Source organism: Symsagittifera roscoffensis, chromosome 5, assembly GCF_963678635.1.
Source record: "Symsagittifera roscoffensis chromosome 5, txSymRosc1.1, whole genome shotgun sequence".
In the NCBI taxonomy this organism is placed as follows: Eukaryota; Metazoa; Xenacoelomorpha; order Acoela; family Convolutidae; genus Symsagittifera; species Symsagittifera roscoffensis.
The window spans coordinates 63,275,615-63,419,793 of record NC_087066.1 but is presented as its reverse complement, the minus strand read 5'-3'; the positions used below and the strand labels follow the sequence as shown (position 1 = coordinate 63,419,793).

The following is a 144,179-nucleotide window of genomic DNA, read 5'->3' as shown; positions in this document are numbered from 1 at the left end:
ATATGCTTTACCCGTAAAAACTCGATATGAAAGAACTGAAAACCATAAACAAAATGAAGTTGTTGATTGTCCCAATCATAGGGACAAAATTTGTATCTTGAGACGATTGAAGAAAATAAAAGGTTCATCAGGTCTTGTGAAGTCACTTAAGTCAGAGACAGACGATGGACTATCGAGTTGTTCGAATTTCCTGGAACGGCCCACAGTAGATGAAATGCAGAGTGATAAAGCACAAATGAGACAGCGCAAGAAATATGATGAAAGGATATTACTGGCGAAGCCATATGAAGTGGGCCAGTTTGTGTGGGTTTTCCAGAATGTTATACCGCCGAAAGGGACGAAGAAACTACTCAAGAAATGGAGAGGACCATTCATGATAACGGAAGTACATCAACAAGGACGGTTCTACCGCTTGAGTACTGGGCGAGCAGCACATTATGAGTCATGTCCCATCCCCAGAGGACTGGTGTATACCAAAGGACATGGAGGGACTAGAGTACCTACTGGTGGAGCCAGCATGTGAAGCGAACGAAAAAGACACCAGAGACAAGAATGATGACAATGAGAATTTGAGTTTGGATGACTTTGAAAAAATAGAAGCTGAAGCGGAATCTTTTGTGGAAGAAGCGGAATCTTTTGTGGAAGAAGACTGGAACGATCCGGAGCAAGGTGAGGTACCGAAGTGGACAGAACCAGACTTATCAATACCAGCGGGGACAAGGAGTGGCAATCGCAAACGCAAGGGCATGAGGTATAACAGGTATGGGGACAATTTCCTGATCGATAAGATACAGCCCGATGACCTAGGCAAAGAACTACTAAATGTGGGCGAGCTGGCGGCAGATGGTGAATGGCAAATCATCGATGAAAATGAACCTACCCACAGGAAGACTACTCGACACCGGAGCGGGAGACGGATTTAGAACAGAGCGAGATAGAGTGGAGGGAGAATACGAACCTGAGGATATTAGAATGAATGGATGCGCGATGTCAAGAACGGAAGCGAAGAAGGACAAAGCATACAGCAAGTTGACATATCAGCGGGGAAGTACATGAAAACGGAGAATCCTCTTTTCGGCTGGACCGCAACAGACAGCCCGCTCGACATTCCGCCAGATAATTCAGACCCAGTATCATCGACGGGGACGTCGATAAATATTTTTGTCCGGGGAGTCGGGGTAGGAATTACCCACACCGAAAATTTAATGATAAAGAAACTCAGGGAAGTGAGAGAAACGTGCGGACTGGAACTGGATGGGGAGGAGGCCGAGCCTACCATAGGACGGAATTTCAAAACGAAGTTTGAAATACCAAATGAATACTCGGAAAATATCCTGATAACGGATAGTGACTTCATTCTGTCAGACAGGACTAGCGCAATCTGTATCACGGCGAACATGAGTTTCAAATCAAGACTGGAGGCTGCCTTTAAGAGAGAGTACCAGAACGTGGAGTTTCTGTTTAGACAGAGACCGGGACTGGGAGGAATGGCCGCGCTTCCACCATCAGTAGCACAAGTCCCGGGCAAATACCTGTGCTTCCTAGTGACGAGAGTCAATGACAGGAACGCGATCGATTCCGAACACGTGATGTTGGCACTAACAAGACTACGAGACTTCATGATTGAAAGAGGGATAACGGAGGTCTCAATACCGGTGTATGACCCAAACAGGGGCAAATTGAGCCCAAGGGAATTGTACGCTATCCTACACGTGGTCTTCGCAGAAACGGAGATAATGGTACATCTTCATAAGAAATACTACTTGAGCATCGCCTGAGTCGGGTACACGGGGGTCTCGAGTTGGGCATAGGGGGAGAATCTCGGGGTACAAAACAGGTAAAGAATCTTAAAGGTGATTGGCATGACAATTAAAATTTTAAATGATTGATGGTGCTAAAACATAAAATGAATCTGCATGTTTTTAGAAAATTTCTAATTGAACTTTTTTAGTAGGACGAAAAGGAAAGGGTTTTAACTATAGTGGTAAAGGGGGTTTTTAGGTTAGGAACATAGCCTGTTAGTCTAAAAATCGGGCGTTATTTTCAGATTGATTTGGTAAAGTCAAATTGACTACCCAACTGCATTCAATTGAGGAAAGGAGGTCCATAAACGAAAACGCAAATTGAACGACGCTTCAAGAAGTAATACTCAAGTTGCTAAGGTAAAACTCAAGTTGCTCAGGTAAAACTCAAGTTGCTAATACTCAAGATCACCTGGAAGTTACAGAAATGGCAGATCGATTCTGGAAGTCCATGCCATCGGCTTTGAAAAAGCCCACACTTGATGAGTTGTACAGACGCCTGAGGGACCTGGGTTACACTCAAGTGGATGAGAGAATGGCAGTGATGCTGAATGCCATCCTCCAGTTGGAGGAACAGGGCGAGTGCCGGGAGTCTGCGACAGAAGCGGTTTTGATGGTCGGCTACACCACCGATGGAATATCCAACCAGAGCAAACCAGATGGCTGTCCTGGAATGTGGATGGAGCAATAAGGGGGTTCGATTTGGCAAGGAACCCTGGCTTGAGTAACAATACCGAGTATGGTGCAGGGGAGTTCCCACTACCGATCAGACCATCAGTCAGATCTACAGGCCAGAGCACGAGTAAGATACCATCGATGTCGCGAGCGCAACAAACGGGGGAAGCGTATCCAGACCTTAGTATCATAAAGAGAGAGCTTGAGAGGACTCAGCGGGAGAGGAACAAGGCGAACCTCGACCGGGATCAAGCGAAGCTTGAGAGAGATCAGGCGAAACTTGAGAGGGATCAAGCGGTCGTCGAAAAGGACCAAGCGCGGAGGGAACTGGATATGTTGAGAGCTGAGCATCTACAGGAACAAAGAGTACGAGAGAACGCCGCGAATTGTGAGCAGCTGAAGTCGGAGCTTGAAAGGATCCAGCAACGACAACGCGAGCTTGACATGCAGAAAGGGGCTAGTCCCAAAGAGCGGATAGTTACCGGCTCAAGGCCAGAGTCGCGTATGGAGGTGGACGAAGCTCCTAGATCGAAAGGACGATTAAACCTTGATCGCGCGGCTCAAGAACATATGAATGAGGGGTTGGAGGTGTGGATACCAACTGAATCAACGTCCTCCCTGCGTGGCCTAGAGACACAAATAATACGCCCATTGATGGACGTCGCGCTGGATATACCCCAAGTTCAACCCCGAGTAGTAGTCAGGTGAGCGGTAGCTCGTCGCGACTGAAAGAGTTGAACGAGCGGCTACAGCTAATGAGTCGTGAGAGTCCAGCAAGAGTGGAGCTACCCTCGACGTGGAGGGAGCAACCTGTCAGGAGTGTGGTGATCTCAAGTTACAAGAAAAATACGGAAGGCGGATACCACAGGCACAATCGGATGGATTGGAGTACGGCGCATAGAGACAGGAGGGATTGCTTCCATGACGCGGCTTGGGTGGAATACCTCACGCAGCTAGGTTTGCCTGAGGGGGCGGTCCACCTGATCATAGGGGACAGCTTGTTGCGGGTGCTGACCCGGATTCAGTCCCATTGGCAAACGAGGATCTTGAGTTTCCCTCGAGCTGCGACGCCGCAGATGTTGGCAACACTTGAGATGCTAGGGATGGCAAGAGTATACATGGTAACTCTGACGGTCGGGACGAACGACGTGTCTAGGGGGGAGGCAAGGAAGGTGACGAGGCTGCATGACAAGATGAGCTGCATTCTAGAGGAATTGCGGATTCAAATGGATCCTGCCATTCTCACGGTGTGCACCATTCCTTATAACATGAAAGCGGATCAACATGCAATGGAGATGAACACGAAAGTGCGAAACCTGAATGAAATAATCAGGCAAATACACCAAAGGAGCGTCCTCCCCGTTGGACTACTGGACGTAGCCGAGCAGATGGAGCGATCTGCTTTCACCGACGATGCATCCTTGGACGGGATTCACTTTGACAGGCCCAGAGGGGTGGAGTGGTTAAATGGCGTCTTCCAAAGGCACATAAGCGCATTGGAGGCACAGTTGCTAGAAACGGCCCAAGTCCGGTTCCGACCACCCCCAAATCCACCCTTCTTCAACCCGAGAGCGTTGTCCAGTCGCCTGGGAGCGATGGCCGATTCTAGAGACAGTTCGAGGAACAGCCGGACCAGGTTGCCGGGCGCCGCACCCATGTAGGCCGAGGAGATAACGTCATCAACTCCTCAGGGTTCGGTATTATCCTCGGTGGTGGTGGCGGAGAAAAAGAAACCGGAGAGGCCAGCGGAGACCAGTAGGACGAGATATGTGGAGAAGGTGAAGGAGCTGGATTTGGAAGATCTGGAGTGCAGGCAAGAGTTGGCGGAAGCTTTGGGTCTTGAGCGGGTGTCGCACGAAGACTTGGGTAGACACCAGTGCGTGGACTGGCTGAAGGCTCACGAGGCGCATTTCTCAAGAGCGAAAATAAGGGCGGATCTGACTGGGATTCCCACGAAATCGGTCATGGGACCCATCAACTATAGGCCTCTCAAGTCGCTGGGGAGTCCGGGACTCGTGGTGGAGCCTCCGAAGCATCGAACCAGCATTGCCAGGATTAGGTTGGCAACTCCAGCACGGTTGAGGGTGGTGGACAAACTGCTGGACCCGAGGGAAATGGAACTACCGGACGCCGCGTATGAGGGTACGAGACTAGCAGACGACCCTAGATACGGGAAACCCTGCGGGAACACACAGCTGGCCAATACCTTGGCAGTTTTTGACAGGGCAGATCCAGCCGCTGCGAGGGTGGTCATCGTTGCGGGATCGGATTTTGAGGGAACGTCTCCCAAGTTAATTTGGCCGGAAACTTTGATATACTCACTACCGGGAGCGGAGCTAAACCAGATGTTAACCTTGGTGGTAGCAATAAAATCGGAGATGCCTTGCGAGCCTGAGCTACTACTGTTTGCAGGAATGAATGATCACTTGCATGCGACAGGGTTTCTTGAGCAGCTCAAGGGTGATGAACCAGCACCGAAGAAGATCTGGGAAGCTATCCAGACGTTATTTGCAGCAATGAACGAGGTACAAGAGAACGTTGCCTCACGATTTGGCTCCAAGACAAAAGTAGTGTTCACGACGTCCCCCGGGTACGCGAGCATGCCTCCCGCTCTGCAATTTGGATATGCGATCTTGATCTTGATAGCGGAAGGGAATGGATGGCGTATTTTGATGGCAGCTCCCAATCGGGAGTTGGAACCAACGAACTTGAGACTTCGCAAGTCAGAACTGGCGGCGGCGTGGGCGGATGTGTCCCGCGCGTTGAGTGGCTTCTACGAGTTGGCAGACATCCTCTTTGTATTGGACGAGGTCCTCTTGCTGGAAATATCAAACTTCGCCAGGCAACTCAAGCTCAGTCCGGTTATAGGGGATGATCATCCAGTAGTGACTCACCTGACGGCCAGTCTGTGGTTTCGAAGTATGGAGTTGACTATCACAAGCTCCACCAGTAAGTCCAGAGGGCCGAGCAACGAAAGGAAGAACGTGGCCGCAGCGGAGAAGCAGCTGGAATCGATGGTGTATCGACTGACACAAGAGAGAGGCAGATGGCCCTTCCTGACACCAAGACTGGAAAACGCCACGGAGAAGACAAGAGAGGATGCCCCACCTCTTGTGAAGCAAATCTGGCATTTTCTTGAGGAGCAGCTGGAAGTGGCCGAGAAGAGGGAAATGACGGTGGCCAGGTTCGTCACAGCGGCCAACGAGGTCACGATTGGAGGATTCTGGAGGGAGCACGCAAGGGGTGAGCTGAGGACGAGGAGGGATCACGAGATTCTTGAGTTCTTGAGTCCTTTTTGGGGAAAGAAGTTCATGGCTGGGGTGTACAGGGCGAAAGAGACCATCTTTGGAGCCTTTATACAGGAATTTTTGAACATGCCCATCAATCTGTTGTTGGCACTGTACCTGGTTTAACCAAGGTACCTGTACAATATGGGCCCAGCGTACATGTTCAGTCGGGGCGTGGACACACTCCGGATTGACGGGTACTTGGCATTGGTGCTTCTAACCCATGGGGACTGATGTCATTTCACCGACTAATGAAATACGGAGAGCCTCTGTCGATGGGAAGAACACACTCGAGTATTGACACCTATTCGTATAAGTGTGCTGCCGGACTAAATACGCTGCTAGTGCAGTACCTCCTGATGCAAAACCGGCACCTGACTGGTGAAGAAAAGAACCCGAGGACGCGAGATGAGTGGAGGAAAGTGAATGGGGGCATGCCTCTGTTGACAGACCTGTGCCTGGCCATAAGATCGGACCCCATGGGGATGATCCGGGGGCTAGAGGAGGTCGTAACCTGCATTTATGGACCGGCCGTGACATACGCGTTTCCAGATCCTCTGGTGACAGCTTATCGCTACTCAGTGACTCACTTGAGCCTCATAAGCATACTAGATGGGACGACACTCAATTGGTGTCAGCAGGGGGTGCTAAGGGCACAAATGAGCAACACGGTGCTCTTCGGAAAGGTGAAGGATCCGCAGTTGGTGATATACAGTTTCCGAGGACAACTGCAGTGTATGATGGGAGGTAAAAGCGAAGGCCCCATCGAAACCTATCCCAAGTTCTGGAACCTAAATCCCCTGACAGCAAGTGGACAAGAGATCGTGAGAATTCCCGCATGGAAGAAAAGCTTCGAGTGGTGAGAAGGGAGCTAGAGGCGATATTGGAGAAGGAAGTCCTACCAGCAAGCATTCTAGAATTTCCAACAGTGAGGAGAATGACCCTGGGGATGAACAGCTCCCTGGTGGTCCCGTCCCTGTTCGCGAGAGCAGCAGCCGAAGAACAACAGAGGGAGTTCATCGATGGCTGGGATCCCCTTTTCATCGGCTACACTGCAGCAATTTATTTTCATACCAGCGATGCGAAAATAAATTCATGGACAACTCAAGCCAAAAAAATGAGAGGCTCGATGCTCCCGAAATTCGAGGTGCGAGAAGCCTTGAGAACACTTGAGCGGGCAGGTCTGCAGAACAAGTTGCCGGTGTGGGACGATGGCAGGATGATCGTGGAGGAAGGACCCATCGCACTAAAAGGAGATGAGATGGTGTTTGCCACGAGAAGATACCGGGCACCTTACAGACTGGAGCAAGTGGAGATGAGACAGGAGGGGAAGGAGCTGGATGCAGCAGGCTCATTGTATGTGGCTCTGACAGAGTATAAGAAAACGGGTCGAGCGACACCATCACCCCTATCGGTGGGCACCCCTGGGGATAAAAGGAGCGGTCCTGTAGAAGATCGATTCAGGAGGATTCTTGAGAGAAGAGAAGTAGAATCGGGAGAGGAGAGCATGGACGAGACTCTCAGCGAGGCAGGAGAGGATATGGAAGTGGGAAACACACCGCAGCAAAAACCATCAGAAGAGAAGTTCACCACGCAAGAGCTGTTGAAGGATCTGAGTGGAGAAAATTGGGCCGACACCCGCACGCCACCTCTGACCTCATCTCCCCGCAAGAATCTAGAGTTACCAATGACGAGCGAGAAACCTAACATGGGGATGATTTTCCTGAGCGCGGAAAGAAGGGAGAAGAACACCTTCGAGGGAAACAGGGATGCTTTCCTAGGCACTCTGGATGAGGACGCTTGGCGAGAATTCTTGAGCAATTTTATTCGAGAAGTGAATGACGAGACCACATTGGATGATTTCAAGAAGGAGCTGTGGGACACGGTGGTGAAATTCGGAGAATCTGTCCTGATGGGGACAGGTCTGAAGGAGAAAGCTAGAGGAGAACTGCTGAGCAAGATGGTCGAGTTGAGGAAGGCATCACGAAAGACCAAGGAAGACAAATGTAAAGACAGCTCTACTCTGAAACAAAAAACTGACAATAAAATAATTGAAAATGTATGGGGGGATAAGGTCAGAACTAGTAATATAATTAAAAGTACTAATATCCTTAAGGCTCGAGCAGGGGGGAGGCAAGAGTTGGAAGGGTTGGATGGAGACAAAGAAGTCGAATCAGTGATGATAACGACAACGCCCCCGAGTAAAGACGTGAGGTCTCGCAAGAGGAAGAAAGACGTGGAGGGATTGGGCAGTCCTTCAGCGGATGCGGTCTCGTAGAAAAACTTGAGAGAGACGGCCCCCATGGTTCTGGCACGATGGAAGACAGCAGCCTACAAGAGTAGCTACGAGCCAAGGAAACTGCTCGACGTAGAAAGAGAGATGGAAATCCCCACCAGCTCAACAACGGAAGAAGAATTCAAGCCTCAGAGGACAAAAATGAAGCGAGGTTCGACGAGCGGGCAGACCTGGGAAGTGGACGTCGGCAAAGAATGGGTCTCAAATGAACACCAGGCTACTGGGAAGCAAGTGACTAGCGATCCTCTTGAGAAGCATAAAACGAGGAACACCTCCCGACCGTGGTGGGTGGCCCTGGAAACATTGCAGGAAATGGAAGACTGCCTAAAGAAGCTCGACAGTGGAGTGTCACGCAAACGACGCAACTGGGCTACCCAGCAGAAGGCTGACATCAACAAATTGGAATTGGGGAGCCAACTGAAGATAACTTGGCAGAACTTGTTGAGGGATCATTTTGAAGAAGCGATGAGAACCCCCTCATCGGCATCGCCGTTGATGGCGAATCCCTTCATTAGAACCGCAGGACAACTGATGTTCGCGTGGAGCCTGTTGGGAATAGAGTTAGAGACACTGACTTCGTACGATAAGTTGAAATTGGGAGGCAAGAATCTAGAGGTGTATCGAGTACTGATGCAACACGTTGCTAGGGATAATTCCGGCTCGAGTCTGGCAAGGAGGAGCCACAGGAAGTTAGATGAGATACGGAGATTCTACAACAAGAAGTTCGAGGAGAAACATGACGTACACCGTAACTTGGCTTCGTCAGGAGAGTACTTGAAACCCAACAAAAAGGGAGAACACCAGTATGTGTCTGGAGTGATGGGGATGGCATACAACCCTTTCGTGGACTTGGAAGCTGGAGGTGCCCACAGAAACTACGAGGTGGCGGAGCTGCTGAAGTTCTGGACAGAGAAGATAATGGAGATAGAAACTGTGGAGAGAGAGAGAGACCTAGCCTAGGTTTGATTCTCGAGAAAACACCGGAAGTAATAAGTGTGCCGCGCTCAAGTAAAAGAGTCGAACTAAAAAAGGGTAACGGGAACGGCATGTTGACCACGAATCTGGGAGTGGTGTGGAAATTGCTCAGGCCCTCCTGGTGTCCACATCCCCATGCGAGCCTGATCGAGGAAGTCATAGAGCGAGTGAGACTAGCGCCGACAGAGGATGAAGATTTGGCGACATTGAGTATAGTACATAGACTGATCCTGCCTCATGTGAAGGAGTCGAGTGAGGTGACGAGTGGAACAGGGTCGGCAAAGAAAATGGAGCCGGGCAGTTGTCTTGAATCGACGTGTGGGAATGGCGAGCACACCTGCGATGGACGATCTTGCGTCAGGATACAGTCTTTCCAGAAAGAAGACCTAGTCACCTGGTTTGAAGACGTTACCGAAAGGGAGAAGAGTGAGATACAGATAGTGGCTGAGTGTTACGCGAGTACCACGGTGAACCTAGCAACAGCTCTGGGATTCTTCTCAAGAATTTGCAGTCTCCAGTCAATGGAGAGGCTAGAGTCAGAACACCACTTGGTGACCGCGTTGAGCGTGGAGTCATGGCCCGGGGTGTTGCAAGTGACCCAGAAACACATCAAGAGTTGGAAGGTTGGACTCGAAGCGGAGATGGGATTTCCCATGAGTAAAGCCTATGGTCTGCCTCTAAATGCGAAGTCCTTAGTGGGGTCAGTGATGGCCAACCTATGTGGCAGCCACTATCCATTACACATGGCGATGGTGGAAGGATCCAGCCAAAGGGTATTGATAGACAAAGCCTTCTCAGTGCCCAAATGCGTAAGACTGGCTCGGATGTCGCATCATTCACACAAGCTGTTGAGGAAGATCCGAGGAACAGTGCCGAAAGAACAGAGGGACGACTTGAGTGAAATCTGGGGTGAAGAACTTCTAGGTTTGGAGGGTGAAAACACAAGTGACCACGAGAGACAAAGCGTAATCGGGAAACCCATGGTTGGTGCTCCAAACTTGGAAGAAATCGACGTGATACACGAGAAAATGTTGGAACCTGAGCCTCTCCTAGAAGCCTCGGGAGAACGCAATCTTAGAAGCATCGACCTCACACATGGGGATTGTCCATGCCACTGTCTGGCGCAAACAGTGTGGTACCCAGATCACGCCAATCTCTGCCTGATCTGGGATGTGGAGGAAATCAGGTCGTTGGGACTGCCCAATCATCAGCAAAATGTGACCATCTTGGTGGTGAGCACGATGCTGGCTCTACGATGGATTGAAGAAAATATAGCAAAGTATCGGGAATCGAAGACGCCAACGGCAGAGTCGATTCACGCGATAGATTACAGCAGGAGACTTGAGTGGTTCGAGACCGCATGCAAGGTATTCGCCATACCAATGGAAGTCAGACACGTGTGGAGCCGCTTGAGGTTCTTTCCTTGGTTTCGCGCGACGTTAACCTTCTGGTTATACGTGGTGACGAAGGATCACATGAGGAAACATCAAAAGGAATATCGACAGTTCCAGGCCGAGATAGGACCAGATGCCTTCAAGAGACCTCTGCTGACCCATCGAAATGCGATCACGACGGGTTGAAAAAGAGTGGGTAGAGTATCCAGAAACAACACTAGAGCGAGGGAGTCGATACTAGAGGAGGACCTGGCGAAGAATGTAAGCCCGAGTCTTCACAATGCCTTCTGTTTGAACCGGGAGTCGAAGGTGAAGAGCTTACCGAATCAAGCGAAGAGATTGCAGGAGCAAAGGGAGTGGATGCGATCCTATGAACAGCTGAAGGCTTGGGAGGAGATTGTGATCAGCTCCGATGATGAAGAGGCACTATTGAAACAGATCACAGTGTCAAATATATCTGGGTCGGGTACCTCGAGGGCGAAGAACACGAGGTTAGCCGGTGGCTCAAAAGGAAATTCTAGAGTCTTGAGTCTTGAGAGGGAGGGGGCCCGAGGGTGAACTTGGATGAAATCTAGGTTCACGAAAAAGAAATTTTAACAAATGAGATATTGTTATTAATATGCTATATCTATTATATAAATCAAAATGCTGCATGACAACTTTCTGATTGAATATGACAAAAGAAATTTTAAATTACCAGCTTAAAAAGCGAGAATTCATAGGTGCAGGTGTGTGCAGATTTTGATTGCTGTTTAGCGATAGTGTGAAAATTTTATATGGTGGTAAATTTTGGAAGGTAGATAAACTTAAGTCTGCTGCAAACTTCTGTAAATGACCACTGGCACTGTATCTTGAGTGACACTCGGGCTTCTGGGGATTCACTGACAGAGACAGCACGCGATGAGGACATCGATCTTGAGTCCGGGGAGTATGTGCCAGTCGGTCATGTCTGGAAGTTTGACCTTGGGGGACGACGTGATTTTGGAGTGAAGTTTTATTTTTCAAAATTTCGAATGGAGCCTGTCATGCTCAGTTTTCTCGCAACAACTGAAAACACAAAGTGAAAAATCAGAACGACCGAATTTACAATTGCGGGAAAATACTTAAGAAAACAGCAGGAAATTGCTATTCGCAATTTCCAGATACAAAATCAGACACAAGTAGAGCCGTCTTATCCTGAAATAGAAGGCGAGATAATCACGAAAGAAGAGTGCAATTATTCGAACTGAACCAGAGTGAACCTTCAACGGAAAGGTGGACAGCTGGAGTGTCCCAATGGTTCAGACTAAAACTTCAATTCTAGAGTCTAAACTTATTTCTTTTGTTAAAACTGATTAGTATTGAACTTACCAAGTTATCTTATTTAATTCTCGAGTTGCTCATCAATTTAATTACTCCTTATACTCGAGTGCGTCGACATGTGAGTTCCAAAGTTAGTTTTCTCGAGTGTGTTTTATGATTGTTATGTTGAGATAAGGTGAGTTTTAGGTTGATCCATCTGAAATGGATCAAAGTTCCACTGTCCAATGAAAAGTAACTTAACGGATTGTTCCGACCCTGTTTTTAACGGCGTTCGTGTATTTTCTAGAGTAGGGGGATATTTTGGTAGTAGCCTTTAAGCTGTAACGGGTTCTAGTCTCATGTCGCAAGCGAACCGAATTGGCTCCGACCGTTCTTGAGGTAGAAAAACACAAGAGATAGTGTCCCTGACTCTTGAGCCAATGGTTATAGGGCCTATTTTTTTAAGCCTCATATGTGACCGAAGTAGGCGACTGTTACAAAATCAAAGCGTATTCGTGAAGGCAATCACATCGGACTTTGTCACAGCGACTTTCTAGCAACAAAAATTACTCTAAAAAAGGTGCAGCAGGAGCTAGCAACAAAACAATTGGAGCAATGGATGAAATCGGAGTTGAACACATTTAACTACATTCAATAGAAAAGACCACGAAGACAGAAGAAAATGCGCCCAAACTTAGAAGCTTAAATTTGCACCTGATATCAGGAAAAAAGATAAAAGATGGGAGCCACACAAAGTCGGCAGCAAAGGGGGCAGGAGATTTAAGTGGTTAAAAATCTTTGCAAACCACCGGAATTAGCGTCAGTCTACTTAGATAAAGACAGCTATTACTTCTTGTTGAATACAAAGCTGGCTTCAAGAGCAGTTTGGGCAATGCTTATGACAGAGAACACAAGATTGTAAATAGTGGATTGACATCACATGGAGGTCCATGACCCTTAGGCGAAGTTGAAGAAAGTAGCTTGAATTAAAAAACATGCCAAAGCCATTCCCAATAGTGCAAAGAATCAAGTGGAAGGTATCGACATGAGGCTGGAAGGAGCTGAAGATCAGGCGCATTGGTCACAATGCTATGCTAGTTCACTTGGGCAGTGAGCTTAATTACCTGAGCACATGCTGGACATAAATGGCAGACAACTAGCCGTAAGAGGCTTTTTGGGACCGCCGCTTTGATCAGTGTCATGCCTGTCAGCACATGGAAGAACTTGGGTTTCGACAGATCACAATTATGCGATTATCTGTCGCAAATGAAGAAGCAATCTATGTAGCTGGTAGAAAACCAATTATCTCGTTCCAGTTGGGAGGAGGACATCTCTAATTGAGTTTTCTAGCGTTCAAGTACCTTGAAGAAACTTACCATTTTTTTCCGTGGCGTAATCTTTAACATTGCCTTTTATCTGGACGACGGCATGATTGGGTACGGGCTCCCGGAATGAAGTATGAAAGGAACCAGTTGTTAAAATCATGATAAATAAAAATCATAATAACAAAGGATTTAGGAATAAATCCAAGGGTTCGCATAAAACTGTGCCAGTCGGTCATATTTGGAAGTTTGACCTTGAGCAAGGCAAAAGACATGATTTTGAGTTAAAATGGAAATTTTCAAAAAGTCGAATTGAGCATGTCATGCTCAAGTTTCTCGCGACAACTGAAAGATCAGAAAATAAGAGCAGAAGAATTGAACGACAGGAGCGGGAAAGTAGTCAAAAATAGCAGCGGGAAATTGCTATTCGCACTTTCCGATACATAATTCGAACGAGAGTAGAGCTGTCTTATTCGAAACAGAAGGCAGAGCGATCGCGAGTAAAGAAGAGATAAATTAGAAGTGGACCAGGGTGAACCTTCGGTGGAAAGGTGGACAACAGAAGTCTTCCAATGGTCCAGAACCAGAACTTGTCTCTTGAGTTAAAATTGACTTATTCAAAACTTCTCGAGTTGAAATTGATTACACTATTTATACTAGAGCTACTTATTAATTTAGTTACTCAATTCTAGAGGTCGTGCTGGTATGTGAGTACCCAATTTAAATTTCTTGAGTTTGTTTTATATTGTTAAAAATGAGTTAAGGAGAGTTTTTAGATTGATCCATCTGAAATGGATCAAAGGACCACTGTCTAATAAAAAGTAAATGTAGATAAGGTTCCGACCCTGTTTTTAACGGCGTTCGCGTGTTTTAGGTAATTTGAGATCAACTATGGGGACGTTCTTATATTCCAGATTTGGGGGTAATTTGGTAGTGGCCTTTAGGCGGTAACAAAGGTTTTAGTCTCATGTCGCAAGTGAACCGAATTGGCTCCGACCGCTTGAGGTAGAAAAACACAAGAGATGATGTTCCTGACTCTTGAGCCAATGGTTATAGGGCCTATTTTTCTATAACCTCATATGTGACTTAAGTATGCGACTGTTACATAGTGTTTTTATGGCGCAGCTCCTGGGTGGGCGCCATAAAAACACTTTGTAACAGTCGCCAACTTAATTCACATATGAGGTCAATCATTGACAAGTGTAACGAAGAAAAATGGCAACCTGGTGATGTGCTACGTGGATGACGTGGTAAAAGCGACACCTACTCTGGAGGACCACATCGAGCGACTAGACGAGGTGTTCGCTTGCATGAAAAGAGCAGGACTAAAATGCAAACCATCGAAGTGCGAGATTCTCAAGGGCTCAATTAAATACCTGAGGAGGATGGTGGATAAACATGGAATTAGAACACACCCAGACGCAGTAGAAGCGGTCCTGACTTGGAAATCACCGGAAACGGAGCATCAACTAATGAGCTTCTTGGGTTTTGCGAACTATTACAGGAAATGCATCAAGGGCTATGCGGACAAAATATACCCGATGGAACAACTCATGAGACACAAAGGCAAGAAATTCACGTGGAATAACGCGGCAGAGGGGTCATATCCGAAAATAAAGAAAGTGTCGTGTGAAGCACCTGTGCTAGCTTTGGCAACGGAAAAAGGAATGTACGTGCTGGATACGGATGCGTCGGTGGTAGCGATCTCTGGCATACTCCATCAAGAGCAGGAATGGAACGGAAAGACAATCTTGAGACCAATAGCGTACGAAATCAAAGTCTTGAGTGATACAGAGATGAAATACGGAGCACTCAAAGCAGAAATGTTTGCGGTAGTCACCTTTGTACAGAAATACAGGGCGTATCTAGGAAGCGAACCATTCAAGTTACGGGTCGACAATAGAGCACTCAGTTGGCTGAAGACGTACTCAATGGATCAGAGCTACATTGGGAGATGGATAGTTCGCTTGGATGGCTATAAGATGATTATTCAACACAGAAAAAGGGACAAACATCAAAATGCCGATAGCTTGAGTGAAATGATGGAATTCTACGAAAAACAGGAGCAAAGGCAGAGGCGGACAGGCCAGAAATCAAAGATGGCTTCTCTTTTATGGACAAGGAGACGTACAACAACCTTCCACTCACGAGGTGGCTTGACAAGTGAGAGAAACCAATAGAACACCATCCCGAACTTCCAGCGGAGCATCAAGAGAAGACAATTATGAAGAAAAATCCAGGGATTCCAATGGAAATAATGCTCAAGTAGAAAATAGTGAGGGAAACACCGAAGGCAAAAGTAATGCTCAAGTAGAAAATAGTGAGGGAAACACCTAAGGCATAAGATACAACCCGAGGAGATAGATAGCTACATTGGGAGATGGATAGTTCGCTTGGATGGCTATAATATGATCATTGAACACAGAAAAATGTACAAACATCAAAATGCCAATAGCTTGAGTGAAATGATGGAATTCTACGAAAGACAGGAGCAAAGGGAGAGGCGGACAGGCCAGAAATCAAAGATGGCTTCTCTTTTATGGACAACGAGACGTACGACAACCTTCCACTCACGATGTGGCTTGACAAGTCAGACAAACCAATAGAAGACCATCCCGAACTTCCAGCGGAGCATCGAGAGAAGACAATTATGAAGAGAAATCCAGGGATTCCAATGGAAGTAATGCTCAAGTCGAAAATAGTGAGGGAAACACCAAAGGCAAAAGACTACGATCTCAATGAAAAAGAGACAAGAAGGGTAAAGATAGGCGAGGTTTTGAGGGGATTACTCGAGAAGCTAGCAGACGATAAACTCGTAGTCCGGAGCAATAACAAAGACGAACCAGAGGTCACAATACTGAGAAGAAGTGAAGCAGCTCGTGGCGAGGACTCGTTGAAAGAAAAAGCAGCTCATGGCGAGGACTCGTTGAAAGAAAAGCAACTTGAGGACAAGGAAATTGGGCAGACATTAGTTGAGAAAATCCCAGAAGAGATTTTGAGGCGGACTACGCTTTGAAAGAAGAATGGGTCATTCAGGGATGAGGCCGAACACCTTGGACCTGGTCAATAGTCCGGGGAGTGGCCGACATCAGAAGAAGACGCCGAAGAAGAGAAATTATCCGGGGAGTCCTATGAATGGGATGAAGACTCAGAGAAAAGTGGCAATGACCAAGATAGTTTTGTATGATGTTGGCAGAAGAGAAAATGAGGCACCGCGACAGGGAGCTACAAACTGACCCTTCCTCAGGAACGTACAATCTAGATCAACAGGAGGTGTACGGAAGAGAAGAGCTTGAGAAAATTGCAGTGTCAAGGAAACCGTTCAGGGAGCTCTCGTGCAATTCAAATATCAGAATAAACCTGTCGCCAGATGATGACAGGGATCCCTTGATAAGGATAGTTTGCGTCAAGCTGAAAGACGACATCCATAGTCCCAGAGAACTGAATGGTCAGATGATCGCATTGAAGGATCATGTCAAAGCGAGATATAGAATTTCGGATCTGATACAAGCCCTGAAGAATGACAAGATGACAAGCAACCTATCCAAATGGATCCGGACTGGGAGTCCGAGGTGGCTTGACAGGTCAGAGAAACCAATAGAAGACCATCCCGAACTTCCAGCGGAGCATCAAGACGTGGAGGGATTGGGCAGTCCTTCAGCGGATGCGGTCTCGTAGAAAAACTTGAGAGAGACGGCCCCCATGGTTCTGGCACGATGGAAGACAGCAGCCTACAAGAGTAGCTACGAGCCAAGGAAACTGCTCGACGTAGAAAGAGAGATGGAAATCCCCACCAGCTCAACAACGGAAGAAGAATTCAAGCCTCAGAGGACAAAAATGAAGCGAGGTTCGACGAGCGGGCAGACCTGGGAAGTGGACGTCGGCAAAGAATGGGTCTCAAATGAACACCAGGCTACTGGGAAGCAAGTGACTAGCGATCCTCTTGAGAAGCATAAAACGAGGAACACCTCCCGACCGTGGTGGGTGGCCCTGGAAACATTGCAGGAAATGGAAGACTGCCTAAAGAAGCTCGACAGTGGAGTGTCACGCAAACGACGCAACTGGGCTACCCAGCAGAAGGCTGACATCAACAAATTGGAATTGGGGAGCCAACTGAAGATAACTTGGCAGAACTTGTTGAGGGATCATTTTGAAGAAGCGATGAGAACCCCCTCATCGGCATCGCCGTTGATGGCGAATCCCTTCATTAGAACCGCAGGACAACTGATGTTCGCGTGGAGCCTGTTGGGAATAGAGTTAGAGACACTGACTTCGTACGATAAGTTGAAATTGGGAGGCAAGAATCTAGAGGTGTATCGAGTACTGATGCAACACGTTGCTAGGGATAATTCCGGCTCGAGTCTGGCAAGGAGGAGCCACAGGAAGTTAGATGAGATACGGAGATTCTACAACAAGAAGTTCGAGGAGAAACATGACGTACACCGTAACTTGGCTTCGTCAGGAGAGTACTTGAAACCCAACAAAAAGGGAGAACACCAGTATGTGTCTGGAGTGATGGGGATGGCATACAACCCTTTCGTGGACTTGGAAGCTGGAGGTGCCCACAGAAACTACGAGGTGGCGGAGCTGCTGAAGTTCTGGACAGAGAAGATAATGGAGATAGAAACTGTGGAGAGAGAGAGAGACCTAGCCTAGGTTTGATTCTCGAGAAAACACCGGAAGTAATAAGTGTGCCGCGCTCAAGTAAAAGAGTCGAACTAAAAAAGGGTAACGGGAACGGCATGTTGACCACGAATCTGGGAGTGGTGTGGAAATTGCTCAGGCCCTCCTGGTGTCCACATCCCCATGCGAGCCTGATCGAGGAAGTCATAGAGCGAGTGAGACTAGCGCCGACAGAGGATGAAGATTTGGCGACATTGAGTATAGTACATAGACTGATCCTGCCTCATGTGAAGGAGTCGAGTGAGGTGACGAGTGGAACAGGGTCGGCAAAGAAAATGGAGCCGGGCAGTTGTCTTGAATCGACGTGTGGGAATGGCGAGCACACCTGCGATGGACGATCTTGCGTCAGGATACAGTCTTTCCAGAAAGAAGACCTAGTCACCTGGTTTGAAGACGTTACCGAAAGGGAGAAGAGTGAGATACAGATAGTGGCTGAGTGTTACGCGAGTACCACGGTGAACCTAGCAACAGCTCTGGGATTCTTCTCAAGAATGTGCAGTCTCCAGTCAATGGAGAGGCTAGAGTCAGAACACCACTTGGTGACCGCGTTGAGCGTGGAGTCATGGCCCGGGGTGTTGCAAGTGACCCAGAAACACATCAAGAGTTGGAAGGTTGGACTCGAAGCGGAGATGGGATTTCCCATGAGTAAAGCCTATGGTCTGCCTCTAAATGCGAAGTCCTTAGTGGGGTCAGTGATGGCCAACCTATGTGGCAGCCACTATCCATTACACATGGCGATGGTGGAAGGATCCAGCCAAAGGGTATTGATAGACAAAGCCTTCTCAGTGCCCAAATGCGTAAGACTGGCTCGGATGTCGCATCATTCACACAAGCTGTTGAGGAAGATCCGAGGAACAGTGCCGAAAGAACAGAGGGACGACTTGAGTGAAATCTGGGGTGAAGAACTTCTAGGTTTGGAGGGTGAAAACACAAGTGACCACGAGAGACAAAGCGTAATCGGGAAACCCATGGTTGGTGCTCCAAACTTGGAAGAGATCGACGTGATACACGAGAAAATGTTGGAACCTGAGCCTCTCCTAGAAGCCTCGGGAGAACGCAATCTTAGAAGCATCGACCTCACACATGGGGATTGTCCATGCCACTGTCTGGCGCAAACAGTGTGGTACCCAGATCACGCCAATCTCTGCCTGATCTGGGATGTGGAGGAAATCAGGTCGTTGGGACTGCCCAATCATCAGCAAAATGTGACCATCTTGGTGGTGAGCACGATGCTGGCTCTACGATGGATTGAAGAAAATATAGCAAAGTATCGGGAATCGAAGACGCCAACGGCAGAGTCGATTCACGCGATAGATTACAGCAGGAGACTTGAGTGGTTCGAGACCGCATGCAAGGTATTCGCCATACCAATGGAAGTCAGACACGTGTGGAGCCGCTTGAGGTTCTTTCCTTGGTTTCGCGCGACGTTAACCTTCTGGTTATACGTGGTGACGAAGGATCACATGAGGAAACATCAAAAGGAATATCGACAGTTCCAGGCCGAGATAGGACCAGATGCCTTCAAGAGACCTCTGCTGACCCATCGAAATGCGATCACGACGGGTTGAAAAAGAGTGGGTAGAGTATCCAGAAACAACACTAGAGCGAGGGAGTCGATACTAGAGGAGGACCTGGCGAAGAATGTAAGCCCGAGTCTTCACAATGCCTTCTGTTTGAACCGGGAGTCGAAGGTGAAGAGCTTACCGAATCAAGCGAAGAGATTGCAGGAGCAAAGGGAGTGGATGCGATCCTATGAACAGCTGAAGGCTTGGGAGGAGATTGTGATCAGCTCCGATGATGAAGAGGCACTATTGAAACAGATCACAGTGTCAAATATATCTGGGTCGGGTACCTCGAGGGCGAAGAACACGAGGTTAGCCGGTGGCTCAAAAGGAAATTCTAGAGTCTTGAGTCTTGAGAGGGAGGGGGCCCGAGGGTGAACTTGGATGAAATCTAGGTTCACGAAAAAGAAATTTTAACAAATGAGATATTGTTATTAATATGCCATATCTATTATATAAATCAAAATGCTGCATGACAACTTTCTGATTGAATATGACAAAAGAAATTTTAAATTACCAGCTTAAAAAGCGAGAATTCATAGGTGCAGGTGTGTGCAGATTTTGATTGCTGTTTAGCGATAGTGTGAAAATTTTATATGGTGGTAAATTTTGGAAGGTAGATAAACTTAAGTCTGCTGCAAACTTCTGTAAATGACCACTGGCACTGTATCTTGAGTGACACTCGGGCTTCTGGGGATTCACTGACAGAGACAGCACGCGATGAGGACATCGATCTTGAGTCCGGGGAGTATGTGCCAGTCGGTCATGTCTGGAAGTTTGACCTTGGGGGACGACGTGATTTTGGAGTGAAGTTTTATTTTTCAAAATTTCGAATGGAGCCTGTCATGCTCAGTTTTCTCGCAACAACTGAAAACACAAAGTGAAAAATCAGAACGACCGAATTTACAATTGCGGGAAAATACTTAAGAAAACAGCAGGAAATTGCTATTCGCAATTTCCAGATACAAAATCAGACACAAGTAGAGCCGTCTTATCCTGAAATAGAAGGCGAGATAATCACGAAAGAAGAGTGCAATTATTCGAACTGAACCAGAGTGAACCTTCAACGGAAAGGTGGACAGCTGGAGTGTCCCAATGGTTCAGACTAAAACTTCAATTCTAGAGTCTAAACTTATTTCTTTTGTTAAAACTGATTAGTATTGAACTTACCAAGTTATCTTATTTAATTCTCGAGTTGCTCATCAATTTAATTACTCCTTATACTCGAGTGCGTCGACATGTGAGTTCCAAAGTTAGTTTTCTCGAGTGTGTTTTATGATTGTTATGTTGAGATAAGGTGAGCTTTAGGTTGATCCATCTGAAATGGATCAAAGTTCCACTGTCCAATGAAAAGTAACTTAACGGATTGTTCCGACCCTGTTTTTAACGGCGTTCGTGTATTTTCTAGAGTAGGGGGATATTTTGGTAGTAGCCTTTAAGCTGTAACGGGTTCTAGTCTCATGTCGCAAGCGAACCGAATTGGCTCCGACCGTTCTTGAGGTAGAAAAACACAAGAGATAGTGTCCCTGACTCTTGAGCCAATGGTTATAGGGCCTATTTTTTTTAAGCCTCATATGTGACCGAAGTAGGCGACTGTTACAAAATCAAAGCGTATTCGTGAAGGCAATCACATCGGACTTTGTCACAGCGACTTTCTAGCAACAAAAATTACTCTAAAAAAGGTGCAGCAGGAGCTAGCAACAAAACAATTGGAGCAATGGATGAAATCGGAGTTGAACACATTTAACTACATTCAATAGAAAAGACCACGAAGACAGAAGAAAATGCGCCCAAACTTAGAAGCTTAAATTTGCACCTGATATCAGGAAAAAAGATAAAAGATGGGAGCCACACAAAGTCGGCAGCAAAGGGGGCAGGAGATTTAAGTGGTTAAAAATCTTTGCAAACCACCGGAATTAGCGTCAGTCTACTTAGATAAAGACAGCTATTACTTCTTGTTGAATACAAAGCTGGCTTCAAGAGCAGTTTGGGCAATGCTTATGACAGAGAACACAAGATTGTAAATAGTGGATTGACATCACATGGAGGTCCATGACCCTTAGGCGAAGTTGAAGAAAGTAGCTTGAATTAAAAAACATGCCAAAGCCATTCCCAATAGTGCAAAGAATCAAGTGGAAGGTATCGACATGAGGCTGGAAGGAGCTGAAGATCAGGCGCATTGGTCACAATGCTATGCTAGTTCACTTGGGCAGTGAGCTTAATTACCTGAGCACATGCTGGACATAAATGGCAGACAACTAGCCGTAAGAGGCTTTTTGGGACCGCCGCTTTGATCAGTGTCATGCCTGTCAGCACATGGAAGAACTTGGGTTTCGACAGATCACAATTATGCGATTATCTGTCGCAAATGAAGAAGCAATCTATGTAGCTGGTAGAAAACCAATTATCTCGTTCCAGTTGGGAGGAGGACATCTCTAATTGAGTTTTCTAGCGTTCAAGTACCTTGAAGAAACTTACCATTTTTTTCCGTGGCGTAATCTTTAACATTGCCCTTTATCTGGACGACGGCATGATTGGGTACGGGCTCCCGGAATGAAGTATGAAAGGAACCAGTTGTTAAAATCATGATAAATAAAAATCATAATAACAAAGGATTTAGGAATAAATCCAAGGGTTCGCATAAAACTGTGCCAGTCGGTCATATTTGGAAGTTTGACCTTGAGCAAGGCAAAAGACATGATTTTGAGTTAAAATTGAAATTTTCAAAAAGTCGAATTGAGCATGTCATGCTCAAGTTTCTCGCGACAACTGAAAGATCAGAAAATAAGAGCAGAAGAATTGAACGACAGGAGCGGGAAAGTAGTCAAAAAAGCAGCGGGAAATTGCTATTCGCACTTTCCGATACATAATTCGAACGAGAGTAGAGCTGTCTTATTCGAAACAGAAGGCAGAGCGATCGCGAGTAAAGAAGAGATAAATTAGAAGTGGACCAGGGTGAACCTTCGGTGGAAAGGTGGACAACAGAAGTCTTCCAATGGTCCAGAACCAGAACTTGTCTCTTGAGTTAAAATTGACTTATTCAAAACTTCTCGAGTTGAAATTGATTACACTATTTATACTAGAGCTACTTATTAATTTAGTTACTCAATTCTAGAGGTCGTGCTGGTATGTGAGTACCCAATTTAAATTTCTTGAGTTTGTTTTATATTGTTAAAAATGAGTTAAGGAGAGTTTTTAGATTGATCCATCTGAAATGGATCAAAGGACCACTGTCTAATAAAAAGTAAATGTAGATAAGGTTCCGACCCTGTTTTTAACGGCGTTCGCGTGTTTTAGGTAATTTGAGATCAACTATGGGGACGTTCTTATATTCCAGATTTGGGGGTAATTTGGTAGTGGCCTTTAGGCGGTAACAAAGGTTTTAGTCTCATGTCGCAAGTGAACCGAATTGGCTCCGACCGCTTGAGGTAGAAAAACACAAGAGATGATGTTCCTGACTCTTGAGCCAATGGTTATAGGGCCTATTTTTCTATAACCTCATATGTGACTTAAGTATGCGACTGTTACATAGTGTTTTTATGGCGCAGCTCCTGGGTGGGCGCCATAAAAACACTTTGTAACAGTCGCCAACTTAATTCACATATGAGGTCAATCATTGACAAGTGTAACGAAGAAAAATGGCAACCTGGTGATGTGCTACGTGGATGACGTGGTAAAAGCGACACCTACTCTGGAGGACCACATCGAGCGACTAGACGAGGTGTTCGCTTGCATGAAAAGAGCAGGACTAAAATGCAAACCATCGAAGTGCGAGATTCTCAAGGGCTCAATTAAATACCTGAGGAGGATGGTGGATAAACATGGAATTAGAACACACCCAGACGCAGTAGAAGCGGTCCTGACTTGGAAATCACCGGAAACGGAGCATCAACTAATGAGCTTCTTGGGTTTTGCGAACTATTACAGGAAATGCATCAAGGGCTATGCGGACAAAATATACCCGATGGAACAACTCATGAGACACAAAGGCAAGAAATTCACGTGGAATAACGCGGCAGAGGGGTCATATCCGAAAATAAAGAAAGTGTCGTGTGAAGCACCTGTGCTAGCTTTGGCAACGGAAAAAGGAATGTACGTGCTGGATACGGATGCGTCGGTGGTAGCGATCTCTGGCATACTCCATCAAGAGCAGGAATGGAACGGAAAGACAATCTTGAGACCAATAGCGTACGAAATCAAAGTCTTGAGTGATACAGAGATGAAATACGGAGCACTCAAAGCAGAAATGTTTGCGGTAGTCACCTTTGTACAGAAATACAGGGCGTATCTAGGAAGCGAACCATTCAAGTTACGGGTCGACAATAGAGCACTCAGTTGGCTGAAGACGTACTCAATGGATCAGAGCTACATTGGGAGATGGATAGTTCGCTTGGATGGCTATAAGATGATTATTCAACACAGAAAAAGGGACAAACATCAAAATGCCGATAGTTTGAGTGAAATGATGGAATTCTACGAAAAACAGGAGCAAAGGCAGAGGCGGACAGGCCAGAAATCAAAGATGGCTTCTCTTTTATGGACAAGGAGACGTACAACAACCTTCCACTCACGAGGTGGCTTGACAAGTGAGAGAAACCAATAGAACACCATCCCGAACTTCCAGCGGAGCATCAAGAGAAGACAATTATGAAGAAAAATCCAGGGATTCCAATGGAAATAATGCTCAAGTAGAAAATAGTGAGGGAAACACCGAAGGCAAAAGTAATGCTCAAGTAGAAAATAGTGAGGGAAACACCTAAGGCATAAGATACAACCCGAGGAGATAGATAGCTACATTGGGAGATGGATAGTTCGCTTGGATGGCTATAATATGATCATTGAACACAGAAAAATGTACAAACATCAAAATGCCAATAGCTTGAGTGAAATGATGGAATTCTACGAAAGACAGGAGCAAAGGGAGAGGCGGACAGGCCAGAAATCAAAGATGGCTTCTCTTTTATGGACAACGAGACGTACGACAACATTCCACTCACGAGGTGGCTTGACAGGTCAGAGAAACCAATAGAAGACCATCCCGAACTTCCAGCGGAGCATCAAGAGAAGACAATTTTGAAGAGAAATCCAGGGATTCCAATGGAAGTAGTGCTCAAGTCGAAAATAGTGAGGGAAATACCAAAGGCAAAAGGCTACGATCTCAATGAAAAAGAGACAAGAAGGGTGAAGATAGGCGAGGACTTGAGGGGATTACTCGAGAAGCTAGCAGACGATAAACTCGTAGTCCGGAGCAATAACAAAGATGAACCAGAGGTCACAATAATGAGAAGAAGTGAAGCAGCTCGTGGCGAGGACTCGTTGAAAGAAAAGCAACTTGAGGACAAGGAAATTGCGCAGACATTGGTTGAGAAAATCCCAGAAGAGATTTTGAGGCGGACTATGCTTTGAAAGAAGAAAGGGTCTTTCAGGGAGGAGGCCGAACACCTTGGACCTGGTCAATAGTCCGGGGAGTGGCCGACATCAGAAGAAGACGCCGAAGAAGATAAATTATCCGGGGAGTCCTATGAATGGGATGAAGACTCAGAGAAAAGTGGCAATGACCAAGATAGTTTTTGCATGATGTTGGCAGAAGAGAAAATGAGGCACCGCTACAGGGAGCTACAAACTGACCCTTCCTCAGGAACGTACAATCTAGATCAACAGGAGGTGTACGGAAGAGAAGAGCTTGAGAAAAATGCAGTGTCAAGGAAACCGTTCAGGGAGCTATCGTGCAATTCAAATGTCAGAATAAACCTGTCGCCAGATGATGACAGGGAGCCCTTGAGAAGGATAGTTTGCGTCAAGCTGAAAGACGACATCCACAGTCCTAGAGAACTGAATGGTCAGATGATTGCATTGAAGGAACACGTCAAAGCGAGATATAGAATGTCGGATCTGATACAAGCCCTGAAGAATGACAAGATGACAAGCAACCTATCCAAATGTATCCGAACTGGAGTCAAAGAGAAAGAGGACCTGAAGGAAGATAGTTACAAGATCTTGAGCCAGTTCCACAAAGAGAGAAGTGATTTGCTCTACCACACAGCTGATGGCGAGGTATCCTGTAGAATAAAAATGAAGAGAAGATGTTGCACAAGCATAATCTCATCATACTACCAGAGCTATATCAGACGGAAGCGTTGTTCAGATCGCACGACCAGATGGGACATCAGTGTTTAGACAAGGTACAACAAAAAATACTACACAGGTTTGATTGGCCAAGGTTGAGAAAGGCTTGCGAAAGTTGGGTAAACGCATGTCCGTCGTGTTTACAAGTGAAAGACCCTAGAAAAATGAAATTCCCACTCAAGTCCGCAGAGAGTTCAGTCTTTAACGAAGTCGTGCAGATAGACCATCAGAAGATCTGCAGGACTGACTCGGGATACAATCAAATACTGGTTATAATAGATCACTTTACGAAGCTGGCGGAAGCAGTGCCATGTCGGACAGCCTCAGCGGAAGAGACGTGTGACCATTTGATAGCGAATTGGATATCTCGATATGGTTGTCCGATGACATTCCAATCGGAAAATGGGAAAGCTCTCGTGGGGGACCTGACTTTTATGATGTTAACTGGCAGGAAAAGAGCGATGCCCCTGACATTCTTCTATCCAGAATACGAAGGGAAAAAGACGTCGCCTCAGGCGTACGTAAAGGAAGCTGTCAAGAGACAACAGGAATTGAACGAGCTCTGCAGAAGGAACACGGCGCAAGAACAGATGAGGCAGGCAGCGGAAGAAGTACGATGAAAAAAACTTCATGCGAAACCGTATGCAGTGGGACAATATGTCTGGGTGTTCCAAAACATCATACCTCCAAAGGGCAAGAAAAAATTGCTAAAGAAATGGAGAGGACGTTTTTTATAACGGAGGTACACCAGCAGGGTCGGTTCTATCGCTTGAGTACAGGGCGTGCAGCGCACTATGAAAATCTGAAACCTCATGTCCCATCTCCGAAGGACTGGTTTGTACCACAGAACATGGAAGGACTCGAGTATCTACTGGTAGAGCCAGCATGTGAAGTGAACCAAAAAGACACCAGAGAGAAAAATGACGGTAACGAGGACGTGATCATGGATGATAATGAGAAAATAGATGTAGATTCAGATGAGAGATCTTTCGCGGAGGAAGACTGGAATGATCCAGAGCAGAAGGAGCTGCCACAGTGGACGGAACCAGACTTGCCGAGGACAGCAGGGACAAGAAATAGCAATCGCAAGCGGACAAGCATAAGATACAACAGGTATGGTGATGACTTCTTGATTGATAAGATACAACCCGAGGAGATAGATAGCTACATTGGGAGATGGATAGTTTGCTTGGATGGCTATAATATGATCATTGAACACAGAAAAAGGTACAAACATCAAAATGCCGATAGCTTGAGTGAAATGATGGAATTCTACGAAAGACAGGAGCAAAGGGAGAGGCGGACAGGCCAGAAATCAAAGATGGCTTCTCTTTTATGGACAACGAGACGTACGACAACATTCCACTCACGAGGTGGCTTGACAGGTCAGAGAAACCAATAGAAGACCATCCCGAACTTCCAGCGGAGCATCAAGAGAAGACAATTTTGAAGAGAAAGCCAGGGATTCCAATGGAAGTAATGCTCAAGTCGAAAACAGTGAGGGAAATACCAAAGGCAAAAGGCTACGATCTCAATGAAAAAGAGACAAGAAGGGTGAAGATAGGTGAGGACTTGAGGGGATTACTCGAGAAGCTAGCAGACGATAAACTCGTAGTCCGGAGCAATAACAAAGATGAACCAGAGGTCACAATAATGAGAAGAAGTGAAGCAGCTCGTGGCGAGGACTCGTTGAAAGAAAAGCAACTTGAGGACAAGGAAATTGCGCAGACATTGGTTGAGAAAATCCCAGAAGAGATTTTGAGGCGGACTATGCTTTGAAAGAAGAAAGGGTCTTTCAGGGAGGAGGCCGAACACCTTGGACCTGGTCAATAGTCCGGGGAGTGGCCGACATCAGAAGAAGACGCCGAAGAAGATAAATTATCCGGGGAGTCCTATGAATGGGATGAAGACTCAGAGAAAAGTGGCAATGACCAAGATAGTTTTTGCATGATGTTGGCAGAAGAGAAAATGAGGCACCGCTACAGGGAGCTACAAACTGACCCTTCCTCAGGAACGTACAATCTAGATCAACAGGAGGTGTACGGAAGAGAAGAGCTTGAGAAAAATGCAGTGTCAAGGAAACCGTTCAGGGAGCTATCGTGCAATTCAAATGTCAGAATAAACCTGTCGCCAGATGATGACAGGGAGCCCTTGAGAAGGATAGTTTGCGTCAAGCTGAAAGACGACATCCACAGTCCTAGAGAACTGAATGGTCAGATGATTGCATTGAAGGAACACGTCAAAGCGAGATATAGAATGTCGGATCTGATACAAGCCCTGAAGAATGACAAGATGACAAGCAACCTATCCAAATGAATCCGAACTGGAGTCAAAGAGAAAGAGGACCTGAAGGAAGATAGTTACAAGATCTTGAGCCAGTTCCACAAAGAGAGAAGTGATTTGCTCTACCACACAGCTGATGGCGAGGTATCCTGTAGAATAAAAATGAAGAGAAGATGTTGCACAAGCATAACCTCATCATACTACCAGAGCTATATCAGACGGAAGCGTTGTTCAGATCGCACGACCAGATGGGACATCAGTGTTTAGACAAGGTACAACAAAAAATACTACACAGGTTTGATTGGCCAAGGTTGAGAAAGGCTTGCGAAAGTTGGGTAAACGCATGTCCGTCGTGTTTACAAGTGAAAGACCCTAGAAAAATGAAATTCCCACTCAAGTCCGCAGAGAGTTCAGTCTTTAACGAAGTCGTGCAGATAGACCATCAGAAGATCTGCAGGACTGACTCGGGATACAATCAAATACTGGTTATAATAGATCACTTTACGAAGCTGGCGGAAGCAGTGCCATGTCGGACAGCCTCAGCGGAAGAGACGTGTGACCATTTGATAGCGAATTGGATATCTCGATATGGTTGTCCGATGACATTCCAATCGGAAAATGGGAAAGCTCTCGTGGGGGACCTGACTTTTATGATGTTAACTGGCAGGAAAAGAGCGATGCCCCTGACATTCTTCTATCCAGAATACGAAGGGAAAAAGACGTCGCCTCAGGCGTACGTAAAGGAAGCTGTCAAGAGACAACAGGAATTGAACGAGCTCTGCAGAAGGAACACGGCGCAAGAACAGATGAGGCAGGCAGCGGAAGAAGTACGATGAAAAAAACTTCATGCGAAACCGTATGCAGTGGGACAATATGTCTGGGTGTTCCAAAACATCATACCTCCAAAGGGCAAGAAAAAATTGCTAAAGAAATGGAGAGGACGTTTTTTATAACGGAGGTACACCAGCAGGGTCGGTTCTATCGCTTGAGTACAGGGCGTGCAGCGCACTATGAAAATCTGAAACCTCATGTCCCATCTCCGAAGGACTGGTTTGTACCACAGAACATGGAAGGACTCGAGTATCTACTGGTAGAGCCAGCATGATCCAGAGCAGAAGGAGCTGCCACAGTGGACGGAACCAGACTTGCCGAGGACAGCAGGGACAAGAAATAGCAATCGCAAGCGGACAAGCATGAGATACAACAGGTATGGTGATGACTTCTTGATTGATAAGATACAACCCGAGGAAATAGGCGAGGTGTTAGTGAATGAGGGCGAGCTGGTAGCCGATGAAGAGTGGCAACTCATCGGCGACGGGGAGCACTCCTTGCAGGAGGATCGCTCAGTACCAGAACGAAAAATAGACCTGGAGCAGAGCGAGATAGAAAGGAGGGAAAACACAAACCCGAGGATACTGGAATGGATGTATAACATCAAGAATAAAGGATAAGAAGCGCAAAGTATCCAGCAGGTCGATGTGTCAGCAGAAAAACATGTGAAGACAAAAGATCCGCTTTTCGGTTGGACAGCCACCGACCGGCCACAGGAAATAACACCGGATAATTTAGACCCAGCATCATCGACGGGGACGTCGATAAATATTTTTGTCCGGGGAGTGGGGGTAGGACTTACCCACACCGAAAATTTGAAGATAAAGAAATTCAGGGAAATGAGAGAGACCAACGGGTTGGAATTGCATCAGGAGGAGGCTGAGCCTACCATAGGGAGAAATTTCAAGACAAAATTTGAAATACCCAATGAATATTCAGAGAACATCCTGATCACGGACAGCGACTTCATCTTGTCAGATAGGACAAGCGCAATCTGCATAACGGCAGATATGAGCTTCAAAACGAGACTAAAGGCCGACTTCAAGAGAGAATATCAAAATGTGGAGTTTCTATGTAGGCAGAGATGGGGGTTGGGAGGAATGGCTGCGCTTCCTCCCTCAAGGTCACAAGTTCCGGATAAATACCTGTGCTGTTTGGTAACAAAGGTCAATGAAAGGAACACGATAGATCCCGAACACGTGATGTTGGCACTAACGAGGCTGAGGGACTTCATGGTCGAAAGAGGAATACTGGAGGTCTCGATGCCAGTCTACGACCCAAACAGGGGCAAGTTGAACCCTTGGGAATTGTATGCCATCCTACAAGTGGTCTTTGCAGAGACGGAGATAATTGTGCACCTGCACAAGAAGTACTAATTGAGTATCACCTGATTTTGAATGGACAGGGAAATCTTGAGTTGGGAGGCACAGGGTTCCCCAGCTAGGTAGAAGGGGACACGAGTCAGGTAGATAAAATTTAATGTGATTGGCATGACAATTGAATACTTGCGAATTAATGGTGCTAAAACATAAATTGAATTTATATGCTTTTAACATCTAAATTGAATCATTTTATTGGAATTGTTAAGGTAATGTCTTAAGGGTATTAATGAGTGGTTTAGGCTAGGCATGAGCAAAGGCATCTTAGACTTAAAACAAACTTTATTTTCAGATTGATTTGCAAAATTGAATTGACAATCAAGCAACACTCATTTGAACAAAAGGGGAGATCTTGAACAAATCTTCTGGAGTCTAACTGGTAGGGTAATTCCTAGGTCTAACTGGTAGGGTAAATCTTGAGTTGGTTGAAACGCGAGATCGCTTAATGGTACAATAACGATGGCGTATCGCTTCTGGAAGTCTATGCCAGCAGCGCTCAGGAAGCCTACCCTCGACGAGCTGTACAGGCGCTTCAGGGACCTGGACTATACCCAAGTGGATGAAAGACTGGCGGTGATGTTGAACGCCATCCTGCCATTGGAAGCACAAGACGAATGCAGGGAGTCAGCGACATTTCGCGGAGGAAGCGACATAGATAGCTACATTGGGAGATGGATAGTTCGCTTGGATGGCTATAATATGATCATTGAACACGGAAAAAGGGACAAACATCAAAATGCCGATAGCTTGAGTGAAATGACGGAATTCTTGGAAAGACAGGAGCAAAGGGAGAGGCGGACAGGCCAGAAATCAAAGATGGCTTCTCTTTTATGGACAAGGAGACGTACGACAACCTTCCACTCACGATGTGGCTTGACAAGTCAGACAAACCAATAGAAGACCATCCCGAACTTCCAGCGGAGCATCGAGAGAAGACAATTATGAAGAGAAATCCAGGGATTCCAATGGAAGTAATGCTCAAGTCGAAAATAGTGAGGGAAACACCAAAGGCAAAAGACTACGATCTCAATGAAAAAGAGACAAGAAGGGTAAAGATAGGCGAGGTTTTGAGGGGATTACTCGAGAAGCTAGCAGACGATAAACTCGTAGTCCGGAGCAATAACAAAGACGAACCAGAGGTCACAATACTGAGAAGAAGTGAAGCAGCTCGTGGCGAGGACTCGTTGAAAGAAAAAGCAGCTCATGGCGAGGACTCGTTGAAAGAAAAGCAACTTGAGGACAAGGAAATTGGGCAGACATTAGTTGAGAAAATCCCAGAAGAGATTTTGAGGCGGACTACGCTTTGAAAGAAGAATGGGTCATTCAGGGATGAGGCCGAACACCTTGGACCTGGTCAATAGTCCGGGGAGTGGCCGACATCAGAAGAAGACGCCGAAGAAGAGAAATTATCCGGGGAGTCCTATGAATGGGATGAAGACTCAGAGAAAAGTGGCAATGACCAAGATAGTTTTGTATGATGTTGGCAGAAGAGAAAATGAGGCACCGCGACAGGGAGCTACAAACTGACCCTTCCTCAGGAACGTACAATCTAGATCAACAGGAGGTGTACGGAAGAGAAGAGCTTGAGAAAATTGCAGTGTCAAGGAAACCGTTCAGGGAGCTCTCGTGCAATTCAAATATCAGAATAAACCTGTCGCCAGATGATGACAGGGATCCCTTGATAAGGATAGTTTGCGTCAAGCTGAAAGACGACATCCATAGTCCCAGAGAACTGAATGGTCAGATGATCGCATTGAAGGATCATGTCAAAGCGAGATATAGAATTTCGGATCTGATACAAGCCCTGAAGAATGACAAGATGACAAGCAACCTATCCAAATGGATCCGGACTGGAGTCAAAGAGAAAGAGGACCTGGAGGAAGATAGTTACAAGATCTTGAGCCAGTTCCACAAAGAGAGAAGTGATTTGCTCTACCACACAGCTGATGGCGAGGTCACCTGTAGAATAAAAATTAAGAGAAGATGTTGCACAAGCATAATCTCATCATACTACCAGAGCTATATCAGACGGAAGCGTTGTTCAGATCGCACGACCAGATGGGACATCAGGGTATAGACAAGGTACAACAAAAAATACTACACAGGTTTGATTGGCCAGGGTTGAGAAAGGCTTGCGAAAGGTGGGTAAACGCATGTCCGTCGTGTTTACAACTGAAAGACCCTAAAAAAATGAAATTCCCACTCAAGTCCGCAGAGAGTTCGGAGTTTAACGAAGTCGTGCAGATAGACAATCAGAAGATCTGCATGACTGACTCGGGATACAATCAAATACTGGTTATAATAGAATACTTTACGAAGTTGGCGGAAGCAGTGCCATGTCAGACAGCCTCAGCGGAAGAGACGTGTGATCATTTGATAGCGCATTGGATATCATGATATGGTTGTCCGATGACATTCCAATCGAATTATGGGAAAGCTTTCGTGGGGGACCTGACTTTTATGATGTTAACTGGCAGGAAAAGAGCGATGCCCCTGACATTCTTCTATCCAGAATACGAAGGTAAAAAGAGACGTCGCCTAAGGCGTACGTGAAGGAAGCTGTCAAGAGACAACATGAATTGAACGAGCTCTGCAGAAGGAACACGGCGCAAGCACAGATGAGGCAGGCAGCGGAAGAAGTACGATGGAAAATACTTCAGGCGAAACCGTATGCAGTGGGACAATATGTCTGGGTGTTCCAAAACATCATACCTCCAAAGGGCAAGCAAAAATTGCCAAAGAAATGGAGAGGACGTTTTTGATAACGGAGGTACACCAGCAGGGTCGGTTCTATCGCTTGAGTACAGGGCATGCAGCGCACTATGAAAATCTGAAACCTCATGTCCCATCTCCGAAGGACTGGTATGTACCACAGAACATGGAAGGACTCGAGCATCTACTGGTAGAGCCAGCATGTGAAGTGAACCAAAAAGACACCAGAGAGAAAAATGATGGTAACGAGGACGTGAGCATGGATGATAATGAGAAAATAGATGTAGATTCAGATGAGAGATCTTTCGCGGAGGAAGACTGGAATGATCCAGAGCAGAAGGAGCTGCCACAGTGGACGGAACCAGACTTGCCGAGGACAGCAGGGACAAGAAATAGCAATCGCAAGCGGACAAGCATAAGATACAACAGGTATGGGGATGACTTCTTGATTGATAAGATACAACCCGAGGAAATATTTTTGTCCGGGGAGTGGGGGTAGGACTTACCCACACCGAAAATTTGAAGATAAAGAAATTCAGGGAAATGAGAGAGACCAACGGGTTGGAATTGGATCAGGAGGAGGCTGAGCCTACCATAGGGAGAAATTTCAAGACAAAATTTGAAATACCCAATGAATATTCAGAGAACATCCTGATCACGGACAGCGACTTCATCTTGTCAGATAGGACAAGCGCATTCTGCATAACAGCAGATATGAGCTTCAAAACGAGACTAGAGGCTGACTTCAAGAGAGAATATCAAAATGTGGAGTTTCTATGTAGGCATGGCTGCGCTTCCTCCCTCAGTGTCCTAAGTTCCGGATAAATACCTGTGCTGTTTGGTAACAAAGGTCAATGAAAGGAACACGATAGATCCCGAACACGTGATGTTGGCACTAACGAGGCTGAGGGACTTCTTGGTCGAAAGAGGAATACTGGAGGTCTCGATGCCAGTCTACGACCCAAACAGGGGCAAGTTGAAGCCTTGGGAATTGTATGCCATCCTACAAGTGGTCTTTGCAGAGACGGAGAGATAATTGTGCACCTGCACAAGAAGTACTACTTGAGTATCACCTGATTTTGAATGGACATGGAAATCTTGAGTTGGGAGGCACAGGGTTCCCCAGCTAGGTAGAAGGGGACACGAGTCAGGTAGATGAATTTTAATGTGATTGGCATGAAAATGAATCCTTGAGAATTAATGGTGCTAAAACATAAATTGAATTTGTATGCTTTTAACATCTAAATTGAATCGTTTTATTGGAATTGTTAAGGAAATGTCTTAAAGGTATTAATGGGGGGTTTAGGCTAGGCATGAGCAAAGACATCTTAGACTTAAAACAAACTTTATTTTCAGATTGATTTGCAAAATTGAATTGACAATCAAGCAACACTCTTTTGAACAAAAGGGGAGATCTTGAACAAGTTCTCTACTAGCAATACCATAGGGAAACATTTTTCAAGTATCAATTGGGGAAAAGCACTTCTTGAGTCTAACTGGTAGGGTAATTCCTAAGTCTAACTGGTAGGGTAATTCTTGAGTTGGTTGATACGCGAGATCGCTTAAAGGTACAATAACGATGGCGTATCGCTTCTGGAAGTCTGTGCCAGCAGCGCTCAGGAAGCCTACCCTCGACGAGTTGTTCAGGCGCTTAAGGGACCTAGACTATACCCAAGTGGATGAAAGACTGGCGGTGATGTTGAACGCCATCCTGCCATTGGAGTATCAAACCAGGAGCAAACCAGATGGCTATCCTGGAATGCGGATGCAGGCCTGAGAGGGCATGACCTTGCGAGAAATCCTGGCTTGGGTAGCGACACGGAATATGGTGCGGGAGAATTTCCACCGACCAGGCCTCCAGCGGGAACAGCGACTCAGTCCACGAGCAAGCCACCGTCGAAGTTCCGCTCGCAACAAATAGAGGAGTCGTATCCGGATCTCGGCAGTATGAAGAGAGAGTTGGAAAGGGCCCAAAGGTAACGGGACGAAGCCATTCTGGATATGGTTCAGGCGATTCTTGAAAGGGATCAAGCAAAGCTTGATCGCGAGCAGGCGATACTTGAGCGAGACAAGGCCATTCTTGATCGGGATCTGCTGCTGGCAGAACGAGTGCAAGAGCAGAGGCTGCAACAAAGCGTAGCCAATTGTGACCAGATAAAATCAGAGCTGGAGCGACTACTGAGGAGGCGGCAAGCGGTCGCGAGCGGGAAAGAAAAGAAGAAGAAGAAGACGACTGAACCAGCTGTCACTGGATCGAGACCGGAGTCGTAGATGGAGGTGGATGAGGTTCCCCTGTCGAGTGGCCGACTTAACCTGGATCGAGTAGCTCAAAAACATATGAATGAGGGTCTGGAGGCGTGGACAATGCCCGAGCCGGTATCCTCCGTGCGCGGTCTAGAGATGCAACCGATCCGGCCTTTGATGGATATCGCGCTGCCGAAATACACTCCCAGCTCAACGGGTGGTAGTCAGACCGGGACGGGTTCATCACGTCTCGAAGAGCTACAGTAGAGGTTGCAGTCGAAGGCCCGCGACAATGCAGCTCGAGAGGGGCGACCTCCCACCTGGAGAGATCATTCGGTCAGGAATGTAATAATTGCGAGCTACAAGAAAAACACAGACGGTGCCTATCACAGGCACAACCGAATGGACTGGACAGCGGAACAACGAGAAAGGAGGGATGCGTTCCATGATGCGTCTTGGGCTGAATACTACACACAGCCAAGGATACCTGAGGGTGCGGTCCACTTGATTATAGGGGACAGTCTGATACGAGTGTTGACGCGGATCCAGTCACATTGGCAAGTGGGGGTCTTGAGTTTTTCTGGAGCTGAAACGCCACAGATGTTGGGGTCACCGGAGATGATCGATATGGTGAAGATGTACACGGTCACTCTGATGATGGAACCAATGACGTGTCCAGAGGGGAACCGAGAAAGGTAATGAGGCTGCAAGAAAAAATGAGTTAAATTCTTGAGGAACTGAGAATTTATCTAGATCCAGTGGTACTCACCATTTGCACCGTCCCATATAAAACGAAGGCCGACCAGCTTGCGAGGGAAATGAATGATAAGGTGCGCAACCTCAACGAGATAATCAGACAGATCCAGCAAAGGAGCGTGCTTCCCGTGAGGTTGCTGGACGTGGCCAACATGATAAAACATCCCCTTCCGGATGACGCGTCTTCGCATGGCATCCACTTCGACAAGCTCGACAAGCCCAGGGGCCTGGAGTGGCTGATTGGTGTCTTCCAAGGGCACATAAACATGCTGGAGACAGCTCAGTTTTCCTCCGGCCCACCCCCCAAAACCTACCTTCTTCGCAGCTAGACCCTTATCTGGCCGTCTGAGAGGAAAAGTTGACTGGAGAGACAGTTCAAGGAGCGGCAGGATCAGACAACTGGGAGCCACGCCGATGGAAGGAGATGAGGTGGTGTCATCCACGCCCCAGAGCTCGGTAAAATTCTCGGTGGTGGTAGTGGACAGCAGGAAGGTGGAGAGACCAGGAAAGACGTGCAAGGCACGGTATCTAGAGAGGGTGAAGGATCTAGACCTGGAAGATTTGGCATGTAGGCAAGAGTTGGCGCAGATCCTGGGGATCAAGAGTGTGTCACACGAGGACTTGAGCAGACACCACTGAGTGGACTGGTTAAAGGCCCACGAGACACATTTCTCGAGAGCCGGGACGTTGGAGACAGCAGATTTAACTGGGATTCCGCAAACTCGATAATGGGCCCAGTCAACTACAGGCCCCTCAAGCAACTGGGGAGTCCAGGACTCATAGCGGAACCTCCCAAACACCAAACAAGTATAGCCAGAATCAGGGTAGCGATTCCCACACAGCTGAGAATAGTGGAAAAGCTTCTTGAGCCGGAAATAATGGGACTTCCAGATGCCGCGTTCGGAGGTCCAAAGCTGGCCGAAGACCCAAGGTATAGAAAATCCTGTGGAAGCTCGCAGCTAGCCAAAACGTTGGCAGTATACGATCGATCGGATCCAGAGCAGCGAGGGTGATCATCGTGGCGGGATCGGACTTCCAGGGGACGTCTCCGAAGTTGTTCTGGTCAGAGACCTTGGTGTATCTGTTGCCTGGAGCAGAACTGAATCAAATGTTGACCCTGGTGGTGGCAATTAAATCGGAGACTCCTTGCGAGCCTGAGCTGTTGCTATTTGCGGGAATGAACGACCACCTGCATGCGGCAGGGCTTCTAGAGCATCTAAGAGGTGAGGAACCAACACCCAAGAAGATCTGGGAAGCAATCCAGACACTGTTAGCCGCTAAGCACGAGGTACGAGAGTTGGTAGCTTCTCGATTTGGGACCAAGACGAGAGTGGTTTTTACGACATCGTCGGGCTATGCGAGCATGCCACCGGCCTTGCAGTTGTTTGTGTATGCGATGTTGGATGTTGACCTTGATAGCGAAAGGTAACTCGTGGGGGATGATTATGGCCGCGAACTGGAGCCAGTCAACTTTAGACTTCTTAGTTCGGAGCTGGCAGCGGCATGGGCAGATGTGTCCCATGCACTGAGGGGATTCTACGAAATGGCGGACATTTTGATTGTGCTGGATGAGATCCTCTGCCTTGAGGTGTCGAATCTCGCCCGCCAATTGAAGTTTAATCCGGAGATAAAAGACGATCACCCTGCTATAAACCATCTAACGACCAGCCTGTGGTTCCGGAGCATGGATTTGACAATTACGAGCTCCACCAGTAAAGCAAGGGGACCAAGCAACGAGAGGGAAAATGTAGCCGCAGCTGAGAAGCAACTAGAATCGATGGGTTACCGCTTGACGCAAATGAGAGGTAGATGGCCATTTCTGACCCCAAGACTTGAGAACGCTACAGACAAGACGAATGGGATTGCTTCACCTCTCGTCAAACAGATAAGGGAATTTCTTGAGGGACAACTAGAAGTGGCAGAAAACAGGGAAATGGCGTTGGGGAGATTTGTCACGGCGGCCAATGAGGTCACAATCGGAGGGTTCTGGATGGAGCATGCGAAAGGCGAATTGAAGACCAGGAAAAACCATAAAATCTTGAGATTCTTGAGCCCATGCTGGGGAAAGGAGTATATGGGCAGAGTGATCTATGCGAAAGACACCACCTTCGATGCATTTGAGCAGGAACTACTGAATATACCCATCAACCTCTTACTGGCCCTGTATTTGGTCTGCCCCAGATACCTGTTCAATATGGATCCGGCGTATATGTTCAGCAGGGGTGTGAAAACGCTCCGAATTGATGGGTACTTGACATTGGTACTCTTGACTCATGGAGAGCTAAGGGCGTTTCATCAAATGATGAAGTACGGGGAACCCCTGTCGGTAAGAAAGGCTCACCCGAGTATGGAAACCTATTCATACAAGTGTGCTGCCGGACTGAAGACGTTGCTGGTAGATTACCTCCTAATGCAGAATCGCTATTTGACGGGTGAGCAAAGGAATCCCAAGACGAGAGAAGAATTGAGGGAGGCGAACGGTGGCATACCTCTCTTGACTGACTTGTGCCTGGCCATGAGATCTGACCCAGTGGGTATGATCAGATGTCTAGGGAAAGTTGTGACCTGCATCTACGGACCGGCTTTGATGTACGCTTTCTCGGTTCCGCTCGTGGTGGCGTATGGGCACTCGGTGGTGCACGTGAGCTCAATAAGCGTTCTAGATGAGACGGCACGAAGACTTGTGAGCACGAATGAGTGAAACGGTGCTTTTTGGGAAAGGTAAAGACCCTGAGCTGATGGTGTTCAACTTCTGGGGACAACTGCACTGCAGAATGGGAGGCAAGCGTCAAGGTCCTATCGAGGTCTTTCCATCAACACCCTCACGCTTGGCGGTGGGTACCCCTGGAGATAAAAAAAGCCATCCTGTGGAGAACAGATTCAGGGATGCACTAGAGAAAGAACAAGCTGGGTCAGGGGAAGACGAAAGCATGGATGAAGTCCTCAGTGAAGCGGGAGAAGAGATGAAGGTGGGAAGTACACCTGATCAGGATCCAGCGGAGAGGGCTTTCCCCACGCATGAGCTATTGCAAGACTTGAGTGGGGACGACTGGGCGAACACAGCCACCCCACCCCTGGGATCTCCCCCCAAATATCTGGAACTGCCCCTGGCGAGTGAGGCCTCTAACGTGAGGATGATACTCTTGAGTGCCAAAGAAAGCAAGAAAAACGCTTTCGAGGGCAAAAAATGGATGTTCCTGAACACACTGGACGAGAAGGCGTGGCTAGATTTCCTGAGCGAATTCAACCAGAGAAAGAAGAGCGAAACGGCGCTGGAGGACTTCAAGGAAGAGTTGTGGAACACGGTGATGAAGTTCGGGGAACCTGTCTTGATGGGTAACGGACTAATTGAAAAAGCGAGAAAGGAGATACTAGGGAGGCTGATCAAACTGAGTGAACAGGAACAGAAGACCAAAGCTGACGCATGTAAAAACAGCTCTACTCTGAACAAAAAAAACCGATGATAAAATAATTAAGGTTGAAAGGGATGATAAGAATAAAGAATCAGTGATGATAGTGGCGGCGCCCCCGAGTAAGGGAATAAGGTCTCGGAAAAGAATAAAAGAGACAGAAGAGTTAAGTAGTCCATCGGCGAACGCAGTTTCAGAATAGAATCTGAAGGAGATGGCTACCATGATTCTAGCTCGATTGAAGACAGCGGCATATAAGGACAGCTCCGAACTACGGAATTTGGCCGAAGTGATGGAGGGAATTGAAGCCTCGACGACCTTGACAACGGAAGAGGACTTCAGACCCCAGAAGGCAAACATCAAAAGGGGTTCGACGAGTGGAAAAATGTGGGAGGCGGATGTCGGCAAAGAATTGCTCTCGACCCAACACCAGGCCATTGGGAAACAGGTGACGGGCGATCCCCTTGAGAAAAATGCGACGAGGAACACCACTCGACCCTGGTGGGTGGCTCTAGAGACCACGAAAGAACTGGAGGTTTGCCTGAAGAAACTTGATCGAGGAGTATCCCGCAAGCGTCGTCATTGGGCTAACCAACAGAAAGCCGAGGTTAATGAGTAAGAGTTTGTGAACCAGCTGAGGCGAACTTGGCAAAACCTGCTGCTGGAGTATTTGGAAGAGGCGATGAGAACACCCTCGTCGACGTTGCCGTTGATGGCAAATCCTTTCGTCAGAACGGCAGGACAGTTGATGTTCGCATGGAGCTTGGTGGTAGTAGAGCACGAGGTGTTAACCTCGCACGATACATTGAAGCTGGGCAACAAGAGTCTGCAGGTTTATCAAATGCTGGTGCAGCAAATTGCCAGAGACAATTCGGGTTTGAGTCTAGCGAGGAGAAAGGATGCCACTTGTTTCCTAAGATGGATCATGTCCGTGAAAACCGACAGTACTGTCCAAATGTGTCATCAAAAGGCGATGGGAAGTAAGACTATGGACAGGAGAATCTACACGTTTAGCCTGAATGTGTACCAGAGTTTTGGAATCGAGAAAGAGGATGGCTCCAGACGGTCTCTAGAGAAACACAGGAAACTTGATGAAATACGGAGGTTCTACAACAAGAATTTCGAGGAGGGGCTTGACGTGCATCGTAGTTTAGCCCGGGTAGAAGACTACTCTAAGCCCATAAAGCTGGGAGAATATCAATATGTGTCTGGAGTAATGGGAATAGCTTACAACCCTTTTTTGAATTCGGAGGCTGGGAACGCCTACATGAATTTTGAAGTCGCGGCGTTTTTAAAGATCTGGACAGAGAATATTATTCAAATTGACCCGATAGAAAAGGAAAGGCCGAGTCTAGGTCTAACACTTGAGAAGATACCAGAAGTGATCAGCGTGCCGCGCTCGAACAAGAGGGTGGAATTGAAGATTGGAAACGGAAATGGCATGCTGATTACGAATTTGGGGACGGTTTGGAAGTTGCAGAGGCCTTCCTGGTGCCCACATTCCCACGCAAGTTTGATTGGGGAAAGTGCTGAGCGATTGAGACTGTCACCAACGAAGAATGAGGACTTGGGGAATCTGAATGCGGTACAGAACCTGATCCTACCCCATAGTAAGGAGTCGGAAGAGACATCGAGCAAGCTAGATAAATCAGCGAAGAAGATGGAACCCGGTAGTTGTCTGGACCTGATGTGTGGAAGTGGAGAGCATTCTTGCAATGGAAGATCCTGTGTCAGGGTACAGTCCTTCCAGAAGGAAGGCTTAGCCCCTTGGTTTGGTGACATCATAGAGAAGGAAAAGAGCGAAGTACAGTAGTTACACTAATACTACTGTAAAGATAGCAACGGTGTTGGGGTTCTTCTCAAGGATGTGCAGCTTGCAAACGCTGGAGATGCTGGAGTCTGAGCACCACTTGGTGACAGCGTTGAGCAGGGAGTCATAGCCTGGGGCGTTGCAAATAACCCAGAAACAAATCAGAGGGTGGAAGATTGGTCTTGAGACGGAGATGGGTTTTCCTGTGAGTGAAGCCTATAGTTTGCCAGTGAACGCAAAGTCCCTAGTGAGATCGGTGATGGCAAACTTGTGTGGAAGCCGCTATCCATTACACATGGCAATGGTGGAGGTATCCAGTCAGAGAATACTAATCGACAACGCCTTCTCGATACCCAAGTGCGTACGCCTGGCTCGAATGTAGCATCACTCGCACAGACTATTGAGAAAGATCCTGGGAGCTGTACCGGGGGAACAAAGAGAAACTTGAGTGGATTCTGGGGGGAGGAGCTCTTGAGGTTGGAAGGTGAAAACACGAAAGATTTCGAGAGACAGAACACGATCGGGAAACCGATGGACACTACCTCAGCCATGGAGGAAAGTGATGTGACACACGAAAAAAAGATAGAGCTAGAACCTCTGCTGGAAGCTTCGGGAGAACGCAACCTCCGGAGTATCAACCTCACACATGGGGAATGCCCGTGCCACTATCTGGCAGAGACGGTGTGGTATCCGGAGCACTCGAACCTCTGCTTGATATGGGACGTGGAGGAAGTTCGGTCAACCGGGTTAAGCGATCACCAACAGATGGTCACCCTCCTAGTAGTGAGTTCAATGCTGGCGTTGCGATGGATCGAGGAAAATGTGACGAAATATCGGGAGTCGAATGCACCGACAGCGGAATCGATACACGCTATTGATAACAGCAGGAAACTTGAGTTGTTTGAGACTGCGTGCAAAGTATTCGCCATACCTAGGGAGGTCAGGCACGTGTGGAGTGGCATTAGATTCTTCCCGTGGTTTCGACCAACATAGGCGTCTTGGTTATTCGAAGGATCACATGAAGAAGCATCAGGAAGAATATACGGGTTGCAAGAGAGTTGGTAGGGTGTCTAGAGATAATACCAAGGCGAGCGAGTCAATATGGAGGAAGGATTTGCAAATAACGTGAGCTTGAGCTTGCATAACTCCTTTTGCTTGAACAGGGAGTCCAAGGTGAAGGGTTGCCGAACCAGGCGAAGAGATTGCAAGAGCAGAGGGAGTGGATGCGATCTTACGAACAACCAAAGGCTTGGGAAGAGATCGTGACCAGCTCCGACGATGAGGAGCTGCTGAGGCAGATTACAGTGCCGAATGCATCAGGGCCCAGCACCTCAAGGGCGAGGAGCACGAAGTGATTGGGATGTTCAGTGTCGGATTCTTGAGTCTTGTGCAGGGGAAAGGAAAGGGACTGGAGTGTGAACTCGAATGAAATCTGAGGTCACGGAAAAAATATTATTGAACCAAATTAATGTTATTATTATGCTATATCTATTATATAAATCAAACTGCTGCATAAAAATTTTCTGATTGGATAAGAAAAAAGAAAACTTAATCATTAGCTGGCAAAGCGGAAATTCAGGTTGCAGGTGCATGCAGATTTTGATTGCTGTTTAGCGATAATCTGACAATTTTGCATGGTCGTGAATTTTGGGGTGTAGATAAAGTCAAATCTGCTGCAAACTTCTGTAAATGACCACTGGCACTGTATCTTGATACACACTCAACATTCTGAAGGCTCACTGACAGACGACGACACGCAATGAGGACATCGATCTTTAGTCCGGGGAGTATGTGCCAGTCGGTCTTATTTGGAAGTTTGACCTTGGGCAATGCAAGAGACATAATTTTGAGGTGAAATGGAATTTTTCAAAAATCCGAATTGAGCATGTCATGCTCAAGTTTCTCGCGACAACCAAAAAGATCAGAAAATAAGAGCAGAAAAATTGAAATACGAGCGCGGGAAAGTTTTCAAAAATAGCAACGGGAAATTGCTATTCGCAATTTCCGATACATAATTCGAACGAGAGTAGAGCTGCCTTAATCCAAACAGAAGGCAGAGCAATCACGGGTAAAGAAGAGATAAATTAGAAGTGGACTAGAGTGAACCTTCGGTGGAGAGGTGGACAACCGATGTCTTCCAATGGTCCAGAATCAAAACTTGTCTCTTTAATTAAAACTGACTTATTCAAAACTTCTCGAACTAAACTTGATTATCCCATTTCTGCTAGAGTTACTTATTAATTTAGTTACTCAATTCTAGAGGTCGTGCTGGTATATGAGTACCCAATTTAAATTTCTTGTGTGTGTTTTATATTGTTATGTTGAGTTAGGCAGAGTTTTTAGGATCAAAAGTCCACTGTCTTTTAAAAAGTAACTGTAAGTAAGGTTCCGACCCTGTTTTTAACGGCGTTAGCGTGTTTTAGGTATTTTGAGACCTAAGTATGGGGTCGTTCTTATTTTCTAGAAGGGAGGTTATTTGGTGGTGGCCTTTAAGCTGTAACAAAGGTTTTAGTCTCATGTCGCAAGTAAACCGAATTGGCTTCGAACGCTTGAGGTAGAAAAACACTAACGATAGTGTCCCTGACTCTTGAGCCAATGGTTATAGGGCCTATTTTTCTTTAACCTCATATGTCACTTAAGTAGACGACTGTTACAAATCCAGTCATTGCAGTGTTCAAAATTTAGTTTTCAGTAATAAGTGTGAGTTTCTTCAGGTCTCTGCAGTTGATGCATTCGCATAAAATGCGCTAATTACATATATCTGATTCGTTGTAGCGAGTTTTGAAAAACTTCGTGTACATTCCTAGAAGTCTGTTTTTTTTGCATTCTGGGTCAAACAATATGTGACATTTGAAGTATTTGAACTATTAACTTAATAACATGGCCTAGGTGAAGTCTGTAAAAATGAGTAACCGTACTAGGAGTATTGTAAACAATTCACAGGCTGATGATGCCTGGATTTGTGTTGATTGTAAAAAAAAACTCGGAGATCCAATGGTTCAAGTAATGGAATGCGATAACTGCGCCAAACCTTTATGTGCAAAATGCTTAAAAGTGCAATCGGCAGTTTACGAATTCATGTCTAAAAATAAGGGCATATGGTGTTGTGACACATGTACACCCGAAAACTGCTCCAAAAACGAATCCAGAGATAACTAAAATGAGCAACGACCTTGATAAGACGGTTGATTCCGTGATGAGTCTAAAGGAGGACTTCTACTACTTCTAGAATGGAACGAAAGCCAAATCACAGCCAATAATGGGATCAAGCACAGTGAAAGTTAATGCCTGGAAAGTAGAGCCTCAGGTCACCAAACCCCTGAAAAAGATAATTCTGGAAGCTGGAGCAGAACAAAACCGGGTAGAAGAAGAAAACTTAAGAAGGAAAAAGAATCTTATTATACACAAAGCCCCTGAAAGCCAGTCAAGGGACACAAAAGAACGTTATAATGAAGACATGTCATTAATTGAGCAACTATGCTCTAGCATAGAAATTGAGCCAACTAAATCTAAAAAATTGTTTTGCCGACTAGGCAAAACCTCTGATCAAGTAGAGTTACCGGAGGACGCGGATTCATGATGAAAAATTTGACAAAACTGAAGTTTGCCGAAGACGAAATCAGACAACTAAAAGTCACTCCTGATAGGAGCGTGAAAAAGTGAGAAAATGTTTGTTTGCTAGTGCAACGGGTAAAAAACTTAACAGCGGAGGAATCTGGGAACTTCATACACAATTCCACCTCATTCACATTGCCAGCGGGAACAACATCGTCAGAGTAAAGAAAAGAGAGATAGAAGTATTGCAAAGAAAAACGCCGGAAACAGAGAACATTTTTAGCTCTCATTCGGGAATGTAGACACAATAACTACTGATAATTTCATAGAACTTCAAGTACTACTATAACAAGCAATTACGTTACCACACAACATCGCCCTAACTGAAGCGAAACCCAAGAATTCTGTAATCATGTGGAACCCAATTTATCACAAACTTGACTGCTACAATTTAGAACAAAAAATATGAATCCGAACGAAAAGGAGAGAGGCATGTTGTTTTATATTCGAAAGGACATCGATTACAAAGAAATAAACGTTGACTCTGGTTTTGAGGAACTGCAAGTATACAATCTACTGTTAACAAAGGGAGAAGTTGTGATAGCTTCAACCTATCGGAGCCCATCATCAACCCACGAAAACTACTACAACCTTAACAACTTCTTAAGAAGCATTGGATCACACCGTTTTAGATACATTGTACTAGGAGACATGAATTATAGAGATATAGATTGGCAAAATATCAGCCTGAATCATGACGAGAACAGCAATGAACACCAATTTATTGAAATGGTAAAATATTCTTATCTCGATCAACACATTGATAGACCAACGCGTGTGATAAAAAACAAAGAACCTTCACTACTACATCTCATGCTAGCCGACAAAACCCTGGAACCAACTAGCATAGAATACATCTCCCCGCTGGGTCAGAGTGATCACACACTAATCCAGGGAAAATTTGTTCTGTGCACAACGAAGCGATGTAAAGAGAGACTGAATTACACTAAAGGGAGCTACGTGGAACTCCGATCAGAGTTAAACACAAACATAATGCATATAGAATCGCAATTACTAGAGCAAGACTGGGAAAAATTTAAAAGCACTCTTGATTGTGCTATTAAGAAGTTCATCCCTAAAATTAAAATTCGTATAAAGCAAAACAAAGTGCCGATGGAACCCGAAGTGAGAGAGGAAGTTCGTGAAAAACAAAAAAAATGGAGAGATGTCAGGAGAGATAAGACACAAGAAAATTATCAAAAATACTCGAAGGTTCAAAACAAAGTCAGGAAACTGACACGGAATTGTTTTTGAACCCATGAAGAAGTTATATCAAAGAGAATGAAGCAGCAACCTAAAAAGTTTTAGAACTATGTAAACAAAAAAAAACCACTGAGACGATACCTGCACGCAAAATTAGCGATAATATTTGGGCAAAGACCGAGAAGGAGGAAGCGACTGTTAACTTTTTTTATTAATACTATTTCCTACCTCCAAGAATCAGTGGAACAGTTTTCCGCGGTGTTCCCCATTAAAATGAAACATTGCAACGCAGCACAAACTGCTCCATCTTTTGTAGCTTCATCAAGTAGTGAAGCTCGTAATTCGGGTATCTCTGAATCTAAACTCTTAAATTCGAGCCATAAGGCTAGTCGAATGGACATAATCACCCACGAACAAAAATCAAAAACGGACTTTTGAACAAACATCGGTCTGGAAGCATCAGATACTGTTAATATTAATAGTTTTGTTAAATTCAAAAAAAAAAATCAAGCCGTCCAAGATCTGTATTGGTTAAATTGAAAAAAATTTTTTTGGAATCGAAAATGCTCACGCGGTCTTTCATGCTGCAATCATGCAAGGGAGTGTTTCAGGAAGAAAGTTATTCGGTGTTCGTCTCACGGTCACTTAATAAAAAACAACAAGAATTGGAACAAAAATTATTGCAAAAAAGACGTGAATTGTTGGATGCAGGGGCTGATCCGAAATCAATAAAACTTTGTAGTTTAGAACTTTTCCAAAACGCTGTAAGAGTTGACGTAAGTAACTGACTACATATCAAACATTCGCTCTCAGTAACAGAAACACAAAATTAGTCTCACAATATTCACAGTCTTATAGGACTTGAAGGACGTCAAAAGTACTCAAACTTTATAACATCAACTTCATATCATGTTATATGTGTACAAGAATATTGGCTAACAGATAACTTCTCTAAAGAAGAATCATTCCTTCCTTTTTACAATCTATACACATCTAATCGACCTTCAAAGGCAATGATGCATCAGCTCATAGTGGTGTGATGATTTGGGTTACTAAACATCTTACCTCCTCTCAAGCTGAAATTTGCAATGACTTGAAGGTTTTTTGTTGTATTTGCACAATATACCTTGGCACCTCATCTTTGACTATCGTATGCGTTTATGTACCTCCTTCAGACAGTCCTTACAACATATCCTTACAAAAATTCATTTCAAGGCTTAATTTTATCCGCAAATTGACTTATGAGCATCTGAACTTTACAGCCGATTTCAATTTCATGGCATTGACTGGACTACTTATTGCTCCAAAACTGAATCAGAATCATCTTTGCTCGAATTTATGGATGAAAACAGCTTTCAACAACATATTGATTTCCTCACCACAAACTCAAGCTTATTAGATTTATTTATTAGTTCCAAAGATAGTGAAGTTGAAAAAATATTGCCATTACAGAATCTAGATATGTCACACCACTTTGCCATAGTAGCCACAGTATCCATTAATAGAAAAACTTTACTTCAGAAATTAGACCGTGATGTCTGTTTTAGCTATTGTAATGCGGATTTTGAAAAATTAAACAACATTTTTATTCATTACTATGTTCAACCATTACTTTAAACTTACCTGAACAGTTTTTTCAAGCCCAATTAGGTATGCTTTATACTTGGAGCGTAACGAACAAAAAGCTGTCCAATGCCCTTAAGTGTTGCTTTCTGAGTTTCTGATCAAAAAGTCAAAAATTTTTAAACTGCAATAACATTCCAATTACTAAATTGAAATCTCACAAAGACATGCGTCTTTGCATTACCAAGGATCATTCTTGGGATCTTCACATATCAAAAAGTATCCAAAAAGCAAATTATGCCTTCCTTGTGATAAAAAGATTCTCTCCTAAAATTTCTATGAGCGCAAAATTGAACTTTTAAAAAAAACGATTTAATCGTTTATCACGTATGCGAGGTGGTGCTTCTAACGAAGCATCAAAAGTACTCGGTTATTGGAGTTACCCTTCAAAAAAAAGAAATGGTTTTTGGATAACTGGTCATAAATAAAATTATACAGACGCGCTAATAAAACTGAAGATTTTACCAGTACCATTTACCTTCAAATGCTAAATATTTTATACTTATCCAAACTAATGAATGGGCCCTACAATTTCGAATTTGCTGCTAAAGCGGTCAGTTGTTCACCCATGGAAAATCTTTTCAATACAAGGTCTGGTGCTTCTAGTTTGTTTCAGTTACAACGACCAAAGTTGAAGCTATATGAATAGAACTTCTGGTTTGGTTCGACTCGACTTGCAAACTTAGCACCAAGTTATGTTGACATTACAGATATTGGTTCAAAAAAGGCCTTCTTCGATAGTTTTGCAAGTGGTTTTGGACTCTCCCGTGGAGTTCTAATTAATACTCATAAAAATAATCATGATAATAATCATAATAAGTCGTTGTACAAGTTAACAAGACATGCTCGAAACCAGAAATCCGACTTGTACTTCTTCAGACATAATTGTTTGCAGACGAATTTTCGTGTCATTTGAGCTCTTCGGTTTCCAACGTCAATGATGCTTATTTGGCTTATCCAATCGATGTCAAGTTTTCCAGCTAGTTTTTTCTGCAAACAGCAGTCCAACATGAAGCTTTTGGTATAGAGACAGGAAGGCTGTTAAGTTTTACGAGTTTGTCTGTATAGGAGATATGGCTATTGCTTGTCTTGAAAATCCTTGAGATCGCTTTCCGCTGCACACCTTCTATGATTCCTAAATCACCTTTTGATGGTTTCCAGATAGCTGAACCGTAGCTCATAATTGGTACAACGTAACAGATGTTAATATTTTTCCGGCCGCGAAAATTGCCTTTGAGACATTCCTTCTGAGTACGAAGAGAACGTTTAAGGCTGCTTCAGCCCTCTTTTCTGCTTATTGCATCCAAGAGAGCGTGTCGGTTATCAGGATGCTCAAATCTGTCATTACTTCAGTGGTTTCGAAGCTGTAGTTGGTGAGTGCAACCGTAGCTGAGCCTCTGAAACAGATGATTTTGTTTTTCGTCAGGTTTATTGACATGCAGTTTTCCTCGCATCACCTCCAAAGTCTCCCGGCATCTATGTTGAGAGTTAATGGGTTGTCTGCAACAATTTTTAGGTCGTCTGCATAACCAATTGATGCGAACATGACACAGAACGGTAGATCATTTACGAAGACAAGGAAGAAAAGCGAGTATAGAGCCCTGGAGAACACCGCTGAAGATTTCTAGCTCTCCAGAAACTGTGCCAATCAGCCTCACTGTTTCCTTCCGGTTCGAGAGGTAGCTGTGTATTAGAGATAAACAAGTTCCTCCAATTCCAGAAGTCGGAGTATTCCGTGCGAGACTTTGTCAAATGTCTTTTGAAAGTCCAAGTAGAAGATCCAGGTAGTTGCAGTTTGGTAATTATTGGCAGCTAAATATCTCTTGTAGGTACTCTGTGAGGTTTGTTACCGTCGATCATTTAGGTCTAAAATCCTGTTAGTCTGGTGTTAGTGTTGGTTAGACAGTTGGGGCCAGTTTGTCAAATAGTAGTTTCTCAAGCTGTTTTGACACTGTGAGAGCAGGCTGATCGGCCTGTAAGATGATACGTCTTGTTTATACCGGTCTTAAAAAATTGGTGCGTTTTTGCTGGTCTTCCATTTTGTTGCAAATATCGCTTTATTTGCGATCAAGTTGAACAGTAAGTGAAGTGATTTTGTTAGTGACTTTGAAAGTTTTTCAGAAGAGCATTACCAAAATTCTCTGGTTCAATGGCCTTATTTACGTCCAGCTCGCTTAGGGAATCTTCTATTTCATCAAAAGTGAAATTGATACCCTTCAGAAGAACGTTACCTTGTCGTTTTGTTTTCCCAACGTTGGCGTTTTGTGTGAAAACTGATTGGAAACATATGTTAAACAATTAAATTTTTGAGCGTCTGTATTGGCTTTTTTTTGATCTAGGAAGATCTCTGAAGAGATCGTGCTAAACTTGGTGATCGATTTTAAATATCGTTGAATTTTGCGGAATGACTTATTCTCAAAAAGCATTTTTCGTGGTTATGCTGGTCATTTTGAAGGAAAAGTGTTAGCTCAGTTTGCAGATTTTCAATTTTGTCTTCGTTCGATGAGGTAGGTTTTCGCTGATTTTTTAGTTGAAGTGTATTTAATTTCTTGATGACGTTGGAGGAATCGCTTCCCACCCAAAGAGCTAGTTCAGACCGGTGTTTTGTAGAGATTGGTAGTAGGTGCTTTAGTATTTTGGGTAACCACTCGTAACAATGATTGAGCAGCAGATCAACGTTGCTCAAGCAATATGGTTGGAAGGGCTGGTGACAAATGATTTCATTCATTTTTTCCTATTTTGCTTTCTTGTACGCGAAAATGAAAATATCTAGTTTTTGTTTTATGGCTGGTGTCTTTTTATGTACAGGTCGGTAGTCAAATGAGACTTTGGCATGGAGTGGCAAATGGTCGGAACTGAATAAACTTCTCAGTCGATTGTCAAGTTTTACGATTGTCAAATTAGGCCAGGGAGCCAATATTGTCTTTTTCATTTTTTGTCAGAACTGTTTGCTTGAAAAAATCACAATTTTATGCGTCTAAAAATTCTTGTTGAATATAAATAACAAAACAAAATTAAAACTTCTCAAATTTTAACAAACTAAAAACTTCTTAGTCCTAAAAAATTATTGCTTTAGATTCATATGGAAAAAATAATTTAGTTTCCATAAACGATTACGGAAAACTGCTCTGGAAAATACACCATTCTGAATCATGTCTAACAAACTTTGAAGGTGAGTAGGTCACTTAGTACTAAAACGGCGACTTTTAAATCAGATCATCAGCTCAATTAACTGAATTCTAGCGTATCTTCATCAAAGAATTGATGTTGAATTTAACTCCAACTTTTTAGAAAAACTAGTAATCGCCGCATTCCAAAGCACAAAAAAAGAACCAACCAGTAATTTTTTTTCATTTCATTTTTAGCTTGTCAAAATAAAAGAAGACACTAAATGCAAATATCTCATCAAAATGAAGGCAAATGAAATTTAGGAAAATTATGACAGGTTATGAATATACTACTTGCTAATGTGCAAGAACTTGTCCCTAGGTTGAGTTTAAAACCAAAATAAAAAACAAAAAAATCTTTCTAGAACAAATTTATGAAATCATGAAAATCTGCACCAACAACAATACGATTCGGCTCAAGTTAGCCACAAGAACCATTAAAAAACTGCTAGCGCCTTGGGTTTAGAAGTATTAAGGTCGGAGAATTGGGTGCTCGAACCCCCGCCAAACCGCCCTCCTTATTTTTTATGTTTTGCTCTATACCACTCAGGCATTAATCTTGTATAAAGTTTGAGCCAATCGTATTTCACTTTGTCTTCAATTCTTGCAAGCTAATTGAGCCTGAACATCCTCCACCCCTAAACACGGAAACACCATAGCGAGCATAGCGGTTGCCAAAGAGCTTATTCGTTGAGATCTTAACAAGGGTACTCTCCATGGTTAAGCTTGACCATTCGGGCAACGAGAAGATAGTATACCCGAGAACTATTGGGCTAAATTACCCATACTGGATCGCCTGTGTTAAAAATGGAGTCAGATTGGGTGACACACTTATTCAGTGAGTCAACATAATCAAGAGCCATCGAGATCAAACCACAAAATTTTACCACTGCGCTCGCAAAGAAAATTTCTTGTGGTCGAGGTAAAAGCGAAAAAAGCTCGTGGCACGAGCAAATCGTGATTTGATTTCCAGGCTTCTATATCTCGTGATGAGGCACTTACGGAAGTGATTGGCCTCGATTTCAAAGCCTGCTCATTTAAGTAGAATGCTGTTTCTAGCACCTATTCAGCAGCTCGTGTACTGCCTAATATTTCATAGAGCCCGCGTTTTACGCTTCAAAGGAGCCGCCATGCTTAGGTGCGCTTGGCAGGTTAAGACCAGCAACTTTGTGCAAAAATGGTCAAGGCTTTGCTATTCAGTTCTTGCACAATGAATAGTTTCAATGCCCTTCCTACAGGAACTAGTGTCAAGTGCTGAGGCGGGAAAGAAGAAATCCCCATCCTTTCTCTGCAAACCCGAACATAAGTTGGTCCGAAGTAATCCACGCCTGTATGATTTAAGGGTGCTTGCTTATATCTGAGACGCCACACAGGTAAATAGAAAACAATTGGATGAATAATTCTAGCTTTGCACTTAGAGCACGTTAGACAAAGATTGCTTTTTTCATGTTTAACTACTGCATATTTCATGTTTAAAACGAAGAGCATGTAGTCTATCTAAGCCTGGACGAAAAAACATATGGCGGAGGATTCGGGTCGAAGAGTGAACTAGGGCACTTAGTATCAAAGTTGGTAATCATGAAGCGAACAGTACGGTCGGCGAGGGAAGTATATCAGCGGGAAGAAAAATGGAGAATATGTGGCAATCTTAGTTCTGATTTTATAAGGCTTATCTGAGGTAATAGTTTCACCTCATCGCGAAAAAAATCATCTCAACTCAGCAAGATTAAAAATTATTTAAGATCTGTTTTCTGCAATTTTAAGTCAACGAACTTGCTGATATTCAAACCAGTAGCTCGAAAACTCTTATTTGAAGACAATAACATGACCGCGCCGAACCCTTTTTCTTAACTCGTAAACGAACTCAACTGTTCTCAGTGGAACATAATGGAATGTCTGATGGATGTGACATCGGTGACGAAGAAATATGATGTCTCCGAGCAATTATCGAAATCACAACAAAGACCCTTTAAATGAATTGTATGGGTCACCGGCTGATCGGATATTAGAGGCCAACCAGTATTCATCATACTGCTCCGATCAAAAACCAGCTGCTATCCTTGAGGGCTTCCGAAGAAAGCTTAGGTGTACTGCTGATGATAGCTGGATTGTCGCCGCTCAGAATATGGTGCTGCTCATCAATGTCGGTTGATTCGAGGATTTCCCCGACACGGCTACTGAAGGCTAAAGGTAAATTGTCATTGGAATTTCGCTACTGCAAAATTGTATTACTATCTATCCTTGCGAAGACAAAAATAATCTTAACTGAAAATGCTTTCAGTATATTGTCCCTCAGTCGTAGGGCGCGCGAAGCAGCTTGAAGCTCAAGCTGAGTTAAATGAGTGCTTTTATTGCCTTACTCAATTTTCACCAAAAATGAAGGATAATTGAGACTTGTTCGAACTCATGAATTGCGCTCGGAAAAACCTAACAGCGTGAAAAACGAGCTATCCCGACCAGATGAAGCGCAACTGGTATCTTTCGCAATCGTAAACGGTTTCATAAGAATGGATAAAGCATGTTTTTCTGCGGAAGAATGGGAATCAAGTTTGTTGCAAGCTCCGGCTGTTGCAATGGCGGAAGAGGACCACCTACGACCCAACCTATCGGTAGTTGAAAGGAAAAGGTTGAGTTCTTGCCTCTCCTAAGATGAAATGAGTGAGCCTAACGACTTGTTAGTCTTGTCCTATAATCAGTTCAACGTCCTCCTAGGTATATTGACTGGCGTTAATTGTAAAACAACAGGCTCCCTTACTAAACCGAAAGGGTTAACGGGAGGCAAAGACACCATGGTTTTGTCGATGCACCATCACAAAGAACCAAATCCAGAAGACTGGTTACATCTGATGCCAATCGAAGCAAAGGCTCTGTTCAGCTACGTGTTTTGCTCAATTACTAGCATACTTTTCTTTAAAACAGCGCATTACTAGAGCATTACCACCTTTGCACAAAACACACGGCAGAAACACACAGATTTCTCTTGTACTTTACTAGACAACTGTTACTGGCTGCAAAAACATAAGTATTTATTGCATCAGAGTTAAGTACACGCATTTTTCTACGCCCCTCAGCCTTTTCTTTCAACCAGTTATTAAAACACAAGACTGTTGGACACTGGCAATTAATCTTTAACGGTATGCACTGACCAAGTTTTTTGAGATTAGGTAGAAATTTACTGATGATTGAGTTAACAGTTTTTTACTCGTTGGATCATTGTTGAACGACAACCATTTGAAAACTGCTACCAGGCCAGATATTGCAGAAGAGAAAATAATGGTTCTTTCTGAATTTTGCACCATAAAGGTTGAAAAAACATTTACAGTATCAGGATGCGCGCAAAAGTATCCCTGTAAATTTGTACATAATTTCACTTAACTAAACTCTGCAATTGCAGTTTTTGCTTTCCCTGAAACGACTGTTTTTTTTTGGAAAACAACGGTATCAACGGCAGACTTAAATTGACCGAAACATTCCAGCCACTTTAGTAGATTGCCGTTGAATAAAAAAAAGACGGCGACTGGTTTGCTCCAGATCATGTGAAGTCACCACCAAAAGCAGGTGAAAAAGGAACCAAAGCAGTACCGGAGCACTAGGCTTGGGTACTAGAATGCCTATGGTAAACTGTGAATTTAAGGTGTGGAACGGAAGACTGCAATAACAAAAAGCTTGCATTGCCAACTAAATATGTAGTTTGATGTTCTTGACTATAGGATCCCTTGATGCTGTGTGCCCATGATTTTGACCAATTTTTGTGTTAATTGCTTGAACGAGGCTGGTTCAGACAAATTCAGTGCATGAGTGAAGGCTAGTAATTTTTTCGCATGAGTACTCTCAGTGGGTGCCGTGATTTAACAACGTCTACCCAAGCTAGAGCTTTAGTTCGATTGTTTACAACTTTTAAAATGAGCTAGCCTACTTGTCTGAAGTAGCTTTCCTTAAACTTTGCTAAACTCAGATGAGTTATTCCGAAGCTCAAAAGGTTTTCATTTTACTTTCAATTATTTGCCTTATCTGACTTTCTGTTAGTTGGTGCACTTCCAGCTGATTTTGTACAACGTTTTTTTTATTTTTTTTTTTGCTCTTTAAGCCTTATAGATACTTGATACTGTCTTTTCCGCTCAACGTGGCGTCGCTTTATCAAAATTATTTCATGCTAGTCATCGTTTGACGACATAGTGTGAACGGTCGAAATACAATGAGTGGAAATCTTAGGTTTGTTTTCAGACACTCGTGCTTCTGCATCTTTTCAGTTTTTCGAGCTTGAAGATGTTTCAGGTCTAGTTTACTGTAGGGAAAACTCTTTTTTCCTTCTATTGCTGGGATTAACGAATGGTCAAGGCTCATCTTGTAAACTCTGAGCTTCATGCATTAATTTGTTGTTCAATTTATTTGTTTTTTAGTTAAAAACCTAGCTGTGCTAAAAAAATTTCATGGCTTTCAATTCTTCATGAAAAAAGTTTTGTCGCTGATATACGTTGATAGCTTTTTTCAAAGCTTTTTGACAATTTTAAACAAAAATTTCCAAAATTTGAGGTGCGATTATTATTCTCAATGTGCTCAAGTATTCATAACCGACCTTGAAGCAGCTCATTTTCTAGATTTGATCTGGTTTCAAATAGCTTGCGTATCTTCTTTTGGAAATTTTTATCGATGTTCTTAATGATTGAAACTTTTGTACGGATGCTCACTATATTGGAATCAATACAGTGTTTCATACTAATCGATAATCCAAATGTCAAAAGTCATTCTTCGTCTCTACAGTGAGGGTAGTTTTCCAACTCGGATCGCAAAAAGTTAGCCTGTGTAAAAATCGATACAGATGCATTCCATCACCTTTTTATAGAGATTTTTCACCGTGATCAACTTTCGGGAGAAACACGAAAAACCCAGCCATCCCACACCACAGCAGACGTTGCTTCAAATTGCATGATAATTTTCCTTGTTTCAAAGACGCCATTTTTCAATTGAACGCCGTCAAAATTCAATCTAACATATTTTCTATTTTCTGATTATATTTTTTTCGTCTTTTATTTCCTGAATAACTCTGCAACCAAAATTATTTTACCAGAACTTTTACAAAAGCAACACGTAAAGGTCAATTTTTTTATCAAGCTATCCGAAAGCAGTTTAATGAAGTTCAATCTGACAAAATGTCATACACTCACCCTAACGGGAAGAACAAAACAATCTGAACTAAACTAAACGTTAAATGGCGAAAAAAAACTAAGCGAAATTGAATCAGAGAAAGATCTGGGAATTATTGTTGACTCAAGATTACAATACCGTGAGCACATCGCCAAAAAGACGAAAGTGGCAACCCGTATAGTCGCGATAATCAGGAAAAACTTCGTGAACCTGACCTCTGAAATTCTAACGACCCTGTACAAAGCCTTAGTATGAACACATCTGGAATATGCAAATCAGGCATGGAGTCCATACCTTAAAAAAGACAAAACTACAATCGAAAATGTTCAGCGACACGCAACAAAACTTATTCCAGGTATACGCAAATACAGCTGCCCGAAAGGACTTCAGTTTTTGAAACTACCAACACTCGAGTACAGACGCAAACGCGGTAGAACGATTGTAGTCTTCAAAATTCTGAAAAGCCTATACGACACAGCAGCAACTGAAGGATTTTTAACAATCACCGAAAGAGACACAAGAAGAAAACTTTTCCAGGTTGTGACCAAGAAGACCAGAACTACTGCTACATAAAATTTTTTCACAGTTGCAGCCATCAACGATTGGAACTCGTTACCCAAAACAATAATATCAAGCGAGTCTGTAGACGTTTTAAAATCAAGACTAGACAAACTATGGGCGTCTGAAATATATGACACATCGTTTATGGAATGACGAAATGGACGTCCATTAAGGAGCTGGTCGACAGAAGCCTGGGAGGCCTACAGATCAGAAGTTGACTTGTAACCTAAATAGTTTGTTTCCATATTAAAAATGCTTGGCGCTGGACGAGATGAGTCCAGCGAAAGTTTATCAATTGTCAGGAAGTCAAATGTCTCGAGAGTTTGCTGTACTTCATGTCAGAAATGGATTACAAATGGTGAAAATATCTTCCACTGTGTCACATGTGGTAACACCATGCATCTTACAAATCAATGTACAGGATTATCAGAAAATGCAATAAGCAGAATCAAGGAAATAAACTTGAATCTTCTCTTAAATTGCAATGACTGCTTGGGAACGAATCAACGAGATGTCTTGCAAATGTCGCACTTCTCCAATAAACGTAGCTAAGTTAACTTTTTTAAACAATACTACTTCATACCTCCAAGAACCTGTGGAAAAGTTTTCTGCGGTGTCCACCATTAAAATAAAACGTAGCAACGCAGCACGAACTGCTCCATCTTTTGTAGATTCAACAAGTAGTGAAGTTCGTAATTCGTAAATCTCTGAATCTAAACTCTCAAATTCGAGCCATAAGGCTAGTCGAATGGACATAATCACCCACAAAGAAAAATCTATAAACGGACTCTTGAACAAACGTCGGTCTGGAAGCATCAGATACTGTTAATATTAATAGTTTTGTTAAATTCAAAAAAAATCAAGCCGTCCAAGATCTGTATTGGTTAAATTGAAAAACAATTTTTTTGAATCGAAAATGCTCACGCGGTCTTCCATGCTGCAATCATGCAAGGGAGTGTTTCAGGAAGAAAGTTATTCGGTGTTCGTCTCACGGTCACCTAATAAAAAACAGCAAGAATTGGAACAAAAAATATTGCAAAAAAGACGTGAATGGTTGGATGCAGGGGCTCATCCGAAACCAATGAAACTTCGTAATTTAGAACTTTTCCAAAACACTGTAAGAGTTGACGCAAGTAACTGACTACATATCAAACTTTCGCTCTCAGTAACAGAAATACAAAGTTTGTCTCACAAAATTCATAGTCTTATAGGACTTGAATGACGTCAAAAGTACTCAAACTTTACAACATCAACTTCATATCATGTTATATGTATACAAGAATATTGGCTAACAGATAACTTCTCTAAAGAAGAATCATTCCTTCCTTTTTACAATCTATACACATCTAATCGACCTTCAAAGGCAATGATGCATCAGCTCATAGTGGTGTGATGATTTGGGTTACTAAACATCTTACCTCCTCTCAAGCTGAAATTTGCAATGACTTGAAGTTTTTTTGTTGTATTTGCACAATATACCTTGGCACCTCATCTTTGACTATCGTATGCGTTTATGTACCTCCTTCAGACAGTCCTTACAACATATCCTTACAAAAATTCATTTCAAGGCTTAATTTTATCCGCAAATTGACTTATGAGCATCTGAACTTTACAGCCGATTTCAATTTCATGGCATTGACTGGACTACTTATTGCTCCAAAACTGAATCAGAATCATCTTTGCTCGAATTTATGGATGAAAACAGCTTTCAACAACATATTGATTTCCTCACCACAAACTCAAGCTTATTAGATTTATTTATTAGTTCCAAAGATAGTGAAGTTGAAAAAATATTGCCATTACAGAATCTAAATATTGCCATTTAATTCATGCCGTTCCTCATTTGACGACCTAGTGTGAACGGTCGAAATATGACGAGTGGGAGCAGATTTACCAATTTCTTAGACTTATAAGAAATCTTAGGTTTGTTTTCAGACACTCGTGCTTCTGCATCTTTTGAGTTTTTCGAGCTTGAAGATGTTTCAGGTCTAGTTTACTGTAGGGAAAACTCTTTTTTCCTTCTATTGCTGGGATTAACGAATGGTCAAGGCTCATCTTGTAAACTCTGAGCTTCATGCATTAATTTGTTGTTCAATTTATTTGTTTTTTAGTTAAAAACCTAGCTGTGCTAAAAAAATTTCATGGCTTTCAATTCTTCATGAAAAAAGTTTTGTCGCTGATATACGTTGATAGCTTTTTTCAAAGCTTTTTGACAATTTTAAACAAAAATTTCCAAAATTTGAGGTGCGATTATTATTCTCAATGTGCTCAAGTATTCATAACCGACCTTGAAGCAGCTCATTTTCTAGATTTGATCTGGTTTCAAATAGCTTGCGTATCTTCTTTTGGAAATTTTTATCGATGTTCTTAATGATTGAAACTTTTGTACGGATGCTCACTATATTGGAATCAATACAGTGTTTCATACTAATCGATAATCCAAATGTCAAAAGTCATTCTTCGTCTCTACAGTGAGGGTAGTTTTCCAACTCGGATCGCAAAAAGTTAGCCTGTGTAAAAATCGATACAGATGCATTCCATCACCTTTTTATAGAGATTTTTCACCGTGATCAACTTTCGGGAGAAACACGAAAAACCCAGCCATCCCACACCACAGCAGACGTTGCTTCAAATTGCATGATAATTTTCCTTGTTTCAAAGACGCCATTTTTCAATTGAACGCCGTCAAAATTCAATCTAACATATTTTCTATTTTCTGATTATATTTTTTTCGTCTTTTATTTCCTGAATAACTCTGCAACCAAAATTATTTTACCAGAACTTTTACAAAAGCAACACGTAAAGGTCAATTTTTTTATCAAGCTATCCGAAAGCAGTTTAATGAAGTTCAATCTGACAAAATGTCATACACTCACCCTAACGGGAAGAACAAAACAATCTGAACTAAACTAAACGTTAAATGGCGAAAAAAAACTAAGCGAAATTGAATCAGAGAAAGATCTGGGAATTATTGTTGACTCAAGATTACAATACCGTGAGCACATCGCCAAAAAGACGAAAGTGGCAACCCGTATAGTCGCGATAATCAGGAAAAACTTCGTGAACCTGACCTCTGAAATTCTAACGACCCTGTACAAAGCCTTAGTATGAACACATCTGGAATATGCAAATCAGGCATGGAGTCCATACCTTAAAAAAGACAAAACTACAATCGAAAATGTTCAGCGACACGCAACAAAACTTATTCCAGGTATACGCAAATACAGCTGCCCGAAAGGACTTCAGTTTTTGAAACTACCAACACTCGAGTACAGACGCAAACGCGGTAGAACGATTGTAGTCTTCAAAATTCTGAAAAGCCTATACGACACAGCAGCAACTGAAGGATTTTTAACAATCACCGAAAGAGACACAAGAAGAAAACTTTTCCAGGTTGTGACCAAGAAGACCAGAACTACTGCTACATAAAATTTTTTCACAGTTGCAGCCATCAACGATTGGAACTCGTTACCCAAAACAATAATATCAAGCGAGTCTGTAGACGTTTTAAAATCAAGACTAGACAAACTATGGGCGTCTGAAATATATGACACATCGTTTATGGAATGACGAAATGGACGTCCATTAAGGAGCTGGTCGACAGAAGCCTGGGAGGCCTACAGATCAGAAGTTGACTTGTAACCTAAATAGTTTGTTTCCATATTAAAAATGCTTGGCGCTGGACGAGATGAGTCCAGCGAAAGTTTATCAATTGTCAGGAAGTCAAATGTCTCGAGAGTTTGCTGTACTTCATGTCAGAAATGGATTACAAATGGTGAAAATATCTTCCACTGTGTCACATGTGGTAACACCATGCATCTTACAAATCAATGTACAGGATTATCAGAAAATGCAATAAGCAGAATCAAGGAAATAAACTTGAATCTTCTCTTAAATTGCAATGACTGCTTGGGAACGAATCAACGAGATGTCTTGCAAATGTCGCACTTCTCCAATAAACGTAGCTAAGTTAACTTTTTTAAACAATACTACTTCATACCTCCAAGAACCTGTGGAAAAGTTTTCTGCGGTGTCCACCATTAAAATAAAACGTAGCAACGCAGCACGAACTGCTCCATCTTTTGTAGATTCAACAAGTAGTGAAGTTCGTAATTCGTATATCTCTGAATCTAAACTCTCAAATTCGAGCCATAAGGCTAGTCGAATGGACATAATCACCCACAAAGAAAAATCTATAAACGGACTCTTGAAAAAACATCGGTCTGGAAGCATCAGATACTGTTAATATTAATAGTTTTGTTAAATTCAAAAAAAATCAAGCCGTCCAAGATCTGTATTGGTTAAATTGAAAAACAATTTTTTTGAATCGAAAATGCTCACGCGGTCTTCCATGCTGCAATCATGCAAGGGAGTGTTTCAGGAAGAAAGTTATTCGGTGTTCGTCTCACGGTCACCTAATAAAAAACAGCAAGAATTGGAACAAAAATTATTGCAAAAAAGACGTGAATGGTTGGATGCAGGGGCACATCCGAAACCAATGAAACTTCGTAATTTAGAACTTTTCCAAAACACTGTAAGAGTTGACGCAAGTAACTGACTACATATCAAACTTTCGCTCTCAGTAACAGAAATACAAAGTTTGTCTCACAAAATTCATAGTCTTATAGGACTTGAATGACGTCAAAAGTACTCAAACTTTACAACATCAACTTCATATCATGTTATATGTATACAAGAATATTGGCTAACAGATAACTTCTCTAAAGAAGAATCATTCCTTCCTTTTTACAATCTATACACATCTAATCGACCTTCAAAGGCAATGATGCATCAGCTCATAGTGGTGTGATGATTTGGGTTACTAAATATATCACCTCCTCTCAAGCAGAAATTTGGGATGACTTGAAGGACTTTTGTTGTATTTGAACAATAGACCCTGATATTTCATTTCTGACTATCCTATGCGTTTATGTACCTCCTTCAGACAGTCCTTAAATTATATCCTCACAAAATTTCATTTCAAGGCTTAATTTTATCTGCAAATTGTCTTATGACCATTTGATCTTTACAGCCGATTTCAATTTTCATGGCATCGACTGGACTACTTATCTAGCTGAATCAGAATCATCTTTGCTCGAATTTATGGATGAAAACAGCTTTCAACAACATGAAGATTCCCTCACCAAAAAGTCAAGCTTATTAGATTTTTTTTATTAGTTCCAAAGATATTGAAGTTGAAGAAATATTGCCATTACAGAATGTAGATATGTCCGACCACTTTGCCATAGAAGCCACAGTATCCATTAATGGAAAAATTTTACATCAGAAACTAGACCGTGATGTCTATTTTAGCTATTTTAATGCGGATTTTGAAAAGTTAAACAACATTATTATTCATTCCGGTTTTCAATCATATTGCTGGTGTAATATATCATTGCTCCATGAACAATGGTATCATTGGTTGAATGAAAAAAAAAACTGAGAGAAACCATTCCTATCAGAACAAAACACAGACGTTCACTTCCTCCCTGGGTAACTTCTGAGACTTCGAATTTACTCAAACGACTTGAATCAACTCCTCAAAAATATGATGCTAATCATCCCAAGTGTCTTGCATTGTCTATATTTTGTCAAAGATCTCTTCAAAAAGACAAGATTGAGCACGGGAAACGCCTAGCAGATGACAAAAACACAAATGTTTTGTTTAAATTTGATAGGTCTCTAAATAAACCACTGCTACCGTCAACCTTGCTCTTTAGCTTCGCGCAAGGTTCGACTGACCTCGAGAAGGCTGAGTTTTTTTGCTAATTTTTTCACAGAAAACTATATCGAATCTTCTCAATATCAAATAAACCGCCATTCTATATCCAATTGTCCAATTTTGGATGATTTTATTGTCGACGAGTCTTTGATTATGGATACTTGTTCAAATGTAGATATTAAAAAAGCCAGTGTTCCGGTTTACCTTCCACCTTTTTTATTCTGTAAATGCGCTATAACAATTTGTCGTTCACTGTATCAATTATTTTACAAAATTAAACAATCTTCAACATATCCGAAACATGGAACTCTTCAATAATTTCTTCAATACTTAAAAAGGGCAGCAAAATTAAAGCAGAAAACTATCGACCAGTCTCGTTTTTATCAGTTCCTTCAAAAATACTTCAGCGATGTTTATCGTTTTCTCTGTCTAATTTTTGCAAACTCTTTTTTCATAATTCTCACTCTGGTTTCAGGAAAAACGCTCCAGTTCGTTCACTCCAACTTTTAGTTTATTTAGATGACATTTTTTCAGCAATTCAACAAGGGAAAGAGATAGAAGTTGTAATTGGAATTATACCTCAAAAACTTTCTAATTTTGGTGCCAGAGGGAAGCTATTAAATTTGTTAATACCTTATCTTAGCGGTTGGAAACAAAATTTGAAAAATAGAATTTAATTGTGAAAATCAATTGTTGTAACCAGTGGTTTACCTCAAGGGTCAATTGTTGCGCCTTTGTTGTTTTTATTACTTATCAATGGCTTACCTTTACAGTGTAAAGTCAGCTCACCCTTATTATGTGCAGATGATGCAAAGTTCATTACTTTAAATTTACCTGAACAGTTTTTTCAAGCCCAATTAGGTATGCTTTCTACTTGGAGCATAACGAACAAAAAGCTTTTCAATGCCTTTAAGTGTTGCTTTCTAAGTTTCAGATCACAAAGTCAAAAATTTTAAAACTTCAATAACATTCCAATTACTAAATTGAAATCTCACAAAGACATTCGTTTTTACATTACCGAGGACCTTTCTTGGGTTCTCCACATATCAGAAAGTATCAAAAAAGCAAATAATGCCTTCCTTGTGATAAAAAGATTTTTTCCTAAGTTTTCCATGAGCGCAAAATTGAACCTTTTTAAAAGTACGATTTTATTGTTTATCACATATTCGAGGTGGTGCTTCTAACCAAGCATCAAAAGTACTCGTTTATTGGAGTCCCTTCAAAAAAAAGAAATGGTTATTGGATAACTGGTCATAAAATTAAACAGACGCCATAAATAAACTGAACATTTTACCAGTACCATTTATCTTCAAATGCTAATCTTTTTATACTTATGCAAACTAATGAATGGGTCCTACGATTTCGAGTTTGCTGCTAAAGGGGTCAGTTGTTCGCCCATGGACAATTTTTTTCAATACAAGCTATGCTGCTTCTACTTTGTTTCAGGTACAACGCCCAAAGTTGAAGCTATGTGAACAGAACTTCTGGTTTCGTCCGACTCGAATTGCAAATTTAGCTCCAAGTTATGTTGACATTACAGATTTTGGTTCAAGAAAGGCCTTCTTTGAAAGTGGTTTGGGACTCTCCAGTGCAGTTCTAATTTTTCATAATAAAATAATAATCATAATATTTCGTTGTTAAAATTAACAAGACATGCTCGAAACCAGAAGTCCGACTCGTACTTCTTCAGAGATATTTTTTGCAGAAGAAATTTCGTGTCATTTGAGCTCTTTGGGTTCTAACGTCAGTGATGCTTTGATGGCTTATCCAGTCGATGTCAATTTTTCCGGATAGTATTTTTGCAAATAGCAGTCCAACATGAAGCTCTTGGTATAGAGACAAAGGAGCTGAGATCGCTTCTCCGTTGCACATTTTCCCTGATTCCTAAATCACCTTTTGATGGTTTTCAGATAGCTGAACCGTAGCTCATAATTGGTACAACGTAATAGAGGTAAAAAAAATTTCTGGTCGCGAAATTGGCCTTTGAGAGGTTCCTTGTGAGTACGAAGAGAGCGTTTAAGGCTTTTTCAGCCCTCTTTTCTGCTTTTTGCATCCAAGAGAGGATATCGGTTATCAGGATGCCCAGATCTGTCATTACTTCAGTGGTTTCGAAGCTGTAGTTGGTGAGTGCAATCGTAGCTGAGCCTCTGAACCAGATGATTTTGCTTTTCGTCAAGTTTATTGACATGCAGTTTTCCTCGCACCACCTCCAAAGTCTCCTGGCATCTATGTTGAGTGTTAAAGGGTTGTCTACAACAATTTTGTAGTCGTCTGCATAACCAAATGTTGAGGACATGACAACAGGACGGTAGATCATTTACACAGACTAGGAAGAAAAGCGGCCCGAGTATAGGGCCCTGAAGAACGCCGCTGAAGACTTCTAGCTCTCCGGAAACTGTGCCATTCAGCCTCACTGTTTCCTTCCGGTTCGAGAGTTAGTTGTGTATCAGAGATAAACAATTTCCTACAATTCCAGAAGTCGATATTTGCTCTATGATACTCCGTGCGAGACTTTGTCAAATGCCTTTTGAAAGTCCAAGTAGAAGATCCAGGTAAATGCAGCTAAATATTGGCAGCTAAATATCTCTTGTAGGTACTCTATGAGGTTTGTTACCGTCGATCGTATAGGTCTAAGACCGTGTTAGTCTGGTGCTAGGGTTGGGTAGACAATTGTGGCCAGTTTGTCAAATATTAGTTTCCAAGCAGTTTTGACACCGTTGAGAGCGGGCTGATCGGCCTGTAATTTGATACGTCTTGTTTATCCCCGTCTTAGAAAATTGGTGCGTTTTCGCTGGTCTTCCACTTTGTTGCAAATATCGCTTTATTTGCGATCAAGTTGAACAGTAAGTGAAGTGATTTTGTTAGTGACTTTAAGAAGTTTTTCAGAAGAGCATTACCAATGTTCTCTGGTTCATTGGCCTTATTTACGTCCAGCTCGTTTAGAGAATCTTCTATTTCATCAAGAGTGAAACTGATACTCTTCAGACGAACGTTACCTTGTCGTTCTGTTTTCCCAACGTTGGCGTTTGTTGTGAAAACTGATTGAAAATATATGTTAAGCAATTCAATTTTTGAGCGTCTTTATTGGCTTTTTTTGATCTAGGAAGATCTCTGAAGGGATTGTGCTATATTTGGTGATCGATTTTAGATATCGTTGAATTTCGCGGAATTTCCTATTCTCAAAAAGTTTTTTTTTTGCGGTTATGCCGGTCATTTTGAAGGGAAAGTGTTAGCTCAGTTTGCAGATTTTCAATTTTGGCTTCGTTCGATGAGGTAAGTTTTCGCTCATTTTCTAGTTTAAGTGTATTTAATTTCTTGATGACAATGGATGAATCGCTTCCCACCCAAAGAGCTAGCTCAGACCTGTGTTTGGTAGAGATTGGTAGTAGGTGCTGTAATTTTTTGAGTAACCACTCGTACCAATGATCGAGCATCAGTTCAACGTTGCTCAAGCAATATGGTTGGAAGGGCTGGTGACGAATGATTTCTTTCATTTTCTCCCAGTTTGCTTTCTTGTACTCAAAAATACCAAAATGAAGTTTTTGTTTGATGGCTGGTGTCTTTTTATGTACAGGTCAGTAGTCAAAAGATACTTTGGTATGAGTGGCAAATGGTCGGAACTGAATAGACTTCTCAATCGATTGTCAAGTTTTACGATTGTCAAATCAGGCCAGAGAGCCAATATTGTCTTTGTCATTTATTGTCAGAACTGTTTGCTAGAAATTATCACAATTTTATCAGTTTATAAGTTTTATAAGTTTTAAATCTTAAAAAAAATTGCTTTAGACTCATTTTAAAAAAATAATTTAATTTCATCAAAGGATTACGGCAAACTGCTAATTTTTGGCCGTTTTCTCTCTGTAAAATACACCATTTTGAATCATGTCTAACAAACTTTGAATTCACTTAGTACTAAAACGGCGACTTTTAAATCAGATCAACAGCTCAATTATTTGAATTCTAGCGTAGCTTCATCAAAAAATTGATGTTTATTTTAACTCCAAATTTTAAGAAAAATTAGTTATCGCCGCATTCCAAAGCACCAAAATTGATTCAACCAGTAAATTTTTTCATTTCATTTTTGGCTTTTCAAAATAAACAAAGACACCATTTGCAAATATCTCTTCAAAATGAAGGCAAATGCAATTTGAGAAAATTATGAAAGATTATGACTATACTACTTCCCAGTGTGCGAGCAATCGTCCCTAGGTTGAATTTAAAACCAAAACAAAACACAAAAAAAAGTCTTTCATAAACAGGTTCATGAAATCATGAAAATCTGCACCAACAATATTACGATTCGGCTCAAGCTAGCCACGAGAACCAGTAAAAAACTGCTAGCGCCTTGGGTTTAGAAGTATAAAGGTTGGAGAATGGGGGGCTCGAACCCCCGCCAAACCGCTCTCCTTAATTTTTATGTTTTGCTCTATAGCACTCGGCCTTTAATCCTGTATAAAGTATGAGCCAATCGTGTTTCAATTTGTCTTCATTTCTTTCAAGCTAATTGAGCCTAAACATCCTATAAACACGGAAAAACCATAGCGGGCATAGCGGTTGCCAATGACCTCATTCGTTGAGATCTTAACAAGTGTGGATCGTGCGCAACGGTCCTCTCCTTGGTTAAACTTGACAATTCGGGCAACGAAAAGATTGTATACACAAGAACTATCGGGCTATATTACCCATACTGAATCGCCAGTGTTAAAAATGGAGTCAGATTGATTGACACACTTATTCATTGAGCGAACATTTTCAAGAGCTATCGAGATCAAACAGCAAAATGGTACCACTGCGCTCGCAAAGAACTTTTCTTGTAGTCGAGGTAAAAGCAAAAAAAGCTCGTGGCACGAGCAAATATTGATTTGATTTCCAGGCTTCTATATCTCGTGATAAGGAACTAATGGAAGTGATTGGCGTCAATTTCAAAGCCTGCTCAATTAAGTAGAATGCTGTTTCTAGCACCTCTTCAGCAGCTCGTGTACTGCCTAGTAATTCATAGAGCCCGCGCTTTACGCTTCAAAGGAGCCGACATGTACAGGTGCACTTGGCAGGTTAAGTTTCCAAACAGCAACTCTGTGCAATAGTGGTCGAGGCTTTGGTAATCAGTTCTTGCACAATGAATAGTTTCAATGCCCTTTCTATAAGAACTAGTGTCCAGTGCTGAGGCAGGAAAGAAGAAACCCCCATCCTTTCTCTGCAAACCCGAACATAAGTTGGTCCGAAGTAATCCTCACCCGTATGATTTAAGGGTGCTTGCTTATATCTGAGACGCCACACAGGTAAAAAAAAACAATTGGCTGAATGGTACTAGCTTTACACTTAGAGCACGTGAGACAAAGATAGCATTTTTCATGTTTAGTGAAGCTGGATGCTTAGTATCAAAGTTGGTAACCATGAAGCGAACAGTACGGCCAGTGAGGGAAGTATACCAGCGGGAAGAAGAAATAGAGAATATGTGGCAATCTTAGTTCTGATGTTATTAGGCTTATCTGAGGTGAAAGTTTTCACCTCAACGCGAAAAGAATCACCTCAACTCAGTTAGATTAAAAATTTTTAAAGTCCTTTTTCTGAAAGTTTAAGTCAACGAGCTTGTTGATATTCAAACCAGTACCTCGAAAACTCTTATTTGAAGACAGCATGCTCAACATCAACGCGACGACCCCTTTTTCTTAACTCGTAAACGAACTGAACTTTTTGCAGTGGAACATAATGGAATGTCTGATGGATGTGACATCGGTGATGAAGAAATATGATGTCTCCGAGCAGTTATCGAAATTACAACAAAGACCCTTTAAATGAATTGTATGGGTCACCGGCTGATCGGATATTAAAGGCCAACCATTATTCATCATACTGCTCCGATCAAAAACCAGCTGCTATCCTTTAGGGCTTCCGAAGTAAGCTTAGGTGAACTGCTGGTGTTAGCTGGATTGTCGCCGCTCAGAATATGGTGCTGCTCATCAATGTCGGTTGATTCGAGGATTTCCCCGACACGGCTACTGAAGGCTAAAGGTAACTTGTCATTGGAATTTCGCTACTGCAAAATTGTAGTACTATCTATCCTTGCGAAGACAAAAATAATCTTAACTGAAAATGCTTTCAGTATATTGTCCCTCAGTCGTAGGGCGCGCAAAGCAGCTTGAAGCTCAAGCTGAGTTAAATGAGTGCTTTTATTGCCTTACTCAATTTTCACCAAAAATGAAGGATAATTGAGACTTGTTCGAACTCATGAATTGCGCTCGGAAAAACCTAACAGCGTGAAAAACAAGCTATCCCGACCAGATGAAGCGCAACTGGTAACTTTCGCAATCGTGAACGGTTTCATAAGAATGGATAAAGCATGTTTTTCTGCGGAAGAATGGGAATCAAGTTTGTTGCAGGCTCCATTGGATTTCAACTTGTACCAGGTCTTTATCTGGTCAGTTTTAAAAAATTTTTGCAACAATACACCTAAAATAAAAAGACATAGCACCAAAAAATGGCGGAAGAGGACCACCTACGACCCAACCTATCGGTAGTTGAAAGGAAAATCTTGAGTTCTTGCCTCTCCTAAGTTGAAATGAGTGAGCCTAACGACTTGTTAGTCTTGTCGTATAATAACTTCAACGTCGTCTTAGGTAGATTGACTGGCGTTAATTGTAAAGCAACAGGCTCCCTTGCTAAACCGAGAGGGTTAACGGGAGGCGAAGACACCATGGTTTTATCGTTGCACCATCACAAAGAACCAAATCCAGAAGACTGGTTACATCTGATGCCAATCGAAGCAAAGGCTCTGTTCAGCTACGTGTTTTGCTCAATTACTAGCATACTTTTCTTTAAAACAGCGCATTTCCATAGTGCATTACTACCTTTGCATAAAACACACGGCGGAAACACACAGATTTCTCTTGTACTTTACCAGACAACATTTACTGGCTGCAAAAACATTAGTATTTATTGCATCAGAGTTAAGTACACGCATTTTTCTATGCCCCTCAGCCTTTTCTTTCAACCAGTTATTAAAACACAAGACTGTTGGACGCTGGCAATTAATCTTTAACGGTATGCATGGACCAAGCTTTTTGAGATTAGGTAGAAATTTACTGATGATTGAAATAACCGTTTTTTATTCGTTGGATCATTGTTGAACGACAACCATTTGAAAACTGCTACCAGGCCAGATATTGCAAAAGAGAAAATAATGGTTTTTTCCGAATTGTAAACCATAAGTGTTGAAAAAACATTTACCGTATAATGATGCGCGCAAAATTATCCCTTTACAAATTATACCTGCTCGGTTACTCGGTGTGACACAGTTGTCAAATAAGGAAAAATGTTTCCAGCACTACAAAATTGAAAAAGAGTGTCGATTTGTGTAGTATCCGCCAATCGCCATAAGTTTGTATTACTCGTACAAAAGTTGTAGATATAAAGTGGCACAGTAGGCGACTTAAAATAATATCATTGTATCTGAAATGACAATGCATGGCTACCGAAAAAAAAGACGGCGACTGGTTTGCTCCAGATCATGTGAAGTCACCACCAAAAGCAGGTGAAAAAGGAACCAAAGCAGTACCGGAGCACTAGGCTCGGGTACTAGAATGCCTATGGCAAACTGTGAATGTAAGGTGTGGAACGGAAGACTGCAATAACAAAAAACTTGCCTTGCCAACTAAATATGTAGTTTGATGTTCTTGACTATAGGAGCCCTTGATGCTGTGTGCCTATGATTTTGACCAATTCTTGTGTTAATTGCTTGAACGAGGCTGGTTCTGACAAACTCAGTACATGGGTGAAGGCTAGTAAAATTTGCGCACCACTACTGTCAGTGGGTGCTCGTGTACTAACAGCGTCTACCCAAGCTAGAGCAGTAGTTCGATTGGTTACAACTTTTAAAATGAGCTGGCCTACTTTTCTGAAGTTGCTTTCCCTATTTTTTGCTAACCTCAGATGAGTTTTTCCAAAAATCAAAAGGCTTTCATTTTCCTTTCAATTATTTGCCTTATCTGACTTTCTGTTAGTTGGTGCACTTCCAGCTGATTTTATTCAACGTTTTTTTTCTTTAAGCCTTATAGATACTTGATACTGTCTTTCCCGTTCATCGTGGCGTCGCTTATCAAAATTAATTCATGCCGTTCCTCATTTGACGACCTAGTGTGAACGGTCGAAATATGACGAGTGGGAGCAGATTTACCAATTTCTTAGACTTATAAGAAATCTTAGGTTTGTTTTCAGACACTCGTGCTTCTGCATCTTTTGAGTTTTTCGAGCTTGAAGATGTTTCAGGTCCAGTTTACTGTAAGGAAAACTCTTTTTTCCTTCTATTGCTGGGATTGACGAATGGTCAAGGCTCATCTTGTAAACTCTGAGCTTCATGCAATATTTTATTGTTCAATTTGGTTGTTTTTTAGTTAAAAACCTATCTGAGCTAAAAGTTTTTCATGGCTTTGAATTCTTCATGAAAAAAGTTTTGTTGCTGATATACGTTGATAGCTTTTTTCAAAGCATTTCGACAATTGTAAACAAAAATTTCTAAAATTTGAGGTGCGATTATTATTCTCAATGTGCTCAAGTATTCATAACCGACCTTGAAGCAGCTCATTTTCTAGATTTGATCTGGTTTCAAATAGCTTGCGTATCTTCTTTTGGAAATTTTTATCGACGTTTTTAATGATTGAAACTTTTGTACGGATGCTCACTATATTGGAATCAATACAGTGTTTCATACTAATCGATAATCCAAATTTCAAAAATTGAAAAAATTATATATTATGAAAACAAATAACAACAAAAAACACGAAAATTACAAAAATGCAAGTCATTCTTTGTCTCTCAGCGAGGGTAGTTTTCCAACTCGGATCGAAAAAGTTAGCCTGTGTAAAAATCGATACAGATGCATTCCATCACCTTTTTATAGAGATTTTTCACCGTGGTCATCTTTCGGGAGAAACAGGAAAAACCCAGCCATCCCACACGACAGCAGACGTTGCTTCAAATTGCATGATAATTTTCTGTACTTCAAAGGTGCCCTCTTTCAATTGAACACCTTCAAATTCCATCTAACATATTTTCTATTTTCTGATTATTTTTTTTTCGTCTTTTATTTCCTGAATAACTCTGCAACCGAAATTATTGTACCCGAACTTTTACAAAAGCAACACGTAAAGGTCATTTTTTTATCAAAAAAAAACTCAAGTCAAAAGCAGCACAAAAACATCTCATTAATTTATCTGTATCGACTGATGTGAGCAAATTCAGTTTTTATTGACAATAAACTTTGAAGATCATTTGTTGAAGTACCGTCAATACCGAGGTGAAGATCCTACACGAATTCTCCCTTTAACGGTTTACCCGTTGTTTTCAGAACCTTTCGTTGCCTTTTTTGACTCTTCTGCATTTTATTCATTACTTTTAAACCGATTTTTGAAATCAAATTGCTATTTTGAGTTTTACCCACAAAAAAGTAGTTTTTATACCAGCTGTAATCATTTTTGAATAAAACTTGCTAGATAAAACACTAAATAAAACAAACTAAAACTTAATTCTTCCAAATTAGAATCATGATTGTCTCAAATCACCAAAGTTTTGGATGCGTTTTGAATGACGTTCCAATTTGGCTTTTGTTGCTCTTAGAATGGTTTGAAACAAATTTTTGTAATGTAAAATTGGCATCTTGGCAAATCGAAAATCTATAAAAATATGATTATTGTGCAGAAAAATCTCTTATTCTGGGGGTGAGAACGGTCGTTAATTTCTTGAATGAACACAAGTTTTGTAATTTTTTTGAAGACTGTCCAAACCGATACCCGACTCTTTGAATCCCTTGGGTGATAAAAGAAATGAGTTGGTACCATAAAACATTGCTTTGGTAACTTTTATTCCGGTGGAATTTTAGTATTTTTTCATTAACCTTTGCTGTAATTATAGGCGATGACAATATGTTAATACATATTTTCGCAGCTCAAAATACAGATTTTAGGAAAAACATTCTGCTTGAGGTAATTCATCCTTTCATATGAGGAAAAAAGCTCGAATAAAATTGCTGTTTTTTATTTAGTAATATTTAACACTCAATCCGCAACGGAGAAAACTATTTTGTAAGGGTGACAAAATAACCAATAAGATCTTTCAAAATAGCATTTTTGGGGGCTTGGCTTACATTTGACATGATTTTTCATTTAATAGTCATATAGTACAAAAAGCACCATTCTGATATCAGCTCGAGTTTCTAATTTATTCGTGCTTTCAAAACAAGCTGAGTTGAATAAGAACTCTCTGACTTCATTTTTTTGTTCTAAAAAACACCATCTTAAGTGAAAATGGGTAAATTTTGTTGGCAAACTCTAACTTTGACCATTACAATTCTAGCGTGTTTCGTCATTCAAATATGCCAGTCGAAATACACTAACACAGGTGAGATAATTTTCTGTTTTAATATTTGAAATCATTTTTACCCTTCGAAGGCTTCTTGAACAACATAAATGTGTAATTGCAATCTGGCTTAGATCAACTGATTTCAATATTGTCAAAAGCTCGTTAAATTTGAAAATTGACTAAACATTCACCCATTAGTAAATTATTTAGTTTGGAATCACAATTCTATGCGTCTACAAATTCTTTTTAAACATAAATAACAAAACAAAATAAAAACTTCCTTAAAATTTAAATCATAAAACAATTTTGTTTTAGCATCACATAATAAAAAAAAATTAGATTCATCAAAAGATTAGGGCAAATATTAAAAAACTTTGAAAGAAGTGAGATCGGCTTTGAGACAAGTTATATCAGTTTCAGACGTCTGATCGGATGAAATGATGTAATTAACAAAATAAATTGCATCATTACCGGTTAGTGATTAGTTATTCATCTAAGTCATCAGTAACTCCAGGGGGCAAAATCTAGGGTTTTCTCGAGGGGGAGGGCGCATCTTCAAAAAACTTTTGAAAATTTTGTCAAAATTTTTTTAGGTCGACCAATTTTAGGTACTAAAAAGACCCTGGTTTGGCCAAATTTTCTGCGCCTCAAGCAAAATTTTGAAAATCGGGCAAAAAAATACTTTTTTAGGCACTTTTTGTAAACTTTTGACCAAAGAATCGCGTTTTTTCGGTGCGCGCTCCCCCCTCAAGATTAGTATTTATTGGCGCCAAAGGCGCCCTTAGAAAAATTTAGAGGGCCGTCAGCCAAAAATAGATATCTCAAAACAATTCAAAGGGGGACCCTTTGGGTAGGCAGGGGGTGGAATCCCTGAGGGGGGGGGGGGGGAGAGGCTTCTTGAATAACTCCGCAAACTTTTTTTTTAATCCTCTATCGCAAAATTTTATCAACATTTCTCACTTTTTCGTTTTTACAGTTTTTTCGAATTATTTTTCTATGCGATTCTGATCAGATGTTCAAACAGTCTCAGCATCATGAAGAACTATTCAGGTTATTGTTCCGTCCACCTCTGAAGAGTGGGAAGGAGCTAGGGCGTAGAGTCCATTTTACTACCTCAAGAAAAGCTTGCACGGTGTTTAGTGTGGTATGATATTAAAAACCTAAATTTAAAAAAATCGTTTAGTGTCAAAAAAACTGCTGCAAATTATATTTTACATTTTCCAGACTAAATTAGACGAAATTAGATAAAAAACTGACTTCCCAAGTTTAATTCTACAACAATTTCAACGTTATTTTAATTATAGAACTGCTTTTTCTTATAATATTCACCTGATTCAATCACTTTCTGGAGAAAAAATCATAAAAACTTAGACAAGTTGGTAAAGTTTTTTTAAAAAAATTTGTCCTTTCTTTTTTGCAAGTTTTTCTTTAATTTGATTTTCTTTTTTTTTAAATCACACTTTGATCGGAACTTTCTGTGCTCCTTGCACAGCAACCTGCGGTTGTAGTCAGACTATAGCTCAAACTGTTGAAAATATGAGGCTGATAAAGTGTGATATTTTGACGCTCAAAAAATTCGCCTGAAAAACTCATGTGTATAATAAAATGAGTAAACAATTGGAGTAGTGTCTCGCTACAGTTCATATGTTTCAGTGTAATCGAAGTTATGTACTCGCATCCAGAAATCTTCTCGAAGGTGGAGCTCAAAAATATCAGTTAATGTTCGATTTTTTATAAGGTCAATTAAATTAATTTTCCGAGCTCTCGTGAAAAATTAATTTTCTCGGATCCCAAAGAAAACCCAAAAACGACCTATTACGTCGTTTTTTGGAAGGATTTGACCAACAACAGCGAATTGCAAGCACGTGTTCCCTTCGAATTTAGCGTTTATAATGGCGTGTATATTGTTTGTCTACGAAAAATGGATATCGTACCATCGGACCCTTTTAGTTGTCAAGGAGTCCAATTGGTGCCAGGACATCACCCCTCCCAAAATTCGCCGCTGGATGCGCAAATTCCATTACAAGCTTGATGCAATTTGAACAATGCACTTGATAAAACATACTTTACTTGCGATCAGTTTTTTTAAAGTTGTGGAATATGAAAATTAGAAAACTGGCACCCATTTGTAAATTATTAAAGCACACTATATTTCCAATTTTACTTGACCAACGGGTCAGCCGCGAATTATTCTGCACTCAAACGCTTTCCGAATTTAAAAAAGAATTACTCTTCTGTTGGTCCAAATAAGCCGTCAACACTATTTCAAAAAGCTACAATACTAACTTTTTGAAAAAAAAATTTGTCGAAATATAGTAACAAAAAAAAACAATTTCGTAGTATAATGGTCCGTCAAAATAGTGTGTTCTGCCCTAAAGACTATTTTCAACACACCTTTTTTCTAATCATTTCGCTGCATACTACGAAACCCACGTATTGAATTGACTCAGATTCTGGTGATAAGATGGCATTTTTAGTTTTGGTAAATTTTTGAAGGGAATCGTCTTGTTTGTGATGTACTGGATGTATTTTTACGCGAGTGAGTTCTCAAAAAAGATTCCTTAAAAGAACTTAACAAAGACTCCAATAGATTGCTTTAAAAAATATCTATTTTCATGTTTAGGTTTTATTCATTTCTCATCAAAAGTGGGGGGGAGCAGTTTTCAAGGTTAATAAGTCGGAAAGGTAGTGACTGTTTTGAAGTTATTAAATTGATTCATAAAAATGGTGAGAAAAATGAATGAAAATACTTGATGTAATCAATGATAATTGTGATTTCTGCAATTCGCAAAGAATCAATGAAAGGCTATCCAGCCTGCCTAAGCTAAGTCAGTTTCTCTTACTTCTCCATATTCAGATTGAATTATTTTGTTGAGCAAACTCTTTTTTTTTGCTAATCAAGAGAGTTTTTGCGCCTTGAATTTTCATGTGGTACCACTATTCCAGCCGTAATTGGTCAGGCTGTGGTAGACCTGAAGCTAGATGTCAGGTGAGAGCTCGTCCTCACACTCTATCATTGCCGTTTCAAGGCATCAATTACTCGATTTGACAATCTCAAAGTAAACGCCTTATCACCATGCCAAGTGACTCCACTATGTTTGGATTCCAACATTTTTAGATTCAAACAAAAATTTCAAAAATGGACAGTACGACAGCTAAAAACAAATCCACTAACTCCAATTTTTTTACCTTCGAAGGTTGAAAGTCCTTTATTTCCAACGTTCGGATGTCGGAAATCACTGTTTGGGTTTTGGATAGCAAGCCGATAAGATTTCAAGTGTAAAAGCGGAAAATTTGGGTATGTATTTCAAAAAATGCTTTTAATGCATTGCAAAAGTCAAAATGCATTGAGATTGTATTTCAAAAAATGTTTTAAATGCGTTGCGATTGTATTTCAAAAAATGCTTTTAATGCATTTTTAAATTATATCTTTTCAAGCAGCCATTGTTAAGGGCTACATTTGCTCAATTTGTTGAAATAATAGATAGAAAGATTTTTAAGCACCCGAAAAAAGTAAAGTTCAGCTAAAATTCAATCCGTTTGAACTCCAGTCGGCTTGTTACCCTAAACTTGTTTATTTGTACAGAGCTGAAAGAAATCACAAGCAAACTTTTTTAATCATCACTGTGATTTCTCTGATTTTTACCCAGCCGAACTTTCGATTAGCAAAAATTTGGCAAATAGGAGAGTTTTGGTTAAATGAATTGCGCATGTAACTGTTATGCAAATTTCTAAAATGGATCAGCAACAAAACAGCCATGCTTTAGCGTATAAAATATTCAAAGCTAAATGTTTTGTGATAACGCCACGCTTGCAATCAACTCTAAGGTTGATTTTGGAACTAAGATGATTCCCGCATCCAGTCATCTTGAAAATTTTGTCAAGATCTTGAAGGTTCTTGAAAAGTTGTCAAACATAGCAAAATTTAACTTATCTTTAAATCATAGAAAAACTTCAGGTTTTTTATGTATTTTTTGCCAATTTTTTGAGATCTTTTTGATTCTTATTATTATATTTTTTTTGATTGCCTCAAATACAAATCAAACTGGCAATCATTGAGAATGCTTAAGATTTTTCACTTGCAAAAAAAGTATTTGAGTTATCTCCAGTCATGAAACATTAAAACTTTTACTCAGTTATTTCTTCGATCATTGCTTTGATTTTGTAAGATTCAATTGTTTTGTTAATGCTTCAGTTTATTGAATTAAATATGAGTTTTATAGATGACTTCTAAAATTTGTTATAATTTTTATCCGGCCCTTTTTTCCACATTTTCCTCGCCTAAATTTTGGTTTATAAAGATTTTCCTTTCCAAAATTGTGGTTAAGCTTACAAAGTTCCTTGAAAAACGTTGTAAAGATGACGGTTAACTGCTAACCTGTCATCGAATATCTGGCATCGAATAATTTTTAGTTTCCAGATATCACGGATGTCCCGAGCAAGCAAGTTGGAAATCTTGCACAATCTTGCATGGTTACCTTGGCAGGATTTTCCTACATCAAAACATTGGGTCGTTGAACTACGAGGTTTTTTGAATTACTCTTTGTAGTCAAGGTAGATGAAACGACGGGCTTTTGAGACGACCAGACATTATAAAATTAACTGCTTTTTGATAATGGCGACTTTTTTCTCATAAACCAGTCACTTTAATCTAAAAATCTGAAAAAGTAACTGCAACAATTAGTTTTGTCCTTGTTGTACTAGTTTTTCAAATTTCTCATGATAACAGTTGTCGTTTTTAACAGCAGTTCTTTGATTTTCCGGACATTGCAATTCGTTTTGTTTTTCAATCAAAACGGCATTTGCGCAAATTAACCGCCTAATGGCGCCAGTAAGAAAATAAACGGATATAAGTGATCGCGCCAAAGACAAAGCCAGGCGTAACAGATTCCAAGTGCACACGAAGAAAAAGCATTATGGCTACAAATCCCTATAGATCAGTTTAGTAACGAAGGGTTGAGCTTACTACAATTCATAAATGATCGCGTTTGATTAAGTAAAAAGATAGTTGAGTAATTTCAGAAAAATACACGTCTATTTTCGGTTTGCTTTTCACGTTTCGTTTTAGCGGCATGTATTTTTTTCGTGAATATCACTTATGACGAGGAATGAATGAATAACGTTGATAATAGTGATGGAGCTGCAAGTCTAGGGTTTTCTCGAGGGAATTCTAGGAAACCTAAATAACTTCTGAGTTCTCATGAAATGCCCAGAAGATCCTATTTTGCCCTTTTCCAAAAAATTTTAATCAACAGATCTTTTTTTGGCGCCACCTTTCCCCTCAAAATTGGGGTTTGTTGATGCCTGATGATATTTGAGAAAAACTTTTGTACTGGTTGGCAAAAAATTGTCCTAAACATCTCAAAACCCATTAACTTTTAATTCATGCATTTCAAAAAAAGCACTAACAGCAACTAATATGGGCTGCAGTTGTTCAGTTTACTCAAATTATAGTTAACAAAGTCTTTCTAATCACCTGAAACAATTGAAAATTGGCTAATTTTTTTCCGCTGAATCTCCAGTCCGCTTGTTGCCCTATGGCTTGTTCCAAGCTATAAAATCGCAAACCAAAACTTTCAGTCATCAATGTGATTTTTTTGCCAGCCAAAATTTTTTTTGTGAAGCCAGCCAACTTTTGATAAGCAAACATTGGGCACATAGAAGAAAGTTGACTAGATGAATTGCTTATTGTTCTGACTTTCGTAACGAAAGCAACGGAATATTTGTGCTCGGGGTGGGTTTTTTTCTTCAGACAAATTTCGACCTTTTAACTAGCCATTTTTGACGGATTTTTAAAAAATTATTCGAAAGCTATTAATGTACTGAGATTAAATTTGAAATGATATTTCTTCTGTGACCATTTTTCGTAAAGTTATGGGGGTTTTAAAAATTGCAGTTTTGGCCAATTTGGGACAATAACCCGCGATATATTTCGCGCTATTAACGCGTAAGCGGAGGGAGATTTACACCGTCTTAGAAATCGCTCTAAATTGGTTCAAGGATGCTTATTTGACAATATTGATTTGTTACTAGGAGCGAAATTTATCACTTTGTTCTTTGTATGGCATGTAGGGGGATGATTTTTTACAAAAAATCTGAAATTAAAAAAAATCATTTTATTTTCTTATAATAAATTTTTTCACGATTTTTTTCACGTTTTTACTGCTCCATAGACCTTAAAAGGCAGTCGGAACATTAAGGTTTTGCCCTGATACGAGCTGTCTTGTCTATCTTTTATGCAGATTTTTGATGTGCATCAGCAACAACAAAATAGCCATGCTACGAAGATTTTAACCAACAAATAACTTTTTTTGGCATGAATCCGCCCCTCAAAGTTAGTATATACTGGTGCCGGAGGGTATTAGAGAAAAACTTTATGGTTGGGCGGCTACAAATGGGCGTCGTAAACATCTCAAAACCTATTTTTAGTTTTAGTTATTAAAGCTTTAATTTATGCGTTTCAAAAAATTCACTTCAATTTATGCATTGCGAAGGTCTTTTGTGATTTTTTTTGCAAACAACTATTGTTATGGGCTACAGCTGTTCGGTTTCCCAAAAGGATAATTTTTGAAAGTTTTTGTAACACCAAATACATTTCGAGGCTCTTCTTCTTTTTTCCCCACCTCACATGGCCATCAATTTTATGGTGTAACGAGTGATTTAAAAAAGTTTTTTATGAAGACCAAATATCTTGTTTGGCCAAGCCTAATCAGTCCGCATGTCAATTTTCATAACAATTGGACAATGTGAACAGTAAATTGACTAGTAAAAAGTTGCAGGTTTTGGGGGGGGGGAGAAAAAAGAGTTCAACTCGACTATTAAGTTTTGCGACGGAAGTCCAGCCAGCTTGAATTTTTCGCCTTTTTATTGGCATCTGGATTTATATATAAAACAAATCTTATTTCATCAATGGAACTGCCTGTCTTCATTAGGAGCCCTAAAAGGCTTTTACAAACTCTTTATAGCTTCCACAACAAAGCACTCTAAGTTTTTGTTGTCCGCAACAAGACCAATTTTTGTTGATAATTTTGCTACGTTCAAAATCAAGTAACAAATAACTAAAACATTCCCAAAAGGATAATTTTTGAATATTACAAAAACTTTCAAAAATTATCCTTTTGGGAAACCGAACAGCTGTAGCCCATAACAATAGTTGTTTGCAAAAAAAATCACAAAAATGCTGAAAACATCCCCCCACGTCATATTAATTACAAAGTGATAAATTTTGCTCCTATTAACAAATCAACTATGGCATATAAGCTTCCTTGAACCAATTTGGAATGATTTCTAAGACGGATTAAACCACGCTTACGCGTTAACCGCGCTAAATATCTCGCGCGTTAAATGTCCCAAGTTGGCAAAAAAAAAGCAAACTTTAAACCCCCTTAACTTTACAAAAAATGATCCAAAAAAATTGGTCAAAAATAGCTAGTTAAAAGTCGAAATTTAGCCGAAGAAAAAAACCCTACGCGAGCGCAAACATTCCGGTACTTTCGTTACGAAAGTCGGGACAACTAGAATACTCATGCAAAGCTTTACAAAGAAAAATGCTATCAAAAAAGGTTTATCAGAAAAGGTTTGAAGCTTTTGTTCTCAATATTTTAGGTTGAATATATTAGTATTCCAAATTAGTATTGAAGAAAAAAACAGTCAGATTTTGCGGGAATTTTTGGAAGACCTCAACAAAAAAGTTTTGTTTGGCGCATTTTCAGGCGAATTCAGCGGAAAAAAAACATGTTTTGTCAAAGGGGAAAAGGGGAATTTTTGTCAAACATGTGCTGTGACAAAAAACCTTTAAGAAAGGTTCATCATTGAATTACTGTACGTTTTTATGAATTTATGAAGCTAACTGGTACAATATATTTATCTTTTAAATCGACCACAGATTTTAAGAGTTTTCCTGAAAGATTTCAGCGCCTTTTTTTTATTAAACGTGTCAAAAGAGCCATTTTTGAGATTTTTTTCAACCAAGAAAATCCGTTTTTAGTGCCAAAAAGTTGTAAGGATGTTCCATGAAAAGTAGGCCTTCCACCTCTACCTTCGCAATTTAGTCAGCTGAAAAAATATTTTTGCGAAAAAAAACAACATAATAAATATTAAGTATTTTAAAAAAAGTTGATGCAATAATCGAAAAATCAGCGGTCGAAATCTAGCTAAATTTACCTAGCTAGCTGTTACGAAAATCTGTATAACAGGGTATTGTAAGTTCCACTTGTTTTTGAGGGTGATATTCTTCGTTAAAGCTCAAAATTACAGCAGTCTGTTCACTTCGGGGGCTCAGCTAATATGATTTATTTGTATTCAAGATTCCCAAAATTGCTATGACCGAGAATTATGTAACTTAATTTTACTTTAATTCAATTTAGTTTTGAGTGAACAAACTCCTTTCGTGGATAGCAAAAGTAGGATTTCAGGATTAGATTTGTCAGGACTTGTCAATTATCATGACATATCAATTCGAGCTTGCACACACATCGTGATCTCATGCATCTCAACAATTTTTTTTTAAAAAGAAGCTTTTCAGAAGAAAGGATTGAAAATGTCAAACCACGGAAATCGATAGATTTTTGGTTAGATTTATGTCATCTAGTCATCTACTTTTTGTTTCTTCATACCACGCGGAAAAATTTATAAATATATACCAGCGGATTTTTTTTTGGGGGGGGGGGGGGGGTGGACGCTTTTATTTCTCAGGAATTCGACCCCCTGCCGACCCAAAGGGTCATCCTTTTGTTCTATTTTGAGATATCTATTTTTGGTGACGGACCCTAAACATTTCTCTAAAGGCGTCTTCGGCGCCAATATATACTATTTTTTGGTCAACGATTTCCAAAAGTTTGCTTAAAACGCTTTTTGGCCTGTTTTCTCAAAATTTTGCCAGCGGCGCAGAAAATGTGGTCGAAATGGGGTCTTTATACTGATTTGAGAGAGCTCAGAAAATCAGTTCTTTTCCTATCAACAAAATTTTTGTACATTAATTCCAAAGCCATTTTAGATTTTTCAACCTGCATAATGTATATGTGCTGACAAATTACGCAGAAACTTTTCGTTCATTTGCTCAGTCATAAGTTAAACTTGATTTTATATGTTCCATGACTCTAGTCAGTGGGTGCCTTAAATCAGATACTTTTTCAAAGTCTTAAAATGAGCGGCCAGTAGATGAGCAAGTGGATGCGAAGCATCAACTTGTTTGCTTATAAAATTTATCGAAATGTTTGTTTTTCTTTGTAAAAGCCTTTGAAAAATGTTTCGAGCCTAATTTTATAAGAGTTTGTAAATTTTTTCAGGGGTGGATCTAAGATTTTTTCGAGGAGACAGTTTTTAATCGGCCCTTTTTTCAAGTCGACCAACTTGATTTTCTGAGCTCTTCAAAATCACTATGAAGACCCTCTTTGGATCAAATTGTCTGCACCACAAGACGTTGTTAGGCATTTTTTGAAAAAATTTTGGCGCTCACTACTGAGCTTCTTATAAGAAAAGTTCGAAGCGACTTTTGGTCTCCGGGCTTTACTTCAATGGAAGCAAAAATTAAAATCTTTTGAAATCGCAATCACGTGGCTCATATCAGGGGATAAATGCGACTTATGTTAGAAATTGCAATCTACTTTTAAATACACCTAGTAAAGATTTTCGATTAAATGTTTTTCTTCTTGTTCCAATTGCTGCGAGCCCTGTGGAGAATTTTCTAAATTGTCAAAATGTAATGCGTTGCATGTCTCAGGTGATGCAAAAGTTATAACAGATCAAAATCCGTTTTTCCGGCAATTGAAAATTATGTCAAGTTGAAAAACTTAAGCTGGAACATTTATTGCCACATTCTCTTTGAAAAAAACATCATCAAGTTGACAACAATTGATCTAAGCTAATGGGATGTTGTCTCAGGATAGAATTGTTAAAAACCCCTTCAACAATCTTTTCGAATTGTGTTTTTAAATAAGACATCACCGTCGTTTTCCAATTCTGTTGAAACGTTTTAAAAATCTATAGTGGTGCACTTTCTGTCATAAATAACCGTATAATGATTCGGTGTATCTGTATGAATAATTAGGCTGATAATTATTGATTCACTTGATTAATGATTCGGTTTATCGGTCGATAATTTTTGAGTCACTTGAATCGCGATCACTTTAAAAGGCGCACGAGTAATTGTTCCGATCAGTTAAAAAGGTGGGAACTTTATCTTCGGGTGCCTTTTTGTTTTTTTAGTAGTTTTACTAATTTTTTCCACGCAAAATCAGATACAACGACTTAATATTCAAAATGGGTCGAGTGATAAATCTTATGAAACGCCTAATAAAAAAAGTTTCAAAACGTTTTCTACGGGTCGAAAAAAATGTTTTTGCGTTTTAGTTTAAATTCGAACAAGTAAAGTGAGCGAGAAGCTTTAATAGGAACGTGCTTTAAATTGAGCCGTGAGAAACTTAGTTTAGTTTCTAAATGCTAGTTTTGAAGCATCATTTAGGTTATTGGCAATCAAAAATTCATTTTTGGATTTTTTCAAAAACAACAAAAACAAAAAAATACTTTTTTATATTTCGGTTTTTATTTTTTCAAAGAGTGCTGTGGTTGATTACGGTGAGTTTTTTTCACCACTCTATGCAACAAAAACGTCACGGTTTGATAGAAAACTTCATAATTTCTACTAAGCTGTGACAATTTTCGTCTTCGGTTGTAATTAAGTTATTTTTCCTATTTTTTTGCGAAAAGTTAGTTAATACAAGATTCACCAGAATTGGTGGGCTGATTTATTATATAAAAACTTTTAAATCCTTAGTTTATTGCAATTCCTTCACAGTTAATTGATGTCAAAAACTTGGTTCAAATATTTCAGTTTACTTGGTGCGAGTAAAACGAGCAAGTAACTTGCAGTTGGGCCATGACACATAACAGCTCTATAATTCAAAAACCTAAATCAAAAAACAAAAGAAAAAAATTTTTTAAACTTTTTAAACAATATGCGTTTTGTACAAAACATTGCCCTTTGTTTAAGTTTTTTTAATTAATGTTTGGGAAACGTTGAGTTTATTTGCACATGGCTTTGCAACAAAGAGACTCATTTTAAACTGACTGAGGAAAAAAAACACGCGTTTTACTTTGAAGTAATTCTGGTTGGAAATTGCACAGCAATCGGCTACTCTTGTTACTATGGTACTCAAGCTGAACAGCACAATTCTTGAGCTTGCAAAAAATCATTAATAAATTTTTTTTTTTTTGCGTTTTTTGTATATAAATTTTTTAGAAGCCTGTTTCTCAAACTAGTTAAATTATCCACTTTCACTTTCATAGGGCAACCGGTGTATCGGGCAAATCATAGGGCAACCGGTGTATTAGTGGTCGGAACGAATTGACAGAAAGCTCTTAATAACGAACGAGATTTCTTGATTGTTCCAATTGATCTTCCAAAATGATTTTGTTCAGTAAAAAGAAGAAAATCTATTTTCGTTCCGATGAGCTTTGTATTTGGACTTGTTTAACTTTTTTCTTCTCTTTGTTTTCCACGTCAACTCAGCAATCATAAACATTTAGCTGAAGGGGTGAAGTGATAACTCAAATCAAATCACTTACCGTTGTGATTTGCACTATCTTAAAAATTTCCCCTAAAATTTCAGCAATTTGGAGAAAAACCGGTTTAAAGTTTTGCTTTTGGGTTTAGATTCGAGCAATTGAAGCTAGCGAGGAGGCTTATAATGATCAAAACGAAACTGAAACTAACTAAAAAAGACGTTATAATAAGCAATTTTTTTGCCTGTTTAAAAAATTAAGCGAAAAATTTTGAATTTTCAAGAAATCCAATACAAAGAATTTTTAATTTGCTTGTTCTATGTAAAGTTTTTAGAAAGCTTGTTGTTTAGACCGTTCAAACTTTTTATTGTTAATTTTTCATTTAAATCAATTTTTATTTTAATTAAGGGCAAATCTCAGTTTCTCAGTTGCTTCTGACTCATTTGCTGATAAATGAATTATTTGAATTGACTCTTGAGAAAAAATCCAAATTTCTAAGTTTTTTTAGGCTTCTCGTTATTATTTTTGCACAAATTTTATTTTTATATAGCTTTTCATATTATTGATCTTTTATTCAGTTGAAGAAATGCTATAAACGGTAGATCTCAAATACCCAATTTTTCTAGCTCTTTGGCTTTTTCATCAAATATTCGATATAAAAGTTTTCGTATATATATTTAATTAGATGGAAAATTTTCATTCATGCAAAAATTGAAAGTTATGCAGGAAAGTTGAAAAATGCTCTGGGCCTACTCGCTTGTTTGCTACGCGCCTATAACAAGAATAAAAACTTCATCCTCTTTCATTACGTCAAATAAAACTTGAAAATTGAAGGTTTTAAATTTCATTACGTCAAATTGAAAATTTGGGTTCAATTGAGCAGATCACATAAATTACCATCCCTGAAACTAATTATTTACAAAGTCAGAATTGATCCCTTTCTCGCAAGTCATGTCACAACGCAGCTAAGGTGTTCATCTTTTATGAAATATAACTAAACCTGGGTACAATTTTTTCAGAACAACAGCTTGTCCTACAAATTCATACATCAAGTGTATTGAAAAATGCTTGTCACGAAACTATTGTACGACTGAATTTGTTGCATGAGAAAAAACAAAACTTAAAAATTCAAGTAGAACTCAAACAATTTTTCTAATTTTTTTTATGGAGCAGTGACATTCATACAAGCTTTTTTTTGTAACAAAAACTGCTTTCCTTACAATTTTCTGTACAAGTGAAATTGTAGAAAAAAGTACAGTAGAAAAGCAACGTATAATTTGAAGTTTTCGTCAATCTTGGTATGGCTTTTTTATTGTGTATACAATTGTGAGGATAGTATACAAGTGTACATTGCCAGCTAAAAGATGAGACTTCAGTGAGGTTGACTTCAAATTTTAAAAAATAATTTTTTTCCAACCAACCCGCTTTTTGGCGTTTTATACTTCAAAGCACCTGAACAATTTCGCTACAATAACATTGATGAACATAGTGTGAGCAACCTAAAAAATAATCCCACTTACTAGAGTGAAAATAGAAGTTTGTGGAAAACTCAATACAGAAAAAAATATATCTCAAATTCAGAATCTCAAAGTCAAAAAGGCTTTATTATTGACATTCTATGAGGTCAATACTAAAACTATTTTGACCATGATTCGAATTTAACAAATTTTAGATAGTTTTCTCTATTTTGAGTTTTCGCAAACTTCCGTTTTTACACTAGTTTTTAGCGTGATATACTTTTGAGTTACTCACTCGATGTTCACTTATCCATATTAAGAGTACCAAAAGTGTAGTTTTATTTCTCAAAAGTGAAGCTAAGCAATTTCAAGCATTTGTTAAATCCATTTTTCTACCCAAAAAAAAATTTTTTTGGTTAAAAAACAAGTTCAAGAAAAAAATTCTTGTAACATTTGCACACTAGAAAACTTTTTCCGCCTTTTTTAAAAAAAATAAGGATGATGGGTAGTTATATTGAACTGTAATTATATATTGAAATCAACGAATTCTGAATTTCTCAAAAAAATTTTCGCTCCCAAACATTTCTTTATCCATTTATCCATTCTTTTCAGAAATATATTCTGAACAGCAAAAAAATATATACACTGAATTTTTCTTAATTTTGGTGAGAATATAGAAGCTTCTCTGGAAAATCTCAGTTACCACTGAAGGCGGAGAACGAATCTGTGTAATAGTGGTCGGAACAAAAAGACTGGAAGCTCTTAACTTTTCTATAGTGTATGTCTTGAATTCTTCATGATCGGATGAGCGTAACCTACCACCAATAAATTGCTTCTAAAAATGGTTTGTAATTTTTATAAAGCAAGATAATAATTGCTCTGTTTCAAGTGTGAGAACCTTTTCGTTCGCCATTTTATTCTTAGATAAAAAAGTGGTTTAAAAAATAGTGTGTGACTTCCATAAACCAAGGTTTTAGTTTGTTGCAATATTGATATCTTAATTTCATTTTTGATTGAGGATAGAAAAATGGTAACAAGGGAAAGGAGGCTCCAATTTCGAAATCTAGAATTTTGCCCATTTTGAAATATTCTTCCAGTTTGAAATCTACACCAATGTCCAGTTTGAAATTTACACTTTTGTTGGTAACTGAAACTAATTAAACAAAATGAATACGTCTACAGTATGTAAAGTAACGGACGACATTTAAAACTTTTTAAAAAATGGAAAATTGAGCTGGCTAAAGAGGAGAGTGACATTTACAAAAAAAAAGATACAGTCGGCAAGAGCATGGTTAGAATCTGATGTATGTTTATCGGGAAGCAGATTTGTTTTTGTGTCATATTATTGCAAAAAAAAAACTTGTATTTTTTTTCATGCCATACAAAAACAATATTTTATGTTGATTTTTTGAAATAATTTCCCCAAATTTTTTGAAAAATCTACGGATCAAATGCGGGGTTCGGGTAAATAATTTTGCTCAATTCGATCTTTTTATTATTAACTTTCAAAATTTGATTGTCGTCTGAAAAAATCAGTGATCCATATTCGGAAGATTACAAAGTTTTTAAATTAGGCATTTGAAAACACCACCGTTGGCACCTTTTAAAGCAATAAAGTATTCGCTAGTTTGAAACCACAATACATAATTACAGATTCCGCCTTCCTATCTGCCATCATGCAAGCCGTTGACTTCACTCAAGTCACATCTGAAGCTTCATGATTATTGATTTTGTTTTTTTAGCAAGATTAGGAGGAAACGGGTGACGACTGTTCTCTTAAATTTCATTTTTTAAAATCACACCTCTACTTGTTTTTAATTTTTCATTTATGACAGTATTTTAAAAAATTGGCTTATTTATATAAAGGGCACACTATGAAAAAATCCCGACTACAGTTATCTGTTTCAGAAATATCGAGAATATCGAGCGGCAAAAAGAGAACAGTTAACAGTTGTCTTGAGCATTCTATCAATTAGAAGTAAAATTGCGTTAATCAGTCTTTTTCTAATCCAAATCTTATTATAGAAATTGCTTACTTTTCAATAGATTGGAAAAAAAACAGCTTTCATTTTTTGTGTTGCACATGTTGGAAATTTGATTTTTCTCCAGCTTTGATGAAAAAAAAAAAACGACAAAATAAAGCGGTCTTGTAGCTTCTTCTAGACTTAAACCAACAAACTTGACTCAGCCATTTGAACTTTATCGGAACCATAAATTTAAGATTTTAAATGCTTTTATATGTAGCGTATGCAAAAACTGCTATTGAAAATTTCTACAAAAAACTTGAAATTCAATTTCAAAGCAACATTCAAGATTGTAGCATCAATACATAAATCATTCGATCTTGGCTTATTTATTGTAATCATTTAAATGTTTGCCTTAATCATTGCTTTTGATGGTGCAGTACAACAGTGCCGAAGTACAACAGTGCCGAAAAAAATTAGTTCAACAATGCCGAAAATGAAAACTTTGTTCAACAGTGCAAAAATATGAACAAATATTAAGTGAGGCAATCAAAAATTAAACGGCGAACGTTTACAATCTTAAATGACACTTATATTTTGAGACAGAAAATTTGCAATTTAGACGCTTTGGTGCCAAAATAATTGTTTAGTTTGCAGTTGCAGACATTTTGGCCCCGAAATTGGAGTGATTTTCTTCGATAATTAGCGTCAGTAATTTCCGGCACACTTGTACATCCGGCACTCTTGTACATCCGCACTGATGAATGCCCCCCCCCCCACCTTTGATATATGAGCCCAAACCTATTTGAAATCTATCAATGATCAAGAAATTAGAATGTTAGTTGCTGTAATACAATTTTGTTCCGACTTTCGTTGTGAAAGTAACGGAATATTTGTGCTCGGGTGGGTTTTTTTTCTTCAGACAAAATTTGACTTTTTAACTAGCCATTTTTGATGAGTATTTTTTATATCATTCAAAAAAAAATGTTATGCTGAGCTTAAATTTGAAAAGATAATTCACCTGTGATCATTTTTTGTAAAGTTATGGGTTCTATGTATTGCCATTGTGGCTAATTTGGTACAATTAACGCGCGATATATTTCGCGCTATTAACGCGTAAGCGAGATTTAATCCGTCTTACAAATCGTTCCAAATTGGTTCAAGGAAGCCTATACGCCATAATTGATTTGTTAACAGGAGCAAAATTTATCACTTTTTACTTAATATGGCCTCTGGGTGGACGTTTTCACAAAAAATCTCAATTTTTTTTAATTTTGATTTTACTTTATTACGTTTAAGTTTTTCATGTTATTACTGCTTCATAGAACTTGAAAGGCTTCGCCCTGATACGAGTAGCCTTGTTATGTTTTGTCACTGTGTTTTGAAAAGTCTGTAATTTTCGTACTCTCGATTTTTGTCTCTTCTATGTTTCATTGAGTTAGGGCGATGGGTTGCTAAATTGGGCAGTCAAATACTCGAATCCTTCGAAATTAACAAGACCTAAAGATATATTGTTTCCTATTTTCACTCCGAAACTTTTCCTTGTACTTTCATTCATTCGGTTTTGTTTTATAAGCGTTTTTCGAAAACAACAGTTCATGTTGAATACTGGTGAATTCACAATCTGTGTAATAGTGGTCGGAACCGAGCGACAGAAGGCTTTTAATGTAAAACGAAATCATTTTGATTGCTCCATTTGATCATTTACAAAATTCTCTCTAATACAATTAGACATAAACTCAGAGGGGGAGCGGTGGTGAAGTGGTTACGTCACCGCCTCTCAATCGAAAGGTCGGATGTTCCAGGCCCGCCATGATCCGTGCTCGTTGCTTGAGGGTGAGGCAACATTAACCAGCCCAGAAAAATAACCAAAAAATAAAATACATGTAACTCTTAATCAGGGGCACAACAGCGGTTCGCCGTGATGAGCTGTACAGCTCTTGTGTTGGTCCTTTCATCCGTGGAGAAATGGTCTTAATCCTCATCATTTGCATCTGAAAGCAAGGATTACAGTTAATTTGCCCCTGTTCAAATCGTACTGATCTTTAAGCATAAATTTTACGCTTTGTCCACGTGACACAAGGTAATTAACATTAAAACCTGCAAAAACTGACTAAATTAATGCCAAAAATAATGCTTCAATTAATTTAATTAATTGTGTTGCTCAAATAGTTGAATAATTTTGACACAATTGATGTTAAAATAAACCAGTCTATTTTTTAGTAAAATAACTGCGTCGGAAAGTTAAAAAATTCGAGGATTGAAAATTTTAGAAAAAAAGGACAGAAAATATGTTTATAAAACAAAATAATCATTTTTTCATCATTTTACGCATTCAATCACAAGTAAAAACCAGAGTGCTCGTATCAGGGCGAGAACCTGAAAGTTTCGACTGCCTTTTAGGGTGTATGGATTAGTAATGTACAACAAAAATCGAACGAATTTTCTTTTCTGAAATTGAGATCATACCCCCACACGACAAATTAAATACAAATATATCGCGCGTTAATTGTCTCAAATTGGCCAAAATTCGAATCTTTAAACCCCCATAATTTTACGAAAAACGATCACAGGTGAAACTTTTTTTTCAAAAAAGATCACAGGTCATATATTTTTTACTAGGATAACAGTTTTAGTGACATAATAACGAATAAAACCAATTTTAACAAGTTATGTTTTTGTTGAGAGTCTCTTAAATTTGATTAAATTGAGAAAAAATTTTTAATCTGCAATCCAACTTTCAGATTGGACTATTGTTTTGCTATTTTGCATGATTCAAAATAATACGCTATATTTTTTTTTGCATCAATTAATCGAGATTCATACAAAATTTTAAATAATTGCTTTGAATTTTTTTCAGTGTAACGTTATCAGCGAGCTTGAGAAATTCAATTTGAAATTCTGATAACATAGAAGAAAGTTTCAAATGTCCAGGAAAAAATTGTTACAATTCATCATGTTAGATAATATAAATTGAAAAAAGGCATCATTCAACAGATCTAGACGCCAAATAATTAACTTTTTTTGTTCTTGCTCAAGATTACCATGAGTTACTTCCACAAACTATTCAATGTAATGGATTCTAATTATATTTTTGAACCAGAGAATAGGAGTGTGAATAGTTGGCATATCGGCAAAATGACATACAAAAGAAATTGGTGAATCTGCTGGGAAAATTTTTTACGTTTTTGTAATTGATAACAAGAGAGAAATGGAGTCAGGGATATAAATATTTAATTTATTTCCTTCAACTGATTGAAATAGTTCAAATTTCTATTCTTTGAAAAAAAAAAACATAAAAAGGTGAACCTAATTTCAAACAAAAAACGTCAGTTGACACCTACTAATTCCTACCTAGAGTTAAGCACTATTTCCGAAGACGTGATTTTGATGCCTGCTGGAACTTAAATGCAATTATCACTAACTAATTTATCTGCCAAAACTAATAATTTATATGACATCAGAATAAGATCAGATGAGAACTATTTGATTTTTATCAAAATTACAGGAAGTTGATCATCAAATTAAAGCCAAGAGAGGAGTTTCAAGAATTTGCATATCACTTTTTACCAGAGAGGAGTTAGCAAACAGAGTACGAGTGAAATCTAAAGGATTTAAAATAGATTTACAAAAAACAAAAAAATTAAACTAAACTTCATCAGGAAAACGCATATGATTCGTTTGAAGTTCTAAAAGGAGGAAACATTATAGTTCAGTATTTTTCTTCTGATCATATTAAAATGTTTGAGAAAATAGAAACTTTTCTGGGCAAAAAAACTACAGGGAACTGTATCAACACTTCGAGAAGCATCAGATACCATGAATTATTTATTATAAGCAAAAAATGATGATATTTACAAAAAAAAGTTTTCGTTGAAATTTCTTAAACAGACGATTGCAAAAATTTCTTATATTTTTATAGATGTTTGTTTAACATAACTACAGAAAGCAATAAAATTGTCTATTATTTTGATCGAAGTATTTACTTGAAAAACTCTAGTAAAACTAATTATGTATATGAGTTGGAAACTTATACTAATTTTGAGGGAAGAGCGCGCGCCGAAAAAACGCGATTCTTTGGTCGAAATTTTCCAAAATGTGCATGAAAATGACTTTCTTGGCCTGTTTTTTTAAATTTGCCTGCGGCGCAGAGATTTGGTCAAAATGGGGTCTTTATGGGTCTTTATAGTGATTTGGGAGAGCTCAGAAAATCAATTTGGTCGACCTAGAAAAAAGTCGACAAAATTTACATTTTTTTTGAAAATCCGCCCCCCCCCCCTCGAGAAAATCCTAGATCCGCCCTTGATGTTCGTTTTGATGTTTTTGATGTTAGTTATGCGCAAAACAACCAACACATTTTTTTAGATCTAGGTGGTTTTAATTCGGAACTATCAAGAAAGTGGTATCGTTTTTCAGATCCAATTGGTATCATTTAGGATAGTGAATATTCATACCGTTGGCTATTTATTTGTTGAATCAAACATTGCTAAAGTTTGATTAAGAAAAAAAAGGACCTTTGATTCTAATTATGGTTATAAACGTGTTTAAAAACATTAAGTCGTTTATCATGGTTCATGTTAGAATAAAAACAACCGAAAAAAAATTAAAATTCAACTTAAATGATAAAAAATAACGAAATGGTGTAATGGTTTTAAATATTGTAGAAGAAACTTAGTTTTAAAATTTTTAAAATTGACTTCAGAATTGGTTTAATGTTTTAATGGCCTAATCGTTACGAAATGGTTGATTAGTTTTGATAACGAAATGATTTAATTGTTTTGAATATTGTAGGAAAAACTTAGTTTATAATTGATTTCAGAAAAAAAAACAATTCAAAAAGAAAATCATCTAGCAAAAAAATCTTGAAAGTAAACCAAATACTGAAATACAATTCATTTCGATGGCTTCAGAATTATATCAGGATGAACACAGTATTTGAAACTGCATTGAAGTTGAAACCAAATCAGAATCAATCTGCTGTTATCAACTAAGATCAAATTGAAAACAATTGGCGATCAAACAAGATCAACTAATATGTATTTCAATCAAACTAAAGCCCACTTGAAATGAAAAAAAAGTCAAATTTTTGTTAATTTTGAAAACAATAGTCTTTTCTTTGACTAGATAGAATTACCTGAAAAATTAGAAAAAGCAAAAAATAAATTGAAAATGAAAGTCGTCGTAGACAACAAGGATTCTCAAAACATTTACTATTAAATCCAAAATCATTTAACAGCAACACCCTGTAGTATTGCAAATACTACACTAACTTATGGTGCAACTTACGTTTCTAACTTTTTAAATACTCTTCCGATTCAAGTAATGTTTTCAAGATTGGACTCGATTTTTTCTGTTGCTTTGGCCTGGATATTGAAACAAGTAAATTGCCACTTATGCGGACTGTTTTACTGTCTTGCCTTGAACAGCAGACGGCGAGGCAAAAAAACTCCCAGTGCTTTTGCGATCCGTCCAAAAAAACTTTGAGTTTTTAGTTAATTAAGGCAGGTGCAACACTGATAAATTGCCCTGATCTTTTAAATTATTGATTTTTCTAATAAAAAATCTGCAAGTTGCAAATCTCAATTCCAGAACTGACAGAGGTAAGATTCATATGTTTTACTTCAACTTAAATTAATGTAACTTAACCTAAAAACCCCAAATCTTTTTTGGTTTTTGAGACAGTTGTTCATCCATTTATAACTTGTGTATTTTTTTAAAATCAACATTTTTAATTTTCTGTTTATACAATTATTATTTTAACTCATGGACCAGATCGAATATTATCTATGCTAAAATCTAGTTTGAGATTTATGCGTCACTGTAATTGCTTATTGAAACAAAAGGATCTATCAACCGACCCAATTGTTTCTTTTAGTAAACCTGGTGCGAATTGAGCAGAAAATTATTCCGTAAAAATTAAATAGGTCTGAAAACAAAAAAATAATAAATTTAGTTAGTGCAGAATTATAGGAAAGTCAGTTTCTGTTAGTCAGTTTCCAACTTCAAAAAGCTAGAGACAGAGGTTATCTATCTTTAGGGCCCGTAACTTAATTGACCGCCCTTTTGCCAGATAGTCCTTGATAGAGCCAAGAGTATCAAGGCCTCCTCTCCCGCTCATCAGTCCTTAACTGACAGCTAAAATATGTTAAATTAACTATTTACAGGGTTATCGTTTCATCAGAGATTCCGAAATAGCTCAGAAATTTCATTAGTTTTTTTTACTTCATTCTTGAAAAGGATGTAAGAGGTCCTGTGTGCAACCTAAGTGTACTCTAAATGATTATTAAATTAATTTAACCAATCATATACAGAATCAAACCTGTGCTAAATTGAGATTTATTCTCAATCCCTCATTTTGCAATTGTGCTTTATTTTTTTTTCACCCTTCTGCGAGGCTTATCCTTTAACCTGATTTAACTTATCCCTAAACTAAATTATCTCAACAGGAAGAGAAATTTTGGTCCAAATTCGGGAAGCAACTATCTTCACTCACTAGGGAAGGAAAAATAAGGTGTTTTTGTTCAGATATATTCTTTTTTGGACAATCAAATTGAGTGAAGCTCACTGAAATTGTACTAATTTTAGGTTAAAATTACAAAAAAAGTGCACAGATAAGCTAAATAAATTTTAAAATAACTAAAAATTCCCCAAGTTAAGTTATTTTGAGTCCAAGTAAGTTGGATAAACTTCCATTTTGAAAAAGTTTGGTCCAATTTTGGCCAAAATAAATCCAATTAAGCTAGAAAAACATCCATTTTAACAAAATTTTGTCCAATTTCAGTCAAAAGAAGTCCCTTCCAATTAAGCTAAAAATACTTACATTTAACAAAACCTAGACCAATTGCGGTCAAAATAAATCCTATAAATGTAAATAAACCTCAATTTTAACAAAATATTGCCCAATTTATGTCAAATTAAGCCCAATTACAATAAGTTAGTTTCAAATTAACCAAAAACTCACCCAATTCCAGCCAAAATTAAGCGTTTTAAGCAACTTTAATTCAGTTTTAGTCTAAGGTTGATCAAATTTTGGCTAAAATAAAGCCAGTTAAGGTAAAAAAAACATTGAATTTATATAAAACTCATCCAAACTCGGTAGAAATTAGCTAAATTTACATAAGTAAACTTAAAATTTACCCAAAAATTCACCCAATTTTGTTCAAAATAGGCCATTTAAGATAAAAAAAAATAAGATAAAAATTTAAGGTAAAAATAAGCTAAATTAGGAAAAAAATAAGCTAAATTGGTCAAATTAGGCCATTTAAGATCAATAAAACTCCAATTTAGCTCATTTTTACTAACAAATTGATCCATATAATCCCAACTAAGAAAAATGAAACGCAGACTTAAAAAAAAATTATCTACAATTTGGTCAAAATAAACACAAGTTACGTAAAAAAACTGAAAACTATTAGTACAAGAACTAATGCAAGGTAAATCTTCATCAAAAATCTATCATATTGAAATCCTCAATGATATATAAAACCTAAGGAAGCCGGAATTATTCTATAGTTTATCAAAACAATCACAGTTAATGTAATTTAGATCAAAATTTAACTGAAACCAAACCAATTTCTCTTTACTTACTCCTAATTGTGTTAATGCATTTTGGAATAAGCTGGACTTATCTTTTTTTTTTCAACAAATCATACTAATCATAGTAGAAAACTTTAAAAAGAAAGTAAAATTACAAGTACATTTAAAGCTAAAAAAAACGGAAAGTTTCGACTAGACTGAAACATTCATAGAAATTTTCAGAATAATAAGAAATGCCACAAAAAATGATGTCAAATTTCCATCTACTGAAAACAACAGCTTTGATTTTAAAGCTCGTTATCGTAAGTAAATCCACAAAAGTTATATGTTACAATGCCAACATCCAAAAAGTTCAAGTTACCATCGTGTTCAAACATCCAAACCAAAATAAACCCGAATTAACTATTCTTTCCCGCAGCAAAACACCAAAAAAAATTTTTTTCAAAAAATCTTACGCGTCCTCATCTGATTAAGGTTATATTCAAGAAAAAGCTATATTTTTTAAAGCCAATGGCCCTCAAAATTAACCAGTACACAAAATATCCTAAGCTTTAGGTAATAATAGCTAAATTTATCTAAGACAAAACACAATTGGCGAACGTAGTTGCATATTCACAATAAATTCTCGAAAATTTCACGGGCTTAAGCCCAACTGAAGATGCAAGAGATTTTTTTATGATAGTAGAGACAAAATAGCATTTTCAATCAGAAGCACTCGCAGGTGCGAAACAAAACAAATATGATAGTAGATAAAGAGTTTTTTTCTGTTAAATTTTAAGAGGTGCGGTCTCCCAATTAATCAGGGAAAGAAATTTTATAGAGAAAAGGGCGTGAATTGTTTTTGAAAAAGTTTAAAGACAGAAAAAAAATCAGTCCTTTTATGCTGAAAAACCTCAGCGTCAAAATATTTATGTTTAAAAAATCCGTCGCAAAATACTTGAAAAAATGATTATGGTGGAACACAAAAATTGTTTTTTAAATATGTATACTATTTAGAAACTTGAGTGATCCACCTAAATGGTTTACTGATTTTAATTTATAACAATTTTCATGACCATGCAAATGTTTATATTCTATTTAAAAAATCCAAACTGGTGGGTGATCTTTCCTAAGACCTTCTGAAACAGTTCAAACTGGTTGAGAATTTAAATCTGCAATCTTAGGAAAAAAATTTTGTTCTGGACACCTATGGAGCCTAACTCATTCTACTGAACCTGTAGCGCTTGCTTATTGTTTTTAATTTTCAATCACTATAGCAATGATAAACTGCGGAAGGTCAGGAGCTTAAACTGAATTAATTTTCGAGTCATTTTCATTTCAAACTAAGGCGGTTTCTTGACTGACAAAATCTTTTCCAGTTGGATTCGAAGCGGACAGCAAACTTGGGTTGAAACCATTGATGTATCAACTAGCCAATGTAAATTTGTAGAAAGCCATTTAAGGCGAACAGTTTCTTACCTTCGGAATCCTCGACGTGAACATAGAGGAACTAATAGAAAGATTTTGGGTTTCGCTTGGGCAAAAAGTTACAAAAAATACACTAGCAGAATAACATTTAAAAGTAAATCTCAATTCACGAAGTTCTTAAAACTGCTTCATTGTAAGACTTATTCATTTAAAAAAATGGGCGAACAAAATTTTCGACCCATTCCGCCCTAGATTTATGCCAATATTGTTGGTGCTATAAATAGCTTCTAATTATTGGTATCATTTAATTAATGCCTAAAAAGTTGCCTAATGCCTGAAGTTGGTGGCTATACGTAGCTTTCAAGGCTCGAATGGTATTCACTCTTCAACAATGTGGCCAAATCAATAATTTTTCTCCAAAGAATAAAAACGTGCATGTATGTCAACATTTAGCATTTAAAAGCTTGTGCGATATAACTGATCATTAATAAACTTTAACTGTTATTTTACTCAAACACGTACCAATTTGATTAACTTCGATTAAATCCCAGATCACTGAGACCTAGTAAAACCGGTTTCAGTAAATTATAATGATTTTTTTAAGTGTAAAATTAATCTCAGACAAAATGTCGATGTGAGGTTTTGGAAACAATTAATTGCCATGAGTGCAACGATTTTGTTAGTATAAGATAAACATACTGTTTGCAATAATTGCCATTCATAAGCCAATTTTAATAGCTGATGAAATTGAGATATATCGAGAAGTACTCAAAATATATATATTTTTTTTGCTTAGAACCATGTTCTGCCTAGCATTGGATATCATTTTCGTGCTTGATTACAACGTCATAATTAATGTCCGTCGACCATGTATTTGCTAGTGTAAAGTTCTACAACTTTAAGGTCGACAAAACTTTCGAAAAATTTTGAAAATCTGCCCCCCCCTCAAGAAAATCCTAGATCCGCCCCTGTTGGAAGAAAGCAATTTTGGTCGATACTCAAAAAAAATGAGGTTGCCTCAAGTAAGTTGCCCAAATTTCAATCAAAAAATATTTCCATGAAAACACGGTTGTTGGTTATATATTTATCGAAACTCCATGAAACAAAAGTTTAATATGAAGAAGAAACCAAATATAACTACATGTCAGTCTTCGTCTAGAAGACATTTTGGTGTTTTGTTAAATTTCACAAAAAATTTAAAAGTCTGTGCTTACGTTTTAACATTGAAAACAAATGAAAATTCAGAAAAATTCTTTAGAAATATAGGTGAGAGTTTGAATATTACAATCAACAGCAGATATCTATTCATCCAATTTTTCTTCCATCAACAGAAACAAAACACTCTTCTTACGCAATCTGAAATGAACAATTTTACATATTATATGGATAATGGTCGGCAGAGAGAAACAATTTTGCAGCAATTTAACTCTTAAAGCAGTTTGGTATACCTAAATTGCCGGGAACAAACTAAAAACATAGAAGAAGAGAACTTTTATTTAGATGGCACATTAGGACAGTTTGACGACTATGTATAAGTTTGGCGTCAGATAAGCTAAAAATCTTCTGGTAACCACGCGAAGATTTTCTTTCGATAAAAATTAGGCCAAAAATTTCGAGCCGCTTAGACTGAAAACTTCTGGACGATGCGTTACAGTTTTTCAAAAAAGACCATTGGCTAAATTCTTGATTTTTACAGTACTTTGACAGCGGGCGTTTACAGAAATCTCATCGATAAGTTATTACTTGCTTCTAAATATTACTCCTAAATTTGAGTCCTAAGCTGTGGGCAAAAACTTTTAACAAAAAGTAAGGATATTGGTTTTTAACCAATTTTTTCCGCTGAAAATTGTCTAGTTTTTGTGTTCTACCTTTAGGATATCACTAAACACCAGCATATGAATGTAAGCATCAACAAGTTTAGTAAATTGCAAACTGAAGTTTATAATTTTAACAAATTCAGAAAATTCTCAAAAAATTACAGAAAAAACATAAAAGATAAAAATTTTAGACAGCCGACTTTTGTGGCTCTTGTGCACACACTTTTTGATAGCAGCTGGTTTCTTGAGTTCTGTTGACAGCATCGGTACTAGCTCAGCATTTCAGCACGTTTCCACCCTATAAGCATGTCTAACTACACTTTGATCTCTACATCTAACCAGGCATTCACATCTGATAGATACCTAAACAGGCCTCCATTTTTGCTCCAGTTTTCCAAGAAACACAGAATAAGTACGCTTGGGTTGGTTATTTTTTTTAGTCGATTATGATTTTGATGGAAATTTTTATACAAGCTTAAGATATTATTATCTGTCTGGAGCTCAAAATAAAAATGTGTTTTACCTGTGATCAATTTTAACAAACTTATTATGGATTGAAGTTGAGGTTATTTTATTGGTTACTATATTTCAAATTGGGTTGGGATTTACGTGCGATATATTTTGTTCGGGGCCTAGGAAATTAGACGATAAGCAAATTAGACGGATGATACAAAAAACGAAATGAGACGAATTTTTTTTTACAGATCCGTCATTTTAGACGTCACTGCTATGAAAATGAAAGGGCCAGCAAATTTTTTCTTAAGAGTCAAGTTTCACAATTTAAAAAAGAACATAAAATGACAATACCTATCAAAGCATTTAGTTTAAATGAACATAAAATGTCAAATCCGAAAATTACAGGAGCGTTTTGAGTTGAATAAATTAATCATGATTGACATGTAAAATTTTTGGCCACCGAAATTAAACTGTTGTCTGCAAATAATTTTATTTTTTCTCCGCAATTTGTCTGCAAGCTATTTTAATCTCTCTCACTTTCGTCTATTTTCTCATAGTTGCAGTTTTGCAAAATACCTAATTTCCTTTTAAAAGCCTCCGTCTAATTTGCTTGTCGTCTAATTTCTCAACCCCCTTTTTGTTCTATTGAAGCGTAAGCGATAAACTAATTCTTTCAAAATGAACTGAGACAAGCAGTTTGAACTTTGTTCAGCGTTAACACGCGGAAAGTGTAATACTTAGAACTTTCCATAGCTAGTGGTAGAGGGGATACATCTAAACAGCAAAAATCAGAAAAAATGATTGTTTTCTAAATAAAATTATCATTGAATTTTAATGGCAGTCGGTTCATTCAAGGATTTTTTTATCGAAAAAAAAAATTATATATCGATTTATCTACAATTTTTTAGGCATCTTGTTACAGGAGTAAAAACTAAGAACTTATCCAGCCCTGAAAGTTCCAACGGCTGTTTAAGCTCTAATGAGAAGTGGGATCTTGTTAACTATTTTCCCCCTTATTTCGATTTCAAAAATTCAACGTTGGCGGCCACATTTTCAATAGCTTAAGAAAATTTTCAGAAAATATATATATTTAAAAATTTTTACGTGAGTATTATATAAATAGTGAGTAATACGCACGAAAATGAAAACCCACCTAATTGTTGACCTTTTTGAAATGCATTTTTTATACCCAAATGGTTGTCAAAAACAATAATGCATAGGGGGGGGGATAGTTAACAAGGTCCAAAAGGGGGGCGGGGGAATAATTAACAAGATCCAATAAGTGTTCGTTTTAATGACAACTGATGAAATTTTCAAAAAATGAAATATTTTTTCAGATTTTTTTCAAACACCATCCGCCCACACGCTATGTAAAGTACCAAGTTATAAATCTAGCAAATCGCAAAATATCAAATAGACCAAACCGCATGACTCAATTCACATTTGAAGGTGAAAAAAACCTCTATTAACTTATCAATAGTACGAATAATATCCGCAGTTGTGTTCGATTTTTAGAGAGACTAAGAAACTTACTTAAAAAATACCAGTTTCCGAAAAATCAGAAAGGAAAATAACCACTGGGTATTATAGCTTTTCAAATTTGAGTTCAAAACTTCAATAGCTCTCAGATGATGCCTTGAATTAAAAATAATACCTTGAAGTAAAAAAAAGCCATCAAGCAGAAATACCAGTCATTTTGTTCAAAAGTCGGATCAAAAAAAGTAAATGTCATGCATTTGTATGATTTTATTGGTTAAAATAATATTGCATTACTACCTTTGTTCAGAAATTACAAACAAATAGTCGGAGTTGCTTAGAAGTTTTTCTAGATTCATTTAGAAACGGAAAATTATAACCAAAAATGCTGCTTTGCTTTTTGTTGCATGCTCTGCGTTCTTCGTTAACCAAATAGTCGGACTAACTTTTTAACAAAAAAAACTTAAATGATTGTATATTTTTTCAATTGTTGATTTCTGAGTATTTAGGGCACCAAAAATAGGCTGCCATTTCAATTTTTGCTCTGTAAAGTACCTCAAAACAATAGAGCAGCCTAATTCTGTGATTAATGATTGACAATAAAAAACAATCTTAAAAGGAAGTTAAAAAGTTAAAACAAACATTAAGCAATTTAAAACATTAGGATGATGAGACATCTGAAAATTGACATTGACAACTGATAAATGATTATCTACTTTAGCTCTGCTTGATTTGCATTCGGAGCTGTAATGCGTGTGAATCAAATTGGCTTCTAATCTAAATCTTAACTCAGTTGCGAAACTAAATTCGACCTTTGTTTTTTCATCAATTGGAGAATCCGATTTCAATTTTCAATTAGCTGTAGCCAAAGTGTTTCATTTATATTGCCCCCCAGTTTTTTCTCTTCAGATCAACCGCAGTTTGCTAAATAACAGTTTGATAGCGAATTTTTCATACCATTTGAAATACGTCAAGCATTTTGACCAAACGTTGAGGAAATTTTAGATCCATATAGGATTTGTAGTAAATTAGTAAAATTTGCAGGTTTGATCAAGTCATGGACTCTTTTATAGGTCGAGATGATTTCTTATGTTTTTTTTAGTGGAAAGTCTTGAAACTTGTTCAGGCTCAAAATTACTTTTTCGTGAATAACTTATGATTTTGTTTTAATTTCAGTTAAATTCCGTTGTTACACTAGTGGACAAAATTAAGTGCAAATTGAGGATTTTACTCTGTAAAATGCCTGTTTTCAATGGACATTTTGGACAACAGTTCTTTTGAAATTCAGTAAAATTTTTACATTGACCGAGAGCAAATTATCAAAACTACCATCTATGAAAGTATCAATATTTGGTTTCACTGACTTAACAATACAATCCGGGTGTGAAATTGCCAGTTTTCTTCATCTGCATCCAATTTTTTACTTCGCGCGAAAAAGTAAGAAACATCCGAATTTAGTTAGGTTTTCCACTGATTGTTTCCATTTTCTCGCTGAGAATGTTTAACGTCACAGGAACAAATTTTTTACTCCGCTTGTTCAAGAAAAAACTTAGTGCAGATGAGGAAAACTGGCATTTTCAGACCCGGATTACGTTGGTAAGTCATTAAAACCAAAAATTGACACTTTCATAGATGTTAGCTCTGATCAGTTGCTCTCGGTCAAAGTAAAAACTTTACTGAATTTCGAACGAAATGTTGTGCAAAATGTACATTGAAAACAGGCGTTTTAGAGATTAAAATCCTGAATTTGCGCTTAATTTTGTCCACCAGTGTATCACCTGCCATTTCAAATACCATAGTTTTTTTGACCATATACATTATAACGAGACAAAACTTCAAATTTTGTGAATTAAAAGCGGAATCCACAATAAGACCACACTCTATGATTCTTCTGTGATCTTGTGTTTCCTGATCGTGCCGACAAAATTTTATCATGTTACTTTTGAAACCAATTCAAATCTCAATTTCAAATCTGAAATAGATTTTTTCTAGATCTAAAATACAAAAATTACTAAATTAGTAATTTTGACCAAACTGCGTGTTTTCTGAATTATCCGCTGATTCTGCACTGTTTGAGTTTTGCCTCATTATATGAAGTAGAATCATCAAAATTGAAATTATCATGGGTGTTTTTGTGAAAATTGATTTATCGTTCAATAACATATTCGGGAAAAGTGTCTTAAAAAATCGTTGTTTCCACAAAAATACAAATAAAACACACGTGTTTAGTAAGTTTCATACTATATTTAAGAAACTAGTGCAGTAATTCAATTACTGTACTTGGGGACAAAATTAAACACAAAATTTATTGTTTTCTAAAATGCTTTGTTTCAAGAAAAACTTTAGACTTAATTTACTGAGAACTTCAGCAATTTTTTTTTCATATCGACTGACAAGAAAGATTTAAGCGATCTTCTCTTAAAGTCTTATTTGTTGACTTGAAGGATTTACCAGTTTTTTCCTTGTCTGAAAATAACAGTTGTCACCATTTGTAAAAAGTATTTCCAACGGTGTGAACCTATACGAAAGAACAGTATCGAGGAAAGTTTTCGAAAAGAACACGGCAATTTTCTCGTTGGAAGTTTAAACATCCCATGAACAACTTTGTCTAAGCCTTTTGTTCTTAGTCTATGTAAAAATTTTACTGAATTTCGAAGAAAAAGTTGTCCGAAATGGTTTGAAAACAGACATTCTAGACAGTAAAACCCTAAATTTGCCCCTAATTTTGTCCACTAGTGTATCAGTTGATGTAGGAATTGAATTGAATCACGAGTAAAAATTTTCGGCAACAAACATCAAGATCAGACATTTTACAGAAAAGCATGAGTTTTGTTTTAAATTGGGCACTAGTGTTGTACTAGTGCAATATTTGAAACACCAGAGCAATATTGAAATAAGAGTATAATGAAATTTTACTTAGAGCAGTCTACTCGAACTAATTAGAAAGACATAGATTGTGTTGATTTGAAGAACTTTTCAGTTGTGCGTATTTTTTTCAGTTTTTTTCAGATGTGTTTTGTACCAGAGAAGCAACAGTTTTGAATGCATCTCGAAATTTTTTCAAATCTAGACACTACGGGTCTCGATTTGTTCACTGAATTGCGCAATGCAACAAAAGTTGTTGCTTAAATATTACATAAAGTATGTTACACAAGCTGCTAGCTCATTCACATATTTTGGGGTTTTTGACCATAAACATGCGCTTGGCGCTGTTTAGTACCAGTAACTATGTTGGTAAAATATGCATTGATTTCAGTTTGCCTTATACTTTGTAGTAGTTTATCAACGTCATTTAACAGATGTGCTCTCTCAAGGTCTATAGATTTTTCGATCATATAATTGCCCTAAAAAGTTTATCAGAATCAAAAGTTTTATTGGAGAAAAAAACGCAACTAGTTAATTGAAATATATATATATATATATATATATATATATATAATTATATATATAAAGCAAAATCAATTTCAGGTTTCTTTAGGGTAGTTTTCCGTTATTAAAAAATGTTTTCGTACAAAAACGTGATATGAATTTCAAAACACTATTTACATTTCTGAAAAACTACTTTTTTGACGTTTTGAATTGGAGCTGTAAGTTTCACTTTTTTTCGTAATAACGTGCGCAAAAGTTTACCTTCAACTGAAAAATTACCAAAATCGAAATAAAAAATTTACGTACTCACATACCTGCTCTCTGAATTAAGTTTTCAATGGTTTTGATCAAACAGTTTTAGTTATGGTCAAACTTGTTGTTTTCACAAATACATTGAAAAGATTTCACATTTGAAGGTTTTATTGCATCTATAATCATCTTTCTTGCAGCGATACACCACTATAGTCTTAGTTACAGTAATGAAACATAGATATTTCATTGCAGCAATGGATTATTGATAACCTATTCATTTTTCGTCAATGAAAAAGAAGAAAACAGCCCAAAAGCTGTCAAATTTTTTTGTGGGTGCAGTTTATTGTAGATACAGTCATTTTTGGGAACATTACTGCTTGGGTTCGTTATTTTAACTCACTCATTCGTATAATTGTTCGCTCGTTAAACGGTCCTAATAATTTTGTACTACTCAAATTTTCACACCTAAAAATTTAAAAAAAGTCTACAATCTAATGAATACTTATAAAGCTCTTAAGCGACGGAATAATTCGATGCAAAGTGAAATGAGGCAAGTCATTTAGTCTGATATACCAGAAGTTTTGTTTTACTTTCTTTCTGTGTCATGTCTGATGTAGTTTCTAGTTTCTTTCCAAGGCAAACAAATTTTGATTTCAAATTAGACCTGATGAGTAAAATGACCCAAAGTAGTGATTTGAACGATTTCTTAAATTTCTTCATTATTGCAACGTAATAAAGCTTACCAACGCTATTAAAAATATATTCATGAACTCATTGTTTTGTAACCCGTACCCAACGGATGCTCTTTTGCTAGATAGAGGTTACATAGATTATCGAGCCAAATTAATTGTCTCGTTTTTTTTCTGTACATAATTAAAATATTGCTTTCTTAGGAAATAAACAAATTTTGGGAAGAAATGACCAGAAATCAGTTCACTGCTCAACGAGAACGAGATAAACATGCTTCGAGTATACACAATAGCCGTTGCATACAATGCAAATTAACATTTAGCTAGTGTCACTTTGCGTCAGATTGCTAAAACTACTCGGAAATATTAGGTCATGTGGCCTAGTGGTTAGCACAAACGTTTATCCAATGGCAGTTCGAGCATTTGAGGAGACTTTTTCTAGCTAGAAATAGCCTAGACTTAGCTAATTTCTGATCCCAGTTAAGATGAGAACGTTTTCATATAAAATCCCTGCTGTATTCAAACATTTCATAAAAGGTACTGGCCAGAAACTTAGATTGGACATAAGCTATTTCAGGTCAAAAATGAAAAAACTTTGGTACGGGAAAACAATTACAAACACATGGTTTTCGCAATTCTCGGGGTTTTAGAAACTTATAATATATAGTTGCAATATTTGCACATTTCTTTAAAGCTATTTATGCCCCCAGTTTCGCTGAAACATTTTATTTAATCAATATCCAGGGCGCTTTAACAACTGATTATATTTTCTGTTGTTGATTTTATTGTACTTTCAGAATTATAATTACTGATCTTGCTTGTTAACTAACTCAACTTCATACATACAAAATACAAGTCATAACAATTTTTTTGAGCGTTTCTGGTTCTCCAGACAGGAATAAAATAGATAATTTAGAGTTAGACAACAATTAAGAATGCTCACGTGGTTTTATAAATTGCTTATGCTCAATTCAAAGAAAAACAAAAACCTGCAAGTTGTTATTAAAACCTAATTTTGAATTGAGTACGACGAAACAAAATAGCATATAAAAAGAAATTTTTTTACCATAAGTAATTGCAATCAATTAAAATGTATTATTTTATTTTGATGAAAAAAAAAAATAAAAAACTAGGCTCTAACTGATTAAGAATGGTTTTAACTGCTTCGGAAAGTATTGTTTTTAAAATCCATTTTTTCAATTATTATTACATTTTTTCAAATTTCAGAACAAGTGCGAAAAATTGAAAACAAGCAAGCTATTGTTATCCATACAAATCCAATGAGGGCATCACAAAATATATTGCCTAATAACCATCCCAATTTGGTTAAATTGGCAATTTCCAAATATTTTTATTATCCATTTAATTCAATTTTTTCAATTATATTTGAATATTTTCAAATTTTAGAGCAAATGCGAAAAACTGAAAACAATCAATTGCTATCAAAACAACTGCACTGAGGGCACCACAAAAAAATTGCGCGCTATTTATCCCAATTTGGCCAAATTGGCAATTTCCAAACACCCATTTTGGTAAATAATCACAGGTAAAATATCATTTTAAATTTGAGCTCAAGACTTAAGTACTTTTCAGATGGTATATGAAAATCCAGTCAAGCTTTTCGCGCTCCCTTGTTGTAAGGGTAGGATAATTGCCATTTGCGGCTGTTTGCACAATCGTCGGGTCCACCACTGGAAGGCGGCACTTCTGGACCCCTGCAAAATCCAGTCAAAAATGGCTCGCTTACAACTTTAAGAATTGACTAAAGAACAGCCCGAGCACAAAAATTTCGTCATTTTATTCAAAAATGGTGATATTACTTAGTGAATAGAATCTATCGAACAGTTCAAACTTAATGTTTCGCCCCAAATCCAAAAATTTTTGATGACTCACTCAAAGTTTCCTAGACTTCTTTAGATGAAACAAGTACGACGTCTTTGCAATTTTTAAAGGATGTTTTTATAAAGGATTTTAATTTTTGATTTCCTCAGGCAGTGCGCTATGCAAGTTCTAGATTGGCAGCAGCAAAATTTTCAGCTATCTTTTTCAATCTGAATTTTATTGAAACCACTTTGCATACTAGTTTTTGTTCCGGCTTCCGAAGAACGGCTAGAAAATTTGTGCTCAGTCTAGTTTTGTCCTTCAGGCGAATTTCATTTTTGTAGCAAACCACTTTTGAACAGAGGTTTTTATACCATCTTAAAAGTTTTGATGTCTTGTATCAAATAAAACATATTTGTTTCGCCTGTAATTTCGACTTACTAACTAACAATTTTTGACTTAATTTTTTTAATCATTCGAAAGAAATCGTTGTTCTGAGCTCAAATTTAAAAATGTATATATTTCACCTGTGATTATTTTTTTTAATTATGGCTGTTTGAAATTTGCCAGTTTGGCTAAGTTGGGACAAGTAAAGCGCGATTGATTTTGTTCTTTTAAAGCGTAAACTTAGATTTAATCCGGCTCAGAAATCGTTCCAATTTGATTTGAGGTCAGATATTTGGAACTTTTAATCTGTTGCTAGATGCAAAGTTCTTAACTTTGGTTACTACATAAGTGAGGAGGGGGAGCTATTTGTATAAAATTTGATGTTTTTTCAAGTTTTTAAAGTTTGTTTTATTTTTAAAGTTCTCAAAAATGTTCATTATTATTCCTGAATCTTACGGGCCAATCGGACCGTACGGGACATTGATTCTAATTTCAGAATGCAGTTTCTTGTGAATGTTGATGAAAAAATCACGGAACATTTCGGAAAGTTTCCATGTGTTGAAATTAAATTTGATGACTGGAGACTGAAATATAACAAAACTGTTAGAACCAAGACAGAGCTCTCAATGTTCTGACTGCTCTTTAACATCGATGGAAAATATTTAAAAATTTTTTTTTCATTTCTTAATTTTAGCTCTTTACATGCTATGTTAAGAGAGAAACTATAAAATGTTTTGCGTCTGAATTAGGGTGCGTTTAGCAGTGTCGGAGAACAAAAAAAAATGAAACTGAAAAACAATGCGAAAAAATGATGATTTTTGGCAGGGGTGGATTTTTGCAAGGAGAGGGGGTTTAAATTTGAAAAAAAATTGTCTAAAGTTTTTTCGACCCTGCTTTAGGCCAATCAAATTAATTTTCTGAGCTCTCCCAAATCATTAAAAAGACAGTTTTTACCCATTTTTTCGCGCCAGGGGTCAAATTCTTGTTGGGGGTTTTCGTCAATTTCAAACCCCAATAATTTTAAAAAAACTGACTTCTAGTGATTTGATGATTTGATTATTTTGAGCCTATGGTTATACAATCATACGAGAAATCTTTCTGGTGCAGAAAAAAACGAAATTTAGTCTAGATGATACTCAGGGGCGGATTTAGGGGGAAGGGCGGGGGGGCGGACGCCCTCCCCCCTCAGGGATTCGACCCCCTGCGGACCCAAAGGGTCCCCCCTTTGATACTTTTTAAGAAATCCATTTTTGGCCGACCGACCCTAAAAATTTTCTAAAGGCGCCTTCGGCGCCAATATATACTAATTTTGAGGGGGGACCTCGTGCAGAAAAAACGCAATTTTTCGGTCAAAATTTTCCAAAAAGTGCCTAAAAACGCCTTTTTTGGCCTGTTTTTTCAAAATTTTGCCTGCGGCGCAAAAAATTTGGCCAAAATTGGGACAAAACCGTGCTTTGGGAGAGCTCGAAAAATCTATTTGGTCGACTTAAAAAAAATTCCGCCCCCTCCCCCCTCTCCTCGAGAAAATCCTAGATCCGCCCCTGATGATACTTGCGAAGAAAATGTTGATGCAGTCATTTTATCCGGAAGCCAGCGGGTAGTTTCGATGAGTATTTTGCTGTATTGAGGTATATCAACCGCATTTTTTTTCTATGGTCAATCGGGTACGTCTTGAGCTCAAAATTGACCTGCTTTAAGTATTGAAAAGTATTAGTCCAAACCCAGCAAACTAGAATATTTATTATTTTCCTATCTCTCCATGAGCTAAGAATTGAAGAGCTTTTCCATTTTGAATGTCAGGTCTCATTGATAAATTTTTATTAGATTTTTTCGGCAGTAGATTTCGATATTAATTATGCTAGACTTGGAGCAAGAGGGTGAGATAGCTAAGCCTCCGTAGGTTGAATATCCCGAAGAAAAAGAGATAGATTTAATTAAAAAACAAGCTATTTTGACATTCATTTGATTTTTATTCATGCGCGTAAAATAAAACTTCCTGTATGAACAGAAAGCCCCATCTAAATTTCACAAGAAAGCGCTGCTCCGACAACACTTTGATGAGACAAAATTGAATCGGAAAAAAACCGTTTCTGAACCCATGGAAGATTTACTCAATTATTATATTCAATGAAACTATCTTTTCGCTTGTTTTTCTGTTGTTGAACACACTAAAATCTACCTGCTACGATATTTTTCTGAGAACCAAAACCAAAACTCTGAACTCTACAATTGGTTGTGTAAACGTAATGAAAAATTCAGACGTGCTTTTCTTGAACCCAGTGGAGCATTAGACATTTTTTGAAATCTGAACATCAGCTGAAAGAATTCTGAAATCATAGATATACAGAATCAGGGTCAGATATACGGGACGGGGGACGGACGCCCCTCCTTAGCGATTCGACCTCCTGACTACGCAAAGGGTCCCCCCTTTGGTACTATTCTAAGACCTCCAATTTTTACTGGCTGGCCATAACATATATCTGAGGGCGCATTTGGCGCCAAACTGTATCAACTTTGAGAAGAAAGCGCGCGCCAAAAAAAAACGCATTTTTGTTTGTCAAAAATTAGCAAAAATTCACTAAAAACGCGGTTTTTGGTCTTGTTTTTTCAAAAAAAAAAAAATGCTCGCGGCGCAAAAAACATGCTCGCGGCGCAAAAAACATGCTCGCGGCGCAAAAAACATGCTCGCGGCGCAAAAAACATGCTCGCGGCGCAAAAAACATGCTCGCGGCGCAAAAAAAATGCTCGCGGCGCAAAAAACATGCTCGCGGCGCAAAAAAATTGACCAAAACAGGGTCATTTTTGTGTTTTGGAAGAGCTCGAAAAATCAATTTAGTCCTCCTAAAAAAGGTCGACAAACTTTTCGACAACTTGAAAAGCCGCCCCTCGAGAAAATTTTAGATCCGCCCCTGTACTGACTATAGCGGAAGATTCCTATGAAGCGGCCCATTAAATAGCGAAACAATCTTTTAATTTAACGGTTGGGTTTCGACAACCCTTATTCCTTTAATTTGGGTCTTTTTATTCATGTTTCCACCTAGTGGTAAAATTATATTTCTCAGGAGCGCCTGTTTTCTCATCGAGTTCCTGCTTCCGTTTTATTTTTTATAAAAGATAATTTTCAGTGATCACTTTTTTTTCATCGGCGGGGCAAAGCAATTGTACCTACAATGAGAATGGAATGCTAAATAATTTTGTGCGATATCAAATATCCATTTGAGAAAAAGAACAGATTAAATTTTATCGTTGCATGGGCGTTTTTTTCCGTTCACATTTAAATGCCCTTAAACATCATTTTACAACAATAAACAGAGAAAAAATTGAAATAAAGAACATAATTAAATACTTTTATAAAAAGAACCTCATACAAAAACAAAACAAATATATCGACTTCGCATAATTTTAGTTTCAGGAATTTTATTTTTTATAGTTTTAGTTTAATATTTAGTTTAATATTTAGTTTTGTATATGTGATTAATGGTATCGTTTTTATTGTTTCATTTGCCTGTATATTTGAACATCGTCCTTTTATTGCACGCGCTGCGAAACAATCTTCGTCGTTTTTCTTGATGGTAGTAACGGTTTCAGGGAAAAGCAGCAAGATTCGTCCGACAGACGTTAAAAATTTTTTGAAGGCACTAAAATTCAGAGATCCCGAGCTGAACAAAAACGCAATATTTTCACGCTGGTAAAGCACAATCCAAAAAGCACCCAAAACAGCTTTTGCCAAAGAAAATATTAAAAACATATGGACTTTGGACAATATCAAATCGTGAAACTTTGAGTCGTGCAAAAATAATACGACCAATTACCTAGTCTTAATTCAATTCGGAACGATTTTGTTGTGCGGGATAATTCGCCACGCATAAACAATTCGCGTTACGCTCTCAGCATTTTGAATGAATTCTTCAAAGCGCGCATAGTTTAGTCCAGAACATGGCCAATTCGGGAATTTTCAAACCTCAGGAACTTTACAAAAAATAATTGGAGGTAGAATATCTTTTTATATTTGACCTCAAGAAATTCCTAACTTCTTGGGGTACAAAAAAGTTTGTTGAAAACTATTATTTCGATTGGCGAAAATTGACTGAATAAAAAAACCACACCGAGCATAAATATTCCGCTTTTTTGCAAGACGGAAGGAACAATAACTGTTTTTCTTCTACAATGTAAAGTTCAAACTCTACACTTACATTCTTATTGTTCAGACTTTCCTAAAAAAATTAAAGGAATATTTGTGCTCGGGGTGCTTTTTGTTTCTTCGCACAAATTGCGACTTTTTAACTAGCAATTTTTGACGGAATTTTTTATATCATTCAAAAGATTTTGTTGTCTTTCGATTAAACTTGAAAAACTATTTCACCAGTAATTATTTTTGGTAAAGTTATGGAGGTTTGAAGATGACTGTTTTGGCCAATTTGGGACATTTAACGCGCGATATATTTGCGCTATTAATGCGTATGCGGAAATTTAATCCGTCATAGAAATCGTTCCAAATTTGTTGAAGCTTATTTGCCATGATTGATTTGTTACTGGGAATAAAATATATCACTTTGTACTTTCTACGGCGTGTGGGGGGATAATTTTGACAAAAGATCTTATTTTATTGTTCCGACTTTCGATACGAAAGTAACGGAATATTTGTGCTCGGGGTGGGTTTCTTTTTTCTTCAGACAAATTTCGACTTCTTAACTAGCCATTTTTCACGGAATTTTTTTATATCATTCGAAAGGTATTAATGTCTTGAGCTCAAATTTGAAAAGATATTTCACCTGTGGTCATTTTTCGTAAAGTTACGGGGTTTGCCAATTTAGCCAATTTGGGACAATTAACGCGCCATATATTTCGCGCTATTAACGCGTAAGCGGAGAGTTAATCCGTCTTAGAAATCGTTCCAAATTGGTTAAAAGAAGCTTATTTGCCACAAATGGTTTGTTACAAGGAGCGAAATTTATCCTTATATACTTTATATGGCGGGTGGGGGGATGATTTTCATAAAAAATTTCAAATTTTAGAAATTTTTTTTTTCATTTTGTTTTATTTCATTGAATTTTTTAATGTTATTACTGCTCCATAAACCTTAAAAGGCAGTCGGAACATTCAGGGCTTTGTCCTGATACGAGCAGTCTTGTTCACTATATGAAATTTAGTAGCGTTTTATGTTTACATAGAAATAACGCATCAAGGTTACTGCAATTTCATGTCAATCACGATCAACGGGAAAATTTTTATCACATGAATTAAAATTCTTAAAATAATAGTATGAATTTTAGTACTCAGCATTGAGATTGCATAATCGCCTTTCCATTTCTGTTTCCTTCGTCCTTTTGTTTCACCTCCAAGTTCGACCTCAAGCTCAGGTTTTAGGCGGGCGCAGTGATTTCTAACCCAATTTTTTTTCCAAAAATTTGTCTTTCTAGCAACGTGAGCTTAGTTTACAGTGGTCTATCTGGTCTGCTTTTGAAATTTGTCAGTTTCGTTCTGTACTTTCCCAGCTTTTTGTGTAAAATTTCCCACTGTTTCGTCGTCTGTCGATAATTCTTCCACGGAGGATGTCACTGCGTCCCGAATCTTGATCGTTGTTTGTTCTTGTTGGATCTGCTTCTCCTCCGGATTAATAAATCGTTTAAGCATCAACGATCGTTTTTTTGGCTAACAATTTTTAAAAATTTCTATGGTCCATTCGACTAAACCACAGACTATTTTTACCCCCTCCCCCAACCTGACAAGATTATTTTGTATTTTGTTTTCTTAACATAAACTTTTCATGACGGTTTCTTTGAAACCTGAAAAGTGGTCCGCTTTTATAGACTCCGGTAATTCATGATTGACGAATAATTTTAATCAACTGGTGTCAGAAATGGTTTCATTTCTTCTTTCCTTCCACACTGCATCTTCGCCTTTTGTTTTCCGGCTTTTTCACAGTGATGAGATTTTAGAATTTTGAATCGATCATAATCATAGTAGTTTACTTCAAAAACTTTTGGAAACGCAACAATAAAAATTTGAAATATATATTTACGTTTTTTTTCCCAGTCATTTTATAATTGATTTTTTCTGTTTTTCCATTTTTTCTGATTGTTTTTGTTCCGACTTTCGATACGAAAGTAACGGAATATTTGTGCTCGGGGTGGGTTTTTTTTTCTTCAGACAATTTTCGACTTTTTACCTAGCCATTTTCGACAAAACTTTTTTATATCATTCGAAAAGGATTGTTGTCCTGAGCTTAAATTTGAAAAGATATTTCACCTGTGATCATTTTTCGTAAAGTTACGGGGGTTAAAAGATTGCCATTTTGGCCAATTTGGGACAATTAACGCGCGATATAGAGTTAATCCGTCTTAGAAATCGTTGCAAATTGGTTGAAAGAAGCTTATTTGCCATAACTGATTTGTTACAAGGAGCGAAATCTATCCTTTTGTACTTAATATGGCGTGTGGGGTGATGATTTTCATTTAAAAAAATCACATTTTAGAAAAAAAAATTTCATTTTGTTATATTTCATTTAATTTCCTAAAAGTTATTACTGCTCCATAAACATTAAAAGGCGGTCGGAACATTCAGGGCTTCGCCCTGGCACGAGCAGTCTTGTTTTCGTTAGCAATGACGGCAGCCGTTCTGTAAAGCTGGATGTTTTTGGAATAAATTTAGTATCAATAATAATTCTTGATTTTTTTCATCGCTTCTTAGATGATGACTCAGCCAACCTATCTCAAATTTGAAATTTTCTTACAACGAATATTTTATTGCTATATTTGTTTTTATCTATATCTTGCATTTGTTTATCGACTAGTTTATCGTCGTGTTCGTCTAAACTTCTTTTTTACGCAGAAAAAAACCTCATCCAATGAACAAAGTGTACTTTTTGCTTCGTTATTGTTCCGACTTTCGATACGAAAGAAACGGAATATTTGTGCTCGGGGTGGGTTTTTTTTTCTTCAGACAAATTTCGACTTTTTAACTAGCCAATTTTGAGGGAATTTTTATATCATTCGAAAGCCATTGTTGTCCTGAGCTTAAATTTGAAAAGATATTTCACCTGTGATCATTTTTCGTAAAGTTATGAGGGTTTAAAGATTGCCATTTTGGCCATTTTGACCAATTTGGGACAATTAACGCGCGATATAATTCGCGCTCTAATAATGCGTAAGCGGAGATTTAATCCGTTTTATAAATCGTTCCAAATTGGTTGAAAGAAGCTTATTTGCCATAATTGATTTGTTACAAGGAACAAAATCTATCTTTATGTTCTTTATATGGCGTGTGGGGGAATGATTTTCATAAAAAATTTCAAATTTTAGAAAAAAAAAATTCATTTTATTTTATTTCATTTAATTTTTTATGTTTCTACTGCTGCTCCAAAAACCTTATAAGGCAGTCGGAACATTCAGGGCTTCGCCCTGATATGAGCAGTCTTGTTTATTATATCAATCATCTTTAAAAATGAAACTGGCATGTCAGCTAACCCGTAAGAAATCTGTGTTTTCCCGTTGCATTTTCTCGTGGTGCATTTGTTCCAGGTGCATTTGTTAGTACTTTATGCCAACAGTTAAGGCCAACCTTTTCTTGATTATCTTTTGTATTTTGTCTCGAATATTCATAAGAATTCTAATAATATTCTCTTGGATCTAATACGAACTTGATATTTTAATTTCGAACGTATACATCAAGGTTCTTTGACTGCCATTGTCTAACGACTAATTGTTTGAAACTAAAGAAAAACTTTTCTGATCAATCACCCGACTGGTCGAAAAGAAGAATGTCAGTCTTTTTGCGCTGATCTTTGCGTTGTAGTGAACCCACTTTTGCTTGAAAATCTAGCCCTTAAATGCTTCAATTGAAGCCTCCGCACGTTCTTCATCACGAAGAAAAAGAAAGACCCACCTTTGCTGGAGCCAACCGGCAGTAAAAATTGATATCAGGCAGCCACGAATGAGCGGCCACTAACGGTTTGACATCAGTTCACGCGCGTCGCGGCAGGCCATCAATTGCAGCAGTTCAGAATAAAAAATGAGAGATATCGAAAGAAGGAGGGCGGACCAACCCATCGGCCGTGGAATGCAAGGGGATCGCCCGTTGAGTAGCCAATGGACTTCAGCGTCGTACACGAGGAGTCACTGATCGTGCTGTGAGCCAATGTTAATGGCATTCGAACTAGGCTTTGAGAGCTACAATCAGAGGCAAAAGCGACGGTTGTTATAGCTGGAGAAGCTAAAGTCGACGACACAGTTGGTGACAGTGCTCTTGCTATTGCCCTCTACCAGCTTTTAGCTCATTTGGATCACAGCCGCAGTGGACGAGGGGTAGCTGTCTGGCTTCAAGACGGTGTCAATGGTTTAGAGACAAACGAAGTGAGTCAGCCGAAATAAAGACAGTCAGGGGCAATCTTTGCGTGATGGAAAACTATTGACCCCTTCGGAACACTCGGTTTGACTATATTTGGTTTGTGAATATATCGCGGAATCTTTCACCAGGATGTCTCAGTTATTGCCAATTGTGGCAGAGGACAATTTTGACAACCACCCGCTGCTTGGTTTATATGAGGTAACAAAAGGTTTTGGGCTTATGCAGCTAAAGTAAAAACTTACTCGTTAAAGTGGGATGACTCTTGATCTCGTGTTTGCTAGCGTGCTGAAGGACGAGATTAGCATCAGTGTTGGTTGCCCCATCCTTACAGTCCACCATGTTGTAACCATGAAGACAAACCTAGACGTATCAGTATCAACAGGATTGAGAATACTAGGACTTATAGAAACGCCGATAGGAGGAGGTTCAGAAAATGAATGACGAAGAGCATCTGCTGTCTGCTTGTCTTCAAAGTAATCATCGAGAATTCGGAAGAACATCTTGATAAGCTTCTATTCATGGATTGAAAAAATTTGATCGCAGTGATGACATAAAAGCGCAGCAGGCAGCAACGCCGTGGTGGTGATACTCTAGGGGTTAAGCGGCATCTGAGAAGATGCGAAACTCCTCGAGTCAATAATTACGTTTTGCCTGCCTAGCTGTGATACAAGACATACAGAAGCAGTACCTTGATGATCTAAGGAAGAAATTAAGTTCAAAGAAAAACCAGTTACTCAAAACTGCATCGTTGCATTACATGGGCAATTCAATCACTAATAGCAGACAACAATTTTGTTACCGACGGCGAGGACAACACAGAACTGTTTGCGACAAATTTATAAGCAAGGTTTCACTACCGATGGATTAAGATTATCAATCAAAACCAGAGGACTGAACCCATGTTGCCAAGTTAGAGACAATCGACATCCAGCACAAGGAAATTTTGAAGATCTTCAGACCTTTTGACCCCTGCAAACGCGGTAGTCCATCGTAGATTAGCGCGCCTGTCTTCAAGGAGCTGGCAAGCGTTGTAACGGACCCCAGACGATGCTGTGTAGTTGCATGTTGGAAACTGTCAGATGGTCCAAAAGGGAGAAAGTTCCCAACGTAGTTCCCATCCACAAACGCAAGTCAAACGCACAAGTGGTTATTAACCGCCCTAATGCGTTGTTAGAGATTTCCACCCGCGTGCTTTTGAAGAACATTGCACGGTGTTTACTTATTCATGCGCAGTTAGCAGGAGTTTCTCTTCCAGATTAAGCAGCTTTCTAGCCTGGTTGCTGAACCGAGGACTGAATGTGGTCCTTGGTCTCAGATTGCGTGATCACAACGAACAACAGAGGTACATGGCACGTACTGCAAACCAACCATGCTGGAGCGTTCGAAAGAGTTCACCTCTATATGTTGCCGGAGCGACGGAAGGAAGCAGGTGTTTCAGATGATCGTCTATGTCTGCTTGCAGACTACCACACAAACATAGATTCCGAGTTGTCTGTGTCTGTGGTGGATGACCGTCCTTCTTACAAGAAGAAACGCAGCAGTATGTCAAAGGCCCTAACTGGGATCATTGTTATGATAATACTACTTTGGTGTGATATACCAGGGGTCCAATGATGATCTGGTCAGATACATAGAGACCTACACATTTGGTGACCAACACACAATGCGATCTATTCATGAAGCATCCGTTGACAAAACAGAAATGTGGGCGAGCACCTGGGCTAGACAGCACAAAAATACAATGGAAAGTGCTAAGAATGGGCAAAAATTTTTTCGAATGTGTCAAAAACCCAAAAATGCTACTCTTCTTGGTGTGAAACTAGATTAAAACTGTCAATGGCCCCATACTTTGACGAGGTTCTCAGACACGTGAAATTTAAAACGCTTCAGCTGTTGACGTTGTGCATATATCAACCGCCCGAACGTTTGGCAAACGCATGTAAAACTCATATGTGGCCGCTATTAGAATACGGAATTGCATAGCTGTCACGACCATTACTGCATTTTGACCGGAATGACGCGGCCTCCTTTAGCTGGTCTCCGATTTGTCGAGTTTTTACTCAATAAAAGGCGACCCAGAGCAGGAGAGTCAGATCTAGGCCAAAATTGGAATCTGTCTCTCTTTTGGTTACTTTTTCCGTAATAATTCAACAACCGCTTATCTTTATTTTTCTTGTAAAAAATTGCTCTGTCAGATTTTCTGACGTTTTTGCGTTAAGCCCTGATTTTGAAAGGCTGCATTTCTATCCTATGGTTTTTGTCTACATTTGTTATACCCTCGACCGGTAGGTGAGGTATAATCTATGTTGGTTCTGTGTCAGTGAGGACTACACAGTGTGTGGATTGAGTAAGTTGAGTGAGAGTTAAACGAATAAAAGAACAACTTAAATTCAACGTTCTATGTTTAAGTCTGGCTGACACTGACCTCGAATCATTTGAGAGACAGTGCCTTATAAGTACTAGTACATATGTGATTACGTATAGATAGGTACTTATTAAATCATCAGACTTCTATAGGTTAACTAATTTACTTTAAATCTATGACATGCTAATGTTATCAACTGGTTATGTTAGCACCTGAACTAGTTTGATCCCAACTGAATGTTTTGTTATAATATCCGTACGGATAACAACTTTTTTAAATTTATCTTGTCTTACATACTTGGTTTCATACTGTTTTCATACTTGGTTTCATACTCATCCCAGGTTCAAAGTTCTCGAGCATGTTGCTTTCTTCCTCTGACCCCTCGGACTCTTCATTTAGTAGTCCAAACTTTCGTGATTTACACATCTTGGCTAAATGTTTCCGTTTGTTGCAATTTTTGCTCACTTTCCTCATTATCAGGCAACTTTTCAAAAGTCAATTCGAAAAACTTTTGTTCAAACCTTTCGCACAATTTTCTATCTGACGTGTTGTTTGTGTTTTTGGAATAATTTGATTTCTGATTGTAGTTTGTTTGAATAACTGTCTGTTGTTTTGATTTGATTTCCGGATTTTAATTATCGATTCTTGTTATAGTTTCTTTGTTGATCTTGAATATGTTGATGCTGCTCCTGCTGTGATTCCGTTCATTTTTTAAAAGCAAGCGTGGTCGAATTTATTTGCTACCTTTCAACTTGATTGCTCTTTTCAATACAATCCTTTGTGATAAAAATCAAAACCTTGAAGAGTATGTTTTTGCTCGTTCACGCATGTTCTTTCCTGACAGGGCATGAATGAAAAATGAAATGTTGGAACGCATGAATGAAAAAAAGAAGCCATTTGCATAGTGTCGCGCACTTTTCCGGGCTTTTTCACACTTTTCTGGCATCTTTCCCTCAGAAAGAGCAAAAACATACTCTTCAACATTTTCTTCGTGCCCTCAGGCCGGGTTCTTTTTCCCTCGGGCATCTTTCAACTATGTTCTAACTACTACAAAGAAAAAATTTCTGACCAACTTGTCTTCCAGAGTGTCCATTCCTCATCGAGCTTTTGTAGACTTAGGACTTCATTGTCTTCTAACAATTGCCGTTGCTCTTGCATTCTATTAAATGGTTTGTACCGTTCGTAAGTCTTTATCTTTCCAGTGCAACTCTTACAAAGGCAACCATGTTTGAGATCTGCATCTGTGGGTTCCTTTGAATGAACTGATTTCCTTTTATCCCCAACGCTTAAAGAGACGTGCTAAAACGTTATTTTTCCATTGAGTTTGTCCCTTAGTTCTCTGAATGCTATTTTAGCTGCATATTTCCAATTTTTTTGGAGACTTTGGTCAGTGTGGTGGTTCTTTATATACCACTTTCGATTCTTCTGATAACTCAGTCGGATTCACAAAAACTTTAACAGTCACTGCTATCGAAAAATGTTCAATTTAGATTTTCGATTGCCCTGGTGGGTCTCAGCTTGCAGTTGACTAAAATACTGGTAATCCCATGTCCGTTCGGTTGTTCTACATTAGAAATTTTACTGACTGCGCTATGTTAAAATACCCAGAACTCAGCTGTTGGTTGCAGGAAAATATAAAGTGCAAACTGTAAGCTTAAGTTTTCACTGAACTATCTTATTGTTCCGACTTTCGATTAACATCTAGTCAAAACGTTTTGTGTCAGTTTTGTTGCCCAAAACCAGTCTAGAGGAGTCCTTCGAGTTTTACGGGAATCCTTCGAAAAAAGTCCGTGAAAACCCGAAGTATTGAGCGAGAAAACGTCCATTTAACTGTTTTTATCCTTCCTATTGACCAAAATCGTTGGTACAAAACTCTTAGACCCCTAAGTTTGTTGAGAAAAAAGACTGGATAAGGGTTGTTTTATGAGTTTCATCTTACCCGCATCCAGTTTCAAGCGTTAATAATCGATTATATACGATTTTAGTACCACTCTTACTTAATTGAGAAACAATCAATTTTAATCAATTAATAATTAGTTATAATCTCTCTTTTTAAAATCAAATTATAATTAATTTTGATCCATTATATTCAATTATAATCGATTATTTATTCGTCCATTTTTCGATACAATTATAATCAATAATAATTGATTATAATCCATTATATTTTTTCTAATTTCTAATTAATTAGTTTTGCAAAAAAATCCATTATAATCGATTATAATTGATTGTAATTTCTTTTGTTTGTCCATTTTTGTATCCGAGTATCCGAAGTTGCATCTAAATCGCTTACTTTTTTATGTTTTTTGTAGACGTTGGTTCCTATGAAAAATGAGAAAAATGTTTTAAAATTTTCCAATCAATTCAAATTTATAAGGTTTTTTTTTCATTTTTTCCCCATTGGAGTTCTTTTGTGATGCATAATTTAAGCTTTTTAAACACCAAATTATCAGCAAGTTGATTTAGTTTCAAGGTTGATTCGAAAGATTTATTTTTCATCTACCGCGAGAATCTTTCCACTTATTTGAAAGGATCTCTATGAAACTTTTGCTTCGAGGTAAAACTTTGTGTTCAGATGAACCAAAGTGTTCAAGATAGCTCTCTTTTAGAGATTTTCTTATTGACACGAAAATAATAACCCATAAGATATAATTCAAATAATGTTTTGAATTGACAAAAATTTGGCAAAATAAGAGATTATAATCGATTATAAGAGATTATAAACTCTTGGAAAATATCACGATTATAATCCATTATAAATCCTTTGAACACCTAATTTGGTAATTATAATCATTTATAATCGTCAAACAATCATCGTAAAAATCCATTATAATTGATTATGTGCGCCTAAACTTGGATACGGGTACCCTTTTGCCCTTTGCTTTTAGTAACCGTCTTATTTTTTTTCCGCAGTCTGATTAATCTAAATTTAGCTCTTAAGAGTACCATTAAAGAGTAAACGATACTGTTAAAGGTCACAGACAGTAACTATCATACTTTTAGTCTAGTTCAAATTTGATCTATCTTTTTACAAAATGCGAAACAACAAGAATCTAAGGTATTTTTTCAGACTTTGTGAGATAAACATTGGCTATTAATTAGGTTTTGCAAAAAATTTGTCTCGTCTATTTTAGGAGCCCACTTTTTGTGCAGTTTTTTTTATGAATAGCGTGAAAAGCTAATCAGAGAATTTTCAAGCATAACTATTTTTTTTTCTGATACTTGTAGATAAATGGACTATAGTACCAGTTAAAAGCGGATTTTTTTTACTGATGCGGCCAGAATTGATAGTAACAAACAATTGAGTAACTTAACGTCCTCTTCTGATATTGGATATTCCTTTAGTTCCAACAGGTAGGAGCAACTCATTTTAACTTCTGTATTTCCTAATTGTAATAATTTGGGCCAATGGTTTATTTTTAGAAAAAAACTTTTTAAACCCGCAATTTTTATTCTTAGTTGTCTTTACTTTCATATTTTTTATGTGAGCGATGCTTTTGCTGAAAAAGCATTGCTCAAAAGGTTGTTGCGGGATTGATGTTTCAATGTTAAGCTTCATAAGTTTTGAGACAATATGGCCTTAGAAACTTTTACAGCATCCTTAAAAAGCATAGTCACAAAATTGTTAATTGATACCCTAACAATTTAATTTCCTAGCAAGTGTAATTGGTTTTTGAAACAATAACGACGTGAACAAATCATTTGTTTTTACTATGCCAGCAAAAACAGAAATAAATAGAAAATTTTATCAAGTATTCAGGTTTAGCTCAAAAATAAAATTTATCTTTTGGTTTTTCCAAAATTATAAGAAATAAGATTAATTATTTAACACTATGTATGATACTTCAATAAAAATTTTAACTTCCAAATAGCGCACATTATTCAGTGCGTTCCTGAAAAACAGGTACTACAAAAAAAGATGACGTCGAGTGAGCTCCCAGTATGAAAAATCGATTTTTTTTTTACGATTTACATGTATCGAAAAATAATAGTCATACAATTTCCAATCAAATCCATAAGTACAGAAAACTGTATGAAAGATCTATGATAAAAATTTTTTCATATAAAGATAATGTCTGGTTAAAACTTTTCCAAAAACCATAAAAAATCATGTTTAGTTTTTTAATTTTCTTTTTTGTTCGTCATTTTTATGTACCAAACGTGACCAAACACAAGTGAGAAAGACTCTGATTGTTCCAAACTCTTAAAATGTTAGGTTTGAAATGTTTTTTAACCAAATTTTCGAATTAATCTTTCATTGCCTTGGAAATAAAAAATATCCAAATAAAAAAAATGGGAAATTTTGTTTACATTGGGAAATTGGGAAATGTTAGACAATTATGAAAATTAATTTTGTTTCATCATAAAATGCTAGTCGTGTAACTTCCATATAAGTAAACTGTGAGATTAGCAATTTTTCTCAAGTTTTCTTTTTAACTTTTTCTTCTATTTTTATGCCATGCACAAATGTTTTTACCAAAACAACAAAAAAATCAGATTTAATTCGATTGGATTGACAACTGATTCTCAAAAACTGGATGAAAACAGTATGACTTGCATTTTTTCTTACGCTAAGTTTATGGAGTTGTTTGATTAGCCTTTTCGGTCAGCGTATAAGAAGCAAAAATTTTGAACAATTTTGTTTTGCCAGGATACACCAAGAAAAAAATTCGGATCTTTAAGCTGTTGAACAGATAATAGCTGAACAGGCCTCAATATTTCATCCCAGATTGACCACGGTATGCAAAAAAAGGATTGAGAATGGGAAATTATGACTTCTACGTTTCTTTTGCAGTTCACTTTTTTTCGATACATATTCAAAGATATTGACTGATACGCTGATACCATAAGCTTTTGGTATCACTATGTGAGTAGTAAATGAATTGCACCCAGAGCAAAGTTAACCCATTAAGTGAGTTTTTTGAGCATGTGTAACCTTTGTAAAATCGAAATTTGCAGAATCTCAAATATAAAAATTATTGTTTTTTGTTGATAAACTTGTTTACTTTCAACTTGAAAAATTGAATGCCACGAAGATCTTGAAATCACATAAGATTTTTGCTATTTATTTTTAAGTCATACATAATAATTTTCGATTGCTTTAAGCTACATCTAATTTCATACATAAGTTTTGTTCATTTCTCATCAAAAGTGGGTGGAGCAGATTTCAAGGTTAATACGTGGGAAAGGGTAGTGACTGTTTTGAACTTATAAAAATGATTCATAAAAAATGGCTCTGTGAGAATTGAATGAAAAGACTTGATTTAATCAATAATAATTGTGGTTTCTAAGATTCTCAGAGGATCAATGGAAGGCTTTGCAGCATGTCTAAGCATAGTCTGTTTATCTTATTTCACTAAAATCCAGACTGAGTTATTTTATTGAGCGAAGCTCTTGTTTTGCAACCCAACGTCATTTTTTTGCGTCTAGAACTTTCACCTGGTCAATATTGCGACCAATATCGGTCACGTTGTGGTAGACCTGAAGCTGGAGGTCAAGTGAGAGCTCGTCTTCTCACACTAACCTTGACATGGAAGGGTATCGATTACACGATCAGACGATCCCCAGTTGAACGCCTTAACACTATGCTAATTTTTATGATTTTCCAATTTTTATGATTTTCAGCTTTACTGACTTTGAAATAAGAATTGATTTTCGTTCGCAAAAATTATTGCAAATTGAAAAAAGCTGAATTTTTCAAAAACATAGCAGATGAAAGCACAAAAATCGTTGGGTCTCAGTAGCTTGCCAAACATTTCTCTTTTTAATTTTGGAGAGCTCGGAAAATCAAATTGGTCGACCTAAAAAGAAGTCGACAAAATTTTCATTTTCTTTATGAAAAACCACCCCCACGCCACTTTTTGAGTACGCCAATATTTGAGCAGTTCAATTTTTGAAAGTAAGGACAATAAGAACTAAACAGGTACTTGGTTGATCATTTTTACCTAATGAGCAACTTCCGGTTAGTTATGTAATCATTTGAATTTATTTCTTTCTTTCATGACAGAGTAACGATGGCAGAAAAATCTTTGATTCAAAAATTTTAAAGTATTTCACTCCTCATTACATAAAAACTATGTGCATTTTCTGCGCCACTTCGTTTCTTCTGCGTTGTAATTTGCCATTTCTTTCTTCTAATCAAGGAGTCAAAATTGGACCAATTTGACGAAAAAAAAGAGTTCTATCTCTCTCTTCCATATCTAAAAATAAAGTGTGCATTTTGTTACACAAGAAAGATCAAATTAGGCTTCAAACGAAACTGCTCGTTGCTCGAATCAAGGCGAAGCCTTGAATTTTTCACTGCCTTTTAAAGTCTATGGAGGAATAATAACATGAATAAATTAAATTTAAAAAAAAAAATTTGAAAATAATTTGAGATTTTTTGTGGAAATCATCCCCCCCACATGCCAGATAAAGTACAACGTGATAGAATTCGCTTCTAACAAGACTGCTCGTATCAGGACGAGACCTTAAATGTTTCGTCTGCCTCTTAAGGTCTATGCAGCAGTAATAACATGAAAAAATTAAAGGTAACAAATAAAAATGACATTTTTTTCTAGTTTGTGATTTATGTAAAATTCATCACCCCACACGCCATATAAAGTACAAAGTGATAGACTTCACTCCTAATAACAAATCAATTCTGACAAATAAGCTTCCTTTAACCAATTTCGAACGATTTCTAAGACGGATTAAATCTCGCTTACGCGTTAATAGCGCGAATGATACATCGCGCGTAAATTGTCCCAATTTGGCCAAAATGGCAATCTTTAAAGCCCCATAACTTCACAAAAAACTATCACAGGTGCAATCTCTTTTCAAATTTAAACTCAGGACAAAAATAGTTTTCGAATGATTTAACAAATTCTGTCAAAAATGGCAGAATAGTTACAAAGTCGAAATTTGTCTGAAGAAAAAAACCTACCCCGAGCACAAATATTCCGTTACTTTCATTACGAAAGCCTAGATAATTACTTTGTTACAAAAGTCAAAACAATAAGGCGGTGCTATAGTGACTCGTTTTAGTGGCACATTTTTGTTTTGATCCGACTTTCGTAACGAAAGAAACGGATTATTTGTGCTCGGGTTGGGTTTTTTTTTCTTCAGACAAACTTCGACTTTTCAACAAGCCATTATGACGGGATTTTTTTATCATTCGATAGGTATTGTTGTCCTGAGCTCAATTTTAGAAATATATTTTAGCTGTGATCATTTTTCGTAAAGTTACGGGGTTTAAGGATTGCCATTTTGGCCAATTTGGGACAACTAAAGCGCGATATATTTCGCGCTATTAAAGCGTAAGCGGAGATTTAATCCGTATTAGAAATCGTTTCAAATTGGTTGAAGGAAGCTTAATTGCCATAATTGATGTGTTACTAAGAGCGAAATTTATCACTTTGTACTTTAAATGGCGTGTGGGGGGATTACTTTCACAAAAAATCTGAATTTTTTTCAATTTTTTTTTATTTATACTACATTTAATTCTTCATGCTTTTACTGCTCCATAGACCTTAAAAGGCAGCCAGAGCATTCGGGGCTTCGCCCTGATACGAGCAGTCTTGTTTAATATTTCATGAAAATTACAGAATAAAGATCACCGGTTAAGGAAAACGTTTAGGTTATTTTGAAAAGCAATGGAAGATTGGAAATTCCTAAATGAAGCAATGAATGCGGCCTATATTTCGAAATTTGCATTATGCAAGCATCCTTGACTTCGAGTTAATCAGAAACAAAGCGAGGCACTCGAAATGGTCCAAACCATAATAGATACGAATTTTATGACTTCACGCATGACTTCGCGCTCTATGGGGAATGATTTTCAAAAAGATCCCTATTATAAACATATATATAGATCTTTGAAAATTACACCATAAAAAGGATTTAGAAAAAATCTGAGATCGGTTCAAGTAGCAAAATTGCGCATCGCTACGTACCTCATCAGCAATCATTTTCGTTTCAGTAAAAGTATGCCACTTTTATTTTAAAAAAAATTAACATAAAATTGACATGGCCTAAAATGAAAAATGACATCCAAAACAAATCTCTATCATAACTTGAGTGAAGCAAAAGCTCCTCTTTAGTACATTAAACAGCTTGAGGTCGTATCAAGTAGATAATTCACCCATCGCCTGCTATCTTCTGAGCAAAGGATTTCGTTACTGTGAATGAAAATTAATTGTTTTTTTTTGATGTTTTTTTTTCAAACAAAAATTTTACAAATAGACTGATAGCAATGAAAATAACCTACTCTATTACACCAGTTAAGTGTTTCGCGGGTATAGTTAGAAACCCTTTATCACTAAATGATTCACCGCAAACGTCCAGAATTGTGTATTTGTTCCGTAGACCAAAGAGTTAAAATTCATTTACTGTAACCGTGCCAAAAATTTCGCTCTGTGGTCACAGAAACATTTGATTACAAACTTTCGTGACGCTGACGGCTCTTTTCAAAATTTTTTTTGTATTTTTCAAAGCTTCTAGTACAAACTTTTTTGCCATTCTTCTTATCATCTCTTACTACAGTATCAATTTTTCAACTCAATTGAATTTCAATCGTTTGCAAAAAAACAAGAATGCTCGTATCAGGGCGAAGCCCTGAATGATCCGACTGCCTTTTAAGGTTTATAGGGCAGTAAAAACATTAAAAAGTTAAATGTAATAAAACAAAATGAAAATTATTTTCTTTCTAAAATTTGAAATTTTTTATGAAAATATCCCCCCACACGCTATATTAAGTACAAAAGGATATATTTTGCTCCTTGTAACAAAACAGTTATGGCAAATGAGCTTCTTTCAACCAATTTGGAACGATTTCTAAGACGGATTAAATATCTGCTTACGCGTTAATAGCGCGAAGTATATCGCGCGTTAATTGCCCCAAATTGGCCAAAATGGCAATCTTTAAGCCCCCATTACTTTACGAAAAATGGTCACAGGTGAAATATCTTTTCAAATTTGACCTCAAGACAACAATACCTTTTGAATGATATAAAAAAATTCCGTCGAAATGGCTAGCTGAAAAGTCGAAATTTGTCTGACGAAAAAAAAACCACCCCGAGCACAAATATTCCGTTACTTTCGTAGCGAAAGTCTGACCAATAAAAAAAGAGTCTCATACCGCGTTTTGAATTAAACTCAGAAGTCGATGCATTAGGTTTCAATTGATCAGCACCGCTAGCTAGAAGCGCAATTTTTTTTGAAAAATTTAACAGCTCGTTTTTTTCTAATGTTTTTTTTTCAAAATTTTATTCAATTTTCTAACATTAAATGCTAGCTTAACTACCTTAAAGTATTCGAAACAACCACCGGTTCGTGCAATCTCAACATAGTGATATACTCATTTTCGACTGGCTACTTAGACTAAAAATGTTTTTTTTTTTTCAAAATATATTTGATTAGGTTCTGAGCCTGAACAAATTGCCGCCTAAGCCAATCGCTCAGTTAATTACAGCACATCCCAGTATGCCAAACAAGCCATTATAGCTTAATTAAAAGTGATAGAGGCAATTTGACTTCGAAATGTGAGCATCAATAGTTTTCAGAAAATGACAAAATCCGTCTAAAAACGGTTAGTTGAAAACTCAATGGTTGCTTGAAGGAAAAAGTTCGATGAGCACGAATATTGCGTCCTTTTCCGTCAAAATATATAGGAATAATTCGGTAAAATTTAAGCCATTTGAGGAGTTTTTTAAGTTTTTGTTAGTCATTGAAGCTTTTATTTTGATATATCTAAAGAGATAAAAGTTTACTCACTTTTTTATCGCGTACTTTTGAAGGTTTTTCTTTACTTTTTTATACTTTCTATACTACTTTTTTTAGACTGTTCTGCACGTTGCTTTTTGATTTTTTGTTCCAACTTTCGATACGAAAGTAACGGAATATTTGTGCTCGGGGTGGTTTTTTTTCTTCAGACAAATTTCAAAATTTCTTCATATCATTCGAAAGGTATTGTTGTCCTTAGCTCAAAATTGAAAAGATATTTCACCTGTGATCATTTTTTGTAAAGTTATGGGGGTTTAAAGATTGCCATTTTGGCCAATTTGGGACAATTAACGCGATATAATTCGCGCTATTAACGCGTAAGCGGAGATTTCATCTGTCCTAGAAATCGTTCCAAAATGGTTGAAAGAAGCTTATTTGCCATAATTGATTTTTGATTTGTTACAAGGAGCAAAATCTATCCTTTTGTGCTTTACATGGCGTGTGAGGGGATAATTTTCATTAAAAGTTTCAAATTTTAGAATTTTTTTTTCCATGTTTTATTACTTTTAACTTTTTAATGTTATTACTGCCCCATAAACCTTAAAAGGCAGTCGGAACATTCAGAGCTTCGCCCTGATACAAACAGTCTTGTTTGGATTTTAGATCGTGTCTGTACAAAACAGTCTTATACAAAACAGTCCAATACAAAACAGTCCGAAAAATAATTGTTTTAACAAACCGGTAGGCCGAAATTTTTCCTTTATTCAACAAGAATAAAGAACAAATTAGTGACCGCAGCAGTCGCGCCAACGTGTTGCGAGCTTGCCAACAGAGGGGAGGACTTAATACGAAACTTAGAGCCGGTTATCGCCGGCGACCTTAAGCTGGACTGTTTTGTATTGGACTGTTTTTTCTTTCATTTTATGATTTTTGGACTGTTTTGTATGTGACTGTTTTGTATATGCGCCATTTCAGATATATGATTTCAGATGTGAATAAAAAAAAATTCGAAAAAATTTTAAATTTTGGACATAACGAGGTCCAAACTGTGCATTTTGTGAATTGTAAGCAGATTCCGCTACAAGGACGCTTCCTGTGCTCTTATTTTGTTCTTTAATTTTCTTTGATCGTTCCGACAAATTTTAATATGTTTAAAGACTTTGGAATCCAGAAAGTTAGAGACAAAATTGTGCGTCTAACCAACGCACAATTTGACCTCGTAATGGAGGGCCTAACAAAGGGTCAAACATCATAATTGTGCCTAATATAGATCATAGCTTTGCTAAAAAAAAAGTTGATATTGTTATGTAAATAAAAACAAAGGCTAAAGAAAACAGCATAAATTATTTAACATTTAACAATACAAACCCGAATTTCAATTACGATATATTTTAAGGCAAAATAGCTTTTTTGTATCTTAAGAAAAAAACATGATGCTTGATTCTGACGATAATCTAAAAAGCGCATTACCTTACTTTTTGTATTAAAAACTGCAAAACCAAAGTGTTCATTCTGGGAAAATTATGTGGTCACTCCATCATATTTTTTGAAGATGCGCTTTAATACATCTTCCCGCTTCAATAATCTTTCCGCTTTAGTACTTCTGACGAGAAATGCCCTTTGTTTATCAAAGCCCTTTTCACGACCCATTGAATGAGTTTGAAAATTGATTTTCAACTCGAATCTAATCAAACAACTCATGATTTCTACAATGGGCTTTCTGCAGTATGTCTTGACGTATACAGACAAAACGCTGACCTTTGATGTTATGATGATCAAAATAAAACAGACTGCTTTATCCAGGGCGAGGTCTTCAATCTTTTGACTGCCATTTACCATTTTAAGTTTAAAAAAAGGAATATTTATTCCATCTTGTAAGAGTTGCTTTGATTAAGAAACTTTTTCCATTCAGCTGAGATTGATTTTTGAGTCAGATTTAAAGGTTCGGTTTGGGCTACTAAATCGTCTTGCGCTACGGTTATGATTGTTCTTTGGACTGTTTAACAAAAATGGTTTGAAGTTTCGACAAACTACTATGTTTACTTCTAAATTTAAAAGTGATATGTTTTGCATGTCTTAACTCATCGGTTCGATCAATTGATTTGCCTAACCTCAAAGAGGAGTAATTTCCGAGACCGAAAAATTCGCCTCATTTGCTACAAAATTTCTGAAAAATTGCAAAATTTACGCACTTTTAATTTCACAAACAGTCAATGTTGTTCCAAATTCAAACTTCCACAACTTCATGAAAAAAAAAATAGAGAAGAACTGAACTTCATATGAGTTTGGGTTTGAACGGCGGCTTCTAACATTCAGTTTTAGAGAATCTAAAAAAAATCCGTCTATAGAATTTCCGTCAAAAAAATTTTCTAAAGGCGCCTTCGGAGCCAATATATACTAATTTTGATGGGGGAGCGCGCCAAAAAAGTTTTGAGGGGGGAGCGCGCTCCAAATTTTTTGGTCTAAGTTTTCCAAAAGTGCCCAAAAACACTTTTTTTGGCCTGTTTTTTGAAAAAATTGCCTGCAGCGCAGAACATGTGGTCAATATAGGGTCTTTATAGAGTGATTTGGGAGAGCTCAGAAAATCAATTTGGTCGGCCTAAAAAAAAGCCGAGAAAAATTTTCATTTTCTTTTTGAAAATCCGTCCTCACTGCAGAAGTTCCTAGATCCGCGCCTGACCCTAAGCATAAAAATTTCATCATTTTTCTTAAGTATAGGACCAAAAAAGAATGTCGCGTTTCACATTTCAATGAAAAATTTTTAATTGCCATAACTCTACGAAAATGAACTGCAGTTCAAACACTATTTCGTTTCCGATCTTAATAGACTTCCAATCATTCTTTTTTTTTTGAATCGGAACATAAAATGTTTGTGTAGAAACTGGGTTGAGGTCGGGACTCATGTTGCGACCATTGCCACTTAAAATAGGTATGTTGCAACTTTGTATTTTAATAGACCATACAATTCATACAAAAAAAATATGACGACGTTTCAGGCTTGTTTTTAAAAGTGAATGTCCAATCTTCTAGAATTAAACAATCCATTTCGAAAAACGGAATCTTCAATACAGAGAAAACAAAAGACAAATCAGAAAGCAAACAGACATCAAGACTGTTCGTTTATCAGGGTAAAACTCAAACCCTGCAGTTTAAGGCCAATTAAAAAATTTGTGGTTGGAATATTGATGAAATAATCAAAAAGAAGAACAATATGAAAAAAAATAATCGAAGAGAGTAAAAAAAACATTTGTGCTCGGGGTCGTTTTTTTTGTCCAGACAAATTTCGACGTTTTAAACAGATTTTTTTGACGGATTTTTATTTCATATTTTTCAAAAGGTACTATCGTTCTTAAATAAAAACTGCTGTTCTGAAAACTCTCTGTCAAATGACTGAATAAAACGCTTTTCTAGCTATTAACTGACTGGAAAACACTCCAAGCACAAATATTTCCTCCTTATCTTCGAAAGTCGGAACAAATACTCCACACCGGTCATCCTTGCAAAATTCAACAAAAAAAATTCGTTTCCATTTATAATTTTTTTTTCAGTATTTCCATGTACACACAATTTATAAAATGTTCTTAACATACTTCATAAAGCAATGCAATTGTGAACACGCATCCCGGGTTGACCAAAACTTCTTATCATACAATTTCCATGTATGATTTTCCATGTATGACAGTTCCATATATTTTCATACGTAAAGAAAATTGTATAAAATCTCTATGATAAGCTTTTTTCCAAATATGAAAATTGTATGACAAATATTTTTCCATAAAGCAAAATTTGATTTTTTTCTAAATTTAATTTCTGACAAATTTTGGGTTTGTTCGAAACCGAACGCAAACGCAATTGACAGAGACCTTGGTTTACTCAAAGCACCAAAGGTTGGACGGTCTTGCAGTTACAATGCATAGAAAACGACCTGAATCGTCTTAGAGATGTCTTTCACAAATGATATAACGAAAGTAACAAACTTTTAAGCTTTGGCAAAATTTTTCAACGATGATTAACTTTTAAATTCGATTTCTAAAAATATTAGGCATTGATCAAGACTAACATAAACATGCCATACAAAAAAAAACGAAGAAATAAAAACTTAAATTTGATCTTAGCTGTAGTATCATTAAACTATATTATGACTCAAAAAACAATATTACACTTTAAAGAAGCAATTAACTTAACATGTATTTGCGGCTCAACAATTTTCTATTCTATTAGCTCGCCGATTGCGTTTGCCTGGCCGAGGTTTTTTTTCTTTGAAATACTATCCTTCAAATTATTGGTATAATGCCCACGGATCGTAAACGTTTTCAGTTATAGAGAGGGATCCTAGTATTGTTGTAAAAACTTTGCCATTACTCAGTGAGGTTCTGCTTTATTCTGGGTATCAGGTCAGTTTTTATATTAATAACCAGTTTAGCTGACTCTTTCAACTATAAAAATTTTGCGTGCCTACAGTAAACGTGCTTTCAGTAAACGATTGCGTAAAATTTTTATTTATAGTTTGAAAGAATCTTCTTAATCTGGTTGGGTTTTATTGCGTTTAAATTGTTACTACAGTGTATACGTGTATACTAAAACAGTTATTAACGGCGTCGTGCCAAATAAAAACGTCCTTTTGCTTAGACAGATAGTGATCGAATTGATACTGACAAGTTTTAAGGACATTTACTGCGTTATGGTCGAAACTTAACCCGGGAGTGGCTATGGCCGATTGCGATAAACGCTTTTGCGAAACAGGCGAAAGTATTTTCAAAGCTTGGTGCAGCGGGCTAGCAGCTAGTATGAACATTATTAGGTTCAAACCTAGTTTTAGAAGGAGGGAGCCATTCAAAAGCCGACCTGACCTCCCGAAACACCTTGAGCTAACAAGTTTGTAGCAAAAAGTAAGACGACTTGCATGATAATACCCTAAGGGGTTCGACTACGGCTAGTTGATTCCAATGAACTAGTTTAGTTAATTACACCACGTTTCGAGAGGAACCGCTGCGTTTTAAGAGAGTTTTCAAAAGCTTCAGATTTTTCCGCAAATTTTCCGAAAATTTTATCCCAAATGTTTTTCCGAATTTTTTTTATAACACTTTAAGTTCCAACAATAAGCTGACGCGTTTGCGACATTTCGCGTTTTTGCACGTCTTTGCTCAAAAATCGAAAACGTGGGCGAAAAACTCGACTCAGTCGTTTAAGATAATTTATTATGCAATTAGGCGCTTTCCTTATTAATTTGCAAAGTTTCAAAAGTGTTGCAGGAAAAAAACAAAAGTTTTAGTTTTTTTATACAATTTTATATACAATTTTTGATATCTTCTAAATAGGGTGTTGAGTTCACATACGCAGAGTTAGGATATCGTAATTAAGGTTTATGAGGCCGGTTTTTCCCAAAAACTCACAGAAAGTTTTCTGATCAGGTTTTGGTACCGGGGGGTTACGGTTTTGCCATCGTAAGAAAATCTAAGCATCTTATCATCAATTAGCTCAAATGGTTTAATTTTATTTTTTGTCTTACAAATTTTAAAGGGTCACTCAACGTTCTGTAGACTCCGGAAAAATCCACCAAAAACTTCGGGCGTCGAGAAAAAAAAATCACCAATATGATACCTGTAAAATGGTCTCTACAAACACACCATCTGCTCGCGATACCTATAAGAAGGCCATACTAACAATCTGTCTGCACGCAATACCTGTAAGAGGGCCTGCGTTTCTTCTTGTCGGGATGCCTTTTCTTCCTTAATCTCTTTTTCGAACTGTGCTTTCCGAACTTTATCAATTTGAAATTTACTGTTCCCTTACTGCTCTTCTGACACCTTTCGGTGCAGATGTGGGCAGCTTCTGTGATCCCAGTGCAGCCTCTAGTTATAACACAGATTTGGTTTTTAGTCGCAAGCGACAACTGCTGTTCTTTTTTGCTCGCAGAGGTAATGGAGGAGGAGAATTTTTCCAATCGGGACAGAATTTGATCAAATTGGAGTACACCTGGAATATTCGGGACGGTGTCCGCGAACATTGTCCGGTCGCTGGTTCGAGTCCGGGTAGGCGGACCAAAATGTGGCGCACTCTCGTATCCTGTAAGACTCGGGATCTAAAAAACCTGATTCAACATCTGTAAATTATCGGCAGTTTTAAACAAATTAACATGAAATGAATAATATTTGAAAAAACAAGGTAAACATTTTCCGATTAACACGATATCAAAACGATCTCAACCATCTCAAAAATCTGTAAACTTTTTCGATAGCAAACTGACCTTAATCGGACAAACGAGTAATTTCAAGGCCTTTTGTTTTAGAAAAATCTAATTGGAGTTTCTTATTTTTACCGCCATCGGACTTTATTACTTTGCGCGCGAACATCCTCCGCCCACAAGGGAGCAAAAACGGGTGCGACTTTTACGACCGGTCGAAATATTTTCCTTGAGCAGCCCGTGACTACGGCGGATTGGGCTATTTTTCGTAATTAAGAGTTTTAATACGAGCCAAATGGTAATGTCCCCTTGGGCTGCAATCCAAACTGCAATTCACTGTTTTTAAAATAACGTCACTATCGGAGTGCCTTACTGCGTTTATTCAGGGTGGGCACACATTCTCAAAGCCAACTTCTCCTATTTTTGTTGGCGTAGCTTTGCGCTCGTACATATTGCTTTCGGTTTTCGAAGGGCTCCTGGAAAGAGAGACAAGGGAAGCTAGTACCATTCCGGCCTAACAAAAAACGATTAGGAGTTCACACCACAAAGCCATCTGGGCTTGTAGTTAGTGATGTTATAGGGCGAGCGTTCAGTCATTGTTCTACGAGGCAGAAAATTGTTTCAAGAACTTCGGAAGTGAGTTTCCTATTTCCTATGGTTGCGTGGAATACTCTTTTACAGCACCCAACGACACCGTGATCCACCGTGATGCGTAGCTGACAGGGGTTTAATTTCCAGTTCATACCCTTTTTCGCCAGCTTTGTGGGCACTTGGGCATTCAACGACTGACTACAATTCAAGAGTTTTTTCTCGGCTTCCACGAAGTTGGTTCCGTTATCGGACCGAATGACTGAAGGAGTGCCGCGACGGACAAAAAATCGTTCGATTCCCATTACACAAGAAATCGTGTCCATAGATGAGACAATCTCAATATGTACAGTCCTTGTGGTCATATGTGTAAAAAGCAAGTATCATGGCTTCTCAGAGCTCCTTCTGATTGAGACGTAAAAAGGTCTAAAATAATCGACCCCACAAATTGTGAAGGGAGGCTGGCGGTAACAAAGCTTTTCAACTGGAAGCTCTGCCATCTTAGGTATGCTAGTTTTGGCTTTCCGTTTCCCACAATTATTGCAGTGGAATTCAATGGGTTTAACAACGAGCGGCGATTCAAGGTTGCAAACTCTAAGTGAATTTCAGCTCGCAGATAGCTTATTAGCTGGAGCTGATAACGATAGTGAACATCACCTACAAATAATTTCACGATAATATGCCTTTCATCGAGGATCAATGGGTGTTTTTTGTCATATTCTGTTTTAACTAGTTGGCAAACTCGCCCTGTTCAAGGAATGAGGCATGCACGATCAATAAATGGTGTATACTGAACAGTATGGCTAGACTTTTGACAGTTTCGTCACGGGGCAGGAGTAAATATTCCGCCTCAAATGATTTTTTTGAAAAAAGCAACAAACGTCGTTGTTTGGCGGTTTTTAACTTTCTAATTCAGCTGTATCGATTATTTCCTTGGCTTTATTGCGGTAGTGCAGGTGTTTCGGACTCAGTCTGAGCATCAAAGCAACCAGTCGCTGGAGTCTACAAAAGGAGCTGAATTTTGCCCATGCAAACAAAATGGGTGTTTTTTTGTACAATGTTTGCAAAATTAGAGGCCCGCTCTAAACCCTTATTATAGTCACAAGCGGGATAAGCCAGGCGGATCTTTTAAAGTACTTCTATGATCGGCTGGTAAGGCCACTCGCCATTTTGCAATAGACCTGGCCCATTCGCCCAGCTGCTAAATTTTATGGACTCCGCTTAGATTCCTCTGATTCCTGTATCAGCAGTGTTGTCACAAATCAAGACTTGAAACCACCGGTCTACGGCCGTACTTTCCAGAATTTGTCCAATCCGGTTAGCCTCGAAAGTGGGTTGCTTACTACCAGAGTTTAACCACTGGAGCACAGTGGTAGTGTCATTCCACATAAAAGTATTCGACAAAGTATTCAACGGGTTGCCAGCAAGGCGGCCTGCAATTCACGGTTCGAGATAAAAAGCGCTTTCATGGTTGCGACTTTTGCTTTCCCAAAGACGAAGGAAACTTGGATTTTGAGCGAACTTTTCACACGGGCGCGAAGAAAAGCTAAAGCACAAAAACATTTTTCAAAACATTATTAATTCGACACATTCAGCTGGTGCGGTGAAGTAGCTGATCTTAATACAAATTTTCCCTTGCGATGGCAAATTAGACTGCCAGGCAAGAAATTTGTCTCGATATCATTGGGTAGCTCATTACTCCCTTGTTAGTTAACTCACAATATTTAACTTGCTTAATGCGTAGCGCTTTTAGTTGGGCTTGACTTATTTTTGGTTTCAGTTACGCTACTTATGAACTTAATTAACTTGAAACCAGCTAGAGCTGACAAATTAAATAACTCTTGATTCAGTTTAAACGCAACACCCGAGACCTCAAAAGAAATTGGTGGAAATGAGCACTTTGGAAATTGGTGGAAACTTGAAGCTTATGGGCAGTAAGCCTTTCGATGTTATGATTGATGAATCTTCATTCGAGATTGCGCAACTTACATCCACCGGAGCGGGATGGGTGTCCGCATGGTTCAAATTTGCGTTTGATATAACCTTGCTAAAAGGTTTTCTATCAGCGTTTGTGTTCGCTTCATCCGGGCCCGCATTAGCTTTTGTTTGACCAGTTTTGAGGCTTTCGTGGTTGTCTGTTTTGTCGGGATATTGACAAAGATAGACACGTTCAGCACCTCGGAGAAGTACACTATTGGTGTTGGTGCATCCCGGCTTGTTGCATTTCTTTGCTCGAGGATACTGACGGAATGTGTGGTTCCCTTGCAAGCAGAAAAAAAATTGTTGACCGCAGAGACTTTTCCTCATTGTGTTGGTATTTTCTCCTTAAACACAGAGCACTTCGACAAGACAAGCTTACCCTTGCAGAAGATACAAACTGGATTCCCAAAATTCTCCTCAACTGTAGTTGTCGAGACAAAAACTCTCCTTGCAGCTCTAGTTTTCGATGGCTCTTCAACATTGTGTTTTCCAGGCCTCTGCTTTATCTTTTAACCAATTGATAAAATCGGTAAGGATCGGGCGTAACCATTTACAATCAACGGTTGAAAACAACTACGACTCTCTCATGATTGGTGATATTTTTGCTTCGATTTAATAAAGAGATGCTTTTTAAATCTTCTTCAAACTCAAGAGATTTAAAGACAACAATCAGACTGGGAACGATCAACAAGAAGCTGATGATATTCTTAGAGTTACACAATCTGAGTTGCGCGAAACTGGAAAAATGATCAAGGTGGGCCGTAATCACGTTTTGTGGCTGGCCAAATTTTCTTTCTATCGTTTTCAGAGAACCTTTATACGTTCTTCGACTGTATGCGAGCTCTGCTATGGCTGACTTAGCTTCTCCAGTGACTAGGGTTTTTAAATAAGTAACCATCTCATCCTGGACTAAAAAAGGCTGCATATACAGTACTGCGCAACAGGCCGAACCATTGGAGCGGGTTGCCATCTTACTGGGCCAGCTTCCATTCGGGAAGGGGATCCTTTTCGGAGACAGAAACGAAGTCATTTTTTTGCTATGATTAGCTGCAAAACATTGCTGCGGATATGCGTAAGTGTTGTCAGGATTGGGTAGCCCATAGTAAACGATACAACCACTTGTGCGAGCGATAACTGATGCTGAGATATTGGCGTTACGGATGTAAAAACACCAACTGGCGGGTTCGTATTACCATCACTTGTTACACCAGTGTCACATTGGGCGACTGCGGGTGTCCGCTGGGTTATTGGTGGCACGTTCGTTTGACCTATAACCGCAGACTGTCCGCTGAACGGATTATTCACTGCCGCAGGGTTGCCATACACATAATGTGGTACCAAAGTTTGATTTCCGCAAAACGAATTTGCAGTTGTCTGTGACAAAATGGCTTGAAGGGGTGTATCCAGTGTTTTGACTGGAGATGGCTGGCAAGTTTCCAACGGTTCGCGCAATTTTATTAAAGTTATTGACAGGGATATGTTGTATCGAAATTGAAGGATGGGTACAAAGAAGATACAACATACCGAGATATTGATAACTTCCGTTACAACTGGGAAAAAACGCGTTGTATTGTTCTCGTAAATGGCAGAATTGTTTGAATTAGGCAATGACTGCGCTTCGTGCTAAAGATTAGCGGTTGTAGCCTTCGTGATTCCGTTGTCATCGCTGAACGAAATGATTGGTTGATAGACGTATCCTAGTTGGTGACAACCCCGTTTCTGATTCGGTGATGATGACCGAGGGGAATTTCCCGCCGTAGAGACATTTGTCTTGATGCGTATCACTTTCCTTATTTATACCTGTGACAAACTTCAAAGATGATGGAACTACCTCGGGTCCTTCTTAATTTTTTAGTGCATGATCAACCCAATCATTTGTCCTTTCAGACTGCCGTTCAACCGACGAAGCTAGCTCGAGGTGCTTATCTGTTTCAGTCTCTTCGAAGTATCCAGTTTCGACCATTTTTGTTTCAGCTACATTAATACGATTCTCTTTGCTGAGTTTTTTCATTTCAAGTCGATTTTTTCCCATTCGTAAACCTTATTCTTGTTCTTGACAGTCAATTTCAAGTTTATTTCTTTTTTTTTATTCCAATTAAATCCGATGCTGTTGCTCTTTGATGATGCCTTCCTGTTGTTTCAGTCATAATGTTGCTTCGTGTTATTTTCCAAATTCTTCAATTTGCTAGGAGCAGTTCTTTCAGGCGCTGACTGTGTATCAATGGTTTCCTTGAGCTTTGCATACTGAACCCTGATTTTACCGATTTTGAAGAAAATTTTGAATGACTTGTTTGACTGACACAGACCTCTGAAGCCGGTTTAGATTCCATAAGAGCGCGAGTTTTACCAATCACTTCATCGTTTTTTTATTTATCCTATCCCACCATGCAGCCAATTTCGGTAAAAATTATTAGCTAGTATTACAAATTTATCATTCTTAGCTAATGCATTTTTTGAGTATGCTCATGCAAAATTCAAATAACCCTTTTTAATTTCGTTTTTCTACTTGGCCTTTTTAAATTTTCGTTTATGCGACTGTGGACTACAAAAAATTTTCTTCTGGTGATGTTCTATCATTCATCAACCGTCGAGTTTTAATTCAGACTGTCCTGTCCTTTTGAATATTTATATACTCGCTCGGCTCTACTCAATTGCTCTGTTTTGAAAAAAAAATTTAAATTTGATTTTAGCGGTAGTTTCATTAAACTATATTATGACTCAATAAACAATATTACACTTTAGAGAAGCAATTACCTTAACATATATTTGCTGCTTCTGCCAATACTCTACCAATACTCAGTGAGGTTCTGCTTTATTCTAGATATCAGATCAGTTTTTATATTAATAACCAGTTTAGCTGACTTTTTCAAATTACTATAAAAATCTTTCGTGCCTATACGTTTACAGTAAACGATTGCGTAAAAGTTTTACTTATAGTTTGAAAGAATCTTCTTAATCTGGTTGGGTTTTATTGCGTTTAAGTTGTTACTATAGTGTCTACTAATAGAGTTATCAACGGTCTCGTGCCAAATAACAATGTCCTTTTGCTTAGACAAATAGTGATCAGGTTGATACTGACAAGTTTTGAGGACATTTATTGCGTTATGGTCGAAACTTAACCCGGGAGTGGCTATGGCCGATTGCGATAAACGCTTTTGCGAAACAGGCGAAAGTATTTTCAAAGCTTGGTGCAGCGGGCTAGCAGCTAGTATGAACATTATTAGGTTCAAACCTAGTTTTAGAAGGAGGGAACCATTCAAAAGCCGACCTGACCTCCCGAAACACCTTGAGCTAACAAAGTTGTAGCAAAAAGTAAGACGACTTGCTTGATAATACCCTAAGGGGTTCGACTACGGCTAGTTGATTCCAATGAACTAGTTTAGTTAATTACACCACGTTTCGAGAGGAACCGCTGCGTTTTTAGAGAGTTTCAAAAATCCAAAACTTGCGCAAAAAAACGACTCAGTCGTTCGAATTATTTTTTTATGAAACTAGGCGCTTTCCTTAAAAACTTGCAAAATTTTAAAAACTTTACAAAGAAAAAATTTTTGACCATTTTTGGTCTATTTTTTATATACGGTGTTGAGTTTACATACACAGTGTTAGAATATCGTAATTAAGGTTTATGAGGCCGATTTTTCCCAAAAAACTCACAGAAAATTTTCTGATCAAGTTTTGGTATCGAGGCGTACGGTTTTGCCATTAAAAACCTCGTATGAAAATCTTAAGCATCTTATTATCAATAAGCACAAATGGTTAAAATTTTGTTTTTTGTCTTACAAAGTTTGAAGAGTCACTCAGCATTCTGTAGAACTCTAAAACTTCGGGTGTCGAGAAAAAAAATCACCAACACGATACCTGTAAGAAGGTCTCTACAAACACACCATCTGTTCGCGATACCTATAAGAAGGCCATACTAACAATCTGTTTGCACGCAATACCTGTAAGAGGGCCTGCGTTTCTTCTTGTTGGGGTGTCTTTTCTTTCCTTGATCTCTTTTTCGAACTGTGCTTTCCGAACTTTATCAATTTGAAAATTACTTTTCCGTTACTGCTCTTCTCTCATCTTTCGGTGCAGATGTTGGCAGTTTCTGTGATCCCAGTGCAGCCTCCAGATATGAAACAGCTGTGGCCTTCTGTCCGCAAACAACAGCTGCTGTTCGTTTCTGCTCGCAAAGGCAATGGAGGAAGAGAATATTTCCGAATTCGATCAAATTGGAGTATTCCTGGAATAGTCGCGAAGGTGTCCGGGAATAGTTTCCACGAATATTTCCGGTCCCTGGTTCAATTCTGGGTCGGCGGACCAAAATTTGACGCACTCTCGTATCCTGTAAGACTCGGGTTCTAAAAAACCTGATTCAACATCTGTTAATTATCGGCAACATTAAGCAGATTAACATGAAACGAATAATATTTGAAAAAATAAGGCAAACTTTTTCCGAATAACATGCTATCAAAACGTTCTCAACCATCTCAAAAATCTGTGATAATTTTTGATGGCAAACTGACCGTAATCGGACAGACCAGTAATTTCCAGGCCTTTTGTCTTAGAAAAGCTAATTTTAGCTTCTTAACTTTCGCGCGATATGACGTCATTAATTTAAGCGCCAACAATTGCTAACAACAAAACTATTAAAACATTTGAGGGAAATCATTTTTTTAATAATGGAGCCAATTTTCAAGAATATCAGTACTGAATTCAAAAGAAACCTTGACAATGAGACAAAATTACAGGCATTTTTAAAATTTTTATTTTGAAATTCAAATCACGATTGAATGGCTTTAATATGACACGGCACTTAATGCACGACACCTTCAAAAGTTCCTTGATTTACCTGTTTTGACATAAAACATCACAATCTAACCTTTTTTCCCAGTGGGAGTTTTAATAACAAAACACTAATGGAAGAAAAGGTGAAAACCTTCTGGGATAGATTTTTTGTCTAAGATACATTTAGAGATTTTTGAACCTTTTCGGCAAGCATAACAAAAAATCTTTTAATTAGGTCTTTCTTTATAAAAAATTCCTTCGACTTCAATTTCCATTATTTTTTAGAAGACTAGACATAAATTTCATAGTCTTGAATGAGATGCCTCTAATCTTAATACAGAAGGAGACTTCAATAACATTTCATGAAATAGAAGATAAAATTTCTAGTTTAATGCGTGACCGACTGATGAACTACTATAACACATTATACAGGTTCAACCTAATTCGGTAACCTTTTACTTTTTTTGAACAAAATACGGTTGACCTTTTGAAAAATCTTTTCACAGTGGGATTTTTCCACAGACATTTTCCTGCCTTGCACACAATTTTGATGGAAAAAATTGAAAAAGATGTTATTATAAAACCCAATCAAATCTGCTCGAATAACCCTTGCTCTAACAAGCTCCTCAAAACACGCCTTGAATGTTCCGACTACCCCTTAACTGACCTCGAATAACTTTTGTACATTTTCTAATGCGAGTATCAAATGCAAAGGCTCCAATTGAGCAGAATTAATATGATAACTTTTAGTTGGCCTCAAACCAATTTGGAACGATCAAAAGTGGAAAAAAATTGGCAGCAGTAAATATTACGCGTATTTTGAATCTGTTATGTATTATTCGGGCAGCGAAACTTGCCCTATTTTAGTCTAGATCAAGCTTACTCTTTTATGATTCGATAAGTATACGCTTTCAACTTTGTAAAATCGGTCTGAATTAAAATAAACCACCCCAGGCAAATATGTTTCTCGTTTTCTTCGAAAATCGGAACAAAAATGGGAATGGCAAAATCTAATTTCAATTGAATCATTTTATGGAAAATGAATGATCGTTTTAGCCTAATTGTAATAATAGTTTGCAGCTAAAACAATCGAGGTTTTTGTTATGCATATTTTGATCACGGAAAAATTGGTTTCAAAACATTATATTGCACATAGAGAAATCTAAAACCTCTTTTTTCAATATTTTGCAGTTGTAAAAACACCGATTTAAACAGAGACGGTTGGTATGGACATGCAGCCTGGGACAAATGTAGGATTTTTCCGATGAGATTTCAGTATTTTTTGATAGGGTCAACATGTTGAACTTGACTTACAGTCCTTCATCTTTAGTTTTTTCAATCTTGAGAGTTCCGCCCAAATGTAAGATGTCTTTTGTGTTTAGCATACAACTGGCACAAAGTCAGTGCCAAAGATTATCCGGACCAACATCTTCAGCTACTCCACTACTCCAGAGGTCTGAAAAACATCAAGCGAAACTGGAGCTCAATGCGGGGCAAGAGATTCTATGACATGTATGGTTCTGAAAATACAGAACGGTTGTAAATTATCGTACAAAAACCAAAAAAAAAACGTTCCAGTAAAATGGAGCTTTTTTTTCAGTTTCAGTCGAATAATTAATTCAAACTGAGAAGTATTTGATTAATATGTGCTGATTCTGTGTCTGAATTCAAGAATAAAATTTTCTACATTGTACGGATGTTTTTCTGCGGCAATTTTTTTTTGTTCCAACTTTTTGTACAATTTTTTCCGACTTACCAAAATAATCATTTTCCAGTATGATTTTTGTCCCTGCAATTCTCAAAATTAGAGCTTTCGACGAAATTTTCCATATTGCTCACCCATTGTATTGCCATGAATGTCAAACTAGCTAGAAAACTGGCTTCGGAGCAAAACAAAATTACTCAAATTTAATATAATTTTAAAAATAACAAGACTGCTCGAATCAGGGCGAAAAAAAACCACCCGAGCACAAATATTCCGTTACTTTCGTATCGAAAGTCGGAACAATAATAAATTGAGAAGTGATGGTGATTTCCTTAAGTCTCCGCTTTTTACTCGAGATTCACAACTTTGAGGCCTACTACGATCCGTGCTTGTTGCTTGAGCGTGCTTCAATAACCAGCCCACAAAAACGCATTCATTTCTGAACAAAGGACAGTGGTCTCCGTAGAGAACGCAGTAGCTCGTATGTCGGTCCTTTCGTTCGTGAAAAAAATGTCTTGCATCAATGTTTGCGCCAATAAAAGATTACACGAGTTAATATTAGAACAAGACTGCTCGCATATCGGGGCAAAGCTCAAAAAATCCCGCTAATCTGTCGCACGAAATTATTACGACAGATTAGCTAGCCTCAATTCAATTTGGAACAATTTTGTTAGGCGGGATAAATCGCCACGTATAAATAATTCGCGTTACGCTTTCAAGATCATGAGTAAAATCTCAAAGCACACATAAATTAGTCCAGAGCCTGGCCAAAATAGCAATTTTCAAAACTTGCAAAAAATGATTGGATGTAAAATATTTTTTTTCAAGATAAAATATCTTGATTTCAGGTAGTCAATATATTCATTGGAGCATACCTTTTTTGTTGAAAACTATTTCTTCGATCGCCAAAAAATGACTGAATAAGAAGCATAAATAATCAGTTTTCTTTGAAAATTACGTTTTCTTTGAAAACAAATTTTCTTTGACAATACGTTTCTTTAAAACTCCGTTTTCTTTGAAAACAAAAAAAATGATCTTGGAATAGTTTGCCGCTTATGTTTTGAGTGGAAGAAAATGCTGAAACTAAACCAAGCGCGCAACAAATATTTCAAATTACAACTCGCATTCCCTCTTAATATAAATGCCATTTGTTTGTTTTGGTTAGGTTATGGGGATAATTTTTAGTTTGGCCAATTTTGAATAATTAACACGCAATTTTGGACATTAGATCTAGTTAACAATCGTTCTCCTTTCAAGAAAGAGGCAAGATTGCTAAGTAGATTATTTGAAGCTTATCTTCCGCCAATCAGAGTGCATAAAATTTGAATATTAAAAAACGCTATTTGTAGTTACAAAAATTCACAACAATTTTCTGGTAGAAACCAAGTGAGGGAGGTTGTTAAGTAGATCTGGACAATTTACTTGGTTCAAAAACTCGTTTCTAGACTCACATAGTAGCGCCATGTACTTAAAAGTACAGTGTGAGTGTTACTACCTAAGTTAGCGTCCACAGAAGAAATTTGCCTATCATCTAAACTCATATAAGGAATCTTTGAAAAATGTTTTGTCATATGGCTACCATAGAAATAAATTTTCAAGCAAATTGGTTATACAAAAATTATGTTCAAGTAGTTTTAAATAAAAAAAAAATTCAGTTTTTGTCTTATGAGAGCATTTTTGGCATCATAATTATACAAAAAAAAATTTATTATTCCGACTTTTGAAGAAAAAGCGGAATAATTGTGTCTTTGGGCTGGTTTTTTTTATTCAGTCAATTCTCGACTTGTTAATTAAGCGTTTTTGACGGAACTTTTTTATGCCATCTAAAAAACTTTTTATCTTGAACTTAATTTCACATGTGATTGGTCCTTCTTCGCAAAATGACGGGGTTTCAAGTTTGCTATTTGGGCCAATTTGAGATAACTATTGCACAATATATTGCGTTCTTAAGAAATGCGTAAGAGACGTAATTAATTACTTCCAAATGCGTAATTAATTACTTCCAAGTTGAATTGAGGCCAGCAGTTTAAACTTATTTAAAAAATGGATCGCTAAACACACCCCATGTATTTTTCATTCATAGCGTGTGGGGGATAAAAAGATTAAAAAACAAGAAAAAAAAGAATGAAGTATTTTAAAATTAAATAAAAAGAAATTAAATTTAATTAAAATGAAAGAAGTAATTTATT

The 144,179-nt window shown here is 38.5% G+C and overlaps 1 long non-coding RNA gene across 1 annotated transcript; it reads left to right on the top strand.

The window, feature by feature from the left end:
- The first annotated feature begins 71,917 nt into the window (after positions 1 to 71,917).
- On the top strand, positions 71,918 to 141,976 carry LOC134846542 (uncharacterized). The gene is made up of 2 exons (XR_010162820.1): positions 71,918 to 72,256; positions 141,668 to 141,976. It is a non-coding gene; the product is annotated as an uncharacterized LOC134846542 (long non-coding RNA).
- The last annotated feature ends 2,203 nt before the right edge of the window (positions 141,977 to 144,179 follow it).